This window comes from Papio anubis, chromosome 11 (genome assembly GCF_008728515.1).
Source record: "Papio anubis isolate 15944 chromosome 11, Panubis1.0, whole genome shotgun sequence".
Classification (NCBI taxonomy): domain Eukaryota; kingdom Metazoa; phylum Chordata; class Mammalia; order Primates; family Cercopithecidae; genus Papio; species Papio anubis.
The window spans coordinates 82,952,827-83,074,722 of NC_044986.1; the positions used below are offsets into that span (position 1 = coordinate 82,952,827).

Below are 121,896 nucleotides of genomic sequence, written 5' to 3' on the forward strand. Positions count from 1 at the left end.
AGTGAACTAAGTTGTGCCACTGCACTCCAGCCTAGGTGACAGAGATCCTGTAAAAAAAAAAAAAAAAAAAAAGGAAAAGAAAAGAAAAGAACTATGTACTGGGCGCAGTGGCTCATGCCTGTAATCTCAGCACTTTGGGAGGCTGAGGTGGGAGGATCACTTGAGGTCAGGAGTTCAAGACCAGCCTGGCCAACATGGTGAAATCCTGTCTGTACTAAAAATACAAAAAATTAGTTGGATATGGTGGCACACACCTGTAATCACAGCTACTTGGGAGGCTGAGGCATGAGAATCACTTGAACCCAGGAGGCAGAGGTTGCAGTGAGCCAAAATTGCACTCCAGCCTGGTGACAGAGTGAGGTGAGGCTCAAAAAAAAGAACTGTGGATATGCTGTTGCAAATGAAGCTGATTAGAATTAGATAGTGCCAAATAAATAAAGAGCCTGGACATGACATTAAATGTTCCCTGAAAACCTCCAGCATTCTTTTTTTTTTTTTTTTTTTTTTTTTGAGATAGAGTCTAGCTCTGTCACTCAGGCTGGAATGCAGTGGTGTAATCTTGGCTCACTGCAACCTCCACCTCCCAGAATCAAGTGATTCTCCTGCCTCAGCCTCCTGAGTAGCTACGATTACAGGTGCATGCCACCACACCTGGCTAATTTTTGTATTTTTAGTAGAGATGGAGCTTTGCCATGTTGGCCAGGCTGGTCTTGAACTCCTGACCTCAGGTGATCCACCCACCTTGGCCTCTGAAAGTGCTGGGATTACAAGCATGAGCAACTGTGCCTGGTCAAAAACAAAAACAAAAAACAAAAAACAAACAAACAAAAAAAACCCTCCAGACTTCTATAGACAAGAAAGAAGCTCAGAACACTGCTCAGCTTCCAAAGAGTGCATAGTCTCCAATGTCCACTTCAGAAAATGCCAAGCAGGATAATAGAAAGGGACGGACCCTTTCCCAGAAGCTAGTCAGGAGGCATAGAGAATAATGAATTGGGAACCCCTCCTGAAGATCAGAATAAGTGTCTAATTCAAGGAATATTTTCTACACACAGGGTAGCAGGACCTCACAGTATCTTGCCATGAACCAATGTTCGTTCTGTATCTTCATTCATTCCTTTTTGATGGAATGTCTTTGTGGTAACCTGTCTCTGTTCCACCATTGTGTATTGGATTTGTAAGGAGCAGATAATTTGTCTTTTTAGTTCATAGAGTCTTTCATGTTGAAATGAAAAGTCACTAGACAGTAATTTTCAGTCATACGAAAATATAAAGGTCTCTAGTAAATGCATGGGCAAATACAAAAATCAGTATTATTGTAATTTTGGTTTGTAAGCCATTTTTTATCTTCCACGGGATTTAAAAGATAAATACATAAAAGTTACAAATCTGTATTAATGAGTACACAATGTATGAAGATGTAATTTTGACATTAATACCATAAAGCAGGGGAGAGAAGAGCTTTATAGGAGTGTTTGTATGGCATTGAAGTTAAGTTTGCATCAATTTAAATTAGATTGCTATAACTTTAGGATGTTATATGTAATCCCCAAGATAATAAAAAATTATTCTATCAAAAAATATTGATAGAACTAATGCAGAACAGAAAGCCAAACACTACATGTCTTCACTTATAAGTGGGAGCTGAACAATGAGAATACATGGACACAGGGACCCCTGGGGCCTGTTGGGGGGTGGTACATTGGGGGAGAGAGAGCATGAGGAAAAATAGGTAATGTATTCTGGGCTTAATACTTAGGTGATGGGCTGATAGGCATAGCAAACCACCATGGCACATGTTTACCTATGTAACAAATCTGCACATCCTGCACATGTACCCCAGAACTTAAAATAAAATAAAGTAAATATTGATAGAATAAATACAAAAGGAAATGAGAAAGGAATGAAAATGTGGCACTGATAAAATGTAACTAAACACAGCAGATGAGAGTAAAGGAGCAAGTAAGAGCCAACAAAGCTATAAGACATACAAAAACAAATAACAAAGCAGCAAAAGTAAATCTTTCCTCATCAGTAATTACTTTAAATGTAAATGGGTTAAAATCCCCAGTCGAAAGGAATAGATCGGTGGAATGGATTAAAAAGAAAACATGATTCAACTATATGCTGTCAACAAGAGACTCATTTTAGAGCAAAGGACACAAAGAGATAGAAAATTACAGGATATAAAAAGATATTCCATGCAAATAGTAACTAAAAGATTGACTGGGGTGGCTATAATAAAATCAGACAAAATAGACTTCAAATTAAAAATGGTTACAAGAGACAAAGGAAGACATTATACATTGATAAAATGGTTAAAACAGCAAGAAGATATAACAATTATAAACATCACATCTCCAAAATATATGAAGCAAACACTGACAGAATTGAAGGGAGAAACAGACAGTTCTACAATAATAATCAGACACTTGGCCAGGCGCAATGGCTCATGCCTGTAATCCCAGCACTTTGGGAGGCTAAGGCAGGCAGATCACCTGAGATTGGCAGTTTGAGATCAGCCTGACTAACATGGAGAAACCCCATCTATACTAAAAATACAAAAATAGCTGGGCGTGGTGGCACATGCCTGTAATCCCAGCTATTCGGGAGGCTGAGGCAGGAGAATCGCTTGAACCCAGGAGGCAGAGTTTGCAGTGAGCTGAGATCACACCATTGCACTCCAGCTTGGGCAACAAGAGTCAAAAAAATTAAAATAAAAAATAAAAATAATTGGATGCTTAAATATTCCACTTTCAATGATGAATACCACAACCAGATCAAAGATCAATAAGGAAATAGAAGACTTGAGTAATACTGCAATGGACTGAATGTTTATGTTCTCCCAATATTCATATCTTGAAATCCAACCCCAAACATAATGGTATTAGGAGGTGGGGACTTTGGAAGGTTAGGTTATGACAGCAGATTCCTCATGAATGAGAACAGTGCCCTTACAAAAGAGACCCCAGAGAGATCCCTCAGCCCTCCAACCACATGAGGTAACAGTGAAAAGATGGCTGTCTACAAGGAAGCAGTCCTTCACCAGATGCCAAATTTAGTGACGCCTTCATCTCGGACTTCACAGCCTCCAGAACTGTGAGAAATAAGTTTGCATTGTTTATAAGACACCCTGTTTATTATATTTTGTTATAACAGCCTAATAGACTAAAACAAACACTATAAACCAACTGAACCTAACAGACATGTATAAGATAATATAACATTTTTCTCAAGAGCACATGGAGCATTCTCTAAGAGAGATCACATTATAGGTCATAAAACTAGTCTTAATAAATTTTAATAGATTGAAATTACACAAACTATATTTTTTATCACAATAGAATTAAACTAGAAATCAATAACAGAAGAAAAGCTGGAACAATCACAAGTACATGGAAATTAAACAACATAATCTTACATAACCAACAGGTCAAAAAAGAAAACACAAAGGAAAATACAAAATATCTTGAGACAAATGAAAACAAAAAAGCAGCATGCCAGGCTGGATGCGGTGGCTCATGTCTATAATCCCAGCACTTTGGGAGGTTGAGGCAGGCAGATCACTTGAGTTAATGAGAGTTTGAAACCAGCCTGGGCAATATAGTGAAAATCCATCTCTACCAAAAACACAACAAATTAGCCAGGCATGGTGGTGCATGCCTGTGGTCTTAGCTACTTGGCATGAATTGGTGGGAGGATGACTTGAGCCTGGGAGACAGAGGTTGTAGTAAGCCAAGATCATGCCACTGCACTCCAGCCTGGGTGACAGGTAAGAATCTGTTTCAAAAAGAAAAAAAAAAAAAAAAGCAGCATGCCAAAACTTACAGGACTTATAGGAGCACTCCTAAGAGGGGAAATTTTGGGGTTTTTTTTGTTTTGTTTTGTTTTGTTTTGTTTGAGATGGAGTCTAGCTCTGTCGCCCAGGCTGAAATGCAGTGGTGCGATCTCGGCTCACTGCAAGCTCCACCTCCCAGGTTCAAGTGGTTCTCCTGCCTCAGCCTCCCAAGTAGCTGGGACTACAGGTGCCTGCCACCACGCCTGGCTAATTTGTTGTATTTTAGTAGAAACGGGGTTTCACCATGTTCCCCAGGCTTGTCGCGAACTCCTGAGCTCAGGCAATCTGCCCGCCTCGGTCTCCCAAAGTGCTGAGATTACAGGTGTGAGGCACCGTGCCTGGCCTAAGAGGGAAATTTATAGCTATAAATGATTACTTTAAAAAGAGAAAGATTGGCTGGGTGCGGTGGCTCAAGCCTGTAATCCTAGCACTTTGGGAGGCCGAGACGGGCGGATCACGAGGTCAGGAGATCGAGACCATCCTGGTTAATACGGTGAAACCCCGTCTCTACTAAAAAGTACAAAAAACTAGCCGGGCGAGGTGGCGGGCGCCTGTAGTCCCAGCTACTTGGGAGGCTGAGGCAGGAGAATGGCGTGAACCCGGGAGGCGGAGCTTGCAGTGAGCTGAGATCTGGCCACTGCACTCCAGCCTGGGCGACAGAGCGAGACTCTGTCTCAAAAAAAAAAAAAGAGAGAAAGATCTCAAATCAACAACCTAACTTTATACCTTAAGGGACTAGAAAAAGCACAAATTAAACCCAAAGCTGTCAGAAGGAAGGAAATAATAGTCAAACAGACAAATAATACAAGAAACAGAAAACCTATAGAAAAACACTGAAGACAAAAGGCAAATATTGTATCATTTCACTTATGTGAGGTACGTAGAATAGGCAGTCATAGATTCAGAAAGTAGGATGTGGTTACCAGTGGCTGTTGTGAAGGGAGAATAGGGAGTTATTGTTTAATGGGTGCAGAGTTTCAATTTTTAAAAATTCTAGAGGTGGTTAGTGGTGATAGTTGCAAAACAGTGTTAATACACTTAATGCCACTGAGTTGTACACTTAAAAATGTTAATACATTTTATGCCATGTATATTTTATCACAATTTAAAAGATCATTCATCAGGATCAAACAATAGTCTTCAGTTTTGCTTCATGCTTTCAGATAAGAATTTAGGGAACTGATTTTGTCGTTATGTTCTAAGTTATACATTTGGAAGAAATGACGCTATGCTGGGTTGTTTATATTCCTCATATCTCTCATAATAATCTATGGCAGATGATATGTGTTCTCCTAGAATCTTGGCCTCAACTGGACACTTAATTTTATTTCACTAGAAGCAAGACCTTAACTCTTTTTTATTTACTTTTAACTTTTTCGCTGCTCTGAAGGTACATCAGGGAACTTAACTCTTTTGTAACTAGATACAAAAGGCTACTAGATTCCCGCTCTGGAATATGAATGAGAATTTCACTGTCCTATTTTCATGGCTGCATGATTGCCAAACACCTTCTCTTCTCTTGGGGTTTTAACCCTCAGCCTATTCTTTTGTACCACTTTCTATGTCATTTGAGATTCTGGGATACAAAATAAACAAACAAACAAACAAAAAACCCCAGTCGATTCTGGATAACTGAAGCAAAGTATATTTATGAATTGGAGGAATAATCTATTTTGAATATGCTTTCAAAATAGATGGGCTTGTAAATAGAAGTGACCAAAACAGCTATAAAGAAGAAGGAAAGAGGAAATGTAGCAAATGTCCTCTGCTAATCAGCTACCCTGGCTGTGCTGAAAGGCTTCTTTTTTTTTGAAACAGTCTCACTCTGTCCCCCAGGCTACAGTGCAGTGGCGCAATCTTGGCTCACTGCAACTTCCGCCTCCCGGGTTTAACCAGTTGAAGTGATTCTTGTACCTCAGTCTCCAGAGCTGCTGAGATTACAGGCACGTACCACCACACCCGGCTAACTTTTGTATTTTCAGTGGGGACAGGGTTTCACTATGTTGGCCAGGCTGGTCTTGAACTCCTTACCTCAGGTGATCCATTCACCTCAGCTTCCCCAAGAGCTGGGATTATAGGCATGAGCCACTGCGTCTGGCCATGTGCTGAACGGCTTCTGACTTATCCTAGTGTTCTTGCAATATTAGCTCAATTTTCAAAGATTCAGAAAAAAAAAAAATCTGATTGATCAAGCTGAGGTCACGTGTCCAGCATCCTGGTTCTACCATAATCTATGTGCTACTTCTGTAATTGTTGACAGAAAATTGACAAAAAATTATATATATTTATCACGTGTAACATGATATTGGAATAAGTATACATCCTTTCCATAGAAGATTTTAAAAAAGAAATATGTATACATTGTGGAATTGCTGAATTGAGCTAATTAACATTTGTATTACCTCATACGCTCATAAACAGAAAAGAAAAAAAAAACAGATACATTTCCAACAGGCATCCAATAGCCTTTATGCCACTGTGCATTGTAACTCTCTGAGAGATGGAAATGGTATCTGGCATTTCCCACACTTCTGAAGCAGAGTCCCACAGAGAATAGTTTGGAAAAACCAAAATGAAGAGATAATTGAACTTTTCCTTCTACACCTAGATTATCTCCCTACACGGAGTAAGCAGTTCTGTCCAGCATGCACTTGTGGAACTACCAGGAACTACGCATTTCTATGGGCAAAGGATGCTATTCAGGTACCTCTGATTTTTGCAACTTTCCCATCTGGCATTGTGTGAAGGTGACTCCCATACCCTTGCTGCCAGCATTCATCCTGGACCACCTGTCCTATCCCACCTCATACCAAATTATTCACTGATTCTGATACTGTGGCCTCCAACCTTGCCACGGATCTTCTTTACTTAGCCTCATCTCACCCCTTATAACTGAAGCTGAAAATTGTACTTCTCACTTCCACTGAGGTACATTGAATAACTAGTCCCAACTCTTCAACCCTCTCTGCTTTCATATTGAAAGAGCCTCATTGTTGGGAGTCAGAAATCTCCAACTCTGAGGATTTATTTATTTACTCTTTTATTTCTGTCCTATTTTTCTCAGTTAATGTGTTTTGAACCTTAAATTTAAAAAAAATTTTTTTCATGGAACAGCCAAATCCAATTTTTAAATTTTAATTAAAAAATTTTTTTCAAAGAATATGAAGCTTTGTTATTATGTACATACACATTTAGGATTCTCATGTTATCTTGATCAATTAACCCTTTTGTCATTATGAAATGTCCCTCTTTATCTATGGTAATATACTTATCTTAAGATCTCTTTGATAATATTAATAGTATAGGCATGCCAGTTTTCTTTTTTTATGTTTAGTGGTTTTAGGGTAGAGCTTATCCATTTTGTTTTCAACTTGTATCTTCTGTAAATAACAGATAGTAATGTTTTGCTCTATTATACAGTTTCTCAATTTATTCCTTTTATTTAATTTGTTTTTCACTTAATGTAATTTTTATATGGCTGGGTTTAAGAATACAATCTTGCCGGGCGCGGTGGCTCAAGCCTGTAATCCCAGCACTTTGGGAGACTTGAGGCAGGCGGATCGAGGTCAGGAGATCAGAGACCATCATAGCTAACCGCAGTGAAACCCGTCTCTGCAAAAAATACAAAAATTAGCGAGGCCGAGGTGGCGCCTGTGGTCCCAGCTACTCGGAGGCTGAGGCAGGAAGAATAAGTGAACCGGGCCGGAGCTTGCAGTGAGCTGAGATCCGGCCACTGCACTCCAGCCTGGGCGACAGAGCCAGACTCCGTCTCAAAAAAAAACAAAAAAAAAAAGAATACAATCTTGCTATTTGTTTATTTGTGCTGCTTGTTCTTTGTATCATCTCTCTTGGTTTCTTTTGGGTCAATAGGGCATTATTTTTTTAGTACCGCATTTCATCTCCTTTATTGGTACTTTATCTATAGCTCTTTCTACTATATTTGCAGCAGTTTCTCTAAAGATTACAATATGTAAACTTAATTTATCAAGTCTACTTTTTCTTTTCTTTCTTTCTTTCCTTTTTTGAGACAGAGCCTCACTCTTTTGCCCAGGCTGGAGTGCAATGGTATGTGCGATCACTGCTCACTGCAACCTCCTCCTCCTGGGTTCAAGTGATTCTCGTGCCTCAGCCTCACGAGTAGCTGGGTCTATAGTTGTACACCACCACACCCAGCTAATTTTTGTATTTTTAGTAGAGATGGGGTTTTCCCATGTTGGCCAGGTTTGTCTTGAACTCCTGACCTCCAGTGATCTGTCCAACTTGACCTCCCAAAGTGCTGGGATTACAGGTGTGAGCCACTGTGACTGGCATATCAAGTCTACTTTGAACTAGTATTATACCATTTCAATTATAATGTTAGAATCTTATGACAGGATATTCCCACTTACTCTCTCTCATTCTTTTCCTTCAAATAATGAATAATTTCATGTTGAAATTATTCAAATAATTTTCTCCCCCACCTCCTTGTCTAATCCTTTCCTTCTGGGGCTCCAATTATAGGTATTTTAGATGGCTTTACAGTGTCCCACAAGTCATTGAGATTCTGTTCAATTTTCTTTTTTCCCTTTTTTTTTTTTTTGAGGCAGAGTCCAGGTTGGAGTGCAGTGGCATGACCTCAGCTCACTGCAACCTCCATCTCCCGGGCTCAAGCAATTCTCCTGCCTCAGCCTCCTGAGTAGCTGGGATTATAGGCGTGTGCCACCATGGCCAGCTAATTATTGTATTTTCAGTAGAGAAGGGGTTTCAGCATGTTGGCCAGGCTGGTCTCGAACTCCCGACCTCAGGTGATCCGCCCAGCTCAGCCTCCCAAAGCCTGGGATTACAGGTGTGAGCCACCAAACCCGGCCTCTGTTCAATTCTTTGTTCTTGATTCTTTATTGATCTCTATTCTTTGTTCTTCAGTTTAGATAATTTTTATTGACTGCCTTCAAGTTCATTCTTTCTTCTGCAGGTCCAATCTACTTTTAAGCTCTTTCAATACATTTTTGATTTCAGGTATTGTATATGTTTATTTTAGGATTTGGTTCCTTTTTTAGTTTCCGTATCTCTCCTTAGTTTCCATCTCGCTCCTGAAATTCCTGTCTTTTTCTTTTTTATATTTATCTTTTCCCATATATTCTTTAATATATTTATAATACTTTACAATTCTTGTGGGCCAGTTTCAACACTGTATCATTTGTTGGTCTGCTTCTAGTGACAATCTCCCTCTATATTGTAGGTCACATTTTTCTGCTTTTTATCATCACTAGCAAGCTTTTATTGCCTTCTAAATATTGTGGTTGACACGTTTTAGAGACTTTGAATTCTGCTATCTTCCACTTAAGAATTTTTTTGTTGTTCTTGGAGGAAGTTTAATCACAAGCACATCATTTTGATCCTATGGAAACTTGATTTGAGACTTTTCAGAGCAGACATATTTCAATTTTGCCTTTAGTCCTCAGGCGTAGTCCTCAGTCCTGGGAAGTAGCCATTACTCTGAGGTGTGTCCTTTCTGGGGTTTTAATGGAAAGCCAGAGTGTTTACCAAGCTTTTCCTTTTTAAAAAGTAATTAAGTATTTTGGCCAAGCACAGTGGCTCATGCCTGTAGTCCCAGCCCTTTCAGAAGCTGAGGTGGGTGGATTACTTGGAGCCAGGAGTTCAAAACCAGCCTGGGCAACATGATGAAACCTCATCTTTACAAAAAAAATATAAAAATTAGCTGGGCGTGGCCGGGTGTGGTGGCTCATGCCTGTAATCCCAGCAGTTTGGGAGGCCAAGGCGGGTGGATCATGGCATCAGAAGTTCAAGACCAGCCTGGCCAATATAGTGAAACCCTGTCACTACTAAAAATACAAAAATTAAATGGGTGCGGTGGGGCACACCTGTAGTTCCAGCTGCTTGGGAGACTGAGGCAGGAGAATCACTTGAACCCAGGAGGCGAAGGTTGCAGTGAGCTGAGATCACACCACTATACTCCAACCTGGGCAACAGAGCAAGACACTGCCTCAAAATAAATAAATAAATATTAAAAATTGACAAAAATTATATGTATTTATCACATATAACATGATATTTGGAATATGTACAGATCGTTTCTGTAGGAGATTAAAGAAAAGAAATAGGTATACATTGTAAAATGGCTAAATTGAGCTAATAAACATTTATATTACCTCATATACTTATCATCTTTGTGGTGAGAACACCTAGAATCTATTCTCTTAGTGATTTTCAAGAATATAATACTGTACTTTGTGACTAACTATAGTCTCCACGTTGTAAACAGATCTCTTGAACTGCTTCCGCCTGTCTAACTGAAACTTTGCATCCTTTGACAACCATGTTCCTTACCCCCACGCCCACCTCCCAAGATCATCTAATGTGAATCGATCATTCAATAAATGTTGTTAAACACTTAAAGAGCTAATTCTGATCTATTTTTATAAGAGATATCACTTTCGTCAAAATCTCGGATATTAACTTAGAGCAAAGATTTAATAGTTTTAAAAAATCAGCCATAACAAAATAACAAAAACAATAATATAAACAAAACCAAACCTACCAATCAAGAAATTATAGAGTATATTTTCATAATTTTATAGACTGCCCAAGCATTTCAGCAAAACAAAGCCACACTGAAAAATATTGACAAGTTTGTGTGCATAAAACTGTCAATCTTGTTTATGGGAAAAAATGCAATAAGCAAAGTTAAAATTTAAATGACAAGCCAGGAAAAAATTTTTTTTTTTTTTTTTTTTTTTTTTTGAGACGGAGTCTCGCTCTGCTGCCCAGGCTGGAGTGCAATGGCCGGATCTCAGTTCACTGCAAGCTCCGCCTCCCGGGTTCACGCCATTCTCCTGCCTCAGCCTCCCAAGTAGCTGGGACTACAGGCACCCGCCACCACGCCCGGCTAGTTTTTTGTATTTTTTTTAGTAGAGACGGGGTTTCACAGTGTTAGCCAGGATGGTCTCGATCTCCTGACCTCGTGATCCACCCGTCTCGGCCTCCCAAAGTGCTGGGATTACAGGCTTGAGCCACCGCGCCCGGCCGAAAAAATATTTTTGATTGTGTATGACAAACATGAAGTTAATATTACTTGATGGGATCTGAGCTCTGCACTGTTTCTCTAGCACAGGGCAGCTGTTGAAATCTCTGGTCAGTGCTTGCTTTCCTCTGGATTCCTTGGAGCCTTGCCCTGTACCAGTGCAGCTTAGGAGTCAGCCAAGAACTTGAGAGGGGTTATATACAGATTTGGGGGTTCTCCCTCTGTTGGTCTCTTCTTTCTGGAATTCCTCCTCCCTCCTCAATTTCAGCTGCTCTGGAAGCCCTGATTCTGGCCTGATTCTTCATCCCAGCCTGTTGGCCTCTTTCTGCTGGAGTTGTATCCACACCTCACCCCACTCCCACCTACAGAATTCCAGACCCCCAGCACCGCAGAGTCTGAGGAATAACCTCAGTTACTGATCAAAATCAGTTCTTTAAATGTTTAACAACATTTATTGAATAATCAATCCTTTATTCACAGTTTAAAAGTGTAGCTCTGTCATATTTAGGTGACTAGATTTGCTGATTTGTTTCTGGTGTCTGTTCGTTCTGTTCCCTTAATCTGTTTATTTATCCTTCTGCTAGTCTCACAATGTTTTATTACAGTAAATTTCTTGAAGGAAAATTTGTATTATTTTAATTATTTTTATGTACAGAAAACTCAACAGTGTACATTTAACTCAGTTTAGTGGCAAGTTCTTTAGCCTTTGCCTTTGCCTTTTTGAGCTTGGCGATATGAACCACCGACTTGGGACCTAGGACATTGCCGCCCCAGTGACAGCAGATCTCATCGTATCTGTCATTGTAATTGGTCCTGATACCTTCCACCAGCTTAGCCAAAGCGCCTTTGCCTTCCGAGTTCACCTGGGTGAAGGCAACAGTGGCACAGGTCTTCCTGTGGACTACACGGCCCAGTCTTGCCTTCCCCTTGATAATGCAGTAAGGGACCCCCATTTTATGACACAGGGCAGGCAAGAAGACAACCAGCTCAATGGGATCCATGTCGTGTGCAATCACCATTGGCTGAGCTTTCTTGTTCTCCACCAAGGTGATGACGATGTTAACTCCTGCTTGAAGGACAGATGGTCTCTTAATGGGGACTTCCCCTTTGCCAGTAGTTTTCTTCTGGACTGGGGCCAACAGCCTCTGCTTCTTCTCTTGCTTTGTCTCTGGTCTGTACTTGTGAGTAGCTGTTTGGTGGTCCAGGGCCTGGGTGAACTGGTTAATCGCAGAAGGCACTCTCAGCTGCTTATAGAGGATGGCTCTCTGCCTCTGCAACCTGATATAGCGGGGCCATTTCACAAAGCGGGTGAGGTCTCTTTGGGGCTGGATGTCCTGTCCAATGCCAAAATTCTTAGGCCTTTTCTCAAACGGGGGATTCACCACTTTGTTGGCCTCCTGCTTCTTCATGACAGCAGGGGCCGGAGCCACCTTCTTCCCCTTGGCCTTCTTTCCTTTCGATATCTTGGGCAGCGGGAGGAGAGACTATTACAGTAATTTTATGGTACTTACTTTATTTGTGTCTGGCAAGACATGGGCCTCTGCTTGTTCTTTCTTTCTTTCTTTCTTTCTTTCTTTCTTTCTTTCTTTCTTTCTTTCTTTCTCTCTCTCTCTCTCTCTCTCTTTCTTTCTTTCTTTCTTTCTCTTTTCTTTCTTTCTTTCTTTTTTCCTAAAATTTCTCCAAGGTTTGCATGTATTTAACCCTGCAGATGACATTTACAATTAACTTCTCAGTTAGTTGTTTATAAGGTTCTTGTGGCCTGTGGATCCTTTGAGTCCAGGAGTTCGAGACCAGCCTGGGCAACAAGGGGAAACCCCATCTCTACTAAAAATACAAAAATTAGCTGGGCATGGTAGCCCTTGTTTGTAGTGCCAGCTACTTGAGAGGCTGAGGTTGGAGGTTCGTTTGAACCCAGAAGGCAGAGGTTGCAGTAAGCTGAGATCATGTCACTGTGTGTTTGTGCTTATGTTCACACTGCATTAGATGAAGGGTTATTTTGAGAACTTGGATACAGTATGGTGCTTTGGAACTTGTGGGAGAGTAGAGGGGACGGGATGGGCGTAGCGAGGTTGCAGGGGGCTTCCATTGCTGTGGTTGCGGCAGCAAAGCCTCTCTAATGGGATCCACCACTTTTCTAAGGCACCTGCCCTCCTTGTTAGCCCGCAGCCGCAGACTCCAGGGTCCCGGGATAGGTGGGGTCAAAGAAATGCAGGGCTCTGGCCAGAGGGACCCTCGGCAGCACCCTGCGGTTCCCGTGAGGCCCAGGCAGCGGTTCTGGCACTGCCGCTAGGGTCGCTCTCAGACTGGAGGGCGCGGAGGATACACGGAGCCGTTTGCCTGGGTCCGCGCTCGGCTGTCTTAGCTCACGGGGCGATCTCGGGGACGCCCAGCGTCCGCCCTGTCACCCTGCGCCGCGTCTAAGCAGCCAGCCCCAGCGGCCGGAGGGTCGCGTTGGTTGGGGCGTGGGGCAGCTGGAGGGCTGAAGGTCCCCAGTGCCGCCTCCCGGGTGAGGGGCGGAGGCGAAGATCGCCGAAGTCAGCCCGCCCCAGGTTCGGCACCCTGGAGCCCGAGTGCATCCCAGGGCTCGCGGCATCCGGTGCTGGCTGACGGCCAGTCCCCCAGCCTGTGGCTCCAGGATGCGCTTAAGGCTGTCCCCCATACCGCAGAACCCTCCTTAGGGAGTAGTCTTCCTGGGACTTTGTGACCAATGGGAATCATCACTTCTTCTATATGACAGCAGAGTTGTTGCAGATAACTTGCCATATTGGTTTTGTCCATCACTACCTCAAAATCACAGTCCTGTGTAGACCTGCCACCTATTCCCCATCCCCCCAGCACACCTCTGCAGGGCCAGCCTCAGGTTTACACTGCGCACAGTAAACATTAGCCCCCCAATCACCTTTTTAAAATTGTGTGCTCTTTAGGGAATAAGATTTCAGTTTAAATATTTCGGGAATTGATTTCAGAGCGTGTAATGGGGTAATCTTAGAGCAATAATTTTGATGTATTCAAATCAACGGTAAACATTTCTACAAATGGTGGAAAAGGAGAACCACCTCAATTAAAATCGGGAGCTATAGACAGACACCAACTGTCACCACCATTGCTTAATATTGTTTTAGAGATCCAAACAGATGAAATTTTAAAATGAAATTAAGTGGCATGAACATCTAGTAAAAATAAACAAGGCCATCTATTGTTCCTATAATTGGAAAACTAGAGACACAAGTTTTAAAAAAAAGTCTGGAGTATGTGAATTTGGGAAGTTTGCTCAACCAACCTGAACATGCCCAAGGAGTCTTTGTCTACTCTAGGAACAAGAACCTTATAAATAAATTTCATAAGAAAGCTACACAAATTTTATTTTAGACAAACTGTAACATGGTAGTGAAACAGAACAGTTCACAGTTAAGTTACATAAACATCTGTTAAACTTAACAAAGTCACTCAATCCATATATGATGAATTAAAACTACTTTAAAAATAAATAAATAAAGGGTGTTGCTTAAGGTTTGGAAGGGGTTTTGAAGGATCTATTTGAACTTTGATTGGGGCAGCCAAGATGATTATTCCAGTATCAGCAGCGGACTTTAACCATAATTGATCAGGTACTACCTTTAGCAGGTTTTGTAATTTTCATTACTCAATAATTCAGTGTCTTCTATGGGGATATAGACTGCAATTAAATTAGATTTTGAAAAATTTGTTATGTCTAGTAACTCAGTTTTATCATCTAATTCTAAATACATTTTCCTTTTTTGGGGAGAAAGAAATGTATTATATAATTCTAAGTCTTTTTCTATAAGATGGATGGGAGCTGATTCAACCAAAAGAAAAACATAAGTCCCTTGTAAGTGAAATAGCTGAAAAGCTACAGGCTGAGATTTATAAGCCAATACAGGAGTATTTGTGACACCCACCATTTGAATTTTTTGTTTACTCCAAGGAATGAATCTTGTAATAAGGTTAGGTGTATTATAGATAATGTGGCTCCAGTGTCAACAAAAGCTTGTGTTCATTCTCCATTTAAAATAATTTTTTTTCCCCAAAGTAGAGCCAGGATCATAAGCACAAATATTTAATTTAAATTTCCTGAGAAAACCAATTTCCTGGTCCTGGTGAGAATCAGGAAATTCCTGAACTATGTCTTTAAGTTTTACCTTTGACCATGATTGAGAAACTATGGTAGGTTCTCACCTACCAGACACTGGCTGTTTGAGAAATGGAGCAGAAGGAGGAGGAGGAGGAGGTATATCTGGGCAAGGTACTAAAGGATAAAGAGAAGGAGGAGACAATAAAGAATAATAAAAAATAAAGAGACAGAGGAGCTGAGGGAGGAGAATAAATTTCAGCAGTCTTTAATTCAGAATTTTTTAAGACAACTTTTTATTCTCTTGTAAAGAAATAACTTTATTATAACCTCTTTAGAAGCATCCAAGTATCATTGAAAATAACTCTCCCAATTATTTTGTTTTATCTTATAGCTGGCTTTTTCTAGTTGAGCACACAATTAAATTAGTTAGGCATTTCAAAGGTACTACATTTTGTCTATTGCAACTTAGGATTTTCTTAGGTCAAGTAAGACCATTTTTCCAAATATTGACAGGAGGTGGTGCCATAAGTATTGTACATAAATCCAGCTGGAGTTTCTAAAGATGGATTCTTTCTTAAAGAGGACTCAGTTTTAGATGGAAGATGGACCATAATTTGGATTTTCTTTTTAAGTGGCCAAAGACTCAAAGAGAGTAAAATAAAAATTTTTTAAATTTTTAAATTTTATTTATATATTTATTTTGAGATGAAGTCTCTCTCTGTCACCCAGGCTGGAGTACAGCTGCACTATCTCAGCTCACTGCAACCTCTGCCTCCCAGGTTCAAACGATTCTCCTCCCTCAGCCTCCCAAGTAGCTGGGATTACAGGTGCCTACCACCATACCTGGCTAATTTTTGTATTTTTAGCAGAGACAGGGTTTCATCATGATGACCAGGCTGGTCTCAAACTCCGCATGTTGGGCTCCACCCACCTTGGCTCCCAAAGTGCTGGGATTACAGGTGTGAGCCACCGTGCCCAGCTGGAAAAGATGTTTTGGATCTAGTATTCTGCTTAACAGGGATTACTCCTCGAGGTGTCACCCACGAGTCACTTCTACCCTCTTATGTGTTTCAGTGAAACCCAGACATTTCTGGGGGCTTAGGGCCCTGGGATACCAACCCTTCATGTGTGCCCAACAGGTTAATCAGATTTCCCCACATGTTCTTCCTTGGGGTTTCCCTGTAGGGACCTTACACAGCAGAAGCTATGATCTGTGACACTCCTGTGTGGCCTCAGTTACCTAAGGTGCCTTTCAGGTGGGAGGAACAGTGGCCGTTATTTAGGACTGTCTCAGGTCAAGTAAATCACATCCTCAGACAAAGCCTTTTATGAATTTTTGGTCACTCAAAAAGAAAATCTAAATGTCAATTTTAACCAAGCTCCAAAACCTGGCCAGTTTAAAACCTCACATTTAGCTTAAGCCACAAGCATTCACTTTCTCTTTTTAAAAAGAAACTGCTTTCTATTTAACCAATTTTTTTTTGAGACAGAATCTCACTCTGTCACCCAGACTGGAGTACAGTGGTGCAATGTCAGCTCACTGCAATCTCCACCTATTGGGTTCAAGCAATTATCTTACCTCAGCCTCCCAAGTAGCAGGGACCACAGACATGCATCACCATGCTCAGCTAATGTTTTGTATTTTTAGTGGAGATTGGGTTTCACCATGTTGGCCAAGCTGGTCTTGAACTCCTGGCCACAAGTGATCCAACCGCCTCAGCCTCCCAAAGTGCTGGGATTACAGGTGTGAGCCACTGCACCCAGCCCCAAAATTTGAATGAGAGAAAAGTTGCAAACTTTAGCAAGCGAAACAGACAAAATCTTAACCTCAAAGGAAAGTAAAACTACAAACTTGCAGAAGTTTGTAACAGAATCTCTGGAGAAATAACAATAAAGTGACTACCTCAAAGCCAAAAGTTGAGCTTCAATTCTAGCTCTACTGAGTGTGGAATTGGGTTGCTTGAATGAAGTCTGAATCTCAGCCAGAACTAGGAAGATATGAAACCTGAGAGAAGTCTTACCAGAGACCCCCGCCAGCTCTGATGAGGTCAGACGAGTAAAAACCGCTCATGCTGGTACCAAACCTTCGAGTGCCAGCAAAGCAACGAGGATCACAGGAGGCTTGCTTCAGGTCCTATCTGCAGTTGCCAAAATGTCAACTTAAAATAATCAAAAGGATCAGAGTCTAATTTAAAGAGAGTGCATTCAAATACAAAGTTTGAGGATGGCCCACTCAGAAACATCAACTGCGAAGAGATGGAGGCAATGTTCTGAAGTCGAGAAATTAGGGTTTCATTTATAGATGCAGAGACAGAGATGTTTTTAGCAGGATTACAACGTTTTTCATATGAAGTTGGCACATACTTCCAGCAATTTGATTGATGATAGGCAATGCATCCTTTTTGGAAAGGGTACATTTAGCATTTTTAATATAATGGTTGTAACAGTCACGGGTTTTCTGTCATCTGGTTTAGGCAAAGCAGGACAACAAAGGGGAAGTTAATCTATAACAAGAGTCATTAATTAAGAAGGCAGGAGGCTTTTGTCCCTGATATAATTTAATTCTCTCTAGTCATTGTACAGAACAAAAAAATAAGAAAGCAAGTTAATCTATAATCTGAGAAACAGAAGTTGGAACCATATGTGACTAAGATCACATTCACATTTCTCTCAAGGTTTAAAGTGGGTTTTTTTGGGTTCCAACAACTTTTAAATTATATTTATTTTCACACAAGAAAGCAGGAGGGATGGGACCGGAAACTGGCTTTCAGTGCTATTTCATTTTTAAAGAATGTGCTTGCATCAAGTAGATCACAAATGAAAACCACAACAAACCCAGAAACTCCCTTGTTCTGACAGGAGCTCTCACGCATCAATCTCATCATGTGGTGACTCGCCCCTGTCCCCTGCTGGGGACACAGAGTCCTTGGCGGGGACACATGGGCAGGAGCAGCTGCTCTTCACACTGGTGTGAAATCGTAGGCTTCTGGTCCTCCGGGAGAAGCTGTTAAGTTTTTGCTACCAGAACTAGGATTCTAGGAGGCTTTTAGATGACTAGGAAGAGGCTGAGACTCCTGGTGGGGACTCCTGCTGGGGAGTTTCTGGACCGCAGCCCTCTTGGTGTGAAAAGAGCAGAGGACAGGGCCAGGCTAGAGGGTCTGCACCCTGGGGCTGGAATTGGGACCCAGCTCTGGGCGTCCACTCTCAGTGTCAAATGTAGGGGCAGCCCCAAGCGTTGGAAGTCGCCCTGCACCCTGGCAGCCGCCTCTTGGTCTCTGTTTCCCATGCCGTGCTCTCTGCCCCACCCTCCTAGGAAGGCCCAGAAGCTTCCAGTCAGGCCTGCAGCAAAGTCTGCTCCTGTCCCTCCAGTGAAACGCTGCCCCAGACGTCACTCGCCCACTCAGGCTGTGCTATGGGGGCAGCTGCCACACTCTGGGGTCCCCTGGTCTCCCAAGGAGTCCCCGCCCTCACAGAGTGTTGGTCAGCTCTTCTAGCTCTGAGGAATTGCAGTATACCTAAGGAAATGGGAAGGCCAGAGTTGCAGCCAGGTGTCGGGGCTCAGGGTTCTGAATGGACAGTGAGGCCTCGAGGACCAGGTAGTTCTTTCAGACTCAGGCTGGCTTGGGGGACCCAGACAGAGCAAACAACCAGGCCTGCAGGGGCCAGGGACTTGGTGCAGGCAAAGCCTAGGAAGGAACAGCTCATAAGACCCCCAGGCAGTTCTTGGGGAGACCCAGAGGACTCCATCCCTCCCCGTCGCTGCCTAATCATAGCTCTGAACACCCCTCATCTTCTTCACTGCTCTTAACTTTTTCTGTGCCAGGAACCCCTTTAGAGTCCTGTGCAGCCTATGGAGTCCTTTTCAGAGGTGCTCTTATTTTACTGTATTTTAACATCTTTTTATTGAGACAAGATCTTGTTCCGTCACCCAGGCTGAGTGCAGTGGCATGATCACAATTCACTGCAGCCTCAACCTCTCGGCTACACCCAGACAATTTTCTGTAGAGATGGGGTCTCACTATGTTGCCCAGGTTGGTCTCAAACTCCTGCCCTCAAGTGATCTTCTCACCTCAGCCTCTGAAAGTGCTGGAATTGCAGGCGTGAGCCACTGTACCCAACCCCAGGAGTGCTTTTTTTTTTTAACTAGAGTCTTGCTCTGTTGCCCAGGCTGGGGTGCAATGGCACAATCTCAGCTCACTGCAACCTCTGCCTCCCAGGTTCCAGCGATTCTCCTGCCTTAGCCTCCCCGGTAGCTGGGATTATAGGCATGCGCTACCATGCCTGGCTAATTTTTGTATTTTTAGTAGAGACAGGGTTTTGCCATGTTGGCTAGGCTGGTTTTGCACTCCTGACCTTAGGTGATCTGCCCACCTTGGCCTCCCAAGTTGCTGAGATTAAAAGACTGAGCCACTGGGCTGGGCCTAGGAGTGCTTTTAATGTGTAAGACAAAATACATAGGATTGCAAAGTAAGCCAGTGACATTAAACTGTTGTTACCAAAATATTAAACAATAAACTTATAATCAGGTAAACTATGTGCTTCTTCATTTAATGAACCAACCACAGAATCTGGTGGCAGGTCTATGCAGGACTGTGATTTTGAGGTAGTGATGAACAAAACCAATATGGCAAGTTATCTGCAACAACTCTGCTGTCATATAGAAGAAGTGATGATTCCCATTGGTCACAAAGTCCCAGGAAGACTACTGCAGAGGTTTTGCCCTTGTTCGTAATGGAGGGAAAACCTACATTTCAGCTAGAGGTTACTGCCCTGAATTCTACCCACAGACACCAGGCCTCCTGGCCCCTCCTACCTCATAGCTTCAGCTCCTGTGCCTGTCTGCCCTGGGCACCAGGTGCCTGGATCCTTCATCACCACTGCTTCTCCACACTCTTCAGAGGTTTAGGTCCTGGCAGAGGCCTGAATCCAGCTTGGGCCCCCAGGCTGCAGGTCATAGAAGAGGGGAGAGTTTGCTCCCTGGCCCAGTCAGAAAATAACAGCAACATCCAGAGCAGAGATGAAGCTGGGAGCCAGGGGAGCTGGAGCAAATGAGGTAGGGGAGAGGGAAACACATTAGATCCATGTAGGTATGTGGCTGAAGGCTGGCTGTGGCTTTGTGTTACACAGCATTTAAAAAAATCCCAGTGTTTAGGCTATACCACAGGCCAACTAAATTGGAGTCTCTGGGGGTAGGCTATCATTAATAATCCAGGTGGCATAACATTTTAAATTCCCAGGTAATCATCTTGGGGATGTGCTGTACAAACATGGAAGCCCCACGGGCACCAAGATGTTGCCTCTCCTGCTTCAGCAGCCCCTGTAAGATTGGAGCCTGGATTCTGGGTGAGGCATAAGCTGAGTACTCTGCATGCCTTCTTATGAGGCCACTCGGAAGCCCTGAGAGGCAGGTGTTAGTATCTCCATTCTATGGGTGAGGAAACTGAATCTCAGAGCTGTGTGGTTCCTTGTCACTTCCCAGTTCCCTGTAGCAAATATTGGCAAGGCTGGGATGCCCGCCAAGGTTGACCTGATCGTGTTGGGCCTGATGGGAGATGGAATTTACACTGTTTTTACAGCTTGGGGAGTTTGCCTGCAATGCTGACATGTCTACAGTCACAAATTCGAATGCAGGATTTTCCTTTCTTTCTTTCTTTCTTTCTTTCTTTCTTTCTTTCTTTCTTTCTTTCTTTCTTTCTTTCTTTCTTTCTCTCTCTCTCTCTCTCTCTCTCTCTCTCTCTCTCTCCCCCTCCCTCCCTCCCTTCCTTCCTTCCTTCTTCCTTTCTTTCTTCCTTTCTTTCCTTTCTTCCTTTCTTTCTTTTTCTTTCTCACTCTGTCACCCAGGCTGGAGTGCAGTGACTTGATCTTGGTTCACTGCAACCTCTGCCCAAGTTCAAGTGATTCTCTGGCCTCGGCCTCCCAAGTAGCTGGGACTAGAGGTGCCCACTACCACACCCGGCTGATTTTTATATTTTTAGTAGAGACAGGGTTTTTCCATGTTGGTCAGGCTGGTCTCGAATTCCTGACCTCAGGCAATCCACTCGCCTCAGCCTCCCAAAGTGCTGGGATTACAGGTGTGAACCACCGCATCTGGCCCGAAGGCAGGGTTTTCATTCAGACTCTTGCAGTGCCACTCATGCACTGCTGAAATCAGCGAGGGGTTGCGGGGCAATCACAGAACAGACCCAGAGACACATCTCTATGCCAGAATAGGTCTTCACTAAGAACATCTCTGATGTTTCCTGTAGATTTCCATCCTGCTTCATTTGTCTTTTACACCTCTCCTCTCTGCAAGGTCAGAAACTGCCCTGGGCTGTCATAAATCAAAGTGGGTGACTCTCTCCCTCAGACAAATGCCCCACTTTGTAGGGAATGACTCAGACACTTGATTGTGATCAGCTATAATATTTTGAGGAAGAAAAGTGCTGTTCCAACAAGTTACCAAAAGGACAGAAAGGTATATAATCCATGGGTCTCTGTTCCTCTCTCTGTGTACCCCAATTAGAGTGCTCCGTGTGCAAACAAGGAAATGTCAAAGGTGCTAAGGAAAGAATTTCTTTTTAAAAATCCTATAGCAAGCTCTGGATTTCTGCTGCGTGTTCCCAAAGCATGTGAAATACAGGACCACCCACTGGCTGGGGTTTTTTTACATCCACATGGCTCTCTCGGGAGTAGTAAATTTTCACATAAAAGTTTGTTCTTTTAGCTTTCCTCACGTTTTCCTCAGCCATTCTGTTTCCCAATTCCTGTCTCTCATCTGATCCTCTCAAAAGAAGCCTCCAGCAAAGGGAGGAACAGGCCACTCTGGGGCATGGCTGTGTCACCATTCTACACAGCCATGCCCCATGGTAGAATGATGTCCACTCTACATCAGGCTTGCCTGAGGTGGCCATGGTGTCTTAGGCAAACCGGAGTGTGGCTCAGTGCTATAGGAGTTTAATGAATGCATGGCACTCAGATGGGTGTGATGTTGGAGCCCCCCAGACCAGACTCGCTGAGACGATACACGCAAACTTGGCAGGCCGGGCACTGGGGACAGCCCTGAGCATCCAGGGTCAGCACCCCAGGCCAGGAGATGTGGGTGCCATCAGCAAGAAATCAGGCGGTACCACAGGTGCTCCAGTCAGGACAGGAAATGGCCTCACCATGCTTTGCAGACTCTATCCATCATCAGCCCTCCTTGGAGCCGCGGCTCCGTCCCCGTCGGCTTCCTTTGGCCAGGATAGGCTGCACAGGGGAGAACGCAGTGGGAGCACTCCTGAGCGGGAGTGAGGGGAGGGAGGAGCCATGGAGAGCAGGGTGGGCCACGGGGACTGACAAGACCTCGGAACGTTAGCAGGGCCACCGGGTCATTTGGCTGGCTCCCAGCGGGCAGGCCCACACTTAGGCGGCGGGGGTGATGTCCCCAGGCCAGGGGCAGGTAAAAGGGCAGAGCTGCACCTGGGGTTCTATGGTTTAAGGCGGCAGAAAACTGAGTTTCTGCGTTTCTTTTTTTTTGAGACAGAGTCTCGCTCTGTCATCCAGGCTGGAGTGCCGTGGCGCGATCTCAGCTCACTGCAAGCTCTGCCTCCCAGGTTCATGCCATTCTCCTGCCTCAGCCTCCCGAGTAGCTGGGACTACAGGTGCCCACCACCATACCCGGCTAATTTTTTGTATTTTTAGTAGAGACGGGGTTTCACCATGTGAGCCAGGATGGTCTTGATCTCCTGATCTCGTGATCTGCCCACCTCGGCCTCCCAAAGTGCTGGGATTACAGGCTTGAGCCACCGCGCCCGGCCGAGTTTCTGTGTTTCTAACTCCTCCCCTCAAGCCATAGGGAAGAAGGTCCCATCCTGAAAGGGTTTGCCAGCTTCCAGAGGAGGGAGGGAGGCCCCAGGTGAGCTGCTGGCCAGATGCCTACAGGACTGTGCTTGCTAAGACATTTAATATTCCCCTGGCAACAGCTCCTGGGTGTTTCCTAGTAGTCTCTGAATAACCAGATAGCCTCTTCCAGTCCCGGGATAAGGAAACCGATCCCCAGAAGTGGACAGGATGGGCATGGCATGGGAGGGGCATAGCAGTATTGCTTGCTGGGCTGGGCTGGAGGGCAGGGAGCCCCGTCTCCTCTCTGGACAGCCGGTACTGTGGCCAGAAATACAGAAACGCAGGGGCCAGGAGCCTCCAGGGCTCCTAGCTTTTCTTTCAGCTCTTCTTGCAAGGGCTTTCAGAAAATATGTACGGGAGATAGGAATAATGGGGCCCATAGGCCCATAAGTAAAGTCAGTATCCATCAGGGGTTGTGGGCAGTGGCCAGGACGGCTGGTTCATTTCAGTCCCCCAGAGCGTGGTTATGCGTCTGCCGAGGGCCTGCTGCTGAGTCGTTTCTAAATAGCACACTTCCTCTTCCTGCTGCCCCAGCCAGGCCCTCAACCCTCTGTGCAGCCCCAGGGCAGCTCTCGGGCCTCCTGCTCTTGTGGCCCTGCTACTCCCCTGAGGATGAGGGGCTAGAAAGCTTTTCCCACCTCCAACCATGCCAGCGAGGTGTGAAGAGCAGGCAGCAGTCAGTGCGTAGCTGTGGGCCGGGGCTATGTGTACTACTGCACACGCTCAGTCCTCTGCGTCTCCCTGGAGCGACGAGGGGCAGAGCAGAGGTGATGGGCCATAGACTCCTAGGCCAGGCTGAGCAGAAGGGTGGCTTAGGCTGATCCAGAGGCTGGCCAGGGAGCGAGCCACCAAATGCTGCCCACCCAAGAGCCCCTGTGGGTTACATGGGAGGGCTAACCTGCAGGCCATGGGTTGGGGACACACCATCTACTGGCTACGGCGGCGGGTGGGGGTGGGTGGGAGGAAAGACATCACGTCTGTAGTGACAGCTGTTGTGTGCTCCATTACCCTTGCCCTGCTCTGCTCTCTGTTATAGGAACCACATCTCCCCAGTTTCCTTCCCAGGTTTGTGGGTAGGCCTGACCATGGCGGGGCTCCTGCGGAAGATGGGAGGCCAGAGTTGGCAGTGAGGGCCCCACACCCCTGCTCTGCTCACCATGCACCTCTCCAACAGCCAGCCGTGCCTCCTTGTGAGTGCCCTGCCTTGGTGGCACCCAGCTGGAGAGCCCCAGCCCCTGGAATCACAGCAGCCCCTTCCTCCTGTGGTCCTTCCAGCCTTGGCCACAGCAGTGTGCTCCACTGGCGCTCATCTCTGGGGTGCCTCAGTGTCCCCTCAGATCAGCTCTTCCACCACCTGTTACCAACCCCTGAAGTCCTCCCAAGTGTCTATACCAGCACCTCTCCCATTTAATGTGAGGCCATCCTCGTGCATCCACACCTGATCACAGGTCTGGGAAGTCTGCGCTTCTAACAAGCTGCAGGAGGGGTGCACATCAGCAGCCAGTCCTCCAGCCGCACTTTGAGAAGCAAGGACCAGGGAGATTCTGGGTTTCCTGATACTATGTGTCAGGTGCTCTGCTAGGCAATGGGTCTCAAAGATGAACAAAACCAACCTGTCTGCATTCCAAGGAGGGAGACAGACACGGTCAGACAACAATCACTGCAAATGACACTATCACCATCCGTGGATGCTCTGAGGGATGGACAGGAGGAGGTGAACAGCTGGGCCCTTGGCAGTCTTGGGGAGGTGGTATTTGAGCTGAGACCCAGAGTAGGGGACAGGGGAAGGTTTCAGGAGCAGTGTGTGAGCAGAGGCTGGGTGACCAGAGGAGCTGTGTGCCTTCAGTGATCTGAGAGGAGGCCAACCTGGTCTCCAGGCACGGAGCTAGGCAGGTTCAGTGGCTCCTCCTCTCTCAGCAAGAGAAGATTCACCTGAACTCAGCTTCCCAAGGGATCAGGCCTCCTCCTCCTGCAAGGCCTAATCCAGCTTTCAGCAAGGTCTCCAGGTGCTGGCAGTTGGAGCTCTCAGACACCTCCCCAATCAGCTGGCAGTCACACCCAGACTGCCCGGCGCCCGAGCTCGGCTGCTCGTCCCGCAAACAAGGCTACTCTGGAGCATGCATGGAAAAGGGGCAAGAGCAAGGGCAGGTCCCTGGGGACACTGAGCCCCATGCAGTGACAGCAGCCTGGCCCATGCACACACAGAGGAAATGACGTGCCTCTTGCTGCTGAGCCTTGGTGTTATGTGCTTCACCCTAAAGCCCACTTCTTATCCCCACATACCAGGTGATGTAGTACCTCCCTCCACCCGCCTTGCCACATTTGGGCTATGTCTCTGTCTTAAGAGCTATGGAAGCCACCAAAGGGTTAAGTGTAGGATTATCTGGAATTTGTGTTTCCACCTGCCTTTAAGGCTGCATCAGGAAGCAAGGGCTGGAAGGGAGGAACCAGAACAAAGGGGGCCACAGGAGGGGAAATGTCACTATCAGTGCAGGGGTCCTTGGGACCATCGGCAACCCTGGCACCAAGCACTGAGGTCAGCCTGCCCCTGGGAATGGCACCAGGGGAGGAGGAGATGCCCAGGATGGTCTCCAAGGGAGTGGGAGACCAGCCAGAGTGGGGACTGGGAAGACTCTGAGGACCCCTTCCACACTTGTTCCTGCGTTGAGATTCTTAGATGGCACAGGCCCATGAGACCATCAATGATCCCAGGTCTCAAGAGGCTGGGCCCCACCCTGAGCCAAGCCTGCAGAGGAGGAGAAGTGCTGAGGGAAGGTGAGCACAGCCAGGCACCCAGGAAGACAGGAGCCACCTGGTCGGAGGGGGGTGATGGAAGGCCAGGGTTTCCACAGGTCAGACCACAGCTTCCAGCCAGGACAGCTTGGGCAGCAGTAGTCGTAGGAGACACCTGGAGGCTGAGGCTGCCCACACGGCCCTCCTGGCTCCATTGGATGGCAGGCTCCAGGCAGACGAGCTGCCAGGTTGGTGTGGGGTGCCAAGGTTGGGAGCATGAGAGCCATGGGGGGCCTCCCCAGTGGGACAGAAGCACAGGAGTGAGGGGATTGGGCCCTGAGGAGATCTCAGTGTCACCCGCAAGGGCTGCAGTGTGCAGGCCATGGAGAAAGGATATTGCCAGGTGAGACGTTGGCTTCCAAAGGCCCCAGGCGGGGGACTCTGATTCCTCCGACCTTTCCCTGAGGTGCTCCTTTGAGGTCTGTGGCACCCTGGGTATGGCATGTGGATTCCCGCCTCTTGTGTCCACCTGACAAGCACTTCTCCCGTGGACTCCCGTGCCTGCTCCATCACTTGCACCTTGCCTTAATTAGCAGGTTAGAGAGTGGGGTCCATATTGAATGGGACGTTGTGTTGACTCAGAATTGCTCCCAGCTGCGAGGAATTGTTAAACCCCTACATTAAAATGCAAACAGCTGGCATTGAGCCTAGGGACAGAAAGCAAAGCCAGCCCTTCAGCCTCACAGGGTGGCCTCTGTGAGCCAAAGCCCTGAAGTGGAAGAGCCTCAGGAGGAGGACAGTGTGAGCCATGGGCTGGCAGCTGCAGGAAGTGCAGCTCCCGCTCCCAGTGAGGCTGCTCCCACTTCTGCTTAAACCTGGGGCTCTGGGAGAACTGTAAAGACTGGGGGAACTTCTGGAAGAGGAGTGATATCTCTGTCCACTCCAGGGCTCCACCACTCCCAGCACTGTGCCAGGACATGGCCCCTGCGTAGGATGACTGCTGCCCGGTCGGGCTCCCCTAAACGCAGCCTCTGTGGCAGGCCCAGCCTGAGCGGCCCTCCCTGGCAGCCGTGTATTCAGCTTCCCTTCTCTCCAGCTCCTGCTGCCTCCTCTAAGACAGGGCAAGGGGCAGGCCCGGGGTCCCCTCCACTTCTGACATCCTCAACTTGAATCAGGCCTGCAGGCCTGGGTGAGTTCCCGGGACTCCTCCAAAAATTAAAAAATCTTTATACTTTAAAAATTTCTGCCGGGCCCGGTGGCTCATGCCTGTAATCCCAGCACTTTGGGAAGCTGAGGTAGGCGGATCACCTGAGGTCAGGAATTCGACCTGGCCAACATGGTGAAACCCTGTCTCTACTAAAAATATAAATATTAGCTGGGTGTGGTGGCAGGTGCCTGTAATCCCAGCTACTCGGGAAGCTGAAGCAGGATAATCGCTTGAACCTGGGAGGCGGAGGTTGCAGTGAGCCAAGATGGCACCATTGCACTCCAGGCTGGGAGAGAGAGCAAGACTCTGTCTCAATAAATAAATAAATAAAATTTAAAAATAAAACTTTCTTATCCAAAACAAGCAAAAGCCACCTCATGATCTGATCTCACCGTAATGCTACATCCTCTTACTGTCTCCATCTGTGAAGGGATGACCAGCCTTGGTTCTATGCAGGGTGGCTGTGAAAATGCCATGGCTCATGGGGGCCAAACATAGCGGTAGGGCCCACTGTGGAAAGGGTGAGGCTGAGCTGCACAGCCTCAGCTGCCCACAAACAGCTCTGGGGGCTCTTGGGGTAGCTGAGGCTGTTCTTGATGAGCTCAGGGAAGAAACACAACAGAGACTGGTGAAAGGAGAGGACAGAGCCTTCTGCCCAATGTCCAGGAGCCCGAGCCCAGGAATCTCCCTTGAAACATACTCTCCCACACAGTCACACACCCTTACACACACACACATTCACGACACCACCCCAGAAATCTCCCTTGAAAAACACACACACACTCACATACACATTCACCACATCATCCCAGAAGTCTCCTTTGAAACACACTCTTTCACACACGCATACACACACACACAGTCATACCACCATCATCCAGAAATCTCCCTTGAAACACACTCACACTCACATTCACGCCACCATCATCCCAGAAGTCTCCCTTGAAACACACACACACACACTCACACACACACATTCACGCCACCATCATCAGACCTTCGTAGATAGACACCCAGGGACCTTGGTCGGAGTGAGCTGGAGGCATGGAGCGACTGAGCATGTGCAGCTCCCGCACCACTATATAAAGATGGGGATGAACTCTGTGGCTTTGAGTCACCATAACTGTGACACTCACTCCTTTGCGCTTCACCAGACACAGAGCAACCGCCAGCCCCAAGAGCAGCTCCAGGCTGGATCTGCACCAGACACAGGAGAAAGCAGCGGGCAGGCTGAGCAGGGGTGCTGAGGATGGAGGAAAGCTGGGAGGCTGAGCACAGCTGAAGTCCTGAGCTCCCTGTGCCGTTGACTTCTCTGTGGGCTCAAGCAAGGACCATCCCAACTCAGGATGAACCCTCCTTTGGGGCCAAGAGTCCCGCCGAGCCCAACCCAGGAGCCCAGCTGCATGGCCACCCCAGCCCCACCCAGCAGGTGGGACAGCTCCCAGAGCAGCATCTCCAGCCTGGGCCAGCTTCCGTCCGTCAGTCCCACGGTAAGCCTGGGCCAGCGTGTGCATGCACAGAGACTTCCCTATCCCCTTCCTGGTCCCCTCCTGGCCACACGCAGGGGCTTTGAGCGGGAGATAGAAAAGGTCTGAACTCTGCTGTGGGGCCTTGAGCCATTACTGGACCTCCCTGAGCCCGCCCCCGATAAACAGGCTGATAGAGGAGGTGCAGGCAATGTCCTTCCTAATGGAGAGCATTCAAGGAATAGAAAGGCCAGCCCTGAGGACAAGGGGCTGGAATGGGCAGACCTGTCCTTGGCTGCACTCATTCCTTTTAGAGGTTGCTTGGATGCCCCATGGAGCCCTTCAGAGAGGAGGGCACACCCTGGGCCTCTGGATCTGCCCAGCCCACAGTGAAGCCTTAGGTACCTTCTGCCACCTCCATCATCCTAGCCCAGGCCCAGGGCCATATTCCATCAACACCACTGCTAGCTGGGGAGGGCTGAGGGCACCCTCAGGACCTGGGGGTGCTGGCCCAGGTTCTGGACAGGATGGGAAGGTTCCGGTAGCTATAGGGGCCACTGGGGTAGGACAGAGACCAAGCTACCCTCTCTACCCCAGAAAGGGGTTAGGGTGGGAGGAGTGTTTAAATCCCTTTGTCCTGACTTGATATGGTCATGACCTCCCTTCAGTGACCCTGCAGGCCTAAGCTTTCTTTCTAAAGGGAATTCCCTTCATTCTCATGCCAGGCATCAAGGTCAGCTGTACCCAGTTACGCTAAGGGGCAATGCAACTTCTCCTCTAAGGCTCAGTAGGGGACAGGACTCCTGAGAGGGGCTCCACCCAACTCACAACCCCAGCGTCTAGAGGCCTCAAACACTGTCTTGGGCCCTTGGGCTGGAGTCCATACTGCAGGCAGGGATGCACCCAGGAGTTGGCTCTGCCTTCTCCCTAAGGAAAGATAAGGTGACCCAGGCCATGTCCCTGCTTGCCAGGTACATATCTGTCTGTCCTACCAGCCTCTAGCAGGTGATCTGAGCTCACTCCTAGAAGGCCCCTGTGCCATGGTCTAGGAGCTTGGGCTCGACTCTGGAAAGGACCTGCACTTCCATTCTTCTTGGCCACGTGCGAGCTGTGTGTGCAAGTGGCTTTGCCACTCTGAGCCTCAGTTTTCCTGCCCTGTTGAGAATCCTAACTTCCTTCTCAGGACTATTTGAAGGTGACAAGGGATAATGTGATTCCCTCGTTTCTCTGTCTCTCCGCAGGCAGCTGGGACTTGGGCTGCCGCCTGGGTCCCCTTCCCCACGGTTGATGTTCCAGACCATGCCCACTATACTCTGGGCACAGTGATCTTGCTGGTGGGACTCACGGGGATGCTGGGCAACCTGACGGTCATCTATACCTTCTGCAGGTGCCTGGTTGGTGGTGCTGGGCCCAGGGCACTGAGGGTGGCAGCCATGCAGACAGGAAGAACATGCGGGCAGGAATGTTGGCTCTAACTCTGGCCAGGGCAGTGTTGAGGCTAGGCAGGGAGGGCAGGGCCATGCCTTCAATGATCTCAGGCCCAGACCTCCCTCAAGGTCACGGAAAGAGCCAAAAATGGTCCAGCGAGGCCTGACTGACTGGCACTAATTGAGACCCAGGTGCATCCTCTGTGGAGGGTGTGTGTGCCCAGAATATGTGGGTCTCTGACCATTCTGCCCTGCTCTCAGCACACCTCTGCCATCACCTGCCCCAGAGAGCATCCTCCCCCTGCCTTGAAGAGCCACTCTAGGCCGGGTACAGTGGCTCCCACCTGTAATCCCAGCACTTTGGGAAGCCAAGGTGAGCAGATCACCTGAGGTCAGGAGTTTGAGAGCAGCCTGGCCAATGTGGTGAAACCCCATCTCTACTAAAAATACAAAAATTGGCCGGGCGCGGTGGCTCAAGCCTGTAATCCCAGCACTTTGGGAGGCCGAGACGGGCGGATCACGAGGTCAGGAGATCGAGACCATCCTGGCTAACACGGTGAAACCCCGCCTCTACTAAAAAAAAAAAATACAAAAAACTAGCCGGGCGAGGTGGCGGGTGCCTGTAGTCCCAGCTACTCGGGAGGCTGAGGCAGGAGAATGGCGTGAACCCAGGAGGAGGAGCTTGCAGTGAGCTGAGATCCGGCCACTGCACTCCAGCTTGGGTGACAGAGCAAGACTCTGTCTCAAAGAAAAAAAAAAAAAAAATACAAAAATTAGCCAGGCATGGTGGTGTGGGCCTGTAATCCCAGCTGCTCAGGAGGCTGAGGCAGGAGAATCACCTAAACCCAGAAGGCAGAGGTTGCAGCAAACCGAGATCATGCCACTGCACTCCAGCCTGGGCAACAGAACAAGACTCCACCCCTACCCCCAAAAAAGAGCATTCCTGAGGACCAGGATCCTCAAGTCCCTCAAACATCCCTGACACCCACCCCCAGTGTTGCTCTCCATCTGCCCCCTTGCCTGGCTCAGTGACTGAGACAGGCAGATGGAGAAGGAGACCCAGGCTCCAGGGCCACACAGCCCTCTGGCTCTCCCACCTGCTAGCTAAGGGACTGGGCACCTAATTTCTCCTCCTTGAGCCCACTTTTCTTACCTGCAAAACGGAGCTGTGCTTCATGGAGTCACTGTGATGATGCAGTAAGTTCCTGGATGTGCATTGCCCCACAAATGAGCCACTTACTAAGTGCGGTGCACCAGAGCAAGTCACTTCATGAGTGGGGGCATCTTGTCTGGAAAATGGGGACAATGAGGCCTCCCTCAGGGTGGATGCAAAGATGGATGATGACAGGAGCTGAGGCTGGTGAAAGTGCCTGGCCCGGCCGTGGTGCATAGCCATCAGCTCCTCTGCCCTTTGCCATCCCCAAGGGTGAGGACTACAGAGACAGTGTGCAGGGCAGGGCCCAGGCAGGATGTGACACTGGAGGGAGGGTGGAAGGGGGACCTGAGGAGGAGGGAGGCGTGAGAAGCCATGGGAAAGCACAGTCAGGGTACGCAGGAGGAGGAGCCTGGGGAGAAACCTCTAGGGAGATCTTGGCCTGGAGGGACTCAAGGAAACCAGTGAATTGGCCAAGGAGATGGTGTGAGTGGTGCAGAGGAATTTAGAGGGCGAGAAGAGGAAAGGGACACGACCCAAGAACCGGCCTGCGCTGGGCCACGCCTCAGATTTTGGAGAGAAACTGCCCCCCGCTTCACTCTGAGGGAGCTGTCTTGGGGTCCTCACTCAGCCCACACTGCTGGGTTCAACAGCTGCTCGGCTGGTCCCTGCTAGACAGTGGGATAGCTCTGTGGCCTGGCAGCTCATGCCTGTCTGCATGCCCATGTGTGTGTGCATGTGTGAGTGTGTGGCACATGTGTGCGCATGCATACTTGAGGGGTGCGGGAAGCTCCCCGTAGCTCTGGAGGTGTCAGGAAGTGCCTCCTAACAGCTTCTGATCCTTCCAGGAGCAGAGGCCTCCGGACACCTGCCAACATGTTCATTATCAACCTCGCCGTCAGCGACTTCCTCATGTCCTTCACCCAGGCCCCTGTCTTCTTCGCCAGCAGCCTCTATAAGCACTGGCTCTTTGGGGAGACAGGTAGATACTGGGGCTCCCTTTTGCTCCAGGGAGGAGGAGGGTTTTGACCTGGGGATGCCCACAATGGTGGGTGGCCCAAAGGAGGTGATTTGCTGCACCTGGGCAGAGAGCGGGTAGCTGCCCTCAGTCCTGTAAGTAAGCAAGAATGGAAGATGCAGTGTTGGTCCTGAGGCCTCTGCCAGCCTTAGCCAGATGTGGCAGGTGGAGGGGGTGGAGTGTGCTCAGGCCTGCTCTTCCTGTGAGGCGAGGGCCAGAGCAGAGTCCACCCCATCCCCAGACCCTCCTCCCCAGGACTCAGAGCAGGGGCTGTGCCCACAGGCTGCGAGTTCTATGCCTTCTGTGGGGCTCTCTTTGGCATCTCCTCCATGATCACCCTGACGGCCATCGCCCTGGACCGCTACCTGGTAATCACACGCCCGCTGGCCACCATTGGTGTGGCGTCCAAGAGGCGCGCGGCATTTGTCCTGCTGGGCGTTTGGCTCTATGCCCTGGCCTGGAGTCTGCCACCCTTCTTTGGCTGGAGTAAGTGGGATGCTGGAACTGGAAGTGGGGCAGATGGGCTGGGAGGGGCACATTCAAGGGGAAGTAGGTGGACTTGGGTCAGCCAGCTGATGGAGGCAGGGGTGCCCAGGAACTACCTGAGCCTCAGGTCAGATGGACATTCAGGGGATGTGACCGGCAGCAAGGGAAACTGACACTGCCCCATCAGGGGCCAAAGGACCTCCTGGGCAGCTGATCCCAAAATACAGAGGCTTTCTGGGTGGGGCAAAGTGACAGGTACTTCTCATGCTGAGTCAGACTAGGCAGGGGGCTGGGGTGTGAGGCCTCTGCAGGTGGAAGGGTGGAGAGCAAGGTAGTAGCCCTCCTGGGGCAAGACTAGGCCTCTGGCTGAAGCCCTGGCAAGCACCATCTTGTAGTTATGGTGAGCTTTCTGCTCAAATCTAGCAGGAATGGGAGGCAGTGGGCTTTTCAGGCCATCCCAATTCCCTCCAGCTTCCTCACTGCACTGGACAGGGCCAGGTCAGGGGCCAGGGCTGTGTATGGGGACCCGAATGCCACATACAAAGCTCCTGCCAGATAAGGAGCCCTGGTCAGTGCCACCATGAAGCCTGAGCACCTGCCCTGGCTCCCAGGTGCCTATGTGCCCGAGGGGTTGCTGACATCCTGCTCCTGGGACTACATGAGCTTCACACCGGCTGTGCGCGCCTACACCATGCTTCTCTGCTGCTTCGTGTTCTTCCTCCCTCTGCTTATCATCATCTACTGCTACATCTTCATCTTCAGGGCCATCCGGGAGACAGGACAGTAAGAGCTGAGCATGGAGGGGGGCTACAGGAGGGGGGCCGGCCCCTCTGCCAGGTGGCCCCTGCCCCACCACTCACACCTGCACCAGCCTACCAGAGCATGCCCGGCTCCTGAAGGCAGGCTGAGCACGTGCTTACGGGGCAGCGATGTCTAGGGTGAGCCTCAGGAGACAAGGGCTTCCGGGGAGGGCTTTTAGACATGGCCAGGGGAGCAGAGAAGGCACACCGAATCAAGGGGGAGTGGGGGGCAGCTAAGACCCTCGTGTCACAGAAAACTTTCTGGAAGTCACAGCTGCCTGCACTGCTGGAAGGAATGACACTCTCCCAAGTGCCCTCCAAAGATAGTCCAGGGAGGCTCCCCCAGCAGCCGTGACCCTGGTGCTCGCTGCCACCTGCCTAGGGTCAGACCTGGACTATGCGTCCTTCCTAGGGCTCTCCAGACCTTCGGGGCCTGCAAGGGCAGTGGCGAGTCCCTGTGGCAGCGGCAGCGGCTGCAGAGCGAGTGCAAGATGGCCAAGATCATGCTGCTGGTCATCCTCCTCTTCGTGCTCTCCTGGGCTCCCTATTCTGCTGTGGCCCTGGTGGCCTTTGCTGGGTAAGCAGTGGTAAAGAGTTGGGGAAGAGGCTGAAGAGGTAGGGGTGGGAGCAAGAAGCCTGGGCAGCTTCTTCCTCCCAGCCCAACCCCGGCCAGCCATCCTTGCACCCTAAGACCAGCCTCACAGCTTATTCTCTCCCTGGGTAAGGTGCCCAGCCCCGGGGTGGGTGGGAGGCCACCTAGTTCCTGGAAGCACCAGGGCACATGCAGAGGAGCTCTGCGCCCCACAAAGCTTTGGGCGGACGGCCTGCTAGCCCCCTTTGGAACACACAGTTCCTCTTGAGGTCTCCTCTCTCTCCGCTTGGGCTGTGGTCACATGACCAGAGGTGCTGCCCGTCTCCAGGAATGGGTCCCTGAGAGCTGCCCTTCTAGCCCTTTGTGGCTAGAGTCTGGGGATTGTGACATCTGCAGCAGCACGGATGCAGGCTCACCTTCAGAAGTGTTTTTGAGAAGTGAGGGCTATTTAACTTTGGAAGTGCTTAGATAGAAGACCTTCTTGTGGAGGAATGGCCTGGTCCCCCCAGGCCCCTACTGTGGGGTTTCTCTACAATAGCCAGGGCAAGAATGGGCATCACGGTTGGGGTTGGGTATGAGAAGAGCTAGGCAGAGGGTCCGAGGGCCAGAGTCAATGGGGGGAAGTGGGGCATCGCCAGCAGCACAGGCTCCAAGGGACAGTGGACCTGGGAACCTCTACCCCAAATTCAGCACATCTTCCTTCCAGAGCCACACACTCAACCACCCGCTGCTCCCTCCTTCTCACTCAGATCAGAATTCTCCTGGCATAGGCCGGGCATTTGGCTCATGCCTGTAATCCCAGCACTTTGGGAGGCCAAGGCAAGGGATTACCTGAGGTCAGGAGTTCGAGATTAGCCTGGCCAACATGGTGAAACCCCATCTCTACTAAAAATACAAAAATTATCCAGGTGTGATGATGGGAGCCTATAGTCTCAGCTACTCAGGAGGCTGAGGCAAAAGAATTGCTTGAACTCAGGAAGCAGAGGTTGTAGTGAGCTGAGATCACGCCACTGCAACTCCAGCCTGGGCGATAGAGCAAAAAGAAAAAAAAGAAAAAATTATCCCGGCACTGCCAATTCCTCCCTGTGGGGCTGACTTAGTGGTGCTGGTTTGGGCCGGATTAGGATTTGGGCTTTGGCAGGGCCTGGCCCAGAAGAGAAGGTGCGTCAGGAGGGCCAGCTAGCTTGGGGACCACACCTTCTCTGTCCTAGGTACGCACATGTCCTGACACCCTACATGAGCTCGGTGCCAGCTGTCATCGCCAAGGCCTCTGCAATCCACAACCCCATCATTTACGCCATCACCCACCCCAAGTACAGGTGTGGCTCTTTTCCAGAACCCCAACCTTGGCCTCCGAGGGCCTGGCCGGCAGATAGGGGCAGAGGCCACCACCTTTCCTGTCTCTTGTATGTGTGTTGGATGGGGGCCACCAGCAGCTGGGAGCGGCTACTGACACTGAGTGGGGTCTGGGGTTGGTGTGCCTCCCTCCCCCACCCCAGCTTCCCAGGGGGCACGGTGTGGAGGGAGGTCAGGGCTCCCTGGGCAGTATCCGATCCTAACTATGGGACCTTTCAGACCTGGGGTGTAGGGCAGCCAGGACAGCCCTGTGAATTTAAGCCCCTTCCCCACTGCCCTCCCTGATAGTGTCATCCTGAAGAGACCACAGCAGGGAGAGCTCAGCTCTGCTCCCAGGGCCTGGCAGGGCCCTGGAGTGGCTCTGGACCAGTATGCGTGCTGATAGCAACCCGGCAAGGCCACTTCTCCCTCAGTGCTTCCTTTTGCCTGGTGGTGTCCGTCACTCACCGCCTTCCCAAGGCCAGTGGCAGGCCTGAACCCGTCCAGCACAGAGGCTGCTCAGGAGTGTCCCTGGTCTCCATTACCAGAGATGTGGCTTCAGCCAACCACTTGGGGGCTGGAACTGACATCCCCAGGCTCTCCCTGCATGCCTACCACCCACCAGCCCTGTGAGCCTGTCAATCTCCCCATCCAGCATCTGTCTTTCTGTCCTCATCACCTGCCATAGTTTCCAGGGTCTGGGCCTCCCCATTTCCCCAGAGGCTCTCGGTCACCACACATTAGGCCTGTACCACCCTGTGCATCCATCCCCTCCCCTGCCCCTGTCTGCCCATCCCCTGGCCCTAATCAGATGTGCGGCCCCTGCAGGGTGGCCATTGCCCAGCACCTGCCCTGCCTGGGGGTGCTGCTGGGTGTATCACGCCGGCACAGTCACCCCTACCCCAGCTACCGCTCCACCCACCGCTCCACGCTGATCAGCCATACCTCCAACCTCAGCTGGATCTCTGGACGGAGGCGCCAGGAGTCCCTGGGCTCAGAGACTGAGGTGGTAAGGACGCTGGGCCTTCGCCAGCTTGCACCTGGCCATCCCTTCCTCAGGCAGCCCTGGGGTTCTGGGGGAAACATGGGCCCTGGTGGGGCTACCTCTGAGACTCAGGAACCCTCAGGACGCTGGCACCCTGACAGGAAGAGACCATCCCAACACCCCCATGGAGTTCATAATCCTCCCTGATAGGCAGGGGCACTAGGGCCAGAGAGGGGATGGTTTGGGGGTTCCCAAGAGCAGGGCCAGGATTGAACACAGGTCTTCCAACTCCAGGCCATCTCCTTTTCCACACTGACACTCTCCCTAGAGCCGCAGCCTGAAGAGATCAGCACATCTGGCCCTAGATAGGGCTCCGGAGAGTCAAGGCAGGAGTTAGCTTGGAGCTCCTTGCTCCTCAGCATTAAGCCCCCTCCTCCTGGGAGCCTTGAAGAGCTCACAGGATTGTCATGGGCCCTGGAGATGGGAGATGTGGCTTTGAGCCTCAGCTTACCACGTGCTCACTGTGGGAGCCTGGGCAGGTCACTTGCCCCCTCTGAGGCTCCACATCCTCCTCTGAAAGGGAAAACAGGCATCTCACATCAGCGCTGGCCAGGTGTGCCCAGGGTAGGTGTCAACCCTCCTCAGGGCCAAGTGTGCCCAGGGATGGGTGTCAGCCCTCCTTGGTGCCTGCAGTTCTGCTGCCCCTAGATGCCCCCAGGAAAGCTCTGTGCACCACCGGCTCCTATTCCAGCCACACTTGGGCTCCTCCTTAATTCTACCTACAGCGCCCTCTATGGGCCTCAGCAAGAGCTGCTGCCGACTGACCAGCCAGCGATCTCCTCCCACTGCCTGCATCTTCAGGTGTCTTGGTTGAGGGACTGAGAGAGGAGCTCTCAGGGGTCCCTCCTGTAAACCACTGTAGTCACCAAGGAGAAATCTAATCTGTTAATGGAGGCCTAGACCCTCGTGAAGACCACCCATGTATTCAAAAATATAAATAGCCACTTTCTTAGGGAGGTCTGCAGGTGTTCAGATGGGGAGCAAACCTGCACGCGCACACGCGCACACACACACACACACACACACACACCCTAGCATAGGCACGCACAATTTACGAGGTTTATTTGGTGACCAGCAACCATGCAAATGGTATCAGGGGCCTCCTGCAATGAATACCTGTTGGGAGGATGGAGGAGGACCTGGTGGGGTAAGGGCAGGAGCAAAGCTACGGACTGTCCCTCTCACCTCACAGTCACTTTCTCACCTCCCCCAGGGCTGGACACACATGGAGGCAGCAGCTGTGTGGGGAGCCGCCCAGCAAGCGAATGGGCGGTCCCTCTACGGTCAGGGTCTGGAGGACTTGGAAGCCAAGGCGCCCCCCAGACCCCAGGGACAGGAAGCAGAGACTCCAGGGAAGGTGACTGGGCCCGGTACCTGCCAATCCGTAAAGGGGTGGGGATTAGGGGTCAATAGCCCAGGGAGAGGCCAGGAAAGGGAGACTTGTTATCTTGGGCAGGGGCAATGCCCTCCAGGAATCACCTGCTCCCAGCACCTCTCAGCTTTTCCTTGTCTGCCTGGGGGTCTCTGTGACTCTGAGATGCTCTGAGCAAGGCTTGCATGTGGTCTGCGTGTGTGTATGTGTGTGTGATCATGCAACTCTGACTCTGCACGGTGCTGTTGGTTGTGCTGTGCCATGATAAGTGTACGTGTGTGTTGATAAGAGTAGGAGGTCTGCAGCTGGCAGAACATAGCTCGAGCATGTGTGTGGCCATGTGCCCGGCACATGCTCTGTCACTGTAACACCCAGTGACACGTGACAGAGCATGCCCCAATGTGTCTGCTTTAAGCTGTGCATATGAGTGAGTGTGGGTGGTGTGTGCCTCTCTGTGTGACTGCAAGGTTGGACATGCCTGCGGAGGAAGGGGCTGCAAGCTGTGGATGTGCTCACCATGAATGCCCTGAGATCAGGATGTCACCCAGAATACTTGTGGCTATTAAAAGAAGGCCAGCTGTCGGCCCAAGTGCCTATGGAACGGAATGTCGATGGCGATTAGAGAAGGCCATATTCTAGAACACTGGAAATGTCGTGTGCACAGGCTCCCAAGCAGCCCTTCGCCCCAGCTGACAGCTCCCCATCTGCCCCTCCTGTCACACCCACACAACACCCCCAGCTCGGCTCCTGGGCTCTCTGGCTTCCCTAGCTAGTCCAAGGCCAAAGGCACGTTCCTGCCTTCCTTCCTTCCTGAGTGCTGTGTCCCTGTGCATCCAAGAACGAAAGTCCTAGGCTGTACCTGCAGTTGGGTAGCCTCAGCCTCTCTCAGCATTCCCCCTGGGGGCACCGCCCCCTGTCCTGGAGCCCGGGCACTGTGCATGCCATAAATGCCAGGACAAAGTCCTGGCAGTGACCCCCAGGCTGGCCAGGCACTGATGAAAGACACAGTGCCTGTCTTGGAGGGATAGGCTGGGGTGGGGTGCTGGGCAGCCATCAACAATCACCACACACATGTGATAAGCGCTGCCAACGAGGTGTGAGCACGCAGGGTACTGAAAGCAGAGGCAAGTCCCTGAGGCTCCCCAGGAAGGTAGAGGTGAAGCAGGGATCTGCAGGCAGCAGGGATGGGGAGTGGGGGGAGCACTGATCTGTCCAGGATGAGGATACAGCCTGTGTGACTGTGCAAACACAGGGGCACAGGGGAGGGAGCTCAGTATGTCCTGGAACAGGATGTCTCTCTGTGACCCTGAGAGCAGCCAGAGGGACCCTGGGGATTGGCAGTGGGGGACATAGGACAAGGGAAGACGGGCCGGAGGTGGTAGGAGCAGTGGGAAGGCAAGGCCCCATCAGGGACTGGCTTAGGTGTCTCCAGACCTGACCTAGGGACAGGAAGCCCTGGGAGGGGGTTGGTCAGCTTTGCAGGGTGAAGACTAGAGGAAGGAAGCACTGCAGGGCAGGCAACGAGTGACCCATTTAAGGGCAGCAGGAGCCGGGGTGATGCCAGAGTCTCCACATGTGGAGGAGAGGAGAGGAGAGGAGAGGATTGGGTAGTGGGGGTGAGGATGAGTTCAGTTGTGACCCCGGGAGTCAAGAGCCCAGGGAGCATCCCAGGAGATGCTCTGCAGGCAGTGTTAGGCGTTACTGGCTCCTACTCTGGGATGTGGACTCTGGGAAGGCCCATCCCTGACCCAGCACACAACCTGGCCCTTCCTTGCAACCTCCCCACCGCTCGGTGACCCAGCATGTGGCGGGTCATCGGGAGACTGCTCCCAGTGAACTGCTCCTCAGCTAAACAGATGCGTGCTGTTTGTTTGCAGACCAAGGGGCTGCTCCCCTGCAAGGACTCCAGGATGTAGGACACCCACTGGCTCTCCCTTTCTTCTGGGACACATCCAGCACCCCCATGTCTCCCTCATGTACACAGACCCAGGATTACGCTGTGAGCCTGCAGGCTCTGAAAGTGGCCCTGTCACCCGTGCTGCACAGGATTCGCAGCCCTAGCCGCATGTCCCCTCTCCACACCTCAAAACTCCTGCCCCACAACGTCCTCCGCACCCACTTTCCAGCTCAGCAGCCGCATCCCAGGCCCAGCCTGAGGGGTGTGTGCCCAGGCTCTCCCGCTTCCCGAGTTGTCTGCCTCTCCTCAAATGCTGTGTGCTGCAATTGTCCAGGCGATGACAATGGTGATGGCTCCAGAGAACACACCAGCTATTTATGAGCCTCTGTCCGCAGGCTGGGCCTGTCACTGGCATAGGAAGGCCAGCTCCGCATCTCCCACTGCCAACAGCTGAAGCCAAGCACAGACCTCCCTTTGCACACTGGAACAGTTACTCACCTCTGGCTTCTTCCCCCAGCGCACCGTTCCACTGTGGCCCACATTCTTGTGCACACGGGCATTTGCAGGCACGCTCTCGCATAGTTACCTATTTGAATGCACACCAAGCACATGCGTGCACACTCTGCATCTGTAATTCATTTCATGTAATGGAATGAATAATTTCATGTAAGCTCCTCCCAGGGCTGTGTGGATCTGACAGGGTATAGGAAAATAAAAAGTGGAGAAGGTGTCTTCAGACAAAATATGGTCTCTACCTGTTGGTGCTATTATGGGAGAGAACCAGGGCCTGGCCTCTAATGCCTCCAGCAACTTCACTTCCTCTCCTCCCTCTGTCCCCCACTCTTGGGACTCTCACTCTGAGGCCCACCTCAAACTGCAGGGAGCACAGCAGAGAAGGGACAAAGGCCAGGCTGGCCTCTGTCCCCACTCACTCCCCAGTGAGCCACTGAGCTCCGCCCAGCCCATGGGTACCAGCTGCTCTCTGACTGGCTTCACGTCTCCCGAGGGAGGCAGATGGAGGGAGGCTGGCCTTCGCCTTTAAGAGCACTCTCCTGCCACCCCTCCCTTTCCCCAGAGGCGAGCTTCATCAGGCAGGAGCCAGAGGCCAGAGAAAGAGCGTGCAGCTCCAGGTACAGCCTCCCCCAGCTCCCTGGCCCTGGGGGTGGGCGCCTTCCTTCTCCCACACTGGTTATGCCCTGCTGCTGGGTCCTCTCCAGCCTGGCAGGATGGACAGACACCCCTACGAAAGGGAATAAGGCTGGAGTTAGGGATGGATGACATGTGGCTTTGCAGAGAGGGACAGGGAATGGTACGGGGGAGGGATGCTGGCCATGGACTGCTGGCCTCCTGGGCTGGGCTGCATGATATAGGATGAAGGAGGTGATTAAGCGGGGGAAAGGACAGTCTTCCCGGCTTCTTCCGCTTGATAGTTTTGTGACTTTGGGCAAGAACAAAACAACCCCGTAATATGGGTGATCGTACCTTGCACCTTGCATGTGCCAGGCCCCAGGAGTGAGGCTGGAAGCTGAGAAATGACTCATACCTAGGCCTCTACTGACTCCTCAGGGTCCAAGCCGGAGCTCTCCAAGAGGGCCAGCAAGCAGCCAACCCAGTTGCCTCCCCTGAGCCTCAGTTTCTCCAACCAAGGAGCCAGGGTGGGCCTTGATCTATCTCCAGACCACATAGGGGCCTGAGGTCTTTCTTGGGGAAGGGGTTGGCCCAAAGACCACACTGGCAGAAGTCCCAAGGTGCTGAGGCCCCCCACCCAGAACACACTGTCTCTGGGGTACAGGCTGAACATGCCACACGTGCTTCCCCCTCCTTGCCCCTCCTGGCCCTGTGTCGAGCAGCTGAGCAAATGGCGTCTCCTCCCTTCTCCCTGCCCCCTGCCATTCCTGCGCAAAGGGCACGGGGCCTGGCGTGTGGCACTGGCAGCTGGAGCTTTCCATGCTGCCGTCAAGTTTTCCAGAGCACAAATAAGACAGGAGAGCCAGGAATAACTGGCTGGGCCCCCAGAGGGTCTGGAGGGGATGGGCCTACCTCAGACCTGCTTTCAGACCCTGTGCCAAGGGGTTCAGGCAGAGGGCCAGCTGCCCAGGACCAGGGCTTTGGGAGGCTTCTGTGGCCATTGGGAGCCCATTATCTGGCATGCATCCTGTAAGAATCAGCCCGGGCTCCAGTGTGGCCCGGGTCCACTCCTTGTGTGACCTTGGAGAAGTCATTTAACCTCCCGGAGCTTTGTCTCCTGTGGGTCCAGGTGGCAGCTTCTCAGGATCCCAGGGAGTGAAGGGCGCATGCTGAGGCTGGCTATGCCCGGAGCTGCTGCTATTATGATCATTTTTATGGCTGGACAACCCTGGGCCAGTCACAGACCAGCTGCAGGCTCAGTTCAGGCCAAGCCACCTCCAGGACCCCACACTGGATAAAGCACAACCCCAGAATCCTGGGCAGGGACCACATGGCTGCAAAGCCCCTGCCCAAGGGAGCTCAACCCCTGGTCTTCTGAGCAAGAGGATGGGTACCACGGAGCAGGAAGAGCGAGTGTCTCCGCTCTCCAGAGGACACGGGAGCAAGGAGACCAGAGCATTCTCACCAACCTGGCTAGTCCCCCTTCCTCCCCCCTGGGGGGTGCTGGGTGCCGGACACCCCTCCCCAGGGACTATATTAGCCGTGTGAGTCACGGTGGACCGGCTGGGAGGCCGCAGGCGGGCGGGACAGTGTAGGGTTACAGTCCATTTATGGGCGCAGCCGAGGGCAGATATCAGTGTCGATGGCATTCGCTCCCAGCTATTCTTAGGAGCCTCTCAAGAGCTCCACGCAGCCCAGCTGGGCAGCAAGGGACAGAGCAGGCAAGGCCGGGGGGCAGGGGCAGGGGCAGGGGCAGGGGCAGAGGTGTGGACCGGGCAGGCGGAGCGCCTGAGTGCCCTCTCACTCAACCCTCTCTACCCTTTGTCTGCAGAGGCGGCCGCTGACAGCACCAGCATGTCTTACAGTGTGACCCTGACTGGGCCTGGGCCCTGGGGCTTCCGTCTGCAGGGGGGCAAGGACTTCAACATGCCCCTCACTATTTCCCGGGTGAGTGCACCCTGCCACAGCCTGGCACCCGACGGGGCGGGCACGCTGTGTGTCTGTCTGTCTGTCCTTTCTGAGCCTCTCAGAAAGCAGAGCATGCCCCATCCCCTGGGACTGGCCTGGTCCTCTGGTCTCAGCCACAGCTGTTTGCTCACAGGAGCCCGCCGGCCTGTTATGCATGTGAGACATCATGAGCAGGTGGTAGGTGTTTTTAGCAGAGAAGAAAATGCTGAGTTTTCAGGCAGGCAGGCAGGTAGCTGGACAGAGTACAGCGCCTTCCTGATCCCTTCACTGTTAGAGTGGGCTTAGGGTGCCCCCAAGCCTTTAGCATTTCCCTAGATGTGGGCAGCTGCTTTGGGAAGGGAGCATTCCCAACATGGAGAGGGCAGGTGATGGGCAGTTGGATAGATGGACAAACAGGCTGCTGACCTTGGCTGTCCTGCTGTCAGAGTGTGGGGCTGGGCTGGACTGAGTACTGGGCACCCGCTCCATCCCAAACTTGAGACACCAGCACCCTGGCTCATGGGGCTGGGTGGTCCTCCCTATTCACCGTGGCTGCTTTGTCTGTCTCACGACTTGTTCCCCGCAAGCGCTGGGGCCTGGTGAGATGGCCCCCTGTCCTGCAGTGTCTGTGATGGGGAGCAGCATGGCCTAATGCAGATGACACAGAACATCGGGTTGTCTGAGTAACTCTACCGCCTGGCTGGAGAGCAACACCAGAGAGGCAGAAAGCTAGCCATGCTCCCAAGGAAGCACTCCAGGAACAGGGACTGACGGGGGAACAGCATCTAGACCGTAGTAGGCGCTCCGTCAGTATTTGTCAAACAAAGAGACTCCCCGGCAAGGCACTGGTAGACCCAGGGCTGAAGACCCCAAGGTTCAGGATGAACTGTGAGGCATACAGGGCAAAGACAACCCTGCCTGGTGACTGAGCCCCTGGCCGTGCTGTTCTGGTCACAAGGCAGGAGCGGGAGGCTCCCAGGCTGTCACCGGAGGGTAGTGGGTGGGCAGGGGTATCTGGGCTACTGCTCCACTAGGGGAACAAGGGGACAGTTTCTTCTCTGGGGCCTTTGGGACTTGCCTTGGGCCTGGGGGCTGGAGGAAGGGGTTGGAGGGGAAGCACTGAAGTGGGCAAGGCCTGAAGGTGCTTGGCAGAGGGACCAGGGAGCCTGGGCAGAGGGTCAGGAGCCAACGCCACCACTGGAGAAGCAGTCTCTGTTTTTGGTTCCATGGGTACTTGGGGGAACCCCAGAAGTAGAAGCCCCACCCAGGGATGCTGTGAGAGCCTTATAATAGCCATAGAGGCCACATGCTTCCAGGGTGGGTGCTGGCCTGGCTCTGGCACAGGGAACAGGCCCTGCCCTCCATCCTTCAGTTGGAGATGTGGCTTGTTCTAACCTGGAGACTCCACCCCTCCAGATCTACTGCCCTGGAGACCACAGGGTCCTGGAAACCCACAGCTTTGCACACTTTGCATGAGGTGGCGACCTGTGGGCATGTGAGCCCCAGTGGATTTCCCACTGCCCTGCACAGCTCCCCACCCCCATGCTTGCAGGACTCCTTCCTGTACAAGGTGGAGCCTCTGTGTGCTCTCTCATGGGCCCTGTGGCCTCCCCTGCCTGAGACTGAGCCCACATCTCCCCCAGCTCCACCATCTCCAGGCCTCCTGCTGGTGCTCCCTGCCCTATCCCTATGGGTGCAAATTGGCCACTGGGCTCACTGGCACTCAGGATAGCCAATGACTTCACCCAGGGTCTATGTGCCACCTGGCCCCAGCCAGCCAGGGGCTTAAATGGCAGCCCAGAGGCCTTAAGCTAGATAACAGGAGGAATGTCCTTACTCCGGGGAGGGGGTATGCAGGGATGTGCTGGATCCAATGACTGGGGGGACTTTTAAAAATAGAACCCGAAGCCCAGGCAGGGCACTGGGGGATGGGCATGATGGCCTCTCGGCTTCCTTTAGGGGCATACCCCAAATCACCTGAGCTATGGAGCAGGCTGGACTGGGAACTGGAGCCCTTCCCGGGGCTTGGAACCTCTTGAGAAATTTTGGTGGTGGGCTGCTGATAGCCTGGGCTTGTGTCCTGGTTCCGTGCCGCTGGCAGGGCAGGCCTTGTGGACACAGCCCTGCCATCCCACCAGGGCTGTAGGATTTACTGCTGGGGCTCGCAGGGCCCTTCTGCACCAGGGACATCCCCTTACGGGGGAGGCATGGCCAGAGCTCTCTGGAGGAACTCCACTCCCACCCCAGCCAGGACCTGAGCCTGTGCCATAGGGCACCATAGGCAAGAGTGTGTGACCCTGTGGGGTGGGCAGGCAAACGAGGCTGGGATCGTTACCTCACTTCAGATCCTGGCAAACTGAGGCTGGAGTTTGCTCACAGGACAGGGATGGCCATGGGTGGATCTCCTGTGTCTTCTCACCCCAACTCCCGTGCTGGCCTGCTCACCCCTCTGACTGGGACTACTAGATAGGCACCGGGGAGACCTGTCCCCTCTCAGCTGCAGGTGTGTGCTGCGGCTCCTCCTGGAAGGACACAGGCCACCTGCAGGCTGGGTGGTGGCTCCCGGGGGTCCATGGCAGCAACCTTGGGGCGGCAGCAGCCCCTCAAGGCCTCCCTTCAGAGGGTCTCCTCTTGCAGACTCACAGAGAAGGGGATTCAAGAGGGAGACTGGGAGCGGAGCGTGGCGGGGAAATGCCTTTATTTATCCTGGACAGGTATGGCTGGGCCTGCAACATGAGCTGCCCTTTCACCCCACCCCAGCCAGTTCTCCAGGAAGTGGGGAGGGGGCAGAAGCGTGGGGAGGGGGCAGAAGCGCAGAGAGGGAGCAGCTCCAGAGGCCCAGCCCGGACTCTGCCCTGGCAGCTGGCCAGAGGCTGGGACCATGGTCTGGGCTCTCGCCTCTTCACACCTCTCATGCCCCCACCTTGGGGAAGACGAGTATGCTTTGTTAGGCTCTGCTGTTCTCAGCTGTGTTGCCTCAGAAGTCTGTTTACCTGCTCAGCCTCAGTTTTTCTCACCCTTAAAATGGGGATAGCAGGCCGAGCGTGGTGGCTCGTGTCTGTAGTCCTAGCACTTTGGGAGGCCAAGGGGCGGACCACTTGAGGTCAAGAGTTGGAGACCAGCCTGGCCAACATGGTGAAACCCTGTCTCTACTAAAAATACAAAAATTAGCCAGGTGTGGTGGCGCATGCCTGTAATCCCAGCTACTCAGGAGGCTGGGGCAGGAGGATAGCTTGAACCCAGGAGGCAGAGGTTGCAGTGAGCTGAGATCGTGTCACTGCACTCCAGTCTGGGGAGTCAGGAAAACTCCCAATCCGGGGAAGCACAGCCAGTTGGAGCCACCCAGGCAGGCAGGGAGAGGCTTTTTGAATGAGGAGACGCCCGTTTATTTATCGGCCAAGGTGGAGTTGGGGAATGGGACCATGGGAAGACAGAAGGTTCCAGTGAGAGGGTGAGCATGAGCAGAACCACAGGGGAGGCCAGTCTCACAGAGTGAGACTCCATCTCAAAAATACATCAATACATAAATAATGCCTTCCACATCTGTGGGAGCGCTTTCTAACAGGCACTTATGAAAACTTTCCACCTGGTGTCTACTGGGACAAGTTGTAAGACTGGTGGAGTTGGGGGGCTGAGCCTGGGCCCAGGAGGGGCCTGCCTCTCTACTGGAAGCCCTCTGTCCCTAGGGTCTCAGGCACCCCGCCTGCAGGCTCACCTGGAGCACCAGCCCAGAGGCCTCTCCTCCTCTGTGGGTTTCGGTTCCAGTTATTTATCAGACTCTCCCAGCTGTGGTGGGAACATGCTGAGGACAGAGGGTCTCTGGGGAGAGGAAGGGTGACAGGCTGAGACTATTCTGGGGTAGCTGTGCCAGCAATGCCTGGAATTTTGGGGCCGCTGGAGCACGCAGTGCTGTTTCTTGGGCAGCTCTTAGCAGTGCTGACAGGCCATGCTGTTTATAGCTGCACTGAAGGTCAGGCAAGCCTCCAAGGGCTTCTGTGGGGCTGGCAGGGGCCTCCCCGGCAACATCCATCTATCAGCAGGGGAAGATAAGCAGCCAGAGGCTCGGAGGCTCCCAGCTGGGGAATGTATTCTTAGAGGTCCCCCAGGCCAGGTCCTCCCTGCCGCTCGGAACTGTATCTAACTCTGTGAGGGATCCAAAAGGAGAGGACATGAGGCTAGCTGGGTTCTGGGGAATGAATTGGACCCTTGGAGGCCTCCAGGCCAGGACACCGTGCAAGAGCAGCTGCATGAGCAGCCCCAGGGCTCCGGGGCTACAGGCATTGTGGGGTTGCCAGTGTCAGGACTTCAGGGCTATCTGAGAAAGACTGGGCCAGGCCCTGCTGGGGGATAGCTCCCCAATTCCCTGAGTCTCCTTCCCTTTCTACATCGTCCCCTCTCATCCAGAGGCTGCCCCTGACTGCAAAGACCCTCCCCCACGCAGAGCTCTCCCGCCCTCAAACGCAGCTTTGGCACCCCTTTGGGACCAGGCTCCACCTCTGCCCAGGAACCATCCTTGGATGCAAGAATGGGCCTTGCTGGGGGCCCCTGAGAGCCAGCGCCCCTGAGGGCATTTTACTGGCCACACCCAAGCCACAAATGGAACTGTGGACCTGGACAGGAGGAAGAGAGGCAGGAGAGACTCAAGAGACACTTGAGGAAAGCCAGGGCAGGTGTGGTCAGTTAGAGGGGGGCAGTGACCCCTGGCTTTGGATACAGAAGGTCATTGATATGCGTGGAATAGTGGGGCCAAAGGCAGATGGCTGTGTGTGAGCAGGTGGGAGGCAGTGGCATTGGGGGCAGGATGTGTGGGTCACCTCCTGGAGGAGTCTGGAGGTGCAGAAAGGGGACATGACAGGAGCCAGCTGGAGTCACCCAGGCAGGCAGGGAGAGGTTTTTTGAGCATTGAGGAGACTCCTGCTTATTTATCAGCCAGGGTGGAGTTGGGGAGTGGGACCATGGGGAGACAGAAGGTTCCAGTGAGAGGGTGAGCATGAGCAAAACCCCAGGGAGGCCAGATGGGAAGGCAGCAGAGCAGGGCAAGACAGTAATTCAATCATACAATGAAAATGCACTTTGCCACACCCGCCCCAACCCAAGCAGGCAGCCTGGGAGTGTGGGGAGGGGGAGCTGCTGAACCCTTCCTACTTATCTGCCGCCTGCCCCAGCCTCCACCCACCACATCTACACTGGCAGATCTAGAAGGGGAGGAAGGCAGGGGCCTGCCTGGTTTGAACACTGGGAGTGAATGATGGCCAGAAACGTCTGCAGAGCCCAGCTGCTCTCTCTGCTGCCAGAGAACTGGGGAAATAGGAGCCGATGGCATGGGTGCGTCTGAAGCCTCACTGGCGCCTTCTTTCCCCTGGACCCTGTACAGAACTTTCCTCCCCTCCCCCCGACACCCAGGCCCCTCTAGGGCCAGCAGGCTGGCTCAGAACTGGTCAGCCAGGGCCCCTCAAGCCCCACCCTCTGCCAGCTGTGGATCTTGTTTCCTGTGGAGCCCGGGGATGCAGCCAGCCAGCCTCGTACCTTCTAGGGGTAGCGGATGGGGTCAGCATTGTGCCTCCCTGGATTGGGAGTTTTCCTGAAACTCTCTTAGCTCTGCACCCTCCTTACATAATCCCCTGTGTAACGACATAATCCTCACAAGAATCCCGAGAAAGGCATTGTCTCTCTTGACACTGGAGGGCTTGGAGGCTGGCACCAAAGCCAGGGGCTCGGCCCATACTGGCACCTGTGCTCCTGCTTTGTTGCCTCCCTGCCCCCAGCCCCCAGCACTCACAGGTGGCTCTGGCACCAGCCCTCCCTGGGCTGCCCTTGGGAGTGCCCTAAGACCTTGGCCCAGCAAGGCGGAAGGGCTCCTAGGGACAGGGGGCTGATCTTGGCCTCCAAACACCTGCAGCCTTTCTTGGGGGCTTTGGAGACAGGAGCTTGGTGCTCCACCCTGAGGCCATTCTAGGCTGTGCCCAGGGTTGGGTTTCCAGGGTTTAGAGGCGCCCATTGGCTGGAGAAGACTGAAAAGTGAAGTGGGAATGAAACGCTCATTCAAGGGAGGCGTTTAAATGCTCAAAGGCGGATAGAAAGATCCAAGAGAAAAAAACCACAGCTCCAAGGATTTGGGTGCTTTGGGCCCTTTCTGAAACACACAAAGGAAAGAGGAGGATGGAGTCAGACAAGAGTGATGCGGAAGCATCGTGAATGGAGTGCACTCTCCATGAGCCCTGGGCTCTGGGCAAGGGTCTGAGGGTGCCCTCCTCCAACCCACCCAGGCAGGCTGCTCCTGTGGTGGGGTGAAGGCATCTTATGGCTCTTGGTCATCCATAAAGTGCCTGCCTCCATCCTGCCTGGAGCACCTCCCTAGAGGAGGATATCAGCACCCCCAGCCCCCACCCTGAGGGATGTTGGACCCTGCTCGGGGCAGCCAAAGGCCAGGCCAGCTGAGCCCTGACAAGCAGACACAGCTGCACGGGAGAGGCGCCAGGCAGGGGATCCAGCTCAGCCACTCCCCTCTGGTCAGAGGCTTGGCTACTGACCAGACCCCAGGAGGCTGAGCTCTCCCTTGCTAGCAAGCATCCCCCGAGCCCATACCTGAGGATGAGGGAGAGCCAGGCAGGTCCAGGTGAGGGGAAGCGAGGAGACCTGACGGGGAAGGCTGGTGCCAGCTGGCCCGTGCCTGTGGGAGAAAGATGTCTCTGAGGCACCTCCAGAGGGAGGACAGTCAGATGGCCCTGCAGAGGGCCCTGCTGATCTGGCCCCCGCCTCTCTTGGACGTCATTCTGGTGCCCTTGCTCATGCTGTCATCATGATCTTCTGGACACAACTCCCATCTTTCCTGTCAGTGTCTCCTCTGTGACCAAGGTCGTGGCCCTCCTGCGTGGGGTCTGCAGTGACCCAGCCCTGCAGGGGTACAACCCCTTCTCTGTAGGTGAGCATTTGGGGGTGCCCTGCCATGAGAGAGCCTTACTGTGGGAGTGTCCTGCTGTGGGGGAGTCCCATGGGCGGTTCACTAGGACAGAACAGGCATTGCAAAATTCGCCCTGGACAGAAGTATGCTGGCGCCTGCAGCTTTCTTTGAAATGCCTGGCAAATGAGATGGACTGGTGGATGTGGAGGGATGGAGTGTGATAAAGCAAAGAGAGTGAGATGTTATGGTACAGCCATGGTGGCGGGTGTTCAGGTGTGCACTTTAGAATGTTTTCTACTTTTTCTGCCTAGAAATCTGTAAAAATGTCTATAATAAAATGTTGGGGATCACATAGAGGAGTAGGGAAAGTCGATTTTCTGCAGGACAGGCCTGGCTGGGCAGCTCAACTTGCCCCCAGGAGTCCCCTCTCAGTCTAGAAAACTGTTTTGCTTTCCCATGCTGATGTTGGTTTTTACCCTTTGTTCACCTCTACACTCAAGGCAGCAACACACTCCTATCATTAATAGAAGCTATGGCAATGAGTTTGGGGGTAAGGGCTAAGTGTATTTTAAGAAATCTTAAGTAGCTCTAAGATGCCCCTGTGGAGCCTGGAGGGCAGGCTGGACTTTGCAAAGCAGATGCTGTGGCTTCCTGGCAGACCAGGCGTCTGTTTCTGTATTGTCCTTTCCTGTCTCTGTAGATTCCAGGGCTGGGGAAGGGGCGCTGTGGACACAAGGTAGCCAGTATTTTAAGAGGGCACCACAGGCTGGGTATGGTGGCTCATGTCTGTAATCCCAGCACTTTGGGAGGCTGAGGTGGGTGAATCACTTGAGGTCAGGAGTTGAAGACCAGCCTGGCAAACATGATAAAACCCCCTTTCTACTAAAAATACAAAAATTAGCCGGGTGTGGTGGCGTGTGCTTGTTGTCCCAGCTACTCGGGAGACTGAGGCAGGAGAATTGCTTGAGCCCGGGAGGCAGAAGTTGCAGTGAGCCGAGATCACGCCATTGCACTCCAGCCTGGGCAACAGAGAGAGACCCTGTCTCAAAAAAAAAAAAGAAAAGAAAAGAAAAGAAAAAGAAAAAAAAAAGGGCACCATAGCCCCTAGGGCTGAAATGGCAGGTTCACAGCCATTGGAGAGGGCTGTCCTGGTCTTGCTGTTATCACCCATGTGGTGTAGGGCAGTGTTTCTGTGACCTGTAATGTGGTCATGCAGAAACAACTCAGTTCCTGGGCTGCATCTGCAGAGCCCATCTGGGAATGGGCTGGACACTGGTGACTGGTGACTGCAGAGCACCCTGGTTTGGAAGGGGCTTCCCTGTGAGGGGACTGGCAGGAGCTTCCATCCATGTCTGTAAGCCTAGGGACTGGCAAGAGGCCCACCCAGGCTTGGCACCTGGGGCAAGGGACTGTCCCCAGAGCCTCTCTGGGCTCCTTCTAGGATGGTTCTCAGGCCTTGGCCTGAATCTAGCTTCTGCCAACACTAGGAGCTGGCTTGGTCCTTGGGTTATAGCCAGGAAGGTGACTGGGATGCGCCTAGAGAGGCCAAGAGGACTGGCTGGTGGGCATGTATGGGAGGCAAAGCCAAGGAACACCTCCAGCCACAGCTTGTGGGGGGTGGGGTCCAGAGCCTCCTCTTTCCTGTGATGTCACTGAAGGCCAGGCCTGCATGGCACTCCTCGTGATGTCATGGGGGTTGGGGACTTCCAAGATGGTGTGATGGGAGTCAGGTCATAAAGTCATTCTATGTGATATTAGCAGGGGCCAGCACATTCCATATGATGTCACAGGGGGACAGCCAGAGTCTCTGGCATTCCATGAGGTATCTTTAGGGGTGGGGCTGCTAAGGTCACTAGGGGCCAGCCATCAAGCCATTTTAGGTGACATCATTAGACCCTCTGGAATTTTGCATCTCATGTGACATCACTGTGGGTAGGGCTGCCACAGCATTCAGTGTGCTATTACTGGAGGCCGGGCGTGCAGAATTTGGCATCGTGCATGATGTCACCACGAGTGCAGCCTGAGCCATCATGACATCCCAAGTAATGTCCCAGAAGGTGTGGCCTTCCTGAGATCCCATGGGGAATTCCCAGGGTGGAGTTGCAGTGGCGTTCTGTGTGGTTACACTGAAGATGGGGCCTCCAGTATGTAACATTCTGTGATGTTACTGGGGCTCAGGGTTTGGGAACTGGCTCCCAAACCTGTACCCCGCCTTCTGGAGGTATGACGCCAACTACAGAACCCTAAGCGCTGCCCCATTTCCCAGCCAATTTTGCTCACCCAGGCAGGGTTGTCGGCTACCTCACCATCTCCACATCTGCCAGGTAGCACAAAGCACCGTGCACTAAGATGCTTTTGAGTGGGTGCATTTATCCTGACTTTCAGCCTGGCAGTGTCTCTGGGATGCTGCTGTATCTTAGCTCCTGCATCTCTCTTTTCTCCTGGATTCTGAAAAGTGCTCCATAGCTTTGCATGGTACAGGGGTTATAAGAGGCTAACCAAGGTTACAAATAGCCTGCATTTTTTTTTTTTTTTTAAGACAGAGTCTCGTTCTGTCACCCAGGCTGGAGTACAGTGACATGATCTTAGCTCACTGCAACCTCTACCTCCTGGGTTCAATCAAGGGTTCAAGTGATTCTCCTGCCTCAGCCTCCTGAGTAGCTGGGACTACGGGCACACGCCAGCATGTCCAGCTAATTCTTTTGTATTTTTGGTACAGACAGGTTATCACCATGTTAGCCAGGCTGATCTTGAACTCCTGATCTCAGGTGATCTGCCTGCCTCCGCCTCCCAAAGTGCTGGGATTATAGGCATAAGCCACCACACCTGGCTGCCTGCAAATTTTTTTTTTCTTTTTTTTTTTGAGACGAAGTCTTGCTTAGTCGCCCAGGCCGGAGTGTGGTGGCATGATCTCGGCTCACTGCAAGCTCCGCCTCCCGGGTTCAAGCGATTCTCCTGCCCCAGCCTCCCAAGTAGCTGGGACTACAGGCGCCTACCACCGTGCCTGGCTAATTTTTGTATTTTTAATAGGACGGGGTTTCACCATATTGGCCAGGCTGGTCTCGAACTCCTGACCTTGTGATCCGCCCACTTTGGCCTCCCAAAGTGCTGGGATTACAGGCGTAAGCCACCATGCCTGGCGGCCACCTGCAAATTTTTAAGAGACAGGGTTTCCCTCTGTCACCCACGCTGGAATTCAGTGGTGAGCGACCATAGCTCGTTGTAACCTCAAACTCCTAGGCTGGAGTGACCCTCTCACCTGCCTCCTGAGTAGCTAGAACTACAGCCATGCACCACCACACGCTGCCAAATATTTTTATTTTTGTAGAAACAGGGTCTGGGCTGTTACCTGGGCTGGCCTCAAACTCCTGGCCTCAAGCAATTCTCCTACCTCAGCCTCCCAAAATGTTGGGATTACAGGCATGAGCCACCATGTCAGGCAGCCTCCAAACCTTAATGGCTCAGCACAACAAAAGTTTCTCATTCATGCAATGTCCAATACAGTGTTCCCTAATCATCTCTCCTCCTTGCCATGCCCTGCATTCAATCAGTCAACAAGCAGAGAGTGTGCAGGATCACAAGGATGGTTGCTAGGGGCAGACCTGGAAGGGGCATACATTGCTTCCACCCTCATTCCAGTGGCCAGAGCTAGTCCCAAGGCCGCAGTCAGACACAAAGCTCTAAGCAATGTGGTAGTCATGTGCCGGAAAGAGGAACTAGGCTTGGTGAGCAGCTGGTACTGGCCATAGCGAATGAAAAACAAAATGACGGCTTCTGCTGAATATTCCCGGGTGACTCTTCCCCAAGGACTGGCCCTTCCTCAGGACCACCTTCCTTATGCTCACCCCCCACCTCTGCTATCCAATCAGATCACACCAGGCAGCAAGGCAGCCCAGTCCCAGCTCAGCCAGGGTGACCTTGTGGTGGCCATTGACGGCGTCAACACAGACACCATGACCCACCTGGAAGCCCAGAACAAGATCAAGTCTGCCAGCTACAACTTGAGCCTCACCCTGCAGAAGTAGGTGGGAGCTCTCCAGAGCAGGGGGCGGAGGCTTGGGTGTGGGCATGGGGCAGGGGCCAAAAGAGGGATAGTCCCATAGCAATTGAGTGGGCCTAGCCCTGGGCTACAGAACTGTGCCAGAAGATAAGGACAGCCTTGGGCCAGAGGAACAACCAGGCCCAAGTTGCTGTCAAGCACCTAGAGGCAGACATTACTGCCTCACTTTACAGATAAGGCTGAGAGGGTGGTCCTGGCACTGCCCGTATGTGGGCCATTGGTCCTGGAAGGCAGGTCTTCCCTGCTTCCACTTTGCCCCGGCAGCCCCCAGTGACATAGCAGGGGCCCATGGATGCTGGCCAAAGTGCCCAGGGGCCATGACTTCTCCATCCTTGTCGGGCCCAGGGCCTTCTTGGGGAGATCCAGCCCGTGGGGTGGACAGTGGATCTGGAGCCCTCTGACTCAGCTGCCTCTCTCTCTCTCCTCACCAGCCCTGCCCAGGCAGGAGCTTCTGGCCCCAGGGGCAACTTCCTCACTTGGTCTCATTTCTGGTTTCTACAGATCGAAGCGTCCCATTCCCATCTCCACGACAGCACCCCCAGTCCAGTCCCCTCTGCCAGTGATCCCCCACCAGAAGGTAGGTGCTGACTGCGGCGGTGGGGTCCACTCAGCCCTGGTTCCTGGAGTGCTGGCCCTGGCCAGCCTGCCTGGTCTTTGGCTGGCCCAACTGGGAAGAGGCCGTGGGATCAGCCCTGCCCCATCCCTGTCACTGCTGCAGCTGACCCTGGGGTAGTGAGGCAGCCCCTCGGGAGAGACTTTCAAGCCCCTCTTGAACACTGGATGTGGGAATGAATGCCTGCCTGGGTGCAAGTCACCTCCGCTATGCCTCCCGGCTAGGCCGATAGAAGCTAGCTTGGGCAGCAGTTCTCCCAGGAGAGGGGTCACATTCCCGGCCAGGCAGGGGACGAGCGTCCAGGCTCTGATCCTCATTTGCCAAGGGGGCCGGGGCTGGGTGACTACGGCTGAGGCCCAGCTTGAGGAGGACCTCCAGGTGTGGAGGGGCGTGCTGGCTACAGGCTTTCCCCTACCCAGATCTCTCCCTCTGGTTTCCACTTCCCCACCTGCCCCTCCCAAGTGCATGCCCCTGTAGCCCTTAGCATGTGCTGGTGATGGCCTTCGAGGCAGGCACAGGGAAGAAGGGAGGCCAAGCCCTGGCTCCAGACCTCACCACTGCCTGGGCCCTTCCCAAGGCCCCACTAAGCAGCTCAACCCCCAAGGGCTCCCTGCTCAACTTCTCCCTCTGTGTGAGCTGATAGTGACTCCACCTGTCCAGTGGGGCAGATTGGGCAGGGGAGTAGGGAGAGGGGAGAAAAAGAGGCTGACAGGGGTGCGGTAGGTCACAGACTGGGAAAGTGGGTGGAGGGCTGCTTGGGAGATGCTTACAGAGGTGGACTGAGGGGCCCAAATGTCAGCTACCCACTTCCTTGGCTTCCCTCCTCACCTCCCCACCACCTGCCCACAGCCAGCCCAGGGACCCCATCTCACTGGCAGTGTGGGGTCAGTGGAGCAGGAGTCTGGGCTGTGCTCACTGGGTAGCCACTCTCAGGGGCAGGGGGAACAGACACAGAATGGGCCATCCCCTGACCCCTATACCCACTTCCTCGGGCCCTGAGGGTAGGAAGCTTGGCTTGGCTTCTGTGCGGGGCTTGGCACTCTGCCCAGTTGGATGCCAGCCTCAGGCCAGGCCGGGAGCCATGTGCCTGCCTGCTCCTCCTCCAGCGTCCTCCCCTCCAGGTGCTGCACCCAGGTGCTCTGGGCTTCAGGCTGTGGGGCTCGCACTAACGTATCTGTTTCAGGTCCACGCAGGAGCGCTGGGACGCGTGTGGCCTCTAACTGCTCTCTTCTCTCTCCCCTGCATGGCCTGCCCTGTGCCAGGACCCCGCTCTGGATACGAACGGCAGCCTGGTGGCACCCAGCCCCAGCCCTGAGGCGAGGGCCAGCCCAGGCACCCCGGGCACCCCGGAGCTCAGGCCTACCTTTAGCCCTGCCTTCTCCCCGCCCTCTGCCTTCTCCTCACTCGCCGAGGCCTCTGACCCTGGCCCTCTGTGGGTCAGACTGAGGGCCAAGACCAGCCCGGACGGGGCCCGGGACCTACTCGGCCCGAAAGCCCTGCCGGGCTCGAGCCAGCCGAGGCAATATAACAACCCCATTGGCCTGTACTCGGCAGAGACCCTGAGGGAGATGGCTCAGATGTACCAGATGAGCCTCCGAGGGAAGGCCTCGGGTGTCGGACTCCCAGGAGGGTAGGTAACGGGCGTGCAGCTCTCCACGGGTGGCCTGGGCCACCTGGGTCCTCGGTGCTCGGCAGAGACCTGGTCAGGTGGTCAGAGCGAGGCACTGGCCCCAATCCAGCCAACCCCGAGTCCATGAGACCAGCAATGATCCTGTGGCATTTGCCATGAGCCGGGCATGCCAGCGATTTATACGACCAACCACGCTGGGGTGACATGTCGGATTTTGCAGAGGAGGAAACTGAGGCTCAGAGAAGGTTAAGTCACAGTCCGTTTGTCCAGCTACCATGTGGCCGAGCGAGTCCTGAATGCAGGAGACTCTGACTTCCAAAACTTTTTCACTAAGCCGCCCCCCAGAACAGCACAGCATAGCCTGCTTCCTTCAAGAGCTATGCGCTGGTCCCCACCCCTCTGGGGGGAAGGAGGCAGGAGCAGCGGGGAGCTGAGAGGTGGAAAAGCGAGTTCTCTGGGACTAGGAATGGTCTGGGAAGCTGCCTGGAGGAGGGAGCCCCTGAGTTGTATATGGAGAGACTCTTTGGCAGTGGCATGCAGGGAGCGGGTTTGCAGGAGTGACCTTGGCCAGGGTGGGGTGGCGAGGAAGCAGCACCCCAGGGAGAAAGGGGCTGTGCGGGAGAACAGCAGCCTCACCCCCAAGGTCTAGCTGGTGGGACTCTGGGAGCACAGCAGTTAAAAGCACATGGGACTGGAACACTGTGGAAGGGACCAAGGGATCAGAGTCCCCATACTGGGCCTGTGTTAGCTCCAAGCCCTTCACGCTTGTTCTCTCACCCTAACTTCTACTCCCGCCCTGTGCAATTAGCGTAGCCCTCTCCAGGCAGGGCAGGCTGAGTCAAGGCAGTAGAGCCTAGTGGTTCAGAGTTCCTCCTCTGAATCGTGAAGGAATCACACTGTCCATGTCTCAGGGTTATTGGGAGGATAAAGGACCTAACACTTGTAAAGCTCTGAGCTTTGTCTGTCACCCACTCACTGCATGACACCTGGTATCATCACTGCCTGGAGCCACCCAGAAGAGTCACAGTAGGAATCCTGTCAGTCTGGCCCAAGCCCATGCCCTTGCCTTTGCCCTTGCAGCAGAAGGTACCTGTGCCCCATCAGATCACTGCTCCCTGTGGCCCTCAGCTTCCCTAGCTCCCCAGCTGTTTCTGGAATCCTCAGTGAGGCTGACCTCTGGTACCGCATGGCTTGCTTCCCTTAGCCAAGGTGACAGAGTCATATATGCCCCCCAGGTTCCCCAGCGAAGGACTTTTGCCAGAAAACTCAGGGAATAGTAGAACAGATATGGCCTCCTTGTCCCGCCTTTGTTGGGCTGGTAGGTCTTCCTGGTCCTTTCCAGGGGCTGGCCTCAGGCAGGGAGGTCAGCCTCTGGTGGCCTGGGACTCCCAGGAGACCCACCTGCAATGATGGTATTGTCTCCCCATAGTGACCCTGCACTCTGGCTATGGACCAGCTAACAGCCCACATGCCTTATCTCTCAGCAACTCTCTCTAACACAACTCTCTCTCTAACTCCAGAGGTGGGCATGATTTTCGTCATCTTATAGCTGGAAAATAGATGCTCAGAGAGAGCAAGTAATTTGCTCAAGGTCACACAGCTAGTAAGTGGCAGACAGAACTGGCACCCAGGTCTGCCTGACTCCACTTTGCATTGAGACAGGGACTTGTCTACCTGCTCAGGGAAGTGAGGGGCCAGGCCCATCTCTGCTTCCCATAGTGCCTAAGGTACTCTGCTGTTGGTGCAGGGGCTGCCCAGACCCTGATGAATGTGTAAATTATTACTTGGTGCTCAGAGCAGCAGAGTCTGACGTTTCCTCCAAGGGATGGTGGGCTAGGGGAGGGTGTGCAGTGGGTGCTTTATCTAAAGTAAAAGCTGATGCTGCTGCCCCGGGCAATGCCGGCAGGAAGGGCTGGAGCCTCTGACCTGCGCTGGCCTCTGACCTAGGGCAACCTCTGCTGGGCTGAGGCCACCACCTATGCTAAGTGGGTCAGCAACAGGGTCAGCAAAGGCTAATCCCTGTGCTTGTCCATGGCACACTTCTCCCATGCTAAGCACCTTAGACTCAGGACCTGCTCAGTCTGCACAACCCACTGGTGTGGTAGGCATTACCATCTCAAGAATTAGAATTAGGAAACAGGCTGGGACAGGTGGGTAATTTGCCCGGAGTCACAGTGCTAGGAAGAGGCAGGGTCACGACTTGAACTCTGTCCTGTCTGGCTCCAAAAGGAAGCCCCTTCCGCTGCTCTCTCCTCTGGGCGGCTTGGAGTGCAATTCCTTGGCAGCTCGTATCCTCTTGGAAGGAGGAGAGAGAAACAGATGTGGTGTAAGGGCAGACAGGCATGGGCATCCCAGCAGCCCCCTTCTTCTCCTCCCTTCTGGGGCTGGCACTGAAGAGCAGTGTCTCTGAGGCCATTCAGCGCAAGGGCCCCTGGGTAGGTCTTGCATCTTTGGCTCATCTTCCCCAAGACCCGGGCACTGTCTCCTCTCAGATGTGTCTGCTGCAGCCATCCCAGCCCCAGGTCCTGGGTGGGAGAAACTGAGCAGGAGGCAGAAATCAATGCCAAAGAAGGAGCAGGCTGCCAAGGCAGGGCAGAGGCAGCCCCCACCTTGCCAGGCAAACACTGCCCTCTGCAGGGGGCCCTGGGCTGGTCAGGGCAAGAAATGACCCTGCTGCTGTCAGCACTGGCCAAAAATGGAGAAGGAATGGGGTTCCTTGCTGGCCCTTTCCTAATATAGCTGCACTTGCAGCTATTTTAAGCCTGGGAGGACAGAGGGAATTTTATCAGTTCTGAGGCAGTGGCAGGCTTGGGGCAGAGCAGGGCCACTGTGCCACTCCCTGGGACGGAGGACTACTGACTTGAGCCTGGATCCCCAGGGTTTGGCTGCAAATGACCAGGGTCAGGCCGGCTGGGGCCCAGGCTCCCCCAGCTAGAGCCCACACTGGGCAGATTCAAGAAGATGGCAGAGTTTGAGGACAGAGCCCCCCACCTTCCACACTGTCTCCCTCACAGGCCCCAGACAGGGACACTGGCCACAGGGTCTGCCACTGCAGGGAATCTGCATTTAAAGAAACACGGGACAGACACTGCTTTCCCTACAGAGACCATGCTCTGGGAGGCTCACTCTCAGGTCAGAGTGAGAGGAAGGGCCTCTCACTATGCTGTCCGAGCTGGGCTGCCTCGGCTGGGCGCTTTCCTTCAGAAAGCCTTGAGCTCGACCAGGCGTGGTGGCTCACGCCTGTCATCCCAGCACTTTGGGAGGCCGAGGCAGGTGGATCACGAGGTCAGGAGATCGAGACCATCCTGGCTAACACAGTGAAATCCCGTCTCTACTAAAAATACAAAAAAAAAAAAAAAAAAAATTAGCCGGGCATGGTGGTGGGCACCTGTAGTCCCAGCTACTTGGGAGGCTGAGGCAGGAGAATGGTGTGAACCTGGGAGGCAGAGCTTGCAGTGAGCCGAGATCGAGCCACGGCACTCCAGCCTGGGTGAAAGAGCGAGACTCCATCTCAAAAAAAAAGCCTTGAGCTCACACTTCTCCCTGCGCTTCCACGATCCTCCATCCTGCCTCATTGCTGGCCCAAAGGGCCTTTAGGAGTGGCCCCTGGGGATTGTGCACCCCACTCCCCTATACCCCAAGAGGAGCAGCCAGAGCTGCCTGTGTCTCTTCTGGGAGGGAGAAGAGGTCCGGGTTTGGGGGGCATAGGTAACCCCGCGCACACCCTGCCCCCTCACCACCGCAATGCCTGCTCAGGACAGAATTCCAGAGCTGCCCCCACAAAACAGACTCTTAGTCCAGAGATGTGGACAGGCAGGGAGGCCCCTGGGCCTCAGCCTTTTCCATAGCAGCCACAGCTGGTCCTGTCTCCACCTGCAGCTTCCTCTCTGGGATCTATAGCCAGGTTTGTATGTGGGGGATTCATGTATGTGGTACGAGTGTCCCTGAAGATGGACAAGAAAACACTTCTTTTGGCAAAGCAGAGGGCACTGGGGAACGCCCAAGAGGGAAACATTGCTGTGTCAGTCTCTGAACCAAACCGAGGGTCCCAGTCACTGCGACTCCCAGCTCTCAGCTCTCCCTCCTCGCTCCTTGCTCTCCTCACCCAGTGTGATTTGGGCTGCTTCTGCCTCCACAATGACCAGGCTGATGATAGCCCCGGCGCTCAAACTCCCCCCGGTGGAGCCTCCCTCTGACCACCCTGTCTTCTTTGCCCTTTTCCTCCCCAGGTGGTAGCCAACTCTCCAGCCAAGTTAGTATCAAAGGACAGCATGTGTGTGCGCTTGCGTGCCAGCCCCAGCATGTGTCTGTGTGTATCTGATGTGGATAGGGTGTGCCTGCTGGCATGTGTACATGTGTGTGCATATGTATGAGTGGGGTGCACTTGTGCCCCTGGGTGAGCCTGCATGTGTGTGAAGCTGGAGTAGAAGCATTTGGGGGTGGGAGTGGGGGCTCCATTCGATGGTTCTAATTTCATTCCCAATTTCCTGCTGCAGCAGCTGCTTAAGATGCGCCTGGGGTTGGTGACGGTGGTTGGGGGAAGGGGGCACAGGCTGTGCTGCTGCTGGGCCTGTGTGAGCCTGAAGACCTTTCTGTCCTGGCGACCCCTCGGAAGGGCTGCACTGGATCTTTTCTGCCCGGGGAGCACACCTATCCATTGGAGGGAAGAGCCTCCTGTGGGTAGAGGATGGCCAGCCACTCAGCAAACTGGACTTGAGGGAGCCTGGGCAGCCGGAGCCCTGCTCTGAGGAAGAAGCACATTCCCTGAAGCGTCTGGAAGAGCAGAGCCCTGGGCCACCAAGAGGGTGGCCTGCAGGAAGAGCCCCTTCATGGAGAAACCTTGCTCAGAATCCCTGTGGGTGCCACTGGAGCTGCTTTTCGCCTTTGGGGCGTTCTGGACTCAGCTTGGGCTGCTGCTCCCATCCCCTACCCCCAGCCCCACGCCCCGCTTCCCCTGCTGTGTGTGGTGGGAGATCTCTCTGTGCCTGGCAGCCCCTGCAGACCCTGGGAGTGAGCTCAGGCTCAGCCAGGCCCTGCAGGGGATCTGGGAACGCCAAGATGGGCAAGGAAACCCTTCTATGGCCAGGAGTGGTGACTCATGCCTATAATCCCAACACTGTGAGAGGCCAAGGCAGAAGGATCCACTTGAGGCCAGGAGTTCAAGACCAACCTGGGCAACATTGTGAGACTCTGTCTTTACAAAAAAAAAACAAAAATAGTGGCATATGCTTGCGATCCTAGCTACCTCAGGAGGCTGAGGTGAGAGGATCACTTGAGCCCACTTGAGAGGTTGAGACTGCAGTGAGTGGAGATCACACCACTGCACTCCACCCTGAACAACAAAGCAAGACCCTGTATCCAAAAAAAAAAAAAAAAGAAAGAAAGAACGAAAGAAAAAAGAAAAAAGAAAACCTTCTGCACTGGGCTTTGGGGGAGGGTACCAAGGATTTTCCTGAATAGACCCAGACCACCCACCAATGGGAGACTTATGCAGCCTACAGGGGTTCAGGGCCTCGGCTCTGGGAGATCTCTCTCGACACCCACTGCACCCAGCCCTTGCCTTGGCCACCCATGTAACCACCACCTGTTGCCCTTTTCTCCTCCCCCTCCCTGCCTGTACTCCCCCACCCCTCCCCCAGCGCCGACTACCAGGAACGCTTCAACCCCAGTGCCCTGAAGGACTCGGCCCTGTCCACCCACAAGCCCATCGAGGTGAAGGGGCTGGGAGGCAAGGCCACCATCATCCATGCACAGTACAACACGCCCATCAGCATGTACTCCCAGGATGCCATCATGGACGCCATCGCTGGGCAGGCCCAGGCCCAGGGCAGTGACTTCAGTGGGTAAGCGCCTCCCTCCTCCTCCACCACTCAGCGCCTCCAGAGCCCGAGGGGTCTGGGCCATTGGGCGCCATCGGGACCAGCTTTCTTCCTTCACATTGGACCTCCTGGGGGCATGGCCCTTGGAGGGGAGCCAGCCTTCAGCAGGGTCTTCTGGAACGTGGGTATCCTCTCTTCAGACCCTCTCCATGGTCAGCTTTAGGAGAAGGGTGGAGAAATGCAGAAAATGGTGGCTTCTCAAAGTGCTTTTCACAGCCTCTGCATTTTCCCAGGCTCCTTGAGGAGGCTGGCTTAAGAAGAGACTTCTACAGTCCTCTTAACAAGGGGACCATCCTGGAGGCCCCCAGGTCTCTCACAGCGAAGCTGTCCTTTAAGGAGGGGGACGTTGCCAGGTTCCTCCAGCGCTGAGAATTGATTCAAACACACTGGCTGGGTTTCTGGTTTTGGAAGGGGTCTGCGACCAGCTATCCACAGTACTGCTGGCAATCAGTCCCACTAATGGGAGCAATCCCCTCCTCTTTGCCCCAGGAAGCCCGGCCTCAGGGCAGTGGCATTTAAGACATCCTTGGTTCCTGGAGTTCGCCCATTAGCTATGGTTGGGGAATTCGAGGGTTGGTAAAGAAAGAGTTGGCTGAAAATCATTTGTGGATGAAAAATGCTAGCAATGCAAACATTCATGTAGACAGACCTCTCTCTGTGTGTCTCTGTGTCTCCCTTTCTCTGTGTGTCTCTGTATCTCCCTCTATCTGTATGTCTCTTTCTGTCTTCCTCCTTGTTGCTCTCTTTTTCTCTCTCTGTCTCCCTTTCCCTCTCTTTCTCTCTCTCTCTCTCGTGTGTGTGTGTGTGTGTGTGTCTGTCTGTCTGTCTGTTGTTTCTTTCTTACACACATACACACAGTTCCTCACTGTTTTCTACTTGGAAATACCACTGTGTTGGCTGATTCTCAATCTGGACAACATCTTATCCCTGGGTCAGGATAAGAATTGCAGGATCCCCCAGCAATTCAAGGCAAAAAGTCTTGAAATGACTGATGTTTTTTTCCAAAGCCAGGAAAACAGATGTAATAAGAGGGGTGGAGGGATTAAAAAGTCCCAAAGGACCCAGTTTCACTTGGCCATTCCGGACCCCAGCCCTTGTGGCCGTGACATGCATGCAGGTTATAAAGGGCAGGCTCCCCAGCCCCAAGGGTGGAACAGTGTAGGCTCCCTGGGCTCTGCTGGAACTGAGGAGCCTGGGAGCCTCTTGGAGATGCAGTACTTCCTCTAGGCCACCAGGGGGCAGAGGTCACCTGTCCTAGAGCTTCAAGTCAAACTCCCAAGGCTCAGAGCTGCTGCTCTTGGCGTAATTCTGGGCAAGGTTGATTGAATTCCATCATTCAAAGCAGAAAATATGACCATGCAAGTTTAAAAACACAAGCATTAGCTCATGCGTACCCAGAAAAACAAGGTTGCCTAAGCCCAAGAGCTAACAGGGATTTCCTGTCAACATTTATTTGTCATGTGTGTCTTTGGTGTGCTCTTAAAAGTAGTAGCAATCGCCAAAGGGAAGTTCAATGGAAAATAATGGAAGAACTGCTCTTCACTAACTTTCTGTTTCCTGCACGTTGGGAAAACTGCTATCATTTGATCTCACCACTAGGGCATCCATCAGTTTTGGAACTGATGCACTGTTGATTAATCGAGGCTTCTTGAAGGACCTTTCCCATCTCCCTCCTGTCCCCTCCCGTCCCCTCCCTGTTCTTCCCCTGGTATGCCTGGAGAGGGTCCTGTTCTCCTCTTCCTTTTAATGCAGCCACGCTGAGCTGACCATGCCATGGTGCCAGTGAGTAACCCTCTTGGCCATAACGTGCTCCCGTTTCTGCTGTTAATTTCCATGGTTCCTTTCTCACTGACCGTGTTTTTTCTCTTTTTCTTCCTCCTTCACCCACCCCATTCCAATAACTCATTTCTGACCCTAACCCGGCTCTCTTGTGTGCGCTGCCCCTCTGCTATCCCATGATGGACGCGCACTTACGGCTGGGTTTTCCTCTGCTTGGCAGGGCGTCACCGCTGGCGTAAGTAGACTCTGCAGTGTCTGTCCCGTCATCCGTCTGTCTGATTGTGGGATGGTGTGTGGGTTTGGTGGGATGTGTCTGAGGACCAGTGTTCAGCCCACGTGCTCTGTCCACGCTCCTCCTCACACCCACCTGTCAGCCAAACGACATCCCTTGCAGCCTTTCCAGGCAAGTAGTTGTCTCTTGGGGTTTATCCAAATAATGTCACTGTGGTCACAGAAATCACAGAGTAATGACACTCATGCTGCAGGCCCAGGCTGGGGTACATACCTGTGTTCTTCTTGCCGTGCTTTGGGGTGGCTCCCCCTGCCTTTCCTATCTGCACTGGGACAGTGTAGACCTGGACGTTAGAATCCACACTGGGCCATTATTCAGGGCTAGAAGGTGACAAGGTGACAAGGTAACCTCTTGGAGGCCACTCCCCAGAATCTGCATGGGAAGTGTATCTGCAGGAGCCAGTGCCTGCCATGACCACCCATGGGAGCGGAAAGATGAATCAGATTGGGGGCTGCACACAGTGAAGTAAATGCAGCGGTGACCTGATGCTGCGGTGACTGTGGAGTGTTTTCTGTGGCAAGAAGAACAAGCTGAAAGTGGGTCCAGAGAGTGGACTCAGGCCAAGGGCCCAGGACTGCAGGACCTGTTCCATCTTCTCTGCGTATATTCTCCCTGAGCCTTGGTGTCATGAAAGGCACAGCAGTTTCCTCATCTGACTGCCAGTCTTGGTCACAGCAGCAACAAGAGTCCCTGGTCTTTGCATGGGGCGGTGGGAAATGAAGCCAGAAATGCTGAGTCCCAAGGGACTCACTCCTGGCAGCTTTCTTGAACCCTTGGAGCCAAGGAAGGCACAGGGGAGCTCATCCTGGGCACATTCCAGGAAAACAGCAGCAAACACCTTCCATCCACTTTCTGGATTGCAGAGCTCCGTAGAGAGGCTCAAGGGCCTTGCATCCACGCCTTCCCTCACCCACTGCACAGTTCACACTCCCTCCTTCCTTCCCCTCCCAGTGGGTGAGGAGCCAGTACCAGGGAGACCCGGTTGTGCCTTCCTGTTGCCCATCTCACCCAGACCTCAGGAACCCTTGGGACTCCTCCCTATACTAGAAATGGCCTGTCCCAGCAACAGGAAGATCCCACCCTCTCCTTTGCTCCCTGGGCAGCTGCAGGCTCCTCCCTGGCTGGACCCCAGAAGCCTCTGCTGGTCTTTCCCAGCTGATTCCAACCACAGGCTGCCAGTACCTATAGCTCTCTGGGCCAGGGCGGGGCCTTCAGGGAAGCCAGGGCAGCTCCACCCAAGCTCGATCACCTTTCCCCACCTCTGCTCTTGTAGCTCACCCTGAGCCAAACACAGGGACCATTCCTGGGAGACTAGATCAGTTCCCTGTCGCACTCCTTGCAGGGAGGGTATAAGACATGGACAGTGGGGAGGTTCCCCTTCCGGCCAACCAGCCCTCTGGGGGAAAGGGAGAGGCAGGCAGGAGAGTGCTGGACAGGGCATCTCTCCAGGCATAGGTCCAGGGCCTCCTACTGGGCAGAAGTAGCCTTCCTGAGCCCTATGACTACAGGGAGCCTAATGCAAAGGACACAGGGCTAGCAGCCAGGAAACCTAGGTTCTTGCCCAATGGGACCCCTATCTGCTGTAACCTGGAGCTAGTTGGCTGGCCTTTCTGGACCTCAGCTTTAGCATCTGTAAGAGGAGAGGGCTGGGCCAGCAGTCTGTTACTGTTGTGGGCTTCATCTGAGCCCTCCCACGCCTCTGAGAAGGTGGGCTGGGTGGCTTGGTCCTCTGGCCCCCTGGCCAGGGCAAGTGGGCTGTAAGGCTTTTGAACATGGCCTGCACTGCAGTCTGATTCAGGCTGGGAGGCACTGAACCCGAGGGGCTCTAGGGTTCCTTCTGGCTCTGATCTAGGATTTGTTTCTTTAGCCAAGAGTTTTGTGCACCGATCATGTGCCAGACCCTGGGAGCCTAAGGGAAGGTCACGTGGTCCCCCACAGAGGGCTGCGCTTCTCTGGGACAGAGGACCAGTGGCTTCCGTGCAGCCCCACTTCCAACTTCCCCAGGCCAGAAATCCCCTGTCCCTGCAGGCCATGCCAGGGCCGTGCCTCGCTGCCTTGTTTCTTACCAGCTCCCAGCACAGTCAGCCTACTGGCACTGAGCCCAGGGCCCCAGTCCTTTTCCAGGGCAGTGACAGCATTGTCAGCTCCTTGTTTGGATCCAAAAGTGTGAGGAGGGCAGCAGATGGACCCTGAGGAAGCCTCTGGGTCCCCGAATGGCCTCTCCCCAGCCAGCCCCAAACTCATGGCCTGCTCAGGGAGGTCAAAGAAGACCTGTTCTGTTTCCTCCCTCTGTAAAGGGGATCTGGGGGTGGGGATGTCTCTGCTGATGTCTCTGATGGAAACTGTGGCGCCCCAGTTTCCATCGGAGGTAGCTGAAATAGTGCCTCCATCCCACAAGCTGAGCCTCTAATCTCAGAGTCCTTCTGACTTTGGAAAGGCATTCCAGGGCCCTGATCACCCAAAAGGTCAGATCCACATTGGGCAGCCACATTAGGGATAGGGGTGGGGGCAAGGCCTAGGCTTGGAGTTAGCACTGGGGAAGGGCAGACCTGAGGGATCTGAGCCTCCTGTCTCTCATGAGGGAGGGGAGTCACTGCTTCACTGTGACCAACCTGAGCACCGAGGACCCAGGTCATGCCCATATCTCAAGTTCTCAGACAGCAATGGGTAAAGGCAAGGTGGGGACAGAACAATAGGGGCCACCAATGGGCATGGAGCAGGGACCCAGCAGGGTGGGAACCGGGCTCCAGCCTAGCCCTCGCCCACGGCCTCTCTCTGCATTGCAGGAGCCTCCCTATTAAGGACCTTACCGTAGACAGCGCCTCTCCCGTCTACCAGGCTGTGATTAAGAACCAGAACAAGCCGGAAGATGAGGCTGACGAGTGGGCACGCCGCTCCTCCAACCTGCAGTCTCGCTCCTTCCGCATCCTGGCCCAGATGACAGGGACAGAATTCAGTGAGTGCAGGCTCTCGGGGTGGGTGCAGAGGAGGGAGATGCTGAGGGGCCACCGGGGGCCTGGGCCCAGCACTGCAGAAGCCAGGGAGTCCTGCTACCTGCCCTTGAAGGTGGGCCAGCCTTGATGGTTTGTCCGCGGCTGGCAGGGCTCCTTCTGGGCCCCTTGGGCAGGCTGTCTGGTGACAGCAGCCTTCTGCTCCAATGTCAACTCCAACAGTGAGCAGCAGGCTTGGTGTGCAACTTCCGGGTGAGATGACTGTCCAGGGCCGGGATGAGGCCCTCTCAGGCCACCCCCTGACCCTTTCCCAATGTCCTCTGGGGCCTCTGCCCAGCATACAGTGGACAGGCAAAGGGGTAGTCACCATGTTGGGCCTGGCTGAATCCTGGGGACTCAGTGCCCACAGAGCCCCAGCAACTTTCCTTGCTGTGTCTCCTGTGAGTGCCCTGACCAGCTCCTTTCTACCCACAGTGCAAGACCCTGATGAAGAAGCTCTACGAAGGTCAAGGTAAGTGCCTGGACTCAGGCTCTGTGGCCTTGCCCTCTAGCCCCGTCCCTTCCCGAGCAGCCCCCAGGTCACATCACTTATGGAAGGAACCTCTCAAGTTCATGGATTTGGAAAGCCTGGCCTGCAAAGGGCTCCAGCTGACACTAGCTTGAGGCGGCATCCTGGGTCAGTGAGGCGGGCACCTGGACCCGAGTCCTCTCCTCCAGGCCCAGGCTACAAGAGCGAAGGCTCTGGGCTCTCCCAACTTCATCCCTGGGCAGGGGCAGGGCTGCTTTGGCCTTTGCTGGGCTGTTGAGAATGAGGGCATCTTTCCCTGTGAGGACACCCGGCTGGCCACCTTGCCCACCCACTCATCTCAGGGCCTGTTCCCCTGTGATTCCAAAGGCTGGGCACTGGGAAACAGGCACTCAGGGGTCTGTGCTGGACACAAACGCCTGACCCCTGGACTCACCTGTCCAGACCCATGTTGAGGTATCAGTTCTGTAAATTGCTTAAAGCAAAATAGCTGCTGAAAAAAAGAACAAGCCCTGGACATGAGGACGGGTTTGTGCCAAGCTGGGGGTCTTAGAGCATGGTTTCCCCATCAGTTGCAGGTCTGAGGCCATAGCCACCAACCTACCATTGTGGCCCGTCAGGTGCTCATAGCATGAGGGGCCATGCCATCCTGGAACTCACTGGAACCTGCTAGGGCCTTCCACAGTGAGGAGCAGGGCTCATTGTGACTGTGTGGACACTTCCGGTAGCAAATATGTCATCCGCATGTTCTTCCTGGCACTGTCTGCCTTGGGCCAGTGCATCCTGTGGCAGCCTCTGTGTAAGGGGCTGGGGCTCAGGGCACCCTCCCACCCTGGGCCAAGCTTTCTGTACTTGCTAACCAGCAGGCCCAACACTCAGTGGCCATGTGACCCGCGCAGAGTAAGACTCGAGCCAGCTTAGACTTGTGGATTTTATTTTTGAACCAACACTTTTGCCAACTCAAGTTGCTCTCACTTTTTGGCCAGGCATCCAAGTCTAAGGTGGGGTCGTGCCAGTCCTGCTAAGGATGGCATGCAGTCCCAATAACAGTTCTTAACCCTTCAGTGCCTGCAGGGCATCTAAAGAGTCCGCGATGAAGGGATGTTTGATTTAGCACAGAAGTTAAGCTCCAGCTACTTTAAGTCCTAGAACTCTCAGCTCTCCCCTCCTGCTGTGCTCCGCTGCCCCTGCGTGCTGCTCCCATGCTTGTCTTGCCCTCCTCTTAGAAGCCACCCATGTAGCTGCTTCAGTGAGCAATGCAGATGTTCCCAAACATTTGATAAAGGAGTCTTTAATCACACACCCCAGAGCAAGCAGCAAAATCCCCCCCCCCCCCACCCCGTTCCTTCCAGCAAGAGGTCAGCAGGGGGCCTCTTTTCTCCCTCCCCTGGGACCCAGAGCCCCGCCCTCTCGGCTCCCTTCTGGTTCCTTAATGTTCTGCTTCCCTCTGGTATGCAAGGCAGTCACGCTCAGCTTGTGCCTCATTAGCCAGATGATGTCTTTAGAACGGGAAAGAGTACTGTGGAAGTGCATTGCAGCAAACTTTTGTCTTTTCTTTCCCCTGGAATGTTTGCAGGCTCTGCAAAATTATTGAGTGAGGAGAGCACAAAGGCAGTGTTGAAGGGGGTCCCCAGGCCTCGTCCTTGGCCTTCCCCTTCCCTCCTTCAAGGAACATCTCTTGAAGTTTGTTCTGCCTGGTCTTGAGGGTAATTGAAGGGTGGGAGAGTAGTCCTTCTGCCAGCGGCCTAACCCCCTGAAAGCTTGGTTCAGCCTCAGCAAAAGGCAGCCTTCGGAGCCTCTCTCCCAGCTACGGCAGGGTTTCATCCTAGGGAAATCTGGGAAGAGGGCCTGGGAAGTGGCTCCAGTTGACTTCCTCCCACCTTCCCAGGAAGCTTTCCTCACCCCATTAGCACCTGTCTCTGGGGTCTCAGGCCCTGCAGTGGAGGCTCTGAGGCATCCAGCCAGCCTCTGCCTAGGTCTGGAGGGGGCTCCTCTCCCTTCTTCTGACTTTAATTTCTGGAGAGTTGTCCTCATGGGCAGAGCCACCCATGTCACTGAATCCCAAACAACTATCCCATGGACCCAGAGGCGGGTGCAGTGGGTGTAGCAGTTTTAATCTGTCTGTGATTGAAGCCTAAAGCAATGTCTGTGATCACTGGTCATGGCTGGGGCCCCAGGCTCACCCACGTCACCGTCTGAGCAGAAGGGAAATGCTTTGTCCCACCCTGGTCCAGGCCGGTCAGGAGTCTTGCTCCTCAGGGGCCTGAGCTGCACTTCTATCTGTCCCCACTCCCAAGTTCAAAGCTGTACCCCTAGACTCTCCTGACCCATCTTATTGGCTGAGAGCAGCCACATTCTCTTTCTCCTCCCAAATCCCAGTGGGGATTCTCAGGGTCTGTCTTGAAGGCTGAGTTTCCCCAGGGAGGCTTCACTGTAAACTGCTTCCAAGTGTCTCACTCCAGCAGAGCCTGAGTTTGCCAAGCCTTTGCATGGTGACACCGACACAGTCTTACACCCATGCAAACGTGCTTTCTCCTTCCTGGCGCTGTGTGGTGAGAAAGTTAGCAGGAATGTTGAGTGAGTAGGCAGGGGCTCTGGGACCTCGAGGTCAGGTGTGAATCCACATGTGAAGAAGACCTTGCAAACTTTCCCTTCACCTCCATCACTGCTCTGCCTCCAAGGTCCACCTCCAGAGTCCCATGGCAGCTCACAGCCCCCTTCTCCTCTCAGGTCCTGGCTCCTAATGGTATCTCTGTGTCTGGTAGCATGTAGCTTCCATCTGAGGCTCCAGTGCCAACCTGCTGGCCAGTCCAAGATAGAGTATAATTTCCAGAGACTCTATCTTTACGGGTGAGGTGGGAGAGGCCTGAACAGCCCAGGCATCAGCTATGAATTTAGCTTCCCACTCTAGAAGGACCCAGGCACCTTAGGAAATTGTCCGGGCTGACTTGAACATCAGCCTCCTGCCTACTTCCACATGGGAGCTACTCTAGTAGTTATAGGTGATGCTGTGGCTCCCCAGTTTCCATCGGAGGTAGCTGAAATAGTGCCTCCTTCCCACAAGCTGAGCCTCTAATCTCAGAGTCCTTCTGACTTTGGAAAGGTATTCCAGGGCCCTGATCACCCAAAAGGTCAGATCCACATTGGGCAGCCACATTAGGGATAGGGGTGGGGGCAAGGCAGGGCTTGGATCTGCAAGGCATCTGGATCCCACTGCTTGGGGGAACCATCCTGGATGTAGCCCAGCATGAAACCCAGACATCCCCCTGATCCCTTATAAGTGCAGCCTCTGCGTTTCCCTGATGCCCGCCTGGGTAAAGAGCTCTGCACCTCCCTATCCTTCCAAGCATTAGGAACAAAGCTGATCTTAGTGAAGAGTCCCTAGAGGAGCTGAAGGTGAGGGTTGCATCACACAGCCCTTTCCATCCCAAATCATGTAAAAATCCTTCCATGACCCTTTTCCATCATGCAAACATTAAGCTTCTTCCAACAAAATGCCAGGGCTCACTGGCTCCGCTTCTTCCCTCCTGCAGCCTCAGACGCCCCCTTCCCTCCCTCCTCTGGGCAGTCTCTCAGTTTTGCCCCCACTGCAGCCACCTCGCTTACTTGCCGCACAGCACAGGGCCCTCCTGCCAATGGGTGCCCCCGCCAATGGGCCCCTTGTAAGAAAGCAATGAAAAAATTGCCTCTCTTCTTTGGATTTTGAGTCCCTGGTGTTCTGCCACCCTAGCGAGTTTGAAAACCACAACTGGAGCACCAGGGATGTTGCCCCAGGTGCCACTGCCTAAGCAGCCCCTGGGGACTCTTCTTTCTTGCTCTTGCTTTCCTGTCTCTTTTCCTCTTTCCTGTGCCTTCCTCTCCTGGCTCCTTTCCTTGGCTAGCTGAGGATTTTCAAACAGCTTCAAGTAGAGCATGCTCACTAGATCGGACTCTCCAGGGCTGTCCCTGTCCCTGTCCCTGTCCCTGTCACCAAGCACTGATGACAAACTATTACCCAGCCTCCACAGGCCTTGCTAGGACTTGACGATTTACAGGTTAACTGCCTGTGTCTGATCTTGTGCCCCTGTGTTCTGGGTAGTGTCTATGGGATGGTCAGGACTGTTTGTAGTGCTGTCAGCAGGACTCAAGGAGCCCCGCCACACCACCTTTGCTTGTGCCATCTCCAGCCCTTCACCCCAACCTCAGACAGGCAGGTATGTGGCAAGGGAAGAAGATGCCGGCACTTAGATTGTGATTCTGCCCCTGAGTTTCTGTGTGGCTTTAGGTCATTCATGTGACCTCTCTGGGCTTCAGCTTCCTCTTAGTATAAGGAAAGTTCAGACTAGACTGGTGGTTTTCAAATATGTTATATGTTAGCAGTGGGTCCCTTTTGTCAAACAGTCTTAGACAGAGACCCAGTATGCAGGATTCAAGGGGTAGAGAGAGAGAGAGACTGCTAGGTAAAGCACGTGCAGAACCGAGGACCTCTGTGAGTGTGCGGACGTGGGGGCCAGACCCAATGACTGTTACTGTGCAGAAATAGAAAGCCAGCACTGCCACATCTTCTTTTCAAAGACTTAAAGTTGCTCTTCCTGATTTTTATATGCTAGCAATTCACTTTTTTTTTTTTTTGAGATGGATTCTCACTCTGTCTCCAAGGCTGGAGGGCAGTGGCGCAATCTCGGCTTACTACAACCTCCACCACCCAGGCTCAAGCGATTCTCCTGCCTCAGCCTCCTGAGTAGCTGGGATTACAGGCATGTGACACCATGCCTGGCTAATTCTGTATTGTTAGTAGAGACAGGGTTTCACCATATTGGCCAGGCTGGTCTTGAACTCCTGACCTCAAGTGATCCACCAGCCTCGGCCTCCCAAAGTCCTGGGATTATAGGCGTAAACCACCGTGCCCAGCCAACTTCTTTTTTTTCTTTTTCTTTTCTTTTTTTCTTTTTTTTTTTTTTTTTTTTGAGATGGAGTCTCACTCTGTCACCCACGCTGGAGTGCAGTGGTGCAATCTCAGCTCACTGCAACCTCCACTTCCCAGGTTCAAGTGATTCTCCTGCCTCAGCCTCCTGAGTAGCTGAGACTACAGGTGCATGCCATCACACCCGGCTAATTTTTGTATTTTTAGTAGAGACGGGGTTTTACCATATTGGCCAGGCTAGTCTCAAACTCCTGACCTTGTGATCTGCCTGCCTCGGCTTCCCAAAGTTCTGGTATTACAGGCATGAGCCACCACACCCGACTAACTTCTTAATTAAACTTTTTACTTTGAGATAATTGCAAATTCAGTGCAGTTATAAGAAATAATAGAGATCCCATGTTCCCTTTACCCAGCATCTCCCAATGGTAGCATCTTGCAAAATGAAAGCACAATAACACAACGAGGATGCTGACACTGATACAGGCAAAACACAGAACTTCCCATCACCCAGGATGCCCCATACTGCCTTTTTATAGCCATACCCACTCCCCTCCAGCACCCACCCACCTCCTTAACCTCTGGCAACCACTCATCTGTGATCTGTCCTGCATCTCTATAATTTTGTCCTTTTCAAGAATGTTATATAAATGGAATCATACAGCATGGGACCATTTAAGATTGGCCGTTTTTAAATCAGCATAATTCCCAGGGGTCACCCAAGTGGTTGAGTGCTCCAATTGTTCATCTATTCCCTTTTATTGCTAAGAAGCATCTCATGGTATGGACTCAGAAATTAATTTTTAAATTGAGTTGGAAGCACTGTACAGGTTAAACATACTGCGTTTGTGGCTGGATGTGGCCCTTTGGCCACCAGTGGACACCTCTGGTCTGGAGGATGTGACTGGACCTTCCAGCCTGGAAGGCCTGCATTCTGATGCCTGTGGCACTGGCCTTTCTCAGGTGTTCTCTTCCTCCATTCATTCCCACGTTTCTGGCTGCTGCTTGCCTGCTCTGTACTGTGCCCTCAGCTGAGCAGGTGTGGGTTGAGCCCCAAGAGGCCCCACTGGTGGGAAGTGGCCGGAAGTCCTGGCCCTCTATCTGTGACAGTGACCTTGTGAGTATGTGTGGGTGTGCACGCATGTGCCCAGGCTGTGCTCAGGCCTGATGGGCAGGCGTGGGCAGGAGCTGTGTGCAAAGGCTTCTCTCTGGGGACAGTGAAGGCTTTTCGAGGCCAGGGCAGCACAGGGAGGGGGCAGGTCTGCCCACCAAGCCTGATCGCGAGGGATAGGCGCTCCTCCTTCTTGATGCCCAGCTAGGGGACAGAGATCATGCGAGGTGCACCTGTCTGTTTCGTTCAATCCTGAGAGCTCACAGCCAAAGCAGCCCTGCCTAGCCCTCACTACATGGACCAGGGAGGCCCCCTTTAGTCAGTCTGCCCTCAGGGCCATTAGCCAGGTTCCTTCTCCATGGCTCCCAACTCACTCAAGGCAGGAACTTCAGTCCCTCCATCCTGGTCCCCAAGACTCTGGGTCTTGCCCTAACCCAGGCCTGACCACTTACAATGTACCCCATAGCTTCTCCAAGCCCATTCCCTCCCTCCCATGCCCTCTGCCCCACTTGTTAGACAGGGGAATGGTGAACACATTCCCTAACCCCTTTCATTCTTCCTCTCTTCTCTCTCTCCTTCTGTCTCTGTCTCTCTCTCTCTTTCTCTCTCTCTCTCTCTGTGCCACAGGGAAAGGTTTGAAACGGAACGTAACAGCCCACGTTTTGCCAAATTGCGCAACTGGCACCATGGCCTTTCAGCCCAAATCCTTAATGTTAAAAGCTAAAAGGCTGCCTGGAATCCCCTCACCCCGACAGGCTGGATCCCCTCCCTCCTTACCCCCACACAGATCTGGCATGTGAGCCCCACGGTGATGCTTGACAATGTGTAACTGTGCTGGGGGCACCTCTGATGGCCAACCGCAGCATTTCTGTCCTCTGCCCTCCCCAGAGCTGATGCTGGGGCCCAGCCCCCTGCAGCTCTGTACCCACCAAACCTCCCAATTCCTCTGTACCCACCAACCTGCCCCATTCGGGGCAACCCTCGCCACCCCCCAAATTGCCTGTAGCCCAAGCCCCTGCCCTCTGCACAGGGCCTTAGCTGTAGACCAGAGAGGGCATGAGGGGTTTGCTGGCATAACACCCCAGAACCAAGGGAAATGGATGGGCCACTACTCAGTATCCCACCATCCTCAGTTCCTGGCCTCATCCCCTCCTAGAATGAGTCACCCATAGATCAGGGTCTGGGGAAGAGGCTGATCCCTGGCCCTGCCTGGCTCCCTCGCTGTCCTCTGGAGCTCAGGGCAGCCCAGAATAGGGCTCTTTGAAGAGGAAGTGGAAGCCCCAGGGTAGATGAGGCAGAGACCCCTCCTGGCAGTGGTGAGGTGGGGGCATGCACCCTCCTTTTTGTACCGTGTGTGCTGGCTCCATAGTTCTCTCTTCTGTACATATAAGCATGCTTGTTCTGAAATAAAGAAGATTTGAAGTGAACCACACCAAGCCCCAGTCATGCTGTGCCTGTGTGTGTCCCACCTGAGAGGGGCTGTGAGGCCACGATCTGGGACAGAGAGAGGAGAGGCACCACCAGAAAAGGGGCAGGGGTAGTGCCCACCAGTCCCAGGACCCAGAGCAGCTCTGGTCCTGCTGCTCTCCTACCCCACAGGTCCCGAGCCCAGCTGCAACCCAGGGTGGGAGGATGGCTGGTAGGAATCTGTGCTGAGGCCCGTTGGGCACCCTTAGTCACCCACAGGGCAGTGCGTATGGGAATACTTGAATGCCCTCTGCCTCTCCTCCCACACCCTGCTGCAACCAGCAGACTGAGCCATTGTCCTGCCCCACCCCATCAGAAGGCACCCCGCAAGCTGTTTTCGCAAGAAGGAGCTACTTATGCTCGATCCTGGTCCAGAGGCAAGAGAAGGGTTCCAGTGGGTACACCTGGGCTGAGAAGCAGTTCACAAGGGAACTCAGGGGGCCAGGGCTGGAGCTCAGGGGAGAAGAGATGAAAGGCAGCCCTGGCAGATTATTGCTCAAGTGTCAGGAGGCAAGAGGGCTGGGAAGGCTTCTACCTGGGTCTTGCTCCCGGCTCCCACCCACCTGTGGCCTTGTCCTAGTCCTGAGCTTTTAGGAAGGGGTAGAAAGGGCAGCAGCAGTCAAAAAGATCCCAGCCAGGCCTCAGGCTCATGTCCTGCTGAGCTGTGACCCACTAGCTAGCACCCTACTCACCTGACCCAGGCCCGACCGCTTAGAAAGTACCCCATGATGGCAAGGCTTCTCCAGGCCAATTCCATGTCCCTGATTGTGTGAAATCACAGGCTGAGGACATGAGAGTGGTGGCACTTACATTAGAAGCAGATGCTGAGACTCAGCCCTCAAGGCTGTCCTGCCTCCTCTGTGGCTGGGCTGGCCAGAGCCCTGCGCCCAGTCCTGCTGCCTGGGCAGAGGCTTTCCCTCTGCCTCCAGGAACCTTAGCAATCCCACCAGGAGGGGGTGGTGTTTGAGGCCACTCTCTCCTGCCTATCCACTCTGAGATGCTCCCTAAAGCCCCCTGCCAACCTATTTTGGCTTCCCACCTCATCCTGCCTCCAGCAGTCTGATGCCTGGGCCAGGCAGGCTTCATCCTGCTGCCTTCATCTAGGCCTCGTGGAGCACACCCATATTTGGCTGATGTTTTATAGAGAACTTGCAAGGCCCAAGGATGGGTTGGTGGCAGGGGTCTGCCAGATAGAGAGAGGTCCTGGGCAGTGGGTATCCTGAGGCTGGCAAAGGACCTCAGCCAACCACTAAGAGTTGGTGGGCTCTTGGACCCCTGCTCCCAGACCCCAGCTTGTAGGAGCCCTCTTGGAGCCACCTAGTTGAAGCCCTGCCTTCCCACCTACCCCAGACCCCTTCACATAGTGCCCTGGGGGCCCCAGGCTGGGTTCCATGTAAACCCCTCGGTATAAGCAGGAAAGATGTCTTCATTCAGCATCCAGTGTCTGTGGGCATTTGTGGAGATGCCTGACTACTGTGAGTGCTAAAGGAATCAGAAAGGGCCAATATAGCTGTGTTCCCAATGCAAGGATGATCATGTATGGTCCAGAGACAGGGAGCATCCCTCCAAGTGATGGATCAAAGAAGGCTTCCTGGAAGAAGAGGTCAGTGTATTTTATCTTCAGGAATGGTTAGAATTAGGGTGGAAGTAGATACAAAAGGCTGGGCAGATACTCTAAGCAGAGATGCTGATGAGAAGTGGTGTCCCAAAACCCCAAGTTAATCATTTTGGTTGGAATGGAGAGAATGCAGAGGATGTCATGGTTAGCAGTGGTCTGCATCTAGACTCCCAGGCCATGGGATTTTGAATACATTCTGAAGGCAAAGTGGAACTAGCAAAGGCTGCAGGGCACCTTTCACACTATAGCTGATGAGGTGTTCTTCACCTAGACCACAATGGCAGCATGGGCCCTGGAGTTGCAGTGGAGCATTCCTGGGGCAAAGTGATGCAGCTCAGGGTTCCCCTGAGCCATAGTCACCAGGCAGCAAGGTGGAATGTAGACTAGGTAGGTGGCAGCATGAATAATTTCAAGATCAACCACCTGACTGGTATTCTATCATCAACCCAATCAACAGAGATTTTCATGCTTCACCATCTTATCCAACACAAGTAGCATCATCACCCCCATAGTGGCAACCACCCCTTTAGCACTGTCAATATCAATCACAAGGCCCCCACCATCACCAACAGTTCTGACCCAAGCCCAGTGACAACAACCCCAAGACCCAGCATCACCACCACCACCATCCCCATCCTTTCCAGACATAGTATCATAGTTATCAATAACAGCATCAACCAAACCCCACCATTCCCACCACCAAGAGCCACCATGGAAGAGCGGGGGCACACAGTCAACATGCTCCACCTTGATGCTGACCAGACTGAGGGAAGAGATAAGCTGAAAAGGGGACGATAGCCAGGCTGTGTTTCTCCTGGCCTCGCCATCCCCCCAAGGAGCCATGAGCATTTGGGTCTAGTTTGGTTTTTGCTTAGATGTTTAAACTGAATTATGACCAAGGCAGGAAGCAATTGTAGATCTTAGATCAGGCTAGGGTGATCTCACCAGCACTGTCTTTAGGAATGAAGCCAGGGCCAAGTAAGTTCTCCACAGTGCTTGCTCTATGATGCGCCCTTCAGGATGCTTCTGGGGGCTTGTGGAACTTCAGGCAGGAACTGACATGGAATAAGAGCCCAAGATCCTTCAAGACACCCTCTAATGCCTCCTCTGCCTTCCCTAGGCCCTGGCTTCTTGGTGTCTTTAGACAGTGGTGCCAGAGAGGATGCCACTCAGCAAGAACCCCAAGCAGCAGGCTCCCTTACGTACATACCCAGGTATACCTGGTGGTGATCACTGTCCTGGTGCTGCGGTCAATGATGAATTTTCCTAGGGCCCACATCCAGCTCCAACTTCATGCCCTGGAATCCAGGGTTTATTTGGAGCTCTGGCTGGGGAGATCGGCAGGTAAGCTGGCCTGACAGTGAATTGGAGCCAAGGAGACAGGCAAAGCCAACTTCCTATTCATTCTGCAGAATACTGTCCCCAGCCTGGACACTGTCATTGCCCTGGTCCTGTGCAGTGTCCTCATTTCCCAGCAGCCTACTGGAAGTGTGGTGTAGGGCCATGGACAGCAGATCAAGGAGATCAGTGTTCTGTGTCAGCCTGAGCCATCCCAGGCCATACCTGCCCACACTGACAGGAGGGTCTGAGCAGCCAGCTCAATGGTGTGGCTTCAGAGACTGCATCTACTTCTCTGAGGCAGTCACATCACTGGCATGGCTTCCAGAAGCAAGGTTCTTTCACAAGCGGGCTCATGGAAGGGCCAGAGCCAGGCACGACTGCAAGCCTGCAAGCTGGGCTGTCCGAAACTGCCTCCCTGAGCATTAAGTCAGGGAAGACCTGGGCAAGATGTAGCCACTGCTCTTGCCCATCCCAAAAGCTTCCCACGCAGTTATGGAGAAGGATGGCACTCTCTCTCCCATGGGGGCAGTCAACCTCAACCTTGCCACTTCTCCAGCTCTATTCTTCCATGACCCTCTCACAATATTTCATGCTCTTTTTACCATACACCTCACCAGATGGAGGAAAGCAATTCAGTGATGCTTTTGCAAATAGCTCAGGGCCCGCTTGCATTCCTATCTAGGGCAGACCCCTTTAGTGCCAGCTACTCCAAGTGTGGCCCACAGGCCAGCAGCATCAGCATCACCTGGAAGCCTGTTAGAAAAGTGAACTCTCGGCTGGGTGCGGAGGCTCACGCCTATAATCCCAGCACTTTGGGAGGCCGAAGCAGGTGGATTACCTGAGGTCAGGAGTTCAAGACCAGTCTGGCCAACATGGTGAAACCCCATCTCTACTAAAAATACAAAAATTAGCTGGGCGTGGTGGTGCATGCCTGTAATCACAGCTACTTGGGAGACTGAGACAGGAGAATTATATGAATCTGGGAGGTGGAGGTTTCAGGGAGCCGAGATCGTGACATTGCACTCCAGCCTGGGCGAAAGAGTGGGACTCCGTCTCAGTTTAAAAAAAAAAAAGAAATATGGACTGTCAGCTCTGCCCCAGACCTATTTAACTAGGAATTCATTTTAAGAGGATCCCCAGGGGCTTCAAGCACACACAGAAGTTTGCAAAGTGTTATAGTGGTGAGGCCTCAAGCCCTTTTCTGCCACTTTGCAGCTTTGTGATGTTTTACTAGAGACACAATCTCTCTGGACCTCAGATTTCTCATCTACAAAATGAGGGTCACATTCCCAATGGCTCAGGCAGGTTGAAATGATAACATGGAGTAATAGGGTAATTTCTTTTTTCTTTTTTTCTTTTTTTTTTTTTGAGATGGAGTTTCACTCGTTGCCCAGGCTGGAGTGCAATGGCACGATCTCGGCTCCGCAACCTCTGCCTCCTGGGTTCAAGGGTTCAGCCTTCCCAGTAGCTGGGATTACAGGCATGTGCCGCCACACCCGGCTAATTTTTTTTTTTTTTTTTTTTTTTTTTTTTTTTTTTTTGAGACGGAGTCTCGCTCTGTTGCCCAGGCTGGATGCAGTGGCGTGATTTCGGCTCACTGCAAGCTCCGCCTCCCAGGTTCACGCTGTTCTCCCGCCTCAGCCTCCCGAGTAGCTGGGACTACAGGCACCACTTAGTAATGGAAAGTATTGTTATTCTAATTATTTCAAATAAGAATAGTGCCTTTTATTGGGGAAAGATTCTACTTGGCTGATCACAACACAACAAGAGGTTTATTTCTTCCTCCACGAGGTACCGGTTAAGGATTCAAATCACAACATCCCTCAATCAGATCCTGCTATTCTTACTGATAAGTTGTAGGACTCTGAGCAACTGAATTATCTTTGTTACCATTTCCTCATCTATTAAATAGAGTCCATGATACCCACATCAGAGGGCTGCTGTGAGGAAGGAAAGACATCATCATGCCTGGCACATAGCATGAGGTCAATAAAACGGCATAAAATGGGGGGGAGTCATTCCCACTCGCAGGAGCTGCATTTATCCAGTTGCTGTTGTTGCAAATACAAATCAAAGAGTAAAGAATGTGCATTTCTTTGCTTTCCTATAATTTAATTTTTATTCTCTGCCCATCCCATTTTACAGTTAGCCACCCAGCTCTGACTGCTCTTGTCTTTCTAGAGTGGTTCTAGGGAAGAGATGCTTACAGAATGCCAAGGCACTCAGGGTGGGGGCGTGTGGGCATACCTGGTCCTCTGTCAGGTTCTGCCTGCACTGGCATCTGCTGAGACATCCCCAACCCATCTGGTCCACACTTGCAGAGTGATCGCCTTTCTCTTTCCCAGTTACAAGGTCTTTCAGATCTGCAGGTGCTCAGGACCATGTTCTTGTCACTCTTGGGTGCATGGTAAATTCTCTATGGCACCCAGGCCACACAGAGGCATGGGAATCTTTGGGCTATTTCAGGTCTGTCTGGCCCCTCACCATGGGCATGGGGAACCCTGTCCTGCCACTTCCCCAGGTTTGACCTTGAAAAGGAACACAGGGGCTTCTATTCTTGAATCCCCTTGCCACAGTGCCCACTTTTGTCCAGGTAACCTTGCTCTGTCTGCCATGGTAGCTTTCAGCCATCTGTATTGTTGGTGCTGAGTCCTTCAGAGCCCAAAGCCTAGGTTCTCACAACTCCAGAGCCTAAGTCCTTGACACTCAAATATCTTCACTCTGCTTTTTTTGCTGTAACATTCCTTCCCAAGGTAGCACATGCCCTCGACTGAATGGGGAAGGGTGAAAACAGGATCAGGGAGGAACCTGGGTGGGTAATTCCATCGGCTTTTCTACCACACTGTTTTGCTGAAAAAGAAAAATTAGGAAGGACAGAAAAATTTGAGAGGTGGGGGTGGGAAATGCCTCCAGGATTGAAAAAGTTTTTGATGTTATTGGGACCCTTCTGTGGTCTGAGCCTCTGCTCCCGGGATCCTGGAGGAGCTCCTTCCCTGAGCTGGAAGACATACCCTCTGAGGATCCTACTCTGTTTGCAAGGCAGGTGGCGCTTTCTGCCCAGCCTGCCTCTGTTGCACCCACCTGCCCCCATGCAGAGGGGCCTCATGGGGTCTCCAGGCTCCCTTGACCTGTTGTCTTTTTGGTCCCACCTCATCAGCACCCCTATTGAGCATGCGCCAGTGTGCACCAGCCAGGCCACCACCCCGCTGCTGCCCGCTTCTGCCCAGCCGCCTGCTGCTGCCTCTCCCAGTGCAGCTTCGCCACCCCTGGCCACAGCTGCTGCCCACGCTGCCATCACCTCTGCCGCCGCCACAGCCCCTGCTTCAAGTCCTGCCGACAGCCCAAGGTAACTGGCCCACAGGTGCCGGGCCTGACCCTGGGGAAGGGAGACAGGAAACGCCCCACTCTGGGTCCACCTATGGCCAGCTGTGTCCAAGGTAGTTAGGGCCCACAGGCCTGGAAGAAGCCAAGGCCAGTGCTGCTTGGTGCAGAGTGTGAAGGGGAAGCTGAGGGTGAATTTCAGGGGTGTGCACCACTGTAGCAGGGACTGTCACTCTGCCCCCCAGGGACACATATACCAGTGAGGGAGGTAACAGTCTCTCTCACAGACATATACACACACTCATACACACAGTGTTAGCTAACAAAAGGGGACTGTGTGAAAAGTCTTTGTTCCTGGAACTCAGATTAGGTAGAATGAAAGTCATCCCTGTGGGCTGGAGAAATCAAGGAAGGCTCCATGGAGGAGGGAGCATTGGAGCTGGGCAGGGAAGGCAGGTCAGATTTCGTCAGAGTTCAGCCATGAACTTCCCACTTCCCCTCCCCTCTCTTCGGAGAAGCATGTTAACGCCAGAGGCACCCAGTATAGTGGGATTTATATCTGCTCCACAGTTTACTGTGTGTAACCTTGAAAAATTGACTGAAGCTCTCTGAACTGCAGTTTCCTCGTCTGTTAAGATGTTTACCAAACACCTATTATATAAGATTATGATAGAAAAAATGTCTGTAAAACACCTAATACATACAAAGGACACAAGTATTGTGAGTTCCTGCATCTGCCTTCCTAGACACCCAACAAGGCAGAGACCAAAGGCCAGGGGAGAAGAGGGGAGGCAGAGGGGCCAGGCTGACAGGTCACTCTGCAGTGGCCATGTGGCGCATCAGGCTGGATGGGGCCCGCTCTGTCTGGGCTTCCAAGAGTTGGCCAGTTAGTGTTTGCGGTCGGAGCCCAGGTGTCCCAGTCTCCCACCCTGGCCCCCAGGGTTTGCTGGGGAGGACATGCCTCTTGGATCAGAATGGGTAGGTCCATGGTGCAGCCTGAGGTGGGATTGATATGAGCAAACTGGCTTGCAGGCCTGTCTGCTGCCCCCATCCCAGGCTTCACATTAACTGCATGGTGCCCAAGACCAGCCTTTCCCCAGCCCAACTGAAGCCTGAAGGAGGAGCCTGGCCCTCCAGGGATGGTTTCATCCCAGTTTTCTGGGGGATTTAGGACACTGCTTCCCCTCTTTATACCATAATCTCTTCATATAAAGGCCTTGCTACCTGCACAAAGAAGAGATTTTGAGGAGGGCAAGAAATGTCTCTTGTAGAGTGGGAAGAAGCCTCCCAATTTGAATGGTGAGGGGCTATAGATGCTGGAGCCCTGCAGGCAGTCCAGCCTCATCCCTGGGGCCCCAACCCTGCTCAAAGGCAGGCACCAGCACCAGGCTCAGGTCTCAGTGTCCTGGGCGTGCTGACGGCTGAGCTCCTGGAGCCCTCGGGACGCCCCCGACAGGGGGAGTCCTCCCTTCCTTCCCTTTGCCTTGCCAGGAGAGCTGGGGCCTGGGTGGAGCTTGGAGAGGGGCACAGAGGGCTGCCCAGCGGGGAGTGGGGCTGGAGTAGAAGGGGTCACGGGGTTGTACTCTGAGCAAATCTACCTCCCCTCCTCACACATGGGCTGGGATGGAGCTGGAGCTGGGGGAGCCCATGGGAGGCAAATGGACCCCCCAGCCTTTCATGGGAGCATGGCTTCAGAATTTTCAATGGATGCCATAAGCCTCTGCTCCCTTTCCCAGAGCCAGTCCCTGACTCAGGACCTGTAGCTCCTGGGCTGCGGGCAAAGTGTCCTCCACTGATGGAGTCCGGCTAAGACCACTGCCCCTTGGCCCACCCCCATCCCTATGGAAGCCCGGCAACCCTTGGACACTGTCTCTTCCTCTTCCATGGAGACCCCTACTCTGCTGATCTCAGCACAGAAATCTATCCAGAGAAGGGCAGGTGGGCCTGGGGAGGGGAGACAATGGCTTCACTCAGCCAGAAACTAGGCAGCTTGACAGGGCAAGTGTGCACAGCCTCCAGGTCTGGGATGCTGGCTACCTGAGGCTCATTTTATCTCCACCTTGTCTGGGACAGCCCCTCAGACCTCTCTGGATCCACTCAGAAGCTTGGTGGTGGGTTCTCATCCCAGGGCCCCCCCCTTCTCAGAGCCCCGGAGAGGAAGGCACTCCTCATCCTACAGCTCTGCCCAGCAGGGCCCGGGCCCTTGAGGAACAGACAGAAGGAAGGCAGGAAGCCATGGGGCGGTGGGTGGGGGTGGCAGGCAGGACTCACTTCTCCAGCACCTCCAGCAATAACCCACTTGCCCTGGGTGTGGGCATGTGGTCCCCTTTGAGATTTGAAAGACCAGGGATGTGTTTTGCAAAGTGTTCATTAGTTTTAAATGAAGAAAAGCATTTTATAAACAAATACAACTGGGGAACGCTGATCAGAGAAGGCTCAACAGGCGGCTGGATTCCAGGAGTTCTCGGAGCCTTCAGCTCTCTGGGAGGAGAGGCCAAGCACATACTCTGCTGAGGGTAATGAACTAGGACACTTTTTAAAAAAATCTCTTTGACCCCATTGTCCCAGGGCCACACATGGGGAAAGGTGATTCTAGGCCCCTTGACAACTAACCCAGTTAGAGGAGGACAACAGGAACTCTATGCAGAAAAGGTGTGTGTTGCTGGGGGGAGGGGGTCCTTGAGTGGCAGAGACGGGGTTCGGGGAGCGGCGCGGGTGTCTCCTGACTTCCCCTGAGCTCTCCCTGGAGTATCTGTGCCCAGAAACCTGAGACTTTGCTGCTCCTTCCAGCAACAATAGAAAAGAGTAGGCAGAAGAGGCCAGGTGGTCAGGGGCTGAGGTGCCCCACGAGGTCATGGGGGTAGGTAGTTCTGACCAGCGCCATCTCTCTCCTCTCCCCTACCTCTGCGCTCTTCCACAGTCCCACCTGGGCCGTCTCTCCCCACGACAGTGAAGGGTCTTCCCGGTGTCCTCCTGTCTGGCTGGTGGCTTTTCTCCCTCTCTCCAAAGGCAGTGGCACTAGCCACCCAAGGAACACCCTCCTCCCCTCTGAGACCCTTATGGTCCTTCCTTCAAAGTTTCTGGCAGCTCCCAAGAAATGTCTCTGTCAGGTGTCCTCACAGAGGCTTCTGAAGACCTGGGAGTCAGCCTGCCTCGGCTGCAGGCCCCAGTGGGGGTGTCCTTCTGGGTGTAACCCTTCCCCCCTTGGTTCCAGGCCCCAGGCCTCTTCCTACAGCCCAGCAATGGCCGCCTCTTCAGCACCTGCCACTCACACCAGCTACAGTGAGGGCCCCGCCGCCCCTGCACCCAAGCCCCGGGTTGTCACCACTGCCAGCATCCGGCCTTCTGTCTACCAGCCAGGTAAGAGGCAGAGCAGGAGGGGAGGCTGTCTAAAGCCTTGGGTGGGTTCCAGGAGTTGCAAGAGCCAAGAGATGGCTCTGGGGTCACATCCCCAGAAGAATGGGAAGCGAGGTCTTGCTATTGAGGCTCCACCCTCCATCCTCCAGTTGTGGGTCAGAATCCTATGGAGCCTGCATCTGGCCCGGGGGAGACAGGTGAGCAAGAAAGTAGTGGATGATTCTAAGGGAGAGCAAAGGAGAACAGAGAAGTCTTCTCTGGACCAGGCCTGGTGGCTTACACTTGGAATCCCAGCACTTTGGGAGGTCAGGGCAGACGGATCACCTGAGGTCGGGAGTTCAAGACCAGCCTGGCCAACATGGCAAAACCCCAACTCTACTAAAGATACAAAAATTAGCCGGGCGTGGTGGCACACACCTGTAATCCCAGCTACACCGGAGGCCGAGGTTGCAGTGAGCCCAGACCGCACCACTGCACTCCAGCCTGGGCGACAGAATGAGACTCCCTCTTCTCCGTTTCATGCCAGTGTGCGAGAGTTGGCCGAAGCCATGGGGATACAGAACAGCACAGGTGGAGCCTGGACTCGGGAGCAGGTCCTATCCAGGCGCAGGGAGAGACCCCAGGGAAGTTTTCTCTGCTGCTGGAGCCCAGGAAAATGAGACAGGCACTGAGTCAGGGCGGGCCTTGCTCCGGGGGTTTGGTTCATGAAGCTCGCTGACAGCAGGGTTGAGTGTGGGTGGTCGAAGCGGCTTTTGCCCCAGACAGAGGCCGGTGCCAGGGCCTGCTCTGCTGTCGAAGGCAAAGCGCCTCATCCCTCCAGGCTGTGATGTTCATGGACACCTCGTGTTCTGGAAATGGAATGAAGCACCCAGCACAGCGTCTGTCACACGGGAGGTGCCTTTCTCTGTCCCTAGAGAAGGAGCAAGGACAGACGGTTCTGAGGTGAAAACTCCGCAGGGCGAGGTGGCGTTTTGCAGTAGCGACAAGCCTTAGATGGAGCGGTGGGAAGCGGCTGCCCCTGCGGAGACTGAGGACACAGGGAGGGGAGGCTGGAGAGGAGTTTGGAGGAGAAGCGGCGGGTGGAGGCGAGGCCTTGCCGGGGCGCAAGGAGGACATTTCCGTCTCTTCCCGGGGAGGCGCTTCTGGCACCTTCCGGGGCGGCCGCCGGCTGTCTTCGCCCAGCCCGCCAGGCGGCGTCAGGGCTCCGGGGGCGCGCGGCCGGCCCGCCCTGCGTCTCCTTCCTCCTCCTCCCTGGGCTGAGGCCCAGGAGAGCGAGACGAGCCGGAGCCGCGGGCCCCCGCGCGGTTCCCAGGCCGCGCAGACATTAACTCATTCCTGCCTGCGGGGGGAAGGAGGCGGCCGGGCGGGCGCGCGCTGGAGCCGGCCTGGCCTCCACCTCCCTCTCCGGGAGGCCCCGCTGCCAAGTGGAGTCCGGGGGCGGCTGGCAGGCGCCCCGGACGAAGTGGGGCCTGTGGGCCCAAGCCGCTCTCCGCTCCACTGCCCTCCAGGCTCTTCGGACCTGGGCGTCGGAGAAGGCGGGGAGCCCGCGCGGGACCCGGAGCGCCCCGGACCGCCGCCGCAGCTCCCCCCGGGGCCTCCTCCGGGCCGAGGGCGGTGTTCGCAGGCCGGATCTTATCGCTGGCGCCCGAGGTGGGCGGCCGCTCCCCAGAACACCTGGGGCCCGGGAGGGGGCGGGCGGCGGCGTCGTCACGGGGACCCTGCGCGCGGGCCGGGGACGGCCACGTTGGCCCGCGGGCCGGGCGGCGGCCAGGCGCTCGCGGAGAGCCGGGCCCGGCCCGGAGTGAGTCAGAAATCACCTTGTTTAATTACACATCCCCGAGCCCGCCGAGTGCGATAGGGGCCTTTTGAACTTGCCAATTAGAGATGAAATATCACCTTCTAATTTAGACTGGCTTAATTCCGTCACGCAGAAATAGCAACAGCCCCGGGGCTGCGAGATGGGATATCAGGTCTTTCCTGGCATGACGGCGAGCTAGGCTGAAGGGTGCAGAAGCTGAGGGCGGCGAAGCGCCGCTGCCTGCTCGCCACCGGCCGGGAGTGGGGGTTGCGACGGGGGAACGGAGCTGCCGGGCCGGGCCGGGCCACCCAGGCCGGGAAGGTTCCTTCTCTGGGTGGGTGTAGCCCCCGGCAAGGAAGCCGTCAAATCGGGGTCCAGCTTCTAGTCTGCCTCTGTGAGACCTCTGTGTTACCTCTGTGTTGTGGGGGCCTAGAAAAGGAGGTGGATCCGGGAGTCTGGAAGGCCTTCCAATAGAGGGAAGCGACTGCCAGGCAGGGGGAATAGGGTTAGTATTGCTGGAGGGAGGCAGGAAATGTGGGCCAGGGCCCGATTTACTTGAAAGGGGGCGTACTAAAGCCTGTTTTGCTGCCTGGGGAGTTTCTAAACGGGCATCTGCTGTTGAGTCTGGCAGCCTGAGCTCGTTTCAGCTAAGTAGTTCACCAGCTGGATGACTTGGAAGCAGCCATTTAAGCCCTCCAAGTCTCAATTCCTCATCTGTAAAATGGACTTGCAAATATTATCTGTCTCCTTGAATTGCAGCGAGTAATTACTTGAAATAATGCACGTAAAGGGCCTGGCAAGTGGAAACAGTCATTTTGATGAGGACAGCACCACCCAATAGAAAGAAATTTCCTAGTAGCCACATTTTTAAAAAGTAAAAGAAAGCAAGTGAAATTCATTTTAATATATTTTCTTTGACTATATATATTTAAAACATCAGGCCAGACGTGGTGGCTCACGCCAATAATCCCAGCACTTTGGGAGGCCGAGGCGGGCGGATCACGAGGTCAGGAGATCGAGACCATCCTGGCTAACACGGAGAAACCTCCTCTCTACTAAAAAAAATACAAAAAATTAGCCGGGCATGGTGGCGGGCGCCTGTAGTCCCAGCTACTCGGGAGGCTGAGGCAGGAGGATGGCGTGAACCCGGGAGGCGGAGCTTGCAGTGAGCCGAGATCACACCACTGTACTCCACCTGGGCGACAGAGCGAGACTCCATCTCAAAAAAAAAAAAAAAAAATTAGCCGAGTGTGGTGGCGGGTGCCTGTAATCCCAGCTACTTGGGAGGCAATGGCAGGAGAATCGCTTGAACCCAGGAGGCAGAGGCGGCTGTGAAGCCAAGATTGTGCCACTTCACTCCAACTTGGGCGACAGAGCAAGGCTCCGTCTCAAAAACAAAACAAAACAAAAAAAACCCATATATATATATAATTTCAACATATCAACATAAAATAATTATTAATGTGTCTTCAAAATCTGGTGTGTGTTACACTAACAGTACTTCTCGGTCGGACTAGCCACGTTTCAGCTGCTCATTGGCCATTTAGCACTATGTATTGGACAGCGCAGAATTAGGGCTTATGGTCTTAATCTTTTTTTTTTTTTTTTTTTGAGATGGAGTTTCGCTTTTGTAGCCCAGGCTGGAGTAAAATGGCGCAACCTCAGCTCACTGCAACCTCTGCCTCCCGGGTTCAAGAGATTCTCCTGCCTTAGCCTCCCGAGTAGCTGGATTTACAAAGCGCTCACCACCATGCCCGGCTAATTTTTTTGAATTTTTAGTAGAGATGGGGGTTTCACCATGTTGGCCAGGCTGGTCTCGAACTCCTAACCTCAGGTGATCCACCGGCCTCAGCCTTCCAAAGTGCTGGGATTACAGGAGTGAGCCACTGTGCCCAGCCAATCTTAATCTTTTTTAGCAGAGAATTGCACTTTAGAAAGAAAGGAAATGTTGCACAGAACCCCCTTACGTATAACAGAGGGATGAAGCTGCTCTGAAGTTGTGCTAGATCACCTCTCCCTGCTCTCTGTTCCTGGTGGCGTTCCTGGAATCACTTCTTCCCCCAGCATTTTGAGATTCTCTGCGAAGTTGTTAGGGAGGGTGACAATACCTCAAATTTGGGCTGTACACATTTATAAAATCCATGCACTATGTCACTCCAGCAGGTCCCCAGCATGCCCTGTGGGGCAGGCAGGGCGTCAGGCATTCCACCACCACTGAATAGACCTCAGTCTCGGGTTATCTGACTTCAAGATGTTCCATTTTCCTTCCCTCCTCTCCCACAACCCCCGGCCCTACCAGTCTAACGGGGCTAGGCTTCCCTAGGTGAGCAGCAGGTCATGAGACAGGCTGACAGTACATGTGACCCTGACACCCATGTTGTCCCCATCCTTGCCATCCTCACTCACATTTAGTGACACACTATGCCAGGTACCAGGCTAAGCTCTTTTATATTTCTTACCTTCCCTTAATCCTCATAATAACCTTGTAAGATGGTAAGAATTAGTATTGCCAGTTTTAGATGAAGAAATTGAGGCCCAGAGAGGTTAAGGAACTTGCCCAAGGACACACAACCAGGAAGTAGTAGAGCTGGGTCCTGCAGCCAGGGCTCTTGGCTATGCTATCAAGACTCCACAGCATGAGGTCTCCTCCATGTTGAAAATGACTCCTCCCTGACATGTTGCACCAAGATTTTCTAGAAATTGGACTCATGATCTTTACAGAGGCAGCTTGGGATGATATAATGAATGGTTTTGGAGATGTATTCCCACTTACTAGCTCTGTCTGAGCCTCAGTGACCTCGAGTGTAAAGGGGGAATAATGTGAAGACCGATTCAGATGACAGATGCTATGTGCCTCATTACCCCTAAAGGAGAGGAAGATTCCTTATGGAGAAGGAATTATCTCTCTTTTTTTTTTTTTTTTTTTTTTTTGGAGACAGAGTCTCGCTCTGTCGCCCAGGCTGGAGTGCAGTGGTACAATCTCGGCTCACTGCAAGCTCCGCCTCCTGGGTTCACACCATTCTCCTGCCTCAGCCTCCTGAGTAGCTGGGACTACAGGCGCTCGCCACAGTGCCTGGCTAATTTTGTGTATTTTTAGTAGAGACGGAGTTTCATGGTGTTAGCCTGAACGGTCTTGATTTCCTGACCTTGTGATCCGCCTGCCTCAGCCTCCCAAAGTGCTGGGATTACAGGCGTGAGCCACCATGCCCGGCCGGTATTATCTTTTGAAGGCCTCACTGGCAGGATGGCTCCGGGGCAGGGCTGTGGAGGGTTTTATCTCTTCTTCCTTCAACAACATGGATGGATCCTATCTACCTGGTCCCTACTCACCCCCAGCACAGGGATTTCCAGGTCATCCAGCTCTGAAGGGTGGGTCACCTGGGAGTGGAAGGTGCAGAGTGGGAGCCACAGGCTGCCCCAGGTGGCCCAGGGGAACCAGGTGGGAAGGAGAGACTGGAGGTGGGGCCAGGGTCTTGGGCCCTAAGAAAAACCTTCCTCTCCAGGTTGAGGCTGGAGTGTGGGGTGGGAGGCAGAGGCAGGGTGTGGGTGTGGGGACTGCCTCAGTGCAGTCCATCCTGCCCAGGCTGAGCTCAGGAATGGGGAGGGAGGCTGTGCCAACATGCTTCCTAGGATTGGGGGAATGAGGCCTCTTTCCCGAGGAGCAGACTGAAATGAGGTGAGGCTTCTGGAACCTCACTCGCTGGAAGAGGAGGCCAGCTGGATCTTGCGTGCAGGGTACAGCTGGGTCTGCCCTGGCTGGGTGTTGAGAGCCCAGGCTGAAGAGGGCTGTGGGTAAGCAGTTGCAATGCTTTTTCTGTGCTGTGAGCCCAAAACGGTTTTCTGCTCTCAGGGAGTTGGAGGAGGGTGTGGTAGAAGTGAGGCAGTGCATTCTCTTCCCTGTGCTCTGACTGCCTGGACAATCTTTAGACAGTCACTCAGACACACTCTCAGCTTCCACTAAAGCGATGTGGAGGTACAGGGGTCCCCCAGGGCAGCCACGGGCCAAATGAGCAGCTACTTCTGGGCTGTGTCACCCTAGAGTCTCTGCCCAGCACCCTCTGAATGCCTCCTTCAAGATCCCCCACCCTAATCAAACCAAGATGGAATTTCCCCCAGTACAAATCAAGCTGAGCTGTTTTTCAAGAAAGTAATTGTAGCTAAACCTGAAACGTGAACCTGAAAACCCAGGTCACCTGCTTTGTCCTGAGGGCTGACCTAGGTCCAGGTTCAGCAAACTCATGCTAAGGATGGTATTTCAGATGTCAAATCACTGGTCAGAGTGCAACTGAAAGCATCGTGCAGTCAAGGGCGAGCTGACCCACTCCCACCCCTTCCCGCCCAGGTACCCCCACCCCCACTCCCCGTCTTCTGCAGGCCTTGGGCAGTCAAGGCCTGGCGGAGCCCCACCCTGCACAGCTGCAGATATTTATAGCCATGTCCCTTTTCCAGCCCATGTCGAGGGCTCTGCTGTGCTTGCTCTCTAGCTCTCTGGAAGCCCTGCTGAGAATTCAAATCTGGGCCATCAAGAAGTTCAGGAACAAGTCTCCCAAAAAAACTGAAATTGTATGCTCTAATGTTAAAGCCGCCTTTTCCTTTTCTCTGGCTGGGAGTGAGGGGAACTGGGAGGAATGAATTCCTGACACACCTTTCTTGGGGTTTTTGTTTTGTTTTGTTTTGTTTTGTTTTTGGCTTTTGCAGTGCCTGCATCTACCTACAGCCCGTCCCCAGGGGCCAATTACAGTCCCACTCCCTACACTCCCTCGCCTACCCCTGCCTACACCCCCTCACCTGCCCCTGCCTATACCCCCTCACCTGCCCCTGCCTATACCCCCTCGCCTGCCCCTGCCTACACTCCATCCCCAGCACTAGCCTATACCCCTTCGCCTGCTCCCAACTATAACCCCGCACCCTCGGCGGCCTATAGCGGGGGCCCTGTGGAGCCTGCTAGCCGTCCCCCCTGGGTGACAGATGACAGCTTCTCCCAGAAGTTTGCCCCGGGCAAGAGCACCACTTCCATCAGCAAGCAGACCCTGCCCCGGGGGGGCCCAGCCTACACCCCGGCGGGTCCCCAGGTGTCACCACTTGCCAGGGGGACCGTCCAGAGGGCTGAGCGCTTCCCAGCCAGCAGCCGGACTCCACTCTGCGGCCACTGCAACAACGTCATCCGGTATGGTCCAGCTGTGCCCCTGCATTGGGGCACTGGAAGGGCGTGTGTGCGGGGTTCTTGTCCACAGTCTGAGCCCTGGTAGGGAGAGATGGGGGTAGGAGGCAGGTGTAGGGAGAAAGGCTCGGGTCCTTCTGGCTTGCCCTCTGGTCTGACCTCTCTGAGCCTTAGCTGCCATACTTGTGTGACACCCACTCCCCCAGGGAGCTGGGAGGTTGGCGTGAGGTATGTGGGTGAAGCTCCAGCAGGGTGCCTGGTGCCAGGAACTCTCCCTTGGGCTAAGGTTGAGTTCTGGGAATCACCAGACTTGTCAGTAGGTTTACGGGGCATGTTGTAAGACAGTGTGGGTTTTGACCCAGTTTTCCTTTAGGGTTGCTTCTGGGTCTTTCCACAGATAGGCCTGGGCTGCTCAGGGAGTTGGTGGGCATCTGCCAGACTAAAATGAAAACAAGTGATTTCACACTTAGACGCCATGGACCATGGGTGCTGTTGTTTGAATACAGTATGTTTGTATGCATGTGTGGTGTGAGCTTATATGCATGAAAAATACACTTTTATTTAAAACTAAGGTAATACATATTCATTAGTGAAGAATTAGAAAACACAGAAAAATAAAAATTAGAATATAAAGAAATGTCCTTGTAGTCCCACTGTTCTGACTGCTAACCTGGAGCTAGACAATACAGGTTTGTATCCTGGGTCTACCACTTACTAGCCCTATGGCCTTAAACAAGTTGTTCAAACTCTGTGTGCCTCAGTTTCCCTATCTAAAAATGGGTATTATAATAGTACCTACTTCGTAGGATTGTTGTGAGAATTAAGCAAGTTAATAAATGCAAAAGTCTCTTGACTAGAACCTGACACACAGTAATCACTTAATAAATGTTAGCCATCAGCATCATCATTATTGGATATCTTACTATCATTATCAGTGGTCAACTGAATTCTATGATATGTTTACCCAGTCCCCTATTGGTAGATGTTTGAGTTGCTTCCTGGTTTTCTTTATTGTAAGTGATGCAACAATGATCACCTTTCTGCATGGAGCTTTCTCTGAATTTCACATTACTTCATCAGAACAGTCACAAAAGTCAGAGTTATTGGGTAAAAGTATAAACAGTGTTGGGGTTCTTGAAATACCTAGTTCCAAGTTCTGGGGGCTGCCTTACTGGGTGCCATTCTCTGCTTCCCCAGGGGCCCATTTCTGGTAGCCATGGGCCGTTCTTGGCACCCTGAGGAGTTCAACTGTGCCTACTGCAAGAGTTCCCTGGCAGATGTGTGCTTTGTGGAAGAGCAGAACAACGTTTACTGTGAGCGATGTTATGAGCAGTTCTTTGCCCCACTCTGTGCCAAGTGCAACACCAAAATTATGGGGGTAAGTGGACAGCCTCCCTTTCCTCTGACCCACGTCTCTTCCCCAGCCCTTCCCCAAGATCATGGGGTCCCATTAGGAAGCCAAGAAGTTGCTGGTAACAGAGAGAAAGCAACTCCATTTTTATCCTGAAAGGGAATTGGTTTGCCACCAATAAACTTGGGGATAAATGAACTTGATGCAAGAGATGATTGTGCGCCTGTACCACACAGCTTGAAGTGGTGGTGGAACTTCTGCAAAGCAAGTGATTGCTTCATAACCTGACTTTACCACTCACCAGAATGTGGCCTTGACCCTCAATGCCTCTGGTAAATGACAGTAATAAGCAGTACCTCCTCCCAGGTTTAATGGGAGGATTAAGCATCACAGTTTATGTAAGAATGCACAAGACCTGGCACCCAGCTGGAGAGTGACAACCCCTTCTCTGCCGCCCCTGGGTCTTTCTTCAGAGTGACCGAGGCCTGCATCCTGAGCTCTCCTGCCCTATTCCCCAGTAGGATGCTCGGGCAGTGGCCGGAGCCTGGTGGGGTAGTCAAGCCCGCTCCCTTTCTGCTTTCTGTCCTGAGCTCAGGCTCTTTCCCCCAGGAAGTGATGCATGCCTTGAGACAGACATGGCACACCACCTGCTTCGTCTGTGCGGCCTGCAAGAAGCCTTTCGGAAACAGCCTCTTCCACATGGAAGATGGGGAGCCCTACTGCGAGAAAGGTAGGAACACTTTGATGGCATGCGGGGAGGCCCTGCAGACTGGGAGAAAGGGGCAGGCACAGGGAACTAACTCCTGCCTAATCCATTCACATCCAGCCACCCAGAGGCCTTTATTTCTGGAAGAAACCTTTGTTTTTGTTTTTAATGGTAGAATCATGCTAATATCACACAAAGGAAGTTAACTATCTCCCCTGCCCATATGGTTGTAGCTTTGGGGAGAGTGAGGTGCAGAGTCTATAGCTTATTTTATGCATCAAATATGTGGATCTGGTTGGGTAGGTGGCTCACACCTTAATCCCAGCACTTTGGGAGGCCGAGGCAGAAGAATTGCTTGAGCCCAGGAGTTTGAAACCAGCAACATAGCAAGACCCAGTCTCTGCAAAAAATATAAACATTAGCCAGGTGTAGTGGTGCGTGCTTGTAGTCCCAGCTACTCAGGAGGCTGAAGTGGGAGGATCATTTGAGTCCAGGAGTTCAAGTCTGCAGTAACCTGTGATAGCACCATTGTATTCAACCTAGGCAACAGAGTAGGATCCTGTATCTCAAAAAAAAAAAAAAAAAAAAAAAAATGTAGCTCACAAGTTGCCATCTTATGACCACTTGGGAAACCTTTCAGGTTATTTTGATTTGGAGACCACAAGGTCTATTCTGAAAAGGCCTTGGCTATGGACTTTGTCCTTCATTCTATTCCTGGTTCCACTTCGGGCTGCTTTGTAATCCTGAGCAAGTTAGTAACCTTCTCTGAGCCTTACTTTCCTAATCTGTAAACACCCGCCTTAGAGAACCGTGGTGAGGATTACACCAGAGAAGGCATGTAGAGCATCAAATATGCGAGACCCCTTCCTCTGCCCCTATGATATTTATCAGACTTTGATGTTCCTTCAGATTCCTGTAATCTCACTGAGTGAATTCAGAGTTTCTCTGTACCCCCAAAATGCTATATGTTATGTTAAAATGCCAAGTAAATTATTGTAAATTCAGGAGACAAAGCACGTCATTAGATAGGTGGGAGTCAGTCACTCATTTATTCAGAGACTTTCCCCTTCAGACCTTTCTGAAGCAGATTCCAGAAAAGGTAACACAGACATGAAGGCTAAGACAGTAGAACCAGAAAATCAGAGGTGGTAAAAGCAAGCATGCCAATTATGAAGAATAACAGAGCTGCAGGGACTAACCAGGTAACAAATTTGAGGGCAAAAAGAGAAACACAGTAAGTTAGTTTACTTTAAAACCAGAAAAGAGAAAACATTCAGTTCCTCAAGGGAAAAAGCAAAACAAAATTAAAACTTCTTTCCCCGACTGTGAATTAGAAAATAAAAGTCTTGGCCTGGCGCGGTGGCTCACGCCTGTAATCTCAGCACTTTGAGAGGCCAAGGCGGGCAAATCACCTGAGGTCAGGAGTTCAAGACCAGCCTGACCAACACGGTGAAACCCCGTCTCTACAAAAATAGCCAGGCATGATGGCGGGTGTCTGTAATCCCAGCTACCTGGGAGGCCGAGATGGGAGAATCGTTTGAACCCGGGAGGCAGAGGTTGCAGTGAGCTGAGATACTGCCATTTCACTCCAGCCTGGGCGACACAGTGAGACTCCATCTGAAAAAAAAAAAAAAAGAAAAGAAAGAAAAGAAACGTCTTGGGTTCTTGTACTAGTGAATGCCCTTCCCAGCTCTGAAGTTAACTGAATGACCTGAAACATGCCACTTAGTTACTCCGTGCCTCAGTTTCTATATCTGTAAAAGGGAGAAGATAACACCAGTCCTTTCATTTCTTATGAGCATATGATATTGATTGGTAGTTAAAGAAAGTGCTGTTATGCTTATACAGATTGCTAGTATTCTTCTACTAAAAGCATTATAACAGCCGGGCGCGGTGGCTCAAGCCTGTAATCCCAGCACTTTGGGAGGCAGAGACGGGTGGATCACGAGGTCAGGAGATCGAGACCATCCTGGCTAACACGGTGAAACCCCATCTCTACTAAAAAAAATACAAAACACTAGCCGGGCGAGGTGGCGGGCACCTGTAGTCCCAGCTACTCGGGAGGCTGAGGCAGGAGAATGGTGTAAACCTGGGAGGCGGAGCTTGCAGTGAGCTGAGATCCGGCCACTGCACTCCAGCCTGGGCGACAGAGCGAGACTCTGTCTCAAAAAAAAAAGCATTATAACTTCTATTATTTGAGATAAGCCTCAATTTGTGTCTGAGGCTTTTGAAAGAATGATAGATTTCCATTATCACTGCTGCCCCTTGTCATAGCAACTCCCCCAAAAAGATTCTCAAAAATGATGTTTTGAGTAAGAAGATCCAGGAAGAAGATGGTCTAGTGTTAAGAGAAGACAGTGAGGAAGTAGATTTACCTTCAGACCTAGGTACCTGGAGAGACCCAGACTCGAATCCCGCATGGGCCACTTCCAGGCTGAATGGCGATGGGCAAATTATTTACCCCTTCTGAGTCTCCATTTCCTCCTCTGTTGTCCAGGCTGGAGTGCAGTGGCACAATCATGGCTTACTGCAACCTTGTCCTCCTGGGCTCAGTTGATCCTCCCACCTAATCCTGTAGCTGGGACTTCAGACATCTGCCACCATGCCTAGCCAATTTTCATAATTTTTTGTAGAGATGAGGTCTTGCTATGTTGCCCAGGCTGGTCTTGAAATCCAGGGCTCAAGCAATCCTCCTGCCTTGGCCTCCCAAAGTGTTGGGATTACAGGCATGAGCCACCATGCCTATTTTTGATTTTGTTCTATTTTTGATTTTGTAAGGAACCTCTTACTGTTTTCCATAACGGCTGCACTGTGTTACAAACTCATTAACAGAGTACAAAGGTTCCAATTTCTCTGGTAGCCTTGCAAACACTTGTTATTTTCTGTTTTTTTAAAAATAGTAGTTATCCTAATGGGTATGAGGTGAAACTTCATTTTTATGTCTTGTCATTTTAATCAACAATTTGGAAGAAGACACAGAAGGGAGTCCTGTCAAATCTGCATATTGAGCCAGAATGATAGGGTCTAGGCTGAAAAATGCTTCAGCTGGCTGCAAAGATAAGCTGACAACTGCATATAAGGAAGAGAGGTAGGAGGGTCAGCCCTTCACAGATGAACCTGCACCTGAGCAGTTCCCAAACCTGGCATCACGGTCACCTAGGGAACTTAACAAACTAGAGAGAAAATAGATTTTTCAGACCTACCTCAGACCCACAGAAGCAGCATTTCATAGGGTGCCCCACCCTACCCAGGTGTTTCAGTTAGGTGTGGGAATCAGAAGTGTTTCTCGAAGTGTGGTCCCAGCACCAGCAGCAACATCACCTGAGAACTTGTTAGAAATGCAGATCTTCAGGCCCCACCCCAGATCTGGTGAATTAGAAACTCTAGAGGAGAGCCTGGCACCCTGTGTTTCAACAAACCCTCCATGTGCTTCTGACGTTTGGGAATCATTGCTCTAGAAGAGTACTAAGCCCCTTTTCAACACAGAGCACCCGCAATTTGATGGATGGAAATCCTTTTACAATAGCAATAAAATCCATTAAATGCGAGGGTAGTAATTCAGCTTGGGACAAGAGAGAGTCAAAGAAAATTAGAAAGACTTAAAGAGAGAAATAAAGGAAGGAATAAATAAATGAGCTAGATTATGCTCCTTGTGGAAAATGCCCATGCACAGACTTTATTTGGTACCAGCAATGTTCTCCTTTTGTAGAAACGAGTGAAGAAAAATGCCAACTTAAAAAATATATATATTAGGATCAGACCCGTGCTACCAAATTTTAAAACAAAGTGACAATTTTCCAAATCATACGGAATCAAATTTAAAACAGAAAAATTAATCAGTGGGCAAGACAAGGCATTCCAGAAGTAAATTCGAACCTTTTTTTTTTTTTTTTTTTTGGAGACAGAGTCTCGCTGTGTTGCTCAGGTTGGAGTATAGTGGCGCGATCTTGACTCACTGCCACCTCCGCCTTCCGGGTTCAAGCAGTTCTCTGCCTCAGCCTCCCAAATAGCTGGCATTACAGGTTCCTGCCACCAAGCCTGGCCAATTTTTGTATTATTAGTAGAGACAGGGTTTCACCATCTTGGCCAGGCTGGTCTTGAACTCCTGACCTCGTGATCTACCCGCCTCGGCCTCCCATAGTGCTGGGATTACAGGCATGAGCCACCGCACCTGGCCAATTCAAGCCACTTTAATAGCTTAATCTGTGAAAAGCCAGTAAGAGAAGGAATCACTATTTAATTAGTTGTTTGAACCATTTAATTTAATTTTTATATTTATTTAAATATGGAACACAGCCCGGCTTGGTGGCTCACGCCTGTAATCATAGTACTTTAGGAGGCCAAGGCAGGAGGACCCCTTGAGCCCAGGAGTTTAAGACCAGCTTGGACAATATAGGGAAACCCCATTTCTGGAAGAAAAAAAAATTAAAGTAGCTGACCGTGGTGGTGCACACCTGTGGTCCCAGCTGCTCAGGAACCTGAGGTGGGAGCATAGTTTGAGCCCAGGAAGTTGAGGTTGCAGTGAACTGTGACCATATCATTGCATTCCATCCTGGGTGACGGAGCAAGACTTTATCTAAAAAAAAAAAAAAAAAGGAGGTGATGAATGAATGGATAGGATACATGGATAAATGGAGGAGGGAAGCCCAGAGAAAGCCTTCAGCAAGGCCATCTCATCACTCTTGGTTGGGGTAGGCAGGGGATGAAGACTTCCTTGAAGTACAGTCTAGCACAAAAGATTGCAGAGATTCTCTCAGGTACAGAAAGTGGGGATGGTTTTCTAAGCCCAGGGCCTGGTTTACACAGAGACATGGAGGTGTAAGAGAAAGTCCAGGGCACCATGAGACCACCTGGGAGTGATAAGAAAGAAGTTGTAAGTGGGGTGAAGGACTAGTTCTCAGGTGGAGACGAGTCAGCCCATACCACATAGTAGTAAGTTCCTGCAGAGCACAGAGTGAACTGCAACCTGTGCTGTTAACTTTCTAAAGGAAGCAGAATGATGTTTTCTTTTTTTTTTTTTGAGACGGAGTCTTGTTCTGTCGCCCAGACTGGAGTGCAGTGGCTGGATCTCGGCTCGCTGCAAGCTCCGCCTCCTGGGTTCACGCCATTCTCCTGCCTCAGCCTCCCGAGTAGCTGGGACTACAGGCGCCCACCACCACGCCTGGCTAATTTTTTGTATTTTTAGTAGAGACGGGGTTTCACCATGTTAGCCAGGATGGTCTCGATCTCCTGACCTCGTGATCCGCCCGCCTCAGCCTCCCAAAGTGCTGGGATTACAGGCGTGAGCCACCGTGCCCGGCCGTACGATGTTTTCTTAGCTCTGGCAAGGCAATGCATTTCTGCCTACTAAAGAAATTAAGTGTTCCATCAGAGAGGATTGATGGACTGGGATACATAAGAGCATTTGCATGACAAGCTACAATTAGGCACAAAAGGGGAAGCTGTATATTGGAAAACATATGCGAGAGATAAGTGTAACTGATCAAAGCTCAATGGCAGGCCGATAAGTAGCTGGAGACAGCGTAAAACCATGGAAGTAGGATGAACATTGGAGTCTATCAGGACTGGGGCTGCTCCTTATGACTTATGTGATGGAACCTCTTCAGTCAGTTTCCTCCCCTTTAAAATGGGAATACTAGGCCAGGCGCAGTGGCTCATGCCTGTAATCCCAGCACTTTGGGAGGCCAAGGTGGATGGATCACTTGAGGTCAGGAGTTCAAGACCAGCCTGGCCAATATGGTGAAACCCCGTCTCTATTGAAAATACAAAAATTAGCTAGGCGTGGTAGCACGTGCCTGTAATCCCAGCTACTTGGGAGGCTGAGGCAGGAGAATTGCTTGAACCTGGGAGGCAGAGGTTGCAGCGAGCTGAGATTGTGCCACTGTACTCCAGCCTAGGTGACAGAGTGAGAGTCTGCTTTCAAAAAATAAAGAAATAGGCTGGGCATGGTGGCTCACACCTGTAATCCCAGCACTTTGGTAGGCCGAGGCGGGCGGATCACAAGGTCAAGAGATCGAGACCATCCTGGCCATAATGGTGAAGCCCCGTTTCTACTAAAAATACAGAAAAAAATTAGCTGGGTGTGGTGGCACATGCCTGTCCTCCCAGCTACTCGGGAGGCTGAGGCAGGAGAATTGCTTGAACCCGGGTGGTGGAGGTTGCAATGAGCCAAGATCATGCCACTGCACTCCAACCTGGTGACAGAGCAAGACTCCATCACAAAAATAAATAAATAAATAAATAAATAAATAAATAAATAAATAAATAAATAAACAAACAGAGAATATTATCTCTTCACAGAGATGTCATGAGGATTAAACAAGAGGCACAATGACACTCAAATCATGGTTGCCTTCCCTCCTTGCTTCAGTTACGAAGACTTTCAAAATAAGAGCCAACATTTTTGAGTGCTTGTGCCAAATACTTCACTTACATTATCTTATTTAATCCACTCAAAACCCCAAGAGTTCAGTACAATAATTATTCCCATTATATAGATAAGTAAGTTGAGACCTTGAGAAGTTAGGTGACTTACCCCAGGTTTGAATGTTTCTTAGTAGAGTTGGGATTTGAACTTAGCTCTTCCTTTATTCAGAGTCCAATTTTGTAACCCCCATGGCACACTGGCACTCAGTAAGACGTGGTCTAAGACAATGAATGGACATACTGTCCACAAGAAGAACAGGAAATCACTTAAGAAGAAGCCAACTGTAGAAGAGTTGTGGAGGAATGCGTACACCTCTCCGGAGGGATGAAGGCTTTGTAAATGGGATGGAGCTTTTCTAGAATAATCTAGAGATGTTCTACAGCCAGTGTGGTAGAACTGTAGCCCCTTTGGGCCAGAGAGGACAGCTGCCCTGGTGAAGGAGCACAGAACCTGACCCACTGTGCCTCAGCTGTGGGATGCTGGCTGGGCCCTTCACCTCTTTGAGTCTCAATTTTCTCATACACAAAACAAAACAAAAAGATAATAATAGTTCAATCTCTGAGGGATTTTGTGATCAGACTCATTCACTGATTAACTGATTAATTGGTTAATGCGTTCATTCCCTATGTATGTTTTGGATATTGACTGTGTGTCAGTCATTGTGCTGGGAGTGCAAAGAAAGCTAAGATGTAGTCCCTGACATTGAGATACTTGTAAATAACATCATCCATGTGAAAATGCTTGGTAAATTGCAAAGCATCATATAAATAATACTTAATAGCATTATCTCCTTGGTTGGGGATAGGGAAGGAGGAGGAGGACATGCCCCAATAAAATAGTTAAAATAGTCTTTATAGTAGTAAAAACTTGTTGTCAACACAAATGCCCCATGACAGAAGAATGGCCAAGCAAAGAACATTCCATAACTCTTAAATACGTTGGACCCTCATTCTTCCAAAGTAAGCATAGCCGTTTGGAAACGTGGATTGTTTTCTCTTTGGGGCTTGATCTGTTTGGTCTATTAGAGGTGACAGAAGCAGAGGAGACAATCTCCCTGCAGAATGTTAATGACAGTTCCAGAAAGTGTTTGCAAATCAAACTAGCATGAGATGGTGTCTAAGCCTGGGTCTGAACATCAGTGCAATGATTGGAAAATGGAAAACTATCAGTCATGTAACTGAGTATTTCATCTGTGAGATTACAAACAACCAATCAGATTTCACCCCCTGCCCCTGCCCACTGATTTGGGGGTTGTCTTGGCTTTGGGTCCCCACTGCCCTACTGGGTGCGTGGTCTTCACTCTGCTTTTCATTTCAGACTACATCAATCTGTTCAGCACCAAGTGTCACGGCTGCGATTTCCCCGTGGAGGCCGGCGACAAGTTTATTGAAGCCCTGGGCCACACCTGGCATGACACCTGCTTCATTTGCGCAGTATGTCTCTAGCTTGGGGCTCTGGCTTTCTGAGAAGAGGCAGGAGGGAGGAAGTGGGAACCAGATGACCACCCTCTACATCCCTTGCCATGCTAGCTTTCTGACATCCTGATCATTTTTAAAAGCTGGCAAACACCATGATGCCTCGATACATCACAGTCGAACAAAGTTTCATTCCTAATAATTATTTATAAGCCAGTGTGGCTTTGTTACTTTCCATTTCGTTAAAGACAACAGAGTGTCCCAGGGTTTGGCAAACCAGCGGCTTGTCTCACCAGCAGTGTTGTCAGTGGGCAAGAGCAGCAGATGATGCTTGGCTTTGAGAGGGGCAGTTGACTTCCCATGGTTATATGTCACTTTAGATATGATGGAGTGACTTGAGGGTTTTCCCCTCCAAATTGTTACCCCAAGCACTAGATTGGAGCTGACTAATCCTATGAAAAGGTGAGACAGGGTTTCTCTTGGTAGAACCTTTGGAAAGCAAGACTGAGTATCATTTTATTTTCCTAAGTGGTCCTTTCTTGATATATAGCTGCCAGGAGATAAGCCCTGGATTAACTATTAATTGTGTGCTACTTATTTCTGCTGAACAGCTGCGTCACTTTTAGTATGAGACTGGCATTTTCCTTCTGAAGGTTTTGGGTTGGGGTGGGCACATGATGGTGTGCCTACAGGCATTTAGACTCTGAGGGAGAGGTAGGAAACAGTCATCCCTGAGAAAGCCCCCTAATGTCAATCTGTTATTGACTAATCTTGATTTGATTTTTTTTTTTTTTTTTTTTTTTTTTAATGGAGTTTCTGCTCCTGTTGCCCAGGCTGGAGTGCAGTAGAGCGATCTCGGCTCACTGCAACCTCTGCCTCCTGGGTTCAAGCAATTCTTCTGCCTCAGCCTCCCGAGTAGCTGGGACTACAGGCACACACCACCATGCCTGGCTAATTTTGTGTATTTTTAGTAGAGAGGGGATTTCACCATGTTGGCCAGGCTGGTCTCAAACTCCTGACCTCAGGTGATCCACCCGCCTCAGCCTCCCAAAGTTGTGGGAATACAGGTGTGAGCCACCGCGCCTGGCTGATTTGGGAAAATTAAGACACCCCTACTATTTTTTTTAACCAGAGTTTCTCAAGGTAAATTTTGGAAATGTATGAAATACCTGTACAGTTTTTACTTGAATAATTTTTATAGACTTATGACATAGGATGACCCTAGTCATCAAGTTTACGGACATATGCTTTCGGTTCTACACTTTGCTTCCATACCCTGCCATCTGTGGGACGCACTGTATTCACTCTGTGTGTTGGTTTGCTAGGGCTGCCTTGACAAATTACTGCAAACTGATGGCTCAAACAACAGAAATGAACGCTTTCACAGTTCAGGAGGCCAGAAGTCCTAAATCAAGGTGCTGACAGGAGGCCATACTCTCTCTCCGAGCTTCTAGTGGTTGCCAGCAATCCTTGGCATTTCTTGGCTTGCAGCTGTGTAACTCCAATCCCTGCCTCCATTATCACAAGGCTGTCTCCCCTCTGTGTGTGTGTCTTCACATGACATTCTCTTCTGAGTGTGTCTGTCTCTGTGTGGTTCTCCTCTTTTTTTTTTTTTTTTTTTTTGAGACGGAGTCTTGCTCTGTCACCCAGGCTGGAGTGCAGTGGCGCGATCTCCACTCACTGCAAGCTCCGCTTTTTTTTTTTTTTTTGAGACGGAGTTTCACTGTTGTTGCCCAGGCTGGGGTACAATGGCACGATCTTGGCTCACTCCTAACTCTGCCTTCTGGCATGTGAATTTTGTGGAATGCAGTTCAACCCCTTAACGCTCTGATTTTCCAGCTCTTTGAACAGATTCTCTAGTTATCTTTTAGGGTGTTTTAAATACATCCCCTCCAAAAAGAGACAAATGGTGTAAATATACTGGCTTTGGGGTTGTCCCCTGCAAAGTTATAGCTCCCCTGTGTCAGGCACAGCACAGGGCTCTCTGAACCTTACATTCAAGCCATGACTTGTCTAGTCCTGAGGCACTGCCTGCACATCTGGTTACCCAACTTCTGGAAGGATCCAAGAGACCTGGGGAAGGTCCAGGAAGACAGTGGCACAGAAGGCCTGTTTTCCACGGGCGGGCTGATGAGAGGTCTGTGTCACATGCAGAGGGAATTGTGGCAAAGGTGAGTGTGGGTCTGCTCCTGCAAGCCTCGCAATTTCAGCTGAGTCACAACAGCAAAAGTCCAAGAGAGAGACCAGAAGAAGCCGTAAAGCTTGGGGTGGCTCAGGCTGATATTACAAATAAGTTCCAGAGAGTGAAGTCCAGCCTGTGAGAGGCCCATAGCACTGCCCTTTGGAGAATCAGCATGGAGATCGTTAGGTCTCCCTCCAAACCAGCCTGCATGGTACTCACTGCCCTGTCAACATATAGTGAAGTGGAACATGGTTGTTTTTTTTTTTTTTTGTGAGACAGAGTCTTGCTCTGTCGCTCAGGCTGGAGTGCAGTGGCACGATCTCAGCTCACTGCTACCTCCACCTCCCAGGTTCAAGCAATTCTCTGCCTCAGCCTCCTGAGTAGCTGGGATTACAGGCGCCCGCCACCAGGCCTGACTAATTTTTGTATTTTTAGTAGAGATGGGGTTTCACCATCTTGGCCAGGCTGGTCTTATGAGCCACCCACCTCAGCCTCCCAAAGTGCTGGGATTACAGGTGTGAGCCACTGCACCCAGCTGGAACGTAGTTTTAACATTGGGAAGAAACCTTTTGATTGGAAAACTTTGAGGGACATGAGGGATTTTTTTTTTTTGGTCCTCTTTCTGTCACTTCATATTTCCAAATCACTTTTGATGAGCATGTATTTTCCTGTAACTTCCAAAAACTTAGTAAGAGAAAGATCTGGAGTAGCTCTCCCAGCTGATGTGCTGTTTTCTCACCAGTGAGATCTCAGATAGCACATTTTTAGACTAACTCAGTGTACCAAATATTCCTGGCATTTGGGGAATACAAGAGTGTCCCAGAGCAAGTCTCTACCTTGACGGAATCTAGAATCTTGAAAGGCGAACAAAGCAACAGATGTGAGCAATTCAAAAGTAGAACAGGACAGTACCCCTCAAGTCCAAAGCATATAAAGTGAAGGCTGGGAGCCTGAGAAGTGCAGTGTGAGTCAGGGTGAAAGTTAAGCTTCTGTCTGGCACTGACACTTGAGTTCCAATGGAAAGGGTCTGACTTTTTTTTTTTTTTTTTTTTTGAGACGGAGTCTCGCTCTGTCGCCCAGGCTGGAGTGCAGTGGCACGATCTCAGCTCACTGCAAGCTCCGCCTCCCGGGTTCACGCCGTTCTCCTGCCTCAGCCTCCCGAGTAGCTGGGACTACAGGCGCCGCCACCTCGCCCGGCTAGTTTTTTGTATTTTTTTTTAGTAGAGACAGGGTTTCACCATGTTAGCCAGGATGGTCTTGATCTCCTGACCTCGTGATCCGCCCGTCTCGGCCTCCCAAAGTGCTGGGATTACAGGCTTGAGCCACCATGCCCGGCCGGGTCTGACCTTAGTGGAGGAAAAATGTCTTACCAATCCTTCTTTTGCTCTAAGTCTTGCCCTTCCCTACTGGCGTGGGTATCAGGAGCGGATGGGCAGTGGTATAACTTTTGTAGGCAGTCCTAGGGGCTGCTGCAGCTGGCCTAGTTTATTACCCTAACTCTGCTGGGACCTGCGGTCAGCACTGTTCATGGTCACCACCCCTTTATAGCCAGGCCCTGATGTCACCCAGCCACAGAGCCTGGGGGTTAGACCATCCCTGTTGTCCCCTATGCTGGGTGGGCAGGAGGCCTCCTCCACCATGAAGCACCTTGCATCAAGAAGACACTGGGCACAACTCCCTGTGAGGGTTCCCACCCTCAGCCCCATCTCACCTATGAGCCATATTTGAGGTTCTGTCCCTTTCTCATTTGTTGGTCTTCAGTCCCTGGACACCTTCTCTCCCCAGCCTGACTCATCCCGAAGTTCTCACAAGCAACCAGCATTGTCCCAGACCAGGTAGGGTCTCCCAGCCACAGCTGCAGTCACTGACAGGCTGACTCACTCCAGAGCTGCCTTTCTGTCTTCCTTAAAGCCCATTCTCACCAGTTAGATCTTGGGTGTCCATCTTTTTGCATTAGTCTTTAAATTGCCACCAGCAGCTTGAGGCCTCCACACAAGCCTGGTTATACTCAGCATCACTGCATCCACCTGGGATGTTTTCAAACACTTTTGCAGCTCATTGGCTCCCAGGGCCCACTGGAAGCCCTGTGTGATCCTAGGTATAATGTCCCCAACTGGACCATCAGAGCCTTGCACATGGGGCCAGCGTGGTGCCCTTTTCCTTTCCAACTCTCTTGGACTGGATACATGCACATTGCCCCAAGCTCAACTCTGGAGGGTGATTTCTGTTTCCTTGGGGGATACCTGTATGTGGGGACTCCACCTGCACTCCTCCTGATGTCAGTGTCCTGGAGATGGCTCCCAATTCTGCCCCCCAGCAGGGATCTTCACTGCCCTCTCCTAGGCTGGGACCCATGCCAGCCAATGTGACTTCCTGGCAGACTCTGACATACTGGCATATTGCCAACCCAGGGCCTAGCTTACATACTAGTAGTCTGACAAACTCAGAGGGCTACCTCCGTACAAACCCATGAACCCAGAACAATTTCAAATAAACACAGCCCCTTTCTGTTATGGGGTAGGGGAAAAATTAGCATAGAACTGGAGTCTTATAGACCTGGACAGAGATTCCCAGCCCTACAACTTACTAGGTCTGCGACTTAAGAAAGACATAGGCGCCCTCTGAGCTCCAGTTTTTTCATTTGTGAAGTGGGAGAAAGGCATACCTACCTTGTAAGGTTTTCATGAGAATTAAATGAGCTGCTGTATATAGTGTTTGGCATCCTGCTTGGTCCATGGTAGCCCCCACAAATATTAGTTCTCTTCCTCAGACTATACTCTATGTTGTCATCATGGGGATATAGAATTTCATCTCTTGGGCTGGGCACGGTGGCTTATGCCTGTAATCCCAGCACTTTGGGAGGCCGAGGCAGGTGGATTGCTTGAGGTCAGGAGCTCGAGACCAGCCTGGCCAACATGGTGAAACCCTGTCTCTATTAAACTACCAAAAAAAAAAAAAAGGCTGGATGTGGTGGTGGGTGCCTGTAATCCCAGCTACTACGGAGGCTGAAGCAGGAGAATTGCTTGAACCTGGGAGGTGGAGGTTGCAGTGAGCCGAGATCACACCATTGCACTCCAGCCTGGGTGACAGAGTAAGACTCCATCTCAAAAAAAAAAAAAAAAAAGAAAACAAAAAAGAATTTCATCTCTTTTGTTTTTTGTATATTTCTCTGCATACTTTTCCATATCTTTTTTTTTTTTTTTTTTTTTTTTTGAGACAGCGTCTCACTCTGTCGTCCAGACTGGGGTACAGTGGTGCAATCTTGGCTCACTGCAACCTCGGACTCCCGGGTTCAAGCGATTCTCCTGCCTCAGCCTCCTGAGTAGCTGGGATTACCGGCACGCACCACCACACCCGGCTAATTTTGTATTTTTAGTAGAGATGAGGTTTCACCATGTTGGTCATGCTGATCTCAAACTCCTGATCTTGTGGTCCTCCTGCCTTGGCCTCCCAAAGTGCTGGGATTACAGGCATGAGCCACCGTGCCTGGCCCATATCTATCTTTTTAAATGGTGGCATTCCATTGGAAAAATACACCTTGAAAATTTACTGAATCATCTCCCTATTGAGAGAAATTTTAGTAGTTTTCAGTTTCGAGTTGAGCACAGGTTGCTTTCTTATTCTGCAGAGTTGGTTCTGCAGGATAAATTCTCTAGCATGGCATTACTGGGTTATAGGGTAGGCACATCTCAGTGGTTCTTGTTCAACATGGCCAGATTCCCTATGGAACACTGAGCTCACTCGTGTGTCTCCAGCAGTCCACCAGTAGGCCTTGTTCCTTTTTGGCATTGCTGATTTTTGATTGAATACTTTGTGGTTTTTTTTTTAAGCTTTTTGGCTAGAGGCATGTTAGGTTAAAGGTGACAAGCCATTGAGGTTTTCTTGTTTTATTTGTCTTGCTAGATTAATAGGTGTCTAGTGGTATCTCAGGGCAGTTTTTCTTATAATTTTTTTTTAACTAATCTTCTTTTTTTTTTTTTTGGTAGAGACAGAGGCTCACTATGTTGCCCAGGCTGGTCTCAAACACCTGGCCTCAAAAAATCCTCCTGCCTCAGCCTCCCAAAGCATAGGGATTATAGGCATGAGCTACTGCGCCTGGCATCAGGGCAGTTTTAATTTGCTTTTTCTTTAATTATTAGTGAGTACAATCTTCTCTGATGTGTTTGTTAGTTTACTATTTTCTTTAGATGTGAATCCTCTCTGTGGTATATTGACTTGTGAACTTGCATTGACTCTTTATACATTTTGGATAGCATGAATTGGTCAGCTTCATAGTGTGTATTTTCTCTATTCCATTAAATTTAATTAATTTCATTTGATTTTATTCTGTGTTCTTCAGGAATCTTAGTTTTTACATAGTCCAACTCATGTACTCTGCTTCTGTCGTTAAGAATTCATAATGGGAGAAATAGGCTGTTGCCTTTTCTCTGCAATGCATGGGGCAAGGCTTTTTCTTTCTTTCTTTCTTTCTTTGTTTTAGACAGAGTCTTACTCTGTTGCCCAGGCTGGAGTGCAGTGGCACAATCACAGCTCACTGCAACCTCTCTCTCCCAGGTTCAAGAGATTCTTCTGCCTCAACCTTCCCGAGTAGCTGGGATTACAGGCGCATGCCAACGTGCCCCTGGCTAATTTTTATATTTTGTATTTAGTAGAGATGGAGTTTCGCCATGTTGGCCAGGCTGGTCTCAGACTCCTGACCTCAAGTGATCTGCCCTCCTTGGCCTCCCAAAGTGCTGGGATTACAGGACTGAGCCACCGCACCTGGCCAGGGCTTTTTCTTAAAAGAGCGATTGAAATCTGCTCATGTCCCCCGCCACATGGGTCTCACGCACGTCTGTTCTCTGTTCCAGGTCTGCCATGTGAATCTGGAGGGGCAGCCGTTCTACTCCAAGAAGGACAGACCCCTGTGCAAGAAGCACGCACACACCATCAACTTGTAGGCGACTGAGGCCGCCTGTGCTGATGAGGCCCAGAGCTGCTCCTGCTGCTGGCAACAAAGGATTCGGGAGGCTGATGTTTCTTCTGAGGGGAACAGGGAGAGAGAGGAAGCAACTGAGCCCTTTGGAAGTATAATTTTAGGTTTTTTCTTCTGTACACAAATCGTGTATTTGCATAGTTCAGACTAGGAGCCAAATGAAGACTCAAAACCAAGCTAGTTATTAATCTAAGACTGGAATTGTGCTTTAGACATTTAGAGCAGAATTCCAAGAACTCAAAAGTGAAAAGCAACAAGCAGCTTTCCCAAAGCGATACACTTCCTGCGGTCACCAGAGGAGGACAGAGCTCAGAGCAGCTGTGGAGAATCTGAAGCATTCTGTGGAGTTCTTAAGCGCTCCCCTGGCAAACAAATTGAAGTGCCAAACAGCACTCGCTGCAGGGTATTTTTAGAGTCATAGCTGAGAGCTTGTTAGCTAAGACCCATTGGGCTTTCCTCACCAAAAAAGGAAGTGTTATTCCATTACTAGCGTCATGGAGCTACCTCTGCGCATCAGACTTCAGACCTTGAACAAACTTGAAACATTCTAATGGGAGCCCGGACGTCCAGAGAGATGTCTTCTGGGAGCCACTGGGCAATTGCCAGGGCTCCAGGAAGGGCTCTGGCTCAGGTTGCAGACAGCTGAGAAAAGATGGCCCTGTCAGCCACCCTCTCTCAGTCTGAAACATCCAATGTCCCCAGAAGGCTTAGCTCCTTTTTGAATTGTGATGGGAAAGTAGAATTGGGTTTTTCCAGTTTTGCTCTGTGGTGTGTGAGAGATTTTTTAAAGGCTCTGGGTTGTCTTTGGCCTTTGTTTAGCTTTAAGGGTTCGTTAGTATGAGTGTCCAGTCGTGTGCATGAATTTCACCCCAACCTGTGACTGCTCACTTACAATGTCTCCCCCAGTACCCTCCATCTCAAATAGGCTTGGTGGCCTGTGGAAAAGAAGAGAGACAGAGAGACAGTGTCTGAAACAGGATGGCAGAATAGGCTCACATGCCCAAACTCTGGGTGGGGAAGAGAAAACTTACTTTCTGCCACCCTCAGTAAGAACACAAGAGGAGGCAGGACCTCCCACCTTCAGGTCTGCACCATCCATTTCAAATGTTCCTTAAAATGCAGCACACTGAGTTTGTACAACTGTGTTAGCTGCTGGAAGGAACAGATGCACTGATATATATGCATTTGCTGTTTTGGCCAATATTTTGAAAATGTATGGGCTGAGTTGATCTAGCTATTATTTAAGTATTTATTGAAGTAGAGGGGCCTTCAAACTACTTTATGATACTAGTGATAGTTTGAGTTAGGTAAGCATCTTAAAGCTGTTTGGTGATAAATAAGGCAGTTTAGATTCTGTGGTTGGAAATAGTGTAGTCACTTTCGTCTTTAGGAAGCCCTGATAATATGCTCATCGAAAACATGGCATTGATGCAGGCAGTTTGCATGAATGTTTCTCACTTGAGCACGCTATTTAGGCTGTCTTCCAACTCACTCTATTCTGCTCTTACTCCTGTTTTGGATTTTTCTCTTTGCACGTTTGAAATATTTTATGGGAATGTATTAGAACTCTTTTCTTCTAAGGACTGAGACTTCCAGGGGACTGCCATCTTACCTGAGTGTCTCCTCTCCATTAGGGAGAAGGAAGCAGCTAGCTGTGTCCCTAGCTGCAGGAAGCCCCTATTTTTTTCCAAGCAGGAAGCCACCAATCTCCCCCAGGGAGCACCAGGGAGGGACATGGATGTGCTCCTGCCACAGGGCCCTTCCTACCTTTGGATCTGGGAGAAGGTGAATACAAAGCAGCAGGCAGAGTAAAATCTGCTGGGACTGCCTGGAGATTTGTCAGGAGTTGCAGACAAATACCTTGGAGCATTCTGTTATTTTTGGAAAGTTCAAATAGGCCGGGACAAGGAGGTTGCTGACTGTACTGACAGGCCCTAAGTCGTTTTCTCTGAAAACTGTCTATTCAATTGTCAGGGACTGGTCTTCAGGAAAGAAAGAAAGAAAAAAAACGTTCCCTAGAATTCAGTTTCCAAAATCTCTTTTTAAAGGTTTTACACACACACGCACACACACACACACACACGATCATTAAAAAGTATATGATCATTAAGAAGAAAAGTGAAATATCTCAAAGGATGGTTTTACCACAGTCCTTTATTGAATCAATTTTTCTACATTTCAGAGCAAGTATAGATTCTGAGGGACTCTTATTTGCCAAAAAAAACAAAACTAGCAAAAAATTTAAAAAAAAAAGAAAAAAAAGAAAAAAAAAACAACACTTAAAATGTAGCAGGAAAAGAAGGTAGTTTTGAGTGTGGTTCACTCAGTGTCTGTGAGTCTGGTGTAGTGTCAGGAATAAGGCTGTGTCTAGCTCAAGTTTACATTGTGGATGTCCTACAACACCAAACAAAATTTTTCACAATCCATGGTGGGGAGCACACTTTGGAGCTACAGTTCTTGTCTCCTCATTGTTGACATTAATTTAACATTTATAGGCCAGGTGCCGTGGCTCACGCCTGTTATCCCAGCACTTTGGGAGGCTGAGGCAGGTGGATCACCTGAGGTCAGGAGTTTGAAACCAGCCTGGCCAATATGGTGAAACCCCATCTCTACTAAAGATACACAAAATTAGCCGGGTGTGGTGGCGGGTGCCTGTAGTCCCAGCTACTTGGGAGGCTGAGGCAGGAGAATCTCCTGAATCCTGGAGGTGGAGGTTGCAGTGAGCCGAGATCATGCCATTGCACTACAGCCTGGGCAACAAGAGTGAAACTGCGTCTCAAAAAAAAAAAAAAAAAAAAAGATAAACACAACTTTTTGCAATGGAGTGACATATCTGCAGCTTATAGCTGCAGTGTTTGTGTTAGGAACCTAGCTTTTATAATGTTAACTTTTTAACTCAGTATTCTGGCTTTGGGACTTTTTGTTTTGTTTTGGGTAAGATTTCAGAAGTGGAATGTAGCCTGTTAAAAGTGTGCACAAAAATATTTTGCATGTTTTTTTTTTCTCCTGTGTGAATTCTACTTTTTAGCAAAAATAAAAGCCCCCCAAAAGGATGTGCAAATACAGATTTTTCTGTGTAAAGTTTTTCACGTCACATCAGAAGTAGCTTACTTCTATATGGCCACAAATAGAAGTTGGAGACAAAACAAAACATTCTGTGGGAAGAAACACAACTTACTTGCCCTGATGCTCAATAGCAGTGTAATCACCGTGTTTAAACCGACAAGGATACGTGAATAACATGAATGTTCTGCATACAAAGGGAATTACCAGGCAAATAATAAACTGAAGACCTCGTCTCACATTATATTTTCATAAAGGTTTGTTTGCTTAGCTACTTGGTGGTCAAATATTTCCAATTAATTTATTTCTATTCTACTCTAAATGGCTTCATTTCTAGAAAAGTTGCCATATTTCCTCTTACATCATTTGTTTTCAAATAAGTTCAGAGTAAAATCCTCTTATAGAATTTTTTTTTCTTTTTAATAATGAAGACTTGTCTGAGGGTACTATGTTTAACAAAATCAAACTCATTCTTTTTCAAGGTAATCTGTTTCTAGGAATTACTGAAAAGTAAAGGGAAGTTGTACATGCCGTATTTGATTTTTAGCACCTGAATCAGACTTTGAAAGAGCTGTGCAATTACAAACAGAAATCACGTCTCATCATTTTAGTACTTCTTAAAGCTCTAACAATTTTAAAAATAGATGGTGGAGAAGAAAAGGCTGCTAGACTCATAGAATTTAAAGGAATCGAGGAGATCACCTAGGCATTTTTCCAGATGCAGGAACTGAGGCCCAGAAAGGGGAAGTGGCTTTCTCAGCCTACACAACCAGCAAGGGAGGCAGCCAGGTGCCATGGAATAAACATGGACTTTGGCATGATAAGACTAGGGTTTAGATGGAGGCTGACTTAATACCACTTGAGTGGTATTGGGAGAGTCTCTCTAAGCTTGTTTATCTATCTAAAAATGAGGGTAATGGCATCTGCTTCACAGGGATATTTTGAGAAGCAAATGTAGTAACTTTTGGAAGAAAATTGCAATACAAATGTCAGTTGTTATTATCACCAATAGAGTGGGGACCCAAAGCCCTCATTCCTGCTCCATTTTCTTAACTCTTTCCCCTTACCCATACAGGAAAAATCCACTGGAAAAACCAGCAGCAAGAATGAATAATATACAAATAGTGGCTAGGCACAGTGGCTCATGCCTGTAATCTCAGCACTTTAGGAGACCAAGGTGGGTGGATCACCTGTGGTCAGGAGTTCGAGACCAGCCTGGCCAACATGGTGAAACCCAGTCTTTACTAAAAATACAAAAAGAATAGCTGGGCATGGTGGCAGACACCTGTAATCCCAGCTACTTGGGAGGCTGAGGCAGGAGAATTGCTTGAACACAGGAGGCAGAGGTTGCAGTGAGCTGAGATCACACCACTGCACTCCAGCCTGAGTGACAGAGCAAGACTTTGTCTCAAAAAAAAAAAAAAAAAAAATTACTAACAGCCCAGAAATATGAACCAAAAATCAGAATTTGGTATAATTAACTTGTATGTAATTTCTGCCCTCCTAAGGATTTGTGGACAGAATAAATATTGTTTGTTTATTTGCTCATTCATTCATTCTTTCAACAAATATTTATTGAGCATCTACTAGTGACACGAACAGGCACTGCTTTGGACACTGACAACATGACAGTGAGTACAGCAGACAAAAACTTCGGCTGTCATGGAGTTTACTTTTTTTTTTTGACTTTTTTTTTTTTTTTTTGTGAGACAAAGTCTTACTCTGTCTTCCAGGCTGGAGTGCAGTGGTGCAATCTTGGCTCACTGCAACCTCCACCTCCCACATTCAAGCGATTCTTCTGCCTCAACCTCCTGAGTAGCTGGGACTACAGGTGCCTGCCACCACACCAGCTAATTTTTTTTATTTTTAGCAGAGACAGGTTTCACCATGTTGGCCATGCTGGTCTTGACTCCTGACCTCAAGTAACCTACCTGCCTTGGCCTCTCAGAGTGCTGGGATTACAGGAGTGAGCCACTGCACCCAGCCGATATTCTTTTTTTTAGAAAAAAGTTATTTATTTTTAATTATTTTATTAAAAAAGTTTTTTTTGAAACAGAGTCTTACTCTGTCACCCAGGCTAGAGTGCAGTGGTGCAATCTTAGCTCACTGCAACTTCCGCCTTCCGAGTTCAAGTGATTCTCGTGCCTCAGCCTCCTGAGTATTTGGAATTACAGGTGTGCATCACCATGCCCGGCTACTTTTTGTATTTTTAGTAAAGACAGGATTTCGCCATGTTGGCCAGGCTGGTCTCAAACTCCTGACCTCAAATGATCTGCCTACCTCGGCCTCCCAAAGTGCTGGGATTATAGGCATAAGCCACTGTGCCTGGCCTACTTTCTTGTAAAAACAATTTATTTTATAACTATGAACTTCACTATCTGATTCTAGTTAAGCCTCTATTAACACACATATGAAGGGTTATCTGAGAATAAAGATCATGGGTTAATCTATCTACTGAGCTTGTGGAATAAATCCTGCCATTAACTTTGTCAAGGCAATCAGCAACTTTCTGGGCCATCAGACAGAATGTCTTCAGTTCAGTGCTGTCCTCTGAGCCTCAGGCTCATGTGTCCAGATTTTGCCTCACTGCCTCACGTGGATGTCCCACAGCCACCCAAGCCCACCTGCTTCACAGGTTGGATGAACGGCCATCTGTGTGTGCTTCTATCCTTTCTTCTGATACAGACCCTGCCCCTTTAGGTGCAGTGATTGGTTCAACAAGTGGGTTTGTGAACCAAGCCAGAGCAATCAGAATTCTTCTTCCCTGACACTGTTAAAACCAGATCTTGGAGAGAGACTCTCTTCTCTTACTTGTGGTTGAGCTGGAAGAATGAGTCCAACAGGCCCTCTGTTCCCTCTCGTGTGAAGAAAGTCTGTTTACTCTAGGAGAGAATGAAGCCAACAGGCACTGGGAAGCAAAGAATTGAAATGAGAGAGTTGGAGTGTTCTGCCAGTGTGATGGCTCCTGGATCTTGTCATTCCCAAAGCTCCACACTTACCTTTTCCTTGGTTTGCTCGATTTCCCCTTTATTCTTTTTTTTTTTTTTTTTTTTTTCATTTTTGAGACAGAGTCTCACTCTGTCGCCCAGGCTGGAGTACAATGGCGCCATCTCGGCTCAGTGCAACCTCCTCCACCTCCTGAGTTCAAGCAATACTCCTGCCTCAGCCTCCCAAGTAGCTGGGATTACAGCCATGCACCACCACACCTAGCTTATTTTTGTATTTTTAGTAGGGACGGGGTTTCACGATGTTGGCCAGGCTAATCTTGAACTCCTGACCTCAAGTGATCCACCCACCTCAGCTTCCCAAAGTGCTGGGATTACAGGCATGAGCCACCACACCTGGCCTTCCCTTTATTCTTGACCTTGTTTAAATTGGGTTTCTGTCACTTGCAACCAAAAGAATCTCAACTAATATAACGTCCAGTGCCGAATTCATGATGTGACATTCTGTTATCCATGCTATAGCTTCAAGAAGTATCAAAACAATAAGATGTGGCTTCTATTTGTAATTGCACAGCTCTTTCAAGGTCTGATTCAGGTGCTAAAAATCAAACATGTTATGGAGAACTTCCTTTTACTTTTCAGTAATTCCTAGAAACAGATTACCTCGAAAAAGAATGAGTTTGATTTTGTTAAACATAGTACCCTCAGAAGGGTCTTCATTATTAAAAAGAAAAAAAAAATGCTATGAGAGGATTTTACCCTGAACTTATTTGAAAACAAATGATATAAAAGGAAATATAGCAACTTTTCTAGAAATGAAGCCATTGAGAGTAGAACAGAAATAAACTGAAATATTTGACCACCAAGTAGCTAAGCAAACAAACCTTTATGAAAATGTAATGCGAGATGAGGTCTTCAGTTTATTATTTGCCTGGTAAATTCTCTTTGAATGCAAAACATTTATGTTATTCATATATCCTTGTCTGGTTAAACAAGGTGATTAAACTTCTATTGAGAAGGCCTTCAAATAATCTGCCATCCATGCTATCCTATCTGAGCATGCATGCTAAATAAATGCAGAATGCTTATAATTGGAACTATACTTTCAAGACAAATCCCGCATACTTTCTGACTGAATGCCTTCCATAGAGGAATTCCAGGGCTGCCACTGACTTAGTTCTCCATCCTCCTAGCCAACCTGCTTCTCCTCTTGTATTCTTTCTTTCAGTGAATTGTAGGCACCACCCAATCATTGAAACTAAATATCTGGGAGCATCCTAATGTCTTCTCCCATATTGCTCTGACAACCAATAATTACCACAGGCTGCCCATGTACTTCCTGAACCTGTCTTGACTCTGTTTTCTCCTCTCATCCTCAGGACTCCCGCCTTTAAAAAAACATCTCTCTTCTGCATCATCTCAGCAGCTTCCTAACTGATCTCCCAACTGATCTCCTTGTCTCCATGTTGCTCCCTATCCACCCCGATTCCGTTCCCATTCAGGATCTCTCCAAAAATAAATCTCTCCAAAAAATAAGTAAATGGTCCTGCACAACTTATAAATGTCTTCTCATTATCCCTCAACAGGGCCCAAACTAACCTGCATTTACAAGTCCCGTATGCCAGTCCGCTGTGTCTCTCCAGCCTCACTTCTCAACCACAAGTGCTACCTTCTCGTGATACACCATCGTCCTGGCCACAGCGGGCCAGTGTTCCCTCCTTGGTATTTCTAAAACACTCCTGTATTTTCACGTTATTTAAAAATTGTCTGTTTACAAAGAAATAATCATTCAGGCTGGGCGCGGTGGCTCACGCCTGTAACCCCTGCACTTTGTGAGGCTGAGGAGGGCAGATCACCTGAGGTCGGGAGTTCAAGATTAGCCTGGCCAACATGGTGAAACCCCGTCTCTACTAAAAATACTAAATTAGCCAGGCGTGGTGGTGCATGCCTGTAATCCCAGCTACTTGGGAGGTTGAGGCAGGAGAATCGCTTGAACCCGGGAGCCAAGATCATGCCACTGCACTCCAGCCTGGGCAACACAAGCAAAACTCCATCTCAAAAAAAAAAAAAAAAAAGAAACAGAATTGAAATAACCAAAGAATGCCATAATTGTTATTGCTTAGCTGAGAACAGGGTGCTATTTTTCACAAACAAATTCTATTCAAAACCCCAAATATTTTATTAAGTAAATTCTTACAGACTACCTTTCCATTTGCAAATCAGTTATTTCCTTTATCTAACTTTGGTTCAAAGTCTAGTTCTTGCCTTTTTCCTTCTGCTTGTTTAAATTGGGTTTCTGTCACTTGCAAACAAAAGAATCTCAACTAATACAATGTCCAATGCTGAATTCAGGATGGGTATTATCCTGAATTCAGGATATCCTGAAAACAATTTCAAATAGAAGCACTGGGAATGTTGGAGGATCCCAGCATTTGTGGAAGAAGAATCACTGCAAGGCATCCTAGGCCAATGTGTGCCTAGGGTAGAAGGAACATAAGTGGCGCTGGCAATTCTGTCTTGCATGTGGTCACCTCCACATCCCTGCGGAGACCCTCTCGTCCTACTTGTGACTTTCTGGCGAGCTGCAGGAGAGGGAGGCATTGTAGAAAAGTAGATACAGATTGGAGAAGGGCCTGACTCAGCCTGGAATCCAGTGTTTTGTGGGGGCCATATTTGAGAAAAAGAATATATTTGGCAGGCTGAGGTGGGTGGATCACCTGAGGTCAGGGGCCCAAGACCAGCCTGACCAATATGGTGAAACCACGTCTTTATGAAAAATATAAAAATTAGTTGAGTATAGTGGTGTGCGCCTGTAATCCCAGCTACTCGGGAGGCTGAGACAGGAGAATTGCTTGAACTCGGGAGGTGGAGGTTGCAGTGAGCCAAAAAAAAAAAAAAAAAAAAAAAAAAAGAAAAGAAAAAAGAAATGAAAAAAAGAATATAAAATTAGCTGGGCATGGCGGCATGCACCTGTAGTCCCAGCTATTCTGCAGGCCAAGGTGGGAGGATCGCTTGAGCCCGGGAGATGGAAGCTGCAGTGAGCTGTGATCACATCACTGCACTCTAGCCTGGGTGACACAGCGAGACCTTGTTTAAAAAAAAAAAAAAAAAAAGCTGGCAGGCCACGGTGGCTCACGCCTGTAATCCCAGCACTTTGGGAGGCCAAGGTGGGTGGATCACGAGGTCAGGAGTTTGAGACCAGCCTGATCAACATGGTGAAACCCTGTCTCTACTAAAAATACAAAAATTAGCCAGGCGTGGTAGCAAGTGTCTGTAATCACAGCTACAAGGGAGGCTGAGGCAGGAGAATCACTTGAACCCGGGAGGCAGATGTAGCAGTGAGCCGAGGTCACACCACTGCACTTCAGCCTAAGCGACAGAGTGAGACTCTGTCTCAAAAAAAAGAAAAGGAAAAAAAGAAAAAAAGGGGTTACAGTAACTGCAAACACCAAATTGAGTATTCATTTAGAGTGATGACAAAATCACAACAAATGAGTGGAGTCCCAGAACTCTAGGTCACTTTCTTGTAAGACCTACTTAGGCAAGTTATCAGAAAAGCTTACATAACAATGTTCCCAGGGCCGGGCACGGTGGCTCACATCTGTAATCCCAGCACTTTGGGAGGCTAAGGCAGGTGGATCATCTGAGGTGCAGAGTTCAAGACCATCCTTGCCAACATGGTGAAACTCCGTCTCTACTAAGAATACAAAAATTAGCCGGGATGGCGGTGCATGCCTGTAATCCCAGCTACCTGGGAGGCTGAGGCAGGAGAATCGCTTGCACCCGGGAGGCAGAGGTTGCAGTAAGGCGAGATTGCACCATTGCACTTCAGCATGGGCAACAAGAGTGAAACTCCGTCTCAAAAAAAAAAAAAAAAAAAAAAAGTTCCCCGATTGCAAACTAGCTTTCCCTCTCAACCTAGAATATTGCAGCAACTCTTAGCACTCATGGGGGTCTTTGGAAGTGAGGGAGAAGCCTTGAAGTTTAAGCTGCATTAGTTTCCTGGTAAAGCTACTCTAGACTCAGGCAAATAGAATAAAGGACATAGCCATTTTGGGATCCTGATTCCCTGGTTCATGCTCTATGTTAGGAATTGGCAACATTTGTCCAGGACTGTTCCTGGAACCAGGGCCAAGACATGTCCTGGAATTGGGAGGGGAAATCAGATTACTGAGTGAGGTAAGGCTGGAAATGGCTCTGCTCCCTCCTCCTAAGAAGCGGTTACCTCTCTCCACCTTCTAGTTGAATTATCCCTATCTTGTAAGCCCAGGTTTAATGGGAAGGTAACCCAAACAGTAAACAAGCTGTTGAATGGTACGGTAATATTAGGTTGGGAGTTTAAGAGGACAGATAGGGTGTTGCAGAAGCCCGAGGCAGTGGCTCAGACCTGAGCCATAGATACGAGGTCCTTTTTTAGTTGCTTGGAATGATTAAAATGACCAAGGTAATGTCATAGTTTGTAGGTTAATAACGAGAATGTGACTTTAGAGAAAAGGAAACAAGTTTTGTTATTGTTTGTGTGTGTGTGTGTGTGTGTGTGTGTACCTTCTATGCTTATGCATAGTGCTTGGCACTTTATGTATCTTTTCTCATTGAATCTTCACAACTCTACCAGGTAGGGAAGCCAAGGTTTAGACAGATAAAAATACAACTCCCCAAAATACCTCTCTCCACTAGGCACTTGATGTGAAGTCCTTTCCTTGGTGGAAATACTATATTCATCAGAAGCAGGGAAGAAGACAGAGTTGAGTTTAGTTCCACATTCATTGAGCCTTTACTTTGAGCCAGGCCTCATGCTAAATAACTAAGCACTTTATTGTGAATTCAGAGGCAAATGAGACACAATCCTTGCCTCACAGAACTCATAGTCTGGTTGAGGAGGTAATTAAGTTATGTATAATTTCACTCTCATAAGGCAATAAACGTTCCTTCAACTTTATATAAAGCAGACCTACAAGCAAAGGACAGTAAACACATGTCCCCTAGGAAGTTTCTGCAACTGTAAAATTTCTCTTACAATCTAATATTTTAGCTTTAAAAAATCATGCTCTGTTTTAAGTTATTATTATCCAAAAAAAAAAAAAGAAAAAAAAAAGATGCCCTGGAGAAGATGCTCTATAACCTTTGTACTCCATATTCAGTGTTAGGTGCCTCAGTTTGTGAAGCAGGCGGCCAGGTAAGTGCTAAAGGACTGCTCAGCAGGCCACTAACCCAGCCTGGGAGTGGGCAGCCAAGGTTTTCTAGAGAAGGAAATTCCAGAGCTAAGGCTGGAATGAAGAACTGGAGCCCAGCCCAAGCTGAAGCAGAACTCATATACTAATTACTGAACTGCACTGGGCTGTATTTGAAGTAAGGCTCACTTAGAGTTTTACAGTTTGTTTTCTCTCCCCTTCAACACAAACACTAATGGACCAATCACTTTCTAGAAGGAAAAGGAAAGTAACTAAAATTCACTGAGTGCTGACTCTATGCCAACCACTTTGCATATATCTCAGTTAATTCTGACATCTGTCCCATGAGATTGGTATTATTTATTCCCATTTTATAGATGAAGAAACTGGGATTCTGAGAGGCTGACAAACTTTGCCCAAGGTCAAAAACCGGCAAGTACAGCCAGGATTCTGATTGCAAAGTTTGTGTTCTTCTCACCACATCATGTGGCTAAGCCTGTTTCTCAAGAGTCTTTTTAGTGGATATGCAGAGGCAGTCAAGAAAATAGTGGGATTGGCTTCAAGTTTCAAGGAAGAAAAAACTCTTTGGCCATTTCTTTTGGTCAAAGAAAGTTCTGGAAAGGGGTTTCTGGGCTACTCCTCTGGCTGGCATTGCAGCGCCCTACCTCACCAACCCAGCTCTGCTGAATCTGGACTTGGGGAAGTGAGAGTTCACAGGACATCCTCTGGGAGTGTCCGCTGAGGTCTGCTTTATACAGTTTATACTTTGCTGTAAACAGCTCGCTGTTGCTAATTAAACCTGTACGATCATGTCTGAACTTTTAGGAAATGAGGACTTCTTTTTATGGTTCTCTTCTCAGTGGTAAAACCAGAGCCCTTGTCAGTCCACGAGCCTCCTTAACCTGTTGGGCCTTGACTCTGAGATTCCGGACTGCAGTCTAGAAATGCGTGGATCCTGGCACAATGCCCAGGGAATGCCTAAGTGAGAGGATTGCTCCAGGTCTGGAGCCATGTCTTCCAGAAGGATGTCTCTGATTCTTCTTAGTAGGGTTCTAGGGTACCCCTACTAATAGGTCTCTGATGCTATTCACGCTAGTTTAGGGAATACAGATCTCTCAACTAAAAAGTGCTGCCTGAAGTAATTTTTGAAGAAACAGTATTTCAAAATGACTACTCTCTCTCTTAGAGGAAGAGTTGGTTGAAACCACTTCAATTTGAAATTGGGGTAATAAAGAAATGAATGGGTTTAGCTCTCTTTAATGTTGTCTAATCAAGAAAGGAATATGTGCTTATTAAATAAAATCTGAAAAACACACATAGGCAGAAAGAAAAAAAAAAGTGACCATAGTCCTACTACCGGGAGACAACCGCTACTTAGCATTTTGGCTAGTTTCTATCACTAAAAAATTGTGCTTTTTTTTTTCTTTTCGAGAGGGAGTCTCACTCTGTCACCCAGGCTGGAGTGCAGTGGTGCTGTCTTGGCTCACTGCAACCTCCGCCTCCTGGGTTCAAGCAATTCTCCTGCCTCAGTCTCCCGAGTAGCTGGGATCACAGGTGCATGCCACCACACCCAGCTAATTTTTGCATTTTTAGTAGGGAGGGGGTTGCGCCATGTTGGCCAGAATGGTCTCGATCTCCTGACCTTGTGATCCACCTGCCTCGGCCTCCCAAAGTGCTGGGATTACAGGCGTGAGCCGCCACGCCCAGACAAAAAATTTTTTTTTTTTAAAGAATCGGCCGGATGCGGTGGCTCACGTCTGTAATCTCAGCACTTTGGGAGGTTGAGACAGGTGGATCACCTGCGATCAGGAGTTTGAGACCAGCCTGGCCAACATAGCGAAACTCCATCTCTACTAAAAATACAAAATTAGGCCGGGCGCGGTGGCTCAAGCCTGTAATCCCAGCACTTTGGGAGGCCGAGACGGGCGGATCACGAGGTCAGGAGATCGAGACCATCCTGGCTAACACAGTGAAACCCTGTCTCTACTAAAAAAACTAGCCGGGCGAGGTGGCAGGCGCCTGTAGTCCCAGCTACTAGGGAGGCTGAGGCAGGAGAATGGCATAAACCCGGGAGGCGGAGCTTGCAGTGAGCTGAGATCCGGCCACTGCACTCCAGCCTGAGTGACAGAGCGAGACTCCGTCTCAAAAAAAAAAAAAAAATAAATAAATAAATAAATAAAATAAAAATACAAAATTAGCTGGGTGTGGTGGTGTGTGCCTGTAATCCTTGCTACTTGGGAGGCTGAGGCAGGAGAATCGCTGAACCCGGGAGACGGAGGTTGCAGTGAGCCAAGATCGTGACACTGCACTCCAGCCTGGGTGACGGAGTGAGTCTCCATCTCAAAAAAACAAACAAAAAAATCGGTAGTAAGAACACTTAGTATAAACGGAAACTTTATATCCATTGAATAGCAACCCCCATTTCTGGTACTCTGCATGTTTAGAGAAACTTCTCTAGTAGCAAACTACAGAAAAGATCCCTGAATGTGTGGTCTTTCTACCAGAGCCCTCAATTCAGCCAATGGTTTCAGAACCTGT

General features: G+C 51.0%; 2 protein-coding genes and 1 pseudogene across 8 annotated transcripts; 2 read left to right on the forward strand and 1 right to left on the reverse strand.

Moving 5' to 3' along the window:
* Window positions 1-10,808: 10,808 nt before the first annotated feature.
* On the reverse strand, window positions 10,809-15,126 carry LOC110744113 (annotated as a pseudogene).
* A 12,743-nt stretch (window positions 15,127-27,869) lies between these two features.
* OPN4 (opsin 4) lies at window positions 27,870-37,732 on the forward strand. Its single transcript, XM_021943323.2, has 10 exons — window positions 27,870-28,242; window positions 29,460-29,607; window positions 30,812-30,842; window positions 31,647-31,780; window positions 32,099-32,302; window positions 32,914-33,085; window positions 33,515-33,679; window positions 34,906-35,013; window positions 35,858-36,038; window positions 37,288-37,732. The coding sequence occupies exons 1-10, from the start codon at window positions 28,099-28,101 to the stop codon at window positions 37,618-37,620; spliced, it is 1,620 nt and encodes a 539-aa protein (XP_021799015.2). The 5' UTR covers window positions 27,870-28,098; the 3' UTR covers window positions 37,621-37,732.
* A 4,319-nt stretch (window positions 37,733-42,051) lies between these two features.
* On the forward strand, window positions 42,052-111,240 carry LDB3 (LIM domain binding 3). 7 transcript variants are annotated; one of them, XM_009214456.4, is made up of 15 exons: window positions 42,059-42,192; window positions 42,303-42,418; window positions 53,189-53,340; window positions 53,881-53,956; window positions 59,852-59,874; window positions 61,262-61,465; window positions 66,359-66,528; window positions 66,998-67,034; window positions 80,644-80,832; window positions 84,022-84,167; window positions 90,661-91,129; window positions 92,321-92,501; window positions 93,084-93,204; window positions 100,925-101,040; window positions 108,055-111,240. In XM_009214456.4, the coding sequence occupies exons 2-15, from the start codon at window positions 42,326-42,328 to the stop codon at window positions 108,142-108,144; spliced, it is 2,067 nt and encodes a 688-aa protein (XP_009212720.2). In that variant the 5' UTR covers window positions 42,059-42,192; window positions 42,303-42,325; the 3' UTR covers window positions 108,145-111,240. The 7 variants fall into 7 exon arrangements, with proteins under 7 accessions (XP_009212723.2, XP_009212719.2, XP_009212721.2 ...); XM_009214455.4 differs by lacking the exons at window positions 59,852-59,874; window positions 61,262-61,465 and adding an exon at window positions 55,255-55,622 and having other exon boundaries at window positions 42,053-42,192; XM_009214458.3 differs by lacking the exon at window positions 80,644-80,832 and having other exon boundaries at window positions 42,062-42,192.
* The last annotated feature ends 10,656 nt before the right edge of the window (window positions 111,241-121,896 follow it).

Bases quoted from the DNA above. Each gene is read 5' to 3' on its own strand.
- OPN4 (XM_021943323.2), top strand. From the start codon at position 28,099: ATGAACCCTCCTTTGGGGCCAAGAGTCCCGCCGAGCCCAACCCAGGAG. The intron at 32,303-32,913 runs GTAAGTGGGATG...CCTGGCTCCCAG, and splicing joins GCCACCCTTCTTTGGCTGGA to GTGCCTATGTGCCCGAGGGG. The intron at 35,014-35,857 runs GTGTGGCTCTTT...CGGCCCCTGCAG, and splicing joins ATCACCCACCCCAAGTACAG to GGTGGCCATTGCCCAGCACC.
- LDB3 (XM_009214455.4), top strand. From the start codon at position 42,326: ATGTCTTACAGTGTGACCCTGACTGGGCCTGGGCCCTGGGGCTTCCGT. The intron at 53,957-55,254 runs GTAGGTGCTGAC...GCCCTGTGCCAG, and splicing joins CAGTGATCCCCCACCAGAAG to GACCCCGCTCTGGATACGAA. The intron at 84,168-90,660 runs GTAAGAGGCAGA...TGGCTTTTGCAG, and splicing joins GCCTTCTGTCTACCAGCCAG to TGCCTGCATCTACCTACAGC.